Genomic DNA, 144179 nt, shown 5'->3' on the forward strand with positions numbered 1-144179 from the left:
AGTCTCGGTGAGTAGACATCTACGTTACTGAACCCATCTGTCAATAACAGGAATGACTGGGGAAAGTTGCTGACTGTCCACAGAACAGATCACCCTATTTACTTGATTATTGAGCTTTTCTTTAACTGAAGTCACCTTTTGGTGAGCACTTATATGGGACACAAGTTTCTTCACATCTTTTGCCCATTTGGAGAATTCTAACCACATATATTTCTCCCTCGTGCCTTCCTCATCAATTTTCCAATCATGCTCCTTCCAAGTACCTGAATATCCAGTCAGCCCATTGGCTACAGCTCAAGGATCAGTGAGCAATCATACATATGTCCATTTCACCTTCCAAACAAACTATTGCCATGTGTACTGCCTGAGGTTCTGCCCAGTATGAAGATTTCCCTTCAACAGTATCTTTCTGGGTTGTTCAAGGAAGGGGTTGTGGTGCTGTAACTGTTCACTTCTAGGTGATGCTAGTATAATATACAGAACCATTAATGAATCAAAACATATTCTTCTCTTCCTCAGTCAACCAAACACAGAGAACACACCATGATGCTGTAGGTGAATGCTTGTCAGCAGACAGCATTGTAACAGGACTGGAAAACATAGGCATTTGGGCAACCTCTTTGTGTAGCTTGCTGTGTCTGCAGGACCTGCTCAGGCCCAATGTCTTATATCACTTCCACTTGATAATAGATCGATGCTGTGAACAATCTACTTTATGACTTGGTGGGTCTGATAACACCAAGTTCATAATCAGCAATTCAGATTGCATGTTTACTAGCTGGCCCATTGTTCAGTTTCTACTAAGCCCCAATAGCAGATCAAGAGGTAGCTTTCAAAGGGAGAATAGATATCTGCAGATAATAGCAGGACCTTACTCCAAAATCCCAAGGATATCTTCTTGTCTCAGGGTCTTTAATGCTGTGAAGAGACTCGATGACCATGGTAACACTTATAAAGGAAAAACATTTCATTGGTGTGGTTTGTTTACAGTTTCAGAGGTTCAGCCCATTATTATCATGGTGGGGAGCAAGGCAGCATATAGACAGACATGGTGGTGAAGAAGCAACTGAGAGTTCAGCATTGACTGAGATGTTAAGCAGTCTTGTGAGCATAGAAAACCTCAAATCTTGCCCCCACAGTGACACACTTCCCCCAACAAGGCCATACTCACTCCAGCAAAGCCATAACTTTTAATAGTGATACTTCCTATGCAGTTATGGAGGCCAATTATATTCAAACTACTAAAGTCGGTATAGATATGGTGGGGGTAATATGAATAAAATATATAATATTGGTTGTATTAATCATGTTGTTACCAAAGAATCAGAATGAATAAGAAATATTATAGAAAGCTTTATTTTGAGCTACCAAACAGATTCTAAACATGATACTGAGACTTATTATTATTTATGAATAATTTGCCTTAGCTTGAGCTCATTTCTTGTTCTTAAACCTTAATTTAACCTGTTTCTCTTTATATACACTTTGCCTCGGGGCTTTTTACTTTTCTTTCTTTCTGTATGTCCTACACAGTGTCTGGCTGGCTGGGTTCAGGTATCTCCCTATATTTCTCCTTTGTTCTCTCTTTTTCTCTCTCCACTTGAGCCTAGATTACACCTCTTACAGTCTCTGCCTGCCTGTTTCTCCACTGCCTAGCTGATGACCATTCAGCTTTTTATTAGACCAACCAGGTGCCTTAGGCATGCAATGCAACACATCTTTATAACAAACAAATGTGGCATAAAAAAGTAACACATATTTGCATATTTAAAGTAATATTCTACAACAAAAATATATTTAACGGAGAAATAAATGTAGAAGGTTATTTAAAGTATTGGTTTTTAACAATTATACAAGTTGAAATGATTTGTAATCAGTAGAGTGGAAAATCAAAAAAATCATGTAATTTACATCCAAATTCTAGCAAGCTAGAGACCAAAGAAGAGCCAATATTTAAATTCCAATATGAGGGCATGAGAATGCTTATGTCTACCTTGAAAAAGTCAGGCAGAAGAAGCTTTCTTATTCTGGGAGAGTCACAAAATTATTTTACTTACTGACCTTCTACTGATTGGTTAACCCACTTTCATAAGTGAGGACAATCCATTATAATTAGTTTGTCAACAAAAGTGTTAGCCTTATTCAAGAACACTAACCAAATAAACCTAGAATAATGTTTGATCAAATATGAGAACACACAATGGCCTAAAAAGGTGAACTACTAAATTAAAAATTACATTGATTATAATCCATTAAAATGGCGATTTGCTATAACTAAACCTCTTGAAATAATCCTCTCACAGATGGGAGGAAACATTGTTGTGAATAATTTAAAACTGCACACTGATAGATAATTTAAAATATAATTCCATTAGTTATATAAAACTTTAAGGGTCTGACATCCAATATTTTCCTTAAAGAATTGTATAATTCAAGTATTCTCAATAATTAACTGAGTCATATAATTAGTAGAGTAACATAGGTAACATAATCCATAAGCATTGCTTATAGGGGTCAGTATTATGCTGCACAGAAAATATAATGTCAAGTAAATAGTAGATTTACCCATGTCCCTCTCCTTCATCCAGGACTAACTAAAGAATCCACAAAGAAAAATTATGTAAAATGTCACAGTCATAATTTCTGTGATAGAATGAAAGGAAAAGTGATCTTTTGCATGTAAACTCTCATAGAACTATATTTTTGGGTTCATTCTTATTTCTTCCCCATGAGGAAGCAAGTAAGTAATTAGTACCTTTTTTTAAGTGAGAAAAGTGCATCACACACAAAATAATAGAAAGTGCACAGTAAAACAAAAGATAATATAAAGTGGAACATTTAAAAAGAGAAATATTTCAAGGAAATGAAAAGTAATCAGATAGATGAAAAGCATTTGTAAAAGTTCACTAATTCATCATGATTTTTGAAATACAACTATGGAAAGTATAAAAGTGAAGCTTCAAAATTTCCATTTCCATATCTAAAAAGTGTTTAGTTTTCACAACTGCTAAATTTGCACATTTTCCATTTTGCTTATACCTAAAATTTCAGTATATTGGAAAGATAAACATATATCTGTATTATCCCAGTATTCAAAGAAGAGTGTATATTATGCAGATTGGTGTTTAATGTATGTTTCCTCAGGAAAACAAATAATTTAAAAATTCTCAAACTTTACTAGAACAGGGAAAATACCTAGACTCATAATAAACATGTACATAACTTATTTAAGATATGAAATTTTAGTCTGAATTAAAATTAAGAAAACAAATTTATTTTACAATCACATCAAGCAGAATTAACTAAATAGAAACAAAATATCAAAAAGGTTTAAGAAGGGGGCTGGAGAGATGGCTCAGCGGTTAAGAGCATTGCCTGCTCTTCCAAAGGTCCTGAGTTCAATTCCCAGCAACCACATGGTGGCTCACAACCATCTGTAAAGAGGTCTGGCGCCCTCTTCTGGCCTTCAGGCATACACACAGACAGAAGATTGTATACATAATAAATAAATATTTAAAAAAAAAAGGTTTAAGAAGAAATTTCTGTTAAATAAATAGGAAGTCATCTTGAATTTATGAGCATTTATGGACCTCAGGTTGTCAACGCATCCATAATTTCCAAGTTATTTATGATTCTATGTATTGTGATCTAAAATCCAAGTTCCTCCCTGTCCTCAGAGCTTAGGTTAACCAAGGAAGCAGTTCATTCCAGTCAGAAACAGGACTAATGTACTATGAACTCACAGAGACTCTTGCAGCAGGCATAGAAACAGATTAAAGCCAGGTGGAGTCCAAGCAATGAAATGGGAAGTGAAAATAAGCTTTAACTCCTAACCAAGAAACTATCTACAATTCACATCTGCTTACAAAGGAATAATTAATTTTCTCCAAAGGAAAATATTCTTTTCGACAAATTATTCTTGTACATCCACAAGAAAAACAATCTTTGATTGTTACCACATTCAAAATTAAATTCACATTTCTCAGAGACAAAAACATAAGAACTAAATGTGTCTCTAATATTTTCTTCTGATAACTACCATCCTCTGATAGCAATTGTATTTTTGAATGTAACGACATAAATGAATGCAGACAGATTATAAAAATATATACAGCTTTAATGGGGAAATAGACTTACAGGACCACAGGTTCCTGCGGAGAACAGGAAAGCAGAGCAAAAAAGGGCTGCTGGGATCAAGCCTGGTAGATTTATCAGTAAACATTAGCCCAAGGCGAACATGCCCCCAATGGGTGGGGCTTATCCCTGCATCTACACCTTTTGTCTAAATAAGACAGAACTAAACCAAATACAACCATATACAATAATAACAAATAATAAATATAACAAACAATATTGAGAACAAAAGTTTTGCTAAATATTATATCTCAAGGAGTCTAAATAACATAGAGAGTAACTACAATTATATAATCTTCAACTCCGTCAAAGATCTGAGAAGGGAATAAATATTACTTAACAAACGAGAGATATCCAAAATGTGCAACAATTGACAGAGACAACTGACTACCTGGGCAATTACCCAAAGTTTCGTTTGCAATATTGAGTCAACCAACTTTGGCTAAGGCCTAACATAACTGATATACCATTCTTAGAACTATCCTACCCTGTCTTGGCAGGATAAGACAATCCTGTTTCATCCACTTAGGGATATTCTGTATCTTTGTCAGAAGTTGAGGTATGGGCTTTTCTTAACCCAAAGGCCAGTTATGCCAATAAGACAAGCTCCCAGCGGAGTGTCTTTGGTGCTCAACGTTCTCTCGGGAGTAGAGTGTCTCGTTGGCACAGAAATTTTAGGTTAGATTAAAGGCCATTTTCTACAGCTCTTCGAAGAGGCTGAAGATCACTATCTATACTAAATATAATCTCTATGTATCTAAAAGACCTGATTAACCTAAAAATAAATATGACAAACATATGATTCCCAATACCTATCTAACTTGAAGACTAAAAGAATAAACAACTGTGCAATATATGAAGACAATGATCTTCAACTGTAAACAATGTCATAATATCAGAGGTAGAAATGTACAATGTAATATGGTAGATGTATCAATACAATATAGACAAAGTTATAAGCATACTCATACAAAAATAGAGGTAGGAACACTCACATTCAATATTCAATATATCAATATACAAGAAACAGTACCAATACAATTTTCTATAAACAGTAATTCACAAATACCAATCATCCCATAAAACCAGTTAATCCCCCTTCTTCTTTTTTTTTTTGAAAATACCCCTAATTCCATAAAAATATCACCCCATCCCCTCAACCCTAAACCAACCACTATAAGATGTCCCTAACCCTGAGGGCAAACTCTGTTGGGAGAGGGGATGTCGTCCTCTAAGATTGCTTCTAGCTGACATGGGGGTGATGTTCTTCTTAGGGGGTCCTGTGAAAGCAAATGATGGTAAAATTCCCAATTTAACCTTTGACCTAAGAAAATTGTAACTAGTCTCTGAGTGTTTTGAGAAGGTTCGGCCAGAGTGTTGTCAAAAATGTGCACCATTCGAAATTGTCTCGTGTAGTTGGTACCAAAAAAAAGGTCTAACATTAGCACTTTAAAAAAAATTATGATGTCATAAAAACCAGATTGAGTTGATGTCGTGGGGCCCCATCTTCATCCTGGAAACTTCAAAGATTACTGTAGGAAAATTTTTGCTTGTTATGGGAAATTTAAACATTAACAACAAGGACATATACTGACATATAAAGAAAGACACAGATATGAGGAAAGGCAAAGAAAGTTTAAGATATATATATATATATATATATATATATATTAATACTTACAGAACATGTCCCTCCATCAGTAATTAAATATTCAGGGTCCCTTAAATTCTTTGAAGATGGGTATTTTCCTGTGGAGATAAGAAGAGAACCCTGCCCCCAACCTATCTGTATTACTTACCATCAGTATGATCGCCATCCATGTGATTGAATTGTTATTTATCTTTCCCAAGTGGCTTCTCTTCATCAAAATGAACCTTTATTAATTTTGACGGTATCCACAATTTTTCCTCACCTGTGGAGACAAGAGCAAATCCCCTTCCCCAACGCAGCACATCTCCTGGCTTCCATTGTGAGGTCAGCACATCCTTGAAATAAACTGGTTGATTTAGTTCAGTAGACTTTTCCATTATCCAATGTCTTTCTGCAGCTGATGTTCCCTTCTCATTAGCGTTGAGAAAATTCAAGGTTAACAAAGCATTATGTAACCTATTTCTGGGGGTGTTTTCCACCCCTTTCTGCTTGTTCAACATATCCTTTATAGTTCGATTTGATCTTTCTATGACTGCTTGACCTGTAGGATTGTATGGTATACCTGTAACATGCTTGATATTGTAATAATCAAAAAACCGTTTCATTTTCCTAGAGACATAAGCAGGACCATTATCTGTCTTTATTTGTGTAGGTATACCCATGATAGCCATGATTTCTAATAAATGAGTGATTACTGAATCAGCTTTTTCTGAACTTAAAGCCGTTGCCCACTGAAAGCCTGAATACGTGTCAATGGTGTGATGAACATATTTTAATTTGCCAAATTCTGCAAAGTGGAACACATCCATCTGCCAGATTTCATTCCTTTGGGTGCCCTTTGGATTAGGCCCGGCAGGCAGTGGTGTTTGGTTATAGAAAGAGCAAGTAGGACATTTCTTTACAATCTCCTTAGCTTGTTGCCATGTAATAGAAAACTCTTTCTTCAAACCTTTGCTATTAACATGATGTTTTTATGAAATTCAGAGGCTTGTAGCACACTACCAATCAATAATTGATCAATTTCTGCATTACCTTGTGCTAGAGGACCTGGCAGACCCATATGGGATCGGATGTGTGTTATGTACATAGGGCAAAGCCTGTTCCTAATCAAATCCTGCACCTGAATAAACAAAGAGGTTAGTTCCATATCATCAGAATTCAGCAGTTTCAATATGTAAAATAACTCCTTTGCGTATTGTGAATCAATAACTATATTAATAGGTTCTTTAAAATCCCTTAGCACCATAAGAATGGCATATAATTCTGCCTTCTGGACAGAATCATAAGGACTTTGTTCCACTTTACCCAAGTCTTCTGATTTGTAACCTGCCTTCCCTGATTTATTGGCATCAGTATAGAATGTATGGGCTCCAGTTATTGGAGCATCACGGACGATTCGAGGAAGGATCCAAGAAGTTCTGTTTATGAAGTTAAGCCTCTTGCTTTTTGGATAGTTGTTATTAATGTCTCCCAAAAAATTAGCACAAGCTCTTTGCCATGGTTCATTATCTTCCCATAATTTCTTTAGTGCATCAGCATTGAAAGGCACTATAATTTCTGCTGGATCTATGCCTGCTAGTTGACGAAATCTAAACTTGCCTTTTATAATTAACTCAGAGACTTTTTCCACATAAGTTTTCAGTTTCTTACTTGGTTTATGTGGTAAAAAGATCCATTCCAAGATAATATCATCTCTCTGCATTAAAATTCCTGTAGGGGAAATTTTTGATGGTAGTATGACAAGAATACAATCGAGCTCTGGATTTACCCTGTCCACACGTGCCTGTTGTAATTTTTCTTCAATCATTGTCAGTTACTTTTCTGCTCCAGCTGTTAATTCTCTGGGACTGTTTAAATCGTTGTCACCATCCAAGATTTTGTTCAAATGAATTATTAGATCAGGTGTTATCCCAATAGCTGGTCGTAGACTGGAAATGTCCCCTAACAGTCTTTGAAAGTCATTAAGAGTCCGTAGGCGATCTCTCCGAATTTGTGCCTTTTGTGTCTTAATTTTTTGTAAACCTATTTTATAACCTAAATAATTAACAGAATTTCCCTTTTGAATCTTTTCAGGAGCAATTTGTAATCCCCATTTAGGTAAAAGTATTTTTATTTCTTCAAACAGTCTGTTCAAGGTATCCATGTTTGAATCGGATAACAAAATATCGTCCATATAATTATATACTATCGATTTTGGAAATTTCTTGCATGTTATTTGCAATGGTTGATTCACAAAATATTGGCACAGGGAGGGGCTATTTAACAACCCTGGGGGAGGACGGCCCAGTGGTGCCTCTTCGAAGGTTGAGAATTATTATAAGTAGGCACTGTGAAGGCAAATTTTTCTCTATCTTCTTTTTGTAAAGGTATAGTGAAAAAACAATCCTTTAAATCAATAACTATGAGAGGCCATCCTTTTGGCAATAAAGAGGGCAAAGGAATTCCAGATTGCAGAGGGCCCATAGGTTGAATAACCTTGTTGATAGCCCTGAGATCTGTCACCATTCTCCATTTACCTGATTTTTTCTTAACCACAAATACAGGAGAATTCCAAGGGCTGGTAGATTCTTCTATATGTCCAGCATCTAATTGCTCTTGTACCAACTGTTCTAAAGCCTGTAACTTTTCCTCAGCTAAAGGCCATTGCTTTGTCCATATTGGTTTCTCAGTCAACCATTTTAGAGGCAAGGCTGTCTCTGAAGGGACATCAATTGCTTGTTCTTGTACAGCCCGAATGGCCAGTTTTCTCCGTTTGTAATATCTTTTAATATTATTCTCAGAAATATAGGCTCTAGAAGTAGCAGGAATGTTAATTTGGATATTCCATTGTTGTAATAGGTCACGACCCCTTAAATTCATTGCAATATTGGCTACATAGGGCCTTAATTTTCCTTTTTGTCCCTCTGGTCCTATACATTCAACCCATCTCATGCTCTGCCTTACTCAAGATAGGGTTCCAATTCCCAGGAGCTGAACATTTACATTCTGAAGAGGCCAATACGGATGCCAAGATTCTGGGGTAATGATACTTACATCCGCACCTGTGTCCAGCAGGCCAGTAATAAAAATGCCATTTACACACACTCTCAGCTTTGGTCTTTGATCATTTATAGAAGTTTGCCAAAACACAAGGAACTCATCTTTCTGATCATTATTGCTTGTAACAGTAGGCATGGGGCTTCCTAATTGTCATGACGAGGCACGTTCTCTGCAGTAACTGGAAATGACTGAACCATGTTTGCCATGGGGGCCTGTGAGGCCCCCCCTCTCACGTTTCCCGTCTGTATCAGGTTGCCTTGTCTATCTCTTGTAGACCTGCATTCATTCATCCAGTGTCTGCCTTTTCCACATCTTCTACATAAACCTGAAGGCTGAGTCCTCCTGTTTCTGTTGTTTCTAGAAGATGCATTATTATTATTTCTGAAAATCTGTTGTCTACAATTCCTTTTCATATGACCCATTTTGCCACAATTAAAACATTTGGTATTTTGATGTCCCCTTTTACAATTGGAAATTGCTTCTTCTACCCATGCTTCAGTGCCATAGTCAAATATATCAACATTCAGTGTATGCAAGACCCATTCTTCCAATGGCACTGATCTGAGCTTTAAAGGTCCCCAAATCCTTTTGCATTCCACATTTGCATTTTCATAAGCCAAAGACTCAATCATTATATGTCTTGCTTCTGGGTCAGGTATCCCTATTTGTACAGCTTTAGTTAGTCTTTGTAAAAAGTCACTAAAGTGTTCTCTTTGACCCTGCTTAACTCTGACAAATAATTCCGTTCTCTGTCCTGGGTCTTGCACCCTGTCCCAAGCCCTTAAAGCTGCTGTAGTACACATGGAGAGTGTGTTTTCATACAAATTATCTTGCTCCTGAGGGTTGGAAAAGAGTCCCTCTCCTAGAATTTGATCTATGGAAATCTCAATTCCCTTTGCTCTTTCCTGCTGTTCTAAATGTCTAGCCTCTTGCCTGAGTAAGCATTTCCATTTCAATTGCTGTCCACTCTCAAGTACAGCAGAGCTCAGCTGTAACCAGTCATGCATCCAAAAGTCATTACAGCCTGTTTAATTTCTTTGAGATCATTCATACGGACAGGTTCCCATGTATCTTCCTTGATGACCCTAGGGTTTCTGGAACCAACCACTTTCTCTGTTGTTATTACTGGAAAGGCAGGTATAACTGTAGGTCAAGCTTTGTGGGAATTGTCCTGGAGAGATTTACCCACAGATGTAGTTAAAATTTGCCTTTCTACCCCTTGCTCTTCTTCATCAGAATTTAGAAATTCCTCAATCTTTTCAATTCTATTCACCATTGCCTTCTGCAATGTCTGAATCTCCTGTCCAGAATTATGTTCTAAAGCCTTCATTGAGGATTCTAAAGTATGAAGTTTGTCCATTAGAGATAACATCTCATCTTTGGACATAATTTTTATAGCATAAACCGTGCCTTCTTGTATTGACAATCTTTCTGCCAATCTGTCATAAGCTTTAGACAAAATCTGATTGTCACATTCAGCAGTTTTGATTCTCTCAGTTAATGTTTCAGTTCCTACTGAAAGGGACTGAAGCTTACAATCCAAATCAGCTGTTTGTTCCCTCTTCCATAGTAATGAATTTCTCCTTAATATCAGCCATTAATGTTTCAGTTCTTACAGAAAGGGACTGAAGCTGACGATCCAAATCAGCTGTTCCCTCTTCCATAGTAATGAATTTCTCTTTAACATCAGCCTGTACCTCTTCTAAATTTTGTTCAGTTTGTTGAGTTGTGTTAAACAAAGATCTGTTATCTGCCTGGAGAACTTCAAACTGATTTTTGAGAAGATTGTTGTCATTCTCAATTGTTTTTAAGCGTTCAACCTCATCTCGTAAAAACTTTATCATATTTCTATTATCAAACCATATAGTACCAAGGAAAACTACGAATCCCAGAAAGATCCATATCTGTGGGCTGACAGACACTTCTTGTAAAATCTCCCACATGGTACAATTGAAAAGACTGTTAAAGTCTTGAATGGTAATGTTTTCAGACATTTTTCTTATTTATAAAAGAAAATTATTTACCTGTAATGACGTTTTCCTGCCAGTGGTGGCGAAAGAAATACACCTGAGTCCATGTGGTCTAAGCCAGAGCTGGTCTGAAACAATTAACTCAAAACGAAAATTATTGTACTGCCTGAGAAGTTAGATTGGTCGCGGAAGGGGTCACTTTGTCTGCTGATGTGGCGGCTTTTGCTTCAAAACCGCCAGTGCTTCCGTTAATTCAGGCAGTGGGGCTTTGGAAGGCAGGCAGGGAGCGGTTAACTCCTCTGGCCCGAGTAAGTCTGAAAGAAGGGGCAGGCCCACTGGCTAGGCATAAGGGGCCGAGTGGGGGTTGCTTCTCTGCGACTGTATCGTGGCCTGGAGAGGGGGAAGTGAAAGCAAGCAGGGAGCGCACTGTGAAAGTTAGCAGGCTATGCTCACCCAATCACACTTCCTGAGCTCAGGTAGCTAACTTGCTTGCAAAGGCTGGGAAAGATGGAGCTTGTGCCCACCCCCCCCCCGTGCTGGGGCAAAATAGCCCGACGTTGGATGCCAAAATGTAATGACGTAAATTAATGCAGACAGATTATGAAAATATATACAGCTTTAATGGGGAAATGGACTTACAGGACCACAGGTTCCTGCAGAGAACAGAAAAGCAGAGCAAAAAAGGGCTGCTGGGATCAAGCCCGGTAGATTTATCAGTAAACATTAGCCCGAGGTGAACACGCCCCCAATGAGTGAGGCTTATCCCTACATTTGAATGTCTTTGAAATAAATTTATTATATCTCACATATAAGTAAAATCATGTAAAACTTGTAAAATCATGTAAATATTGTGCATGGTTTATTTACCTTAACATAATGCTTTCTAGTTATATTTAAACTGTTGTAAAAAGTGGAACTCATTTTTTAATGGCCAAATAACTATTTCATTGTATACATTTATCACATTTTTAATTCCATTATTGAAGTGAACGACTTGAAGGTTCACTCTATATTTTGTGAATTTTGGCCAGTATTGTGATAAGCATGGAACTACAGGTGACATTTTGCTATGCTGGTTTCATTTCATAAAGGTATATATTTCAGAATTATTTAAAAATCAAAGGCAGTAGACTTATTTCAGATATATAATAAATTTAAAACCATATGTAACCAAATGGCTAAAGAGAACTTTGAAGATTCAAAAAAAATAATGTAAAAATAAAGTATTAGCTATTTTCAAAATCAACTTTTATTCTTTTCCTAAATCCTACAACTTCCAAGGCATTAGGTACATACTGAGTCTTTTGCCACTAATTTATTTTATATCTTTATGAAGACATTGAAATATGTTAAATGCTTACTTGACTACTATTCGCTGAATTGTACTAATTTGACTAATAGACTTATTACCTTACCCACTTTAGAAGTAATATAATTTCCATGCCTTGTACTATCAGTCCATTTTTTATAGATTATCACATATTGATCTTTGCAAAGAAATAGCACAAAAAAGCAGTAACCAAAGCAAAATGGACTTAACCATCTGTCTGAAAAGTGAAAGGCAAAATGATATATAAAAGGAAGAGAGAGAAGGGTAAGGCAAATAATTTTAGTGATAAAGTAGAGCCTGAGGGAACATGAAAAAAATCAGGTGAAATAGAGACATCAACCCACTGTGACAGTGGAACTGATCTATTGGGAGCTCTCCAAGGCCAGCTGGACTGGGACTGAATAAGCATGGGTTGAAACTGGACTCTCTGAACAAGGCGGACAATGAAGGCTGATGAGAAGCCAAGGACAATGGCACTAGGTTTCGATCCTAATACATGAACTGGCTTTGTGGGAGCGTAGCCTGTTTGGATGCTCACCTTCCTGGACCTAGATAGAAGTGGGAGGACCTTGGTCTTCACGTAGAGCAGGGAATTTGGACTGCTCTTCAGTATCGAGAGGGAGGGGGAGTGGACTAGGGGGAGGAGAAGTGGAGTGGGGATAGGGGGAGGGGAACAGGGGGAGGGGGCAATATGTGGGAGGAGGGGGAGGGAAATGGGAAACGGGGAGCAGTTGGAAATTTTAAGTAAAAAAGAATAAAAAAAAAAAAAAAGAAATACAGAGAATTCCAGAAATCCTGTAAATGCTATATAATGTAAAATCTTAATGTCAGCCCACTGAAGAAAAATCACACACAACACATATGCTACAATAACAAAAACTTTGAAATGTTGTTTAACAAGGTTTTTGTCTGGAATGTAGTGACTTGAATATTTATAAGCAAGAGTGATTTTACAGCTGGAATAAATGTATCATGTTTTCAGGTTCTCACTGAGGATTCACCCTAAGAGATAGAATGTAGAAATCCTCCTTTTATACTTAACCCCCAAGAACAATGTCTCTTAACAACTGGAAAAGGAGATCAAGGGACTCAGACTGTGAGGTACTTGCAGTATCATTGTCACTGGATAGGCTAAGATTAAGGGAGACATGTGAGAAGATAGATACAATAGATCTCTAACAGCCAATTTTCCTTTTGCTGCCTTTTTATTTTACTTTCACTACTCGCAAATTATCAAAAAACTTTTGGTAAGTACACTTACACTTAACTCAGACTTAGGGAGTTGCTTCTTAGCATGATATTTTAGTTATCAGTGTTATGCAGACTTCAGTAGTAGAAATACAGAGGTGTTCATGAAACAACATAGAATTACTAGTAAAAATATTCTTAAGCACTTGTCCTAAGAAAGAATAAGTAAGTGGGATTCAAGTGCACTTTTGAAATATATAATGAAGTAATCTTTACTGTTCTCCAGAAACATTTGAACAAAATAAAATAGACCAGGACTAATTTACATGATCAGGTTAATTGGTTACTTGGAAAAGGAAGACTGAAAAAAATTTAAGATGTTTAAGGGAAAAATTAATCCTTAAAGAGCATAGACACTTAAAATCTTAACAAACAGTAAATGTTCTTTGTTAAAAAATAATGTAATGGGAAAAGTATATGACATGGTGGACAATTCATTATCTACCTACATGTCTTGAATGTGAAATTACCCCCAAAATTTCTCATCAATGAGAAGAAAAACTAGGAAATCTTTAACAGTCTGCTAGTATCAGTATTTTTAGAATAACTATAGGTATCCACCGTGAAAGGAACAACACTGTTGTGTATCCTTCTAATACATTACTTTGCAGTGGTACCCATAGAGTACATCTTATTTCTATACCAATTTTCTGAGTCTGCAGCCTCACACAATAGGTTCCTAGACTCCATAAACATGTGCTATTACTGTATATCCTTGTACTTTATACAATTTTTTAAATCACAAAAGAAAATTCTGATCCTCATTTAACATTTAGAATACCAAGATTATTATTCAAACATGTATTAAAACAAGTATAAACATTTACATAATATATATTAACCTAGATATGTGTGTGTGTGTATATATATATATATATATACACATTTCCATGTTTTTAACATTTTGTTAAACAATTTATCTCAGATATATTTCAGTGTGGGTACATATCACCATTGTTATGTTAAATGCTTTCAACTTATTTAAACAGAAAAACTGACATACTGGACATTTAAATTGATTCCTATATTTCAGAATATAAGCAGCACTAAAGAAAATGATTGATAATTATTTTTTTCATAGGTAAAACATAAGTTAAACTTTATTTTATATTATTATTATTATTACTTTATTAATACTAGGAATCAAAATTTCCCCTTTGTCCCCTTGTCCCACTTCCCTCCCGCTCCCCCACTCACCCTCCCCCTCCCCCTCCAGTCCCAAGAGAGGGCAGGTTACCCTGCCCTGTGGGAATTCCAAGGCTCTCTCCTCACCAACCAGGCTTAGGAAGATATGCATCCAAAGAGACTAGGATCCCAAAAAGCCAGAATATGCCATAGAGACAAATTCTAGTGCCATTATCATTGGCTTCTCAGTCTGCCCCAATTGTCAGCCACATTCAAATGGTCCAGTTTGATCCCAGGCTTGTTCAATCCCAATCCAGCTGGCTTTGGTGAGCTCCAATTATTTCAGGCACACTGTCTCAGTGGGTGGATCAACACCTCTTGGTCCTGACTTCCTTTGGCATATTCTCCATCCTTCTGCTCTCTAACTGGATCTTGGGAGCTCAGTCCAGGACTCCAATGTGGGTATCTGTCTCTATCTCCATCTGTCACCAGAAGAAGGTTCTATGGTGATATTCAAGATAGTCATCAGTCTGACTACAGGACAAGGCCAGTTCAGGCACCCTCTTCTCTACTGACCAGGGTTCTAGCTGGGGACATCCCTGTGGACATCTGCGAGCCCCTCTAGAGTCAAGCCTCTTGCCAACCCCACAATGCCTCCCTTAATTAAGATATCTTCTTCCTTGCTCCCATATCTGTCCTTCCTCCATCTCGACCATCCCACTCCTCTAAGCTCTCCCAAATCCTCCCCTTCACCCTTCTCTTTCTCCCTCTCCCCTTCTCCCACAACACCCAACCCCCATGTTCCCAACTTTTGCCTGGTGATCTTGTCTGCTTCCAATTTCCAGGAGAATCTATATATATTTTTTTGGGGGGGGGCACCTTATTATTTAGGTTCTCTGGGATCATGAACTATAGGCTCAATGTCCTTTGTTTGTGGCTAGAATCCACTAATGAGTGAGTATATACCATATTCATCTTTTTAGGTTTGGGTTGTCACTCAGGATAGTGTTTTCTACTTCCATCCATTTGCATGCAAAATTCAAGATGTCATTGTTTTTTACTGCTGAATAGTACTCTAATATGTAGATGTTCCACACTTTCTTTATCCATTCTTCCATTGAGGGGCATCTAGCTTGTTTCCAGGTTCTGGCTATTACAAATAATACTGCTATGAACATAGTTAAACAAATGCTTTTGTAGTATGATTGGGCATCTCTTGGGTATATTCCTAAGAGTGGTATTGCTGGATTCTGAGGTAGGGTGATTCGCAGTTTCCTGAGAAATCGCCACAGTGATTTCCAAAGTGGTTGCACATGTTTGCATTCCCACCATGCAAATGGATGAATATTCCCCTTACTCCACATCCTCTCCAGAATAGGTTATAATTGGTGTTTTCGATTTTAGCCATTCTGAAAGGTATAAGATGGTATCTCAAAGTTGCTTTGATTTGCATGTCTATGATAGCTAAGGAAGTTGAACATGTCCTTAAGTATCTTTTGGCCATTTGCAATTTGTCTGTTGAGAATTGTCTATTCAGATCAGTACCCCATTTTTAATTGGGTTATTTAGAATTGTAATGTCTAGTTTCTTGAATTCTTTATATATTTTGGAGATCAGGCCTTTGTCATATGTGGGGTGGGTGATGATCTTTTCCCATTCAGTGGGTTGCCTTTTTGTCTTAATGACAGTGTCCTTTGCTTTACAGAAGCTTCTCAGTTTCAGGAAGTCCCATTTATTCATTGTTGCTTTTATTGCCTGTGCTACTGGGGTTCTACATAGGAAGTGGTCTCCTGGGCCCATGTATTGCAGGCTACTTCTCACTTTCTCTTCTATCAGATTCAGTGTGGTCAGGTTTATATTGAGGTCTTTAATCCATTTGAACTTGAGTTTTGTGTATGGTGATAGATATGGATCTATTTTTATTCTTCTACAGGTTGACATCCAGTTATGCCAGCACCATTTGTTAAAGATGCTTTCTTTCTTCCATTTTATAATTTTAGCACTTTGTCAAAAATCAGATGTTGATAGCTTTGTGGATTAATAAATGGGTCTTCAAGTAAATTCCATCGGTCAATGTCTTTGGCTTTATGCCAATACCAAGCTGTTTTCATTACTGTGTCTCTGTAATTAATTTTGAAGTCAGGGATGGTAATGCCTCCAGAAGTTCCTTTATTGTACCTGATTGTTTTGGCTACCCTGAGTTTTCTGTTTTTCCATATAAAGTTGATTATTGTTCTCTCTAGGTCTGTGAAGAATTTTGTTGGGATTTTCATGGGGATTGCATTGAATTTATAGATTGCCTTCTGTAGAATTGCCATTTTTTACTATGTTGATCCTTCCAATCTAAGAGCATGGGAGATCCTTCCATTTTCTGGTATGCTCTTCAATTTCTTTCTTCAAAGACTTAAAGTTCTTGTCAAATAGATGTTTCACTTCCTTGGTTAGTGTTACTCCAAGATATGCTTTTATGCTTTATGCTATTTGTGGCTATTATGAAAGGTGATGTTTCTCTGATTTCCCTATCTGCTTCTTTATCCTTTGTGTATAGAAGGGCTACTGATTCTTTTTGTATCCTGCCACATCACTGAAGGTATTTATTAGCTGTAGGATTTCTCTAATAGAGTTTTGGGGGTCACTTATGTATACTATGTATGTATACTATGTTATCATCTGCAAACAACCAAAGTTTGAATTCTTCCTTTCCAATTCAAATCCCCTTGATCTCCTTATGTTGTCGTATTGCTATTGCTAGAACTGCAAGCACTATGTTGAAAAGATATGGAGAAAGTGGTCAGCCTTGCCTTATTCTTGATTTCATTGTAATCGTGTTGAGTTTCTCTCCATTTAATTTGATGTTGGTTGTCAGCTTGCTATATATTACTTTTATTATATTTAGATGTGAACCTTGTATTCCTAATCTCTCTAAGACTTTTATCATAAAGCGGTATTGCATTTTGTCAAATGCTTTCTCAGCATACAATGAAATGATCATATGTTTTTTTTCAGTTTATTTATAAGATTGATTACATTGATAGATTTTTGTAAATTATTTCATTAGGCTAAGTTCCCTGAATTTCCCATTCCTTCCATTTGCAAACAGTTTCCTTCTAAGTTTATCATTTATGTCGCATGTTATTTTATAAGTGGTGTCAGTACTGATTTTAAGTGGGGGTATTAATTTAGATCCCAAAATATAATGAAAAAAGTAATCTAAAGTGCTCCTTCTACATTTTCATTACTGTTTTAGCATTTTCTTTTAAATTTCAATATTCCTCCTAGGGAGGAGAGGGTTCATAAGGTTCTGTAGGACTTGGGAGTCCACACTCAGAGCTATATAGTTAGTAAACATTTGTTGTCTTAGAGTAGATTTTATTTTGTAGCTACCTGAAAGTAGGGAAGGTTTGAAACATTCATGGGTGTTTAATCATGTTCCTGTACATAACAATGGTAAACACTGAGATTCGCCAATCTGAACCTGAATAAAATCATTTCCTTTGCTTATCATACATGCATTATTTGGGGTAAGAAGATATTTGTTTATGTGTCCTCAAGAAATGTCAAACAACAATTATGTACAAAGTTACACTCAGTAAAACAATAAGACAATTTTTAAAGAATGACAGACAAAATAAAGAATATTAAATGCAAAGAAATGTGGTAGTTAGATTATTTTTTAATTTAATTTTGGGAATATCATATGCAAATGTACTACAAGTACATAATTTTTATACCTTCCTCACTTCCTTCAACTCCTCCCTTGTCTCCCCCAAAATTCCTTCTCAAGATCATGACCCCTTCAATTATTATTGGTGTACACACACAAACACACACGGATACACAGATATCTGTACAGTTTCCTGAGGCCAATTAGTGTTGTCCATACATACATGTACTTAAATATGATCCTGTAGGAAGAAGAAACTTATCAGAAGGTTCATCACTAGAGAAAACTAATTCTCATTTTCCCAGTAGCCATTAACTGTCTGTAGCTCTTTATCTAGTAATTTACATGATTAAATTTCCCTCTACCCATGTTTGTCTGTTAACTAGTGTGGTATCATGCAGGTCTTAAGATAAACAATCATGTTGTTTTCAGTTCATAAGTTGAATATATGTCTAGTATATACTATCTTACAACAAGGATCCCAATACTCTAATTCTTAGAATATTTCTACCCCTTCTTCTGTAATATTCTCTGATCCTTAGGAATAGTGGTATATTATTGATATCTCAATTGAGGAAAGACAGCCCAAAGTGATGTAGGATTGCCTTCTATATGCTATGAATACCACTGGTTAATAACAAAGCTGCTATGAGCCTATTGCAGCACAGAATAAGGCAAGGTGGAATTCCAAGCAGATAGACAGGGTAGAAAGTAGGTTGGGCCAGGGAAACACCATGTAGCCACCAGAGGAGAAAGATACTCACACTGGTACTGATAAATCATGAGGCTTGTGATAAAAAATAAAATAATATAAATTGGTTAATTTAAGATGTAATAGCTAGCTAGAAATATGCTGAAGCTATTGGCTAGACAGTATTGCAATTAATATAGTTTCTGTGTGATTACTTCATGTCCAGGAGGCTGGGAAATAAACAAGCAACCTATGCAAACACCAAAGTCACTTGTTCTTTCCTCTTTAAGTAGTTGTTGATTTCTCCAGCATCCCTTTGTTGAAAAACAGTCTTCATTGGTGACAGGCAAGAACTGTACTTGTTTATGTGTATGACAGTATATATTTACTCATAGATAAGTGCATTTTTCAGTTATCATCAGAGAGGCTTTCTCTGGCAACATATAGAAACAGATTTAGAGACACACAGCATAACATACAGAGAAAGAGTCTAAATTGAAGATCTGCAGAAAAATCCCTCCCCTCAGAGCTCTGGGAATGCTATAGAAAATAAGGTTAAAAGATTGTAAGAGACAGAGTGAATGGAGAAAATGTGGAGAATAAGGCACATGGACTCAACTAAACAGGGTGCTTATGAACTTAAAGAGAATGAAGAAGCAAGCATGGGGACTGCATGGTTCTATACTGATGGAGGAAGGTCATAAAGAAACTGCTTGGCCTGATAGGTTAGAACATAGGTGGGTGGAGTAAACAGAACAGAATGTTGGGAGGAAGAGGAAGTGAGGCAGATGCCATGCCTCCCCTCTCCAGGGTAGACGCGATGAAGTAAGCTGCCAGGACAGACATGCTGAATCTTTCCCGGTAAGACTTGTGCTACACAGATTACTAAATATGGGTTAGGCAAGATAAGTCACCACCTCGTGGTGCTACACCCATTAATAGAAATGGGCCAAACAGTGTTTATATGAATACAGTTTGTGTGTTGTTATTTCAGGTAAAGCTAGCCGGTGGCTGGGAGCCGGGTGGCAGGAACACAGCCCACAGCTCCTTCAACACTATATTGTCTTCTGCATATATATACGTATATTAGCCTAGTATCTTTAGGAAATTCTGACTATGAAAATTACTAGGTCTTTGATATGTTTGCCTGTTCTTGGGACTCTTTTACTCCTGATGGGTTGCTTTGTACAACTTTGATATGATGGGTTTTGACTCATGTTATCATATTTTGTCATGTTTGGGAGTTACCTCTTAGAAGTCTGTTCTTTTCTAATGAGGGACAGAAAGGGAGTGAATCCTGATGGGAGGGTAGGTAGGAATAAACTGGGAGGACTAGAGGGAGAGAAAAATGCAATCAGGATAGATTGTATAAAAAGTTAATCTATTTTTAATTAAAAGGTGGTATTTAATATAGTTGGAGGCTATATTAATTTTTAAAATGTTAATAGCATGTTCTCTTGTAGAATGTAGGTTCTTAGCTAGATTTATAGCAAAGGCCATAATTCTTCTCTTAAAGACCAGGCTTTAGGTTCAATTTAGTAGCTTTTGGTTGTCAACAAGATATAAGTATAACTACTGCACCATTACAAATATCATCCAAATCTTCTATTTCTGTAGTTCACATGACTTATAGTCAGGTGGAACTGTTGTAAGCTTTTCTCCCTTGACAGCTCACATGGTATTTTTCAACATTTATGAGAGCTAACTTAGGGAGGAGGCTCCCAGGTTGTAACAGCTTAGTTAATACACTTTTATAAAATTTGTGGAGTCTTCAGCAAAAGAGTCTTTACTTCAAGTTATTAGAAGAATTGGAATAAATGACAATGCCCTATATGGTTTAGGGACGCATAGAAAGACAACATGAAGGGAGGTGTTCCATGAAGGGGAGTTTTTGTTAGACAGTCCTGTTTTTGCTATAGGTCCTGGATGGTGTATTATCCCATGTCAAGTAATTCACTTTAATATAATGTTGATATGTTTTGAAAAACACATAATGTATTTTTGATAAGCAGAAATTTTTTTATTATCCGAGTTAAAGTCTCTGACTGGTAGGATTTCCTTCTTCTTTCTTGGTGACCCCTTTTAGCCTTTTCTACTAGTCCACATCCAGGCTTTTTTTTTTTTAACTTCACTGATCTCTATTACCTCTCACTGACACAGTAGGCTAGAAATTTCTAGGGAATTTTCATCTTCCTACTTGTCTTCAATTCCAGTCTCTCCAGAATTGACCTTAGTCTTGCTGAAGCCTGTCTGAAGAGTCCTTCTCCTATCCCAGCATGCAAGAAACACAGCGCGAATGGCAGATACAATCAAACAGTAAAAAAGATGAGAAAAGGTATTCCAAGCAAATAGAACCAAGAAACAAGTGGGTATGACTATTTTACTATCTGTCAAAACAGATAACAAATCAAAAGTAATAATAAGAGACTGAACATACTATGATCTCCTTAATGAAAAAGTCCACCAAGAGGAAATAAAAATTCTAAAGGTTTATGAAAAATATTTAAACACCAGAGGTAGAACAATCTCCTAAACTCATGAATCAGTTGGATTAATGTAGTGAAAATAGTCATCCTACCAAAAGAAATAAAAACCCAGTCAAAATTTCAACAAAAACCTTCATGAAAAATGGAAAAATAATTTTTACCTTTGCATGGAATCACACACATACAAGTGCACACACACACATGTACACACATAAAAAAACAGCAACAAAGGCAGGTAAAACTAGACTGAATAAACTCACTACTGTAGGCATTGTCATCTCAGATTTCAAGTTGTATTATGAAACTATAGTCTTAAAAACAAATTGTATTGGCATAAAAATAGACATATTTATTAAGTGAATCAAATTGATGGTGTGGGCATAATTTCTCATTCCCACAGATACCTGAATTTTGATAATTAAGTAAGAAATACACACTGGAGAAAAAAACAGCATCTTCAAGATATGGTGCTTATAAATTTACATTGTTGCTTGTAGAAGACTGAAAATAATCCATATCTAACACCTTGCAAAAAAAACCAATGAACAAACAAAACAAAACACAAAATAAAAACACTAAACTCCAAATGAATCAAAAACCTCAACATAAAACCAGACACCCTGAATCTGAGAGGGAAAAGGTTTGAACTCATTGGTACAAGAATGGCCTTTCTGAACAGGAAACTAATAATTCAGGCATTAAGATCAATACTTAGTAAATAGACCTCATGAAGGTTAAAGGTTTCTATACAGCAGAGGACACCATCACTTGAAAAAAGTTGAAGATGAAGACTTCAAAATGAGAAAATTCTATACCAATTATACATTTGATAAAGGTTTAATATCTAGACTGCATAATGAACTAAAATCAATATCAATAAAACAAATTATCAAATTAAAATGGGGCAGAGTTGTCAAACCTGAAATTCAAATGGTTGAGAAACACTGAATGTTAAACATATCAAGACATTAGAGGAATGAAAAATAAAACTAATTTGAGATTTCAACTTACTTTAGTTAGGACAGTAAAGATCAATAAAATAATAAAAGCACATGCTGGTGATGATGCAAGAACAATTCTTCATTGCTGGTGGGACTTTCAACTTGTACAGCTACAATAGAAATCAGTATGGCCATTCTGAAGCATGATAAAAATGTGTCCATCACACAATCTAGCAACATAACTCTTATGCATATATTCAAAATGCCTTTATATTCTACAACAGAAGTAGTTGTTCATTGCAACTTTATTCATATTATACATAAATTGGACATACCCTAGATGTTGATCTATTAATGATTGGATACATTTTCATTATCAATAAAATATACAATGTATATACAATTTAATTGTATATATAATGGAATAGTATCAGCAGTCAAGAAAGCTGATATCGTGAAATATCCAGGTCAAAGGAACAATTTATCCTGATTATGTCAACCCAGACCCCAAAAGATAATTATGTCATGTTTTCTCTTCTATCTGTGTATTAGACAATAAAGTTTATATATGTGTGTTCCAATTTGTATAACCACATAGGTTACATAGCTATTTAGGCACTGTGGGGGGAGAAGATCTTCCCAAAGAAGGGAAATAGAGTAAAATGTCATAAAGAGAAAAAGTGGAAACTAGAATAATAGTATTAAGTGTATGAATGGTAAGCTATGTTAATGATGAAATATGGGGTGAAATAACTAAAAAAAGGATTTTTCAAAAGCCATATGGAAATATGTACTACTATAGAAGCTTCCTTAAATATATAGATATATAAAAGAAATTTAAATGGAGTTACTATAATGTATAATGAAGACAACACCTCAACTAGATATTTTGTGTACCAAGTACAACCTTCAACACCAGAAATGGGTTATTCCTTGTAGAGTTGTTGTCCAAAGGGCTCTCATAAATTTTTCAAACACTACAGGCTATGGCAAAACTATTGGTTGCGTTCCATATGCTAATGGTAAGGAACTATAGTTGAAGGTAAAATTTACATATGCCTTCAAATTTGGAAAAAATCCAGCTAAACTCCAGCTAGAAGATTCACCCCTACTGAACTTGTGGTTACAGTGGTGGCAGGTACTTTGCATAGTACCAGAAGAGAAAAATAATCTTCAATTTCACCTAGATACAAAAATCTTTGACAAACCATAAAGACTTGCTTGCAAGATATACTGATGCAATTGTGATGTAAACATTATGGGAGTAGTCATCCTCTTTTTGAATTGATTTTATGTGCATTTCATAAGATGGAACCTATATCTAACACTAATAAAATGACAGAGAACTACTATTCTTATAAATGAACATAGCAAGAAAATGACTCCTAATGACATATATCAGTACTCATAGAAGAGATCATCACTCAGCATTCATCAAAGAAGACTTTTCTTGCTGGAGATGGCAAATGGCAGAAACCCATAATGGGCAATGTTCAGAGAGTGTGGGACTTTGGAGCAGTCAGCTCTAAATGGGATCTCCTTATCAAACCCCTCCCCCAAAGGCTCAGGGATCTATGCTGAAGGGCAGTATGGGAGGAGGCTGTTTGTTTTGTTCCTGACTGCTCAGCCCCAAAATAACTACAGAAACTATATTATTTAAAACACTGCTTTGGGGTGGGATGTCCTTTTGCCTATGCATTGCTTTTATTGGTTAATGAATAAAGAAACTGGCTTGGCCTGATAGAGTATAACAGAGTTTGGCAGGGATAACTAAACCGAGTGCTGGGAGGAAGAAGGAAGAATCAGAGAGAAGCCATGGAACCTCTGGAGACAGATGACAGTTGGAATTTTGCCAGTAAGCCACAGCCATGTGGCAATATACAGATTAATAGAAATGGAGTTAGCCAAAAAGAAGCTAGAGCAAATGGGCCAAGCAGTTATTTAAAGAATACAGTTTCTGTGTGGTTATTTTGGTTCTGGGCAGCCAGAACAAAACAAGCAGCCTCTTGCTACACTGCTTGGCCCATTAGCTTAAGCATATTTCTGGATAACTATTACATCTTAATTTAACCCATTCCTACATCACTGTGCATCACTATGAGGTTGTGGCCTAACAGCAAAGCTTCAGCACGTCTGTCTCTGGCAGAAGCTCCATGGCTTCTCTCTGACTTTGCCCTTCTTTCTCCCAGAATTCTGTTTAATTTTCCCCACCTAGCTCTTTCTTCCCTGCTTTGCTATAGTCTCAAGACACTTTCTTTTTAAATTAATACTAATCACAGCATACAGAGGGAAAACCCACATCACCTCCCCTTTTCTGTTTAAATGAGTAGGAAGGTTTTAACTTCGGCATAGTAAAATTACATATAACAAACAGGTATCAAACAAGAATTACAGTTATAATATTTATACCTACTTTATTTTGATCATAACTAAGGAAAACTATAATAATAAATCCTTTAACTTCATCAAATACTCCAGAAGGATATAATATTACCTAAGTAAACAAAAAGTACAATGAAAGCAACTTCCAAAACTCTAGAATTTACAGAGATATCTCACTGCCTGGACATAGTTCTTCATCACCATTGGGAAATCCATCTTTGGCTCACAGTACTTATTTTTGATTTTGATAGGAATTATCCAAATCTATATGTGTAAGGAATTACTTAGAATGACAGATACAGATGCACAGATACATGCACATGGCAAATTTTATGTGATTGTTATCAATGTACATTCACATTGGCCCAATGTTAATTTTCTATTTTCTTGTATTGGCAAGCAGTAATGTAGGATGCTACCATTGGGGCCTGATGAGTGAATGACAAGAAACTTTCTATTAAACTTCGATGATTTTTTTTTTGTTTCAAAACAAATAGGTTGGACTTGGCACATCCTCCCGGGATCTGCTCGGAGGGGACCCAACGCCTAGTAGGGCAGAACCCCGTGGCAGCGGCGGAACCCCGGCCTGCGGCCGACGGCCCCGGCCCGCACAGTTTAATCCAGTAGGTTTTTAGGGGGGACTGGCCTGTAGAGAGGGAGGCCTTTTATTGGCGAGGTCCACAGGTGAACGGGGAGCCGCATCCTATCCCTGAAGACCCTCCTGAGTGGGGAGAGTGTTCTGGGCCAGCGCCCGGACACAGGAAACGGAGCTGGAACATTCTCAGACCCTTTCACCCCCCTAGTAAGCACGCGAAGGCTGATACCCTTTGCGGGGGCTGCTCCTCCTCTGCTGCGAACTCTCTATTGCTGGCACATCCCAGCTTGTGCCCAGGGCCCTCTTCCACTCCCCCTCCCTTCTGCAGGGCTTCGGGATCACCCAGTATAGCCTGTTTGGGCACTGGGTAGGGAGCTCGGGGCAGAGGACAGCGGGAGTTTCTCTGGCGTGGTGGCTGGCCTACAGAGGGGTAGGCCTTTTGTGGACGAGGTCCTGGGCAAACGGGGAGCCTGGTTCTGGTCCTGAAGATCCTTCTGAGTGGTGAGAGCAATCTTGGCCCACGGCGGGAGCCAGGAAACGGAGCGAGGGCACTTTGTAAGCGGAGCCCTTGGCCAGCAGGGAAACCTGTTCTTGACTTAAAAGACCCATTAGATAGCATTGTTAAGAGGAGATGGGCAGGCGCCAAGGCAAGAATTCACCAAACAATATGAAAAACAACATGGAAACACAAGAACCCAATGATCTTACAATAGAAGGACTTGAACACCCTAACAAAGAAGAAGTGGAAAAAATTGACTTTATGAAAGCAACAGAGTCCCTTAAACAACATGTAAAAAACACCCTTATAGAAATGGATGAGAAGTATAACAAAAAGTTTGATGAAATGAGTAAATACGTAAATGATGCCCTGGGAAACCAAGAAAAAACGATCAAACAGGTAATGGAAACAGTTCAAGATTGAAAACGGAAATTGAAGCAAGGAAGAAAACACAAAATGAGGACCAGTTGGATATGGAAAATCTAGGTCAACGAGCAGAGGCTAAAGAAACAAGCATAATCAACAGACTACAAGAGATAGAAGAAAGAATCTCAGATTCTGAAGACAACATAGAGAAAATAAACGCACTGATCAAAGAAAACAACAAAACCAACAAAGTTTCATTGCAAAACATTCAGGAAATATGGGACACAATAAAAAGACCAAACCTAAGAATAATAGGGATACAAGAAGGAGAAGAGAGCCGGGTGATGGTGGCGCACGCCTTTAATCCCAGCACTCGGGAGGCAGAGGCAGGCAGATCTCTGTGAGTTCGAGACCAACCTGGTCTACAGAGCTAGTTCCAGGACAGGCTCCAAAGCCACAGAGAAACCCTGTCTCATAAAAAAAAAAAAAAAAAGAAGGAGAAGAGTCACAACTCAAAGGTCCAGAAAATATTTTTAACAAAATTATAGAAGAAAACTTTCCCAACATAAAGAAAGATATTCCTTTGAATATTCAAGAAGCATATAGAACACCAAACAGAATGGATCAAAGAAAAACATCCCCTCGCCATATTATAATCAAAACACAAAATATACAGATTAAAGAAAGAATATTAAGAGATGCAAAGGAAAAAGGGCAAGTTACTTATAAAGGTAAACCGATCAGACTTACACCTGACTTCTCTATGAAAGCCAGAAGGTCCTGGATAGAGGTACTGCAGAAACTAAGAGACCCTGGATGCAAACCCAAACTACTATACCCCGCCAAGCTATTGTTCACTATCAATGGAGAAAACAAGACATTCCAGGATAAGAACAAATTTAAACAATACGTAGCCACAAATCCAGCCCTACAGAAAGTAATAGAAGGAAAATCACAACACAAGGAATCCAACATAGCAAACACTGCCTACAATAACTCAGGGATCTCCCTTCACCAGCACGACTCAAAGAAGGGAGACACACAAACTCTACTACAAAAAACAATAGGAATAACCAGAGTAATCAACCACTGGTCATTAATATCACTTAATATTAATGGTCTCAATTCACCAATAAAAAGACACAGACTAAAAGATTGGATACGAAAACAGGATCCAACATTCTGCTGTTTGCAAGAAACACATCTCAACCACAAAGACAGGCATCTACTCAGAGTAAAGGGATGGGAAAAGGTTTTTCAAGCAAATGGTCCTAAGAAAAAAGCAGGTGTGGCCATACTAATTTCTAACAAAACGGACTTCAAACTAAAATCAATGAGAAGAGATCGAGATGGACACTTTTTACTCATAACAGGAACAATTCATCAGGATGAAGTCTCAATCCTGAATATATACGCCCCTAATATAAAAGCACACACTTATGTAAAAGAAATATTACTAAAACTCAAGGCAGACATCAAACCACACACACTAGTAGTAGGAGACTTCAGCACACCTCTCTCACCAATGGACAGGTCAATCAGACAAAAACCTAATAGAGACTTAAGAGAATTGTTGGAGGTAATGAATCAAATGGACTTAACCGACATCTATAGAACACTCCACCCAAATAGGAAAGAACATACCTTCTTCTCTGCAGCTCATGGAACCTTCTCGAAAATTGACCACATACTCGGTAACAAAGGAAACCTCCACATATGCAAAAAAAAATCAGTGTCCTCCTGTGTCTTATCAGATCACCACGGATTAAAGTTAGAAGGCACCAACAATGCTACCCCCAAAAAGCCGACAAACTCATGGAAACTGAACAGTCAACTACTGAACCACACCTGGGTCAAGGAAGAAATTAAGAAAGAAATTAAAGTCTTCCTTGAATTTAATGAAAATAAAGAGACAACATACTCAACCTATGGGACACGATGAAAGCAGTGCTCAGAGGAAAGTTCATAGCACTAAGTGCCCACTTAAAGAAAACGGAGAAAGCATACATTGGGGACTTAACAGCACATCTGAAAACTCTAGAAAAAAAAAGAAATAGAAGCACACAGGAGGAGTAGAAGACTGGAAATAATCAAACTGAGGGTGGAAATCAACAAAATAGAAACACAGAAAACAGTCCAAAGAATCAGTGAAACAAAAAGCTGGTTCTTAGAGAAAATCAACAAAATTGACAAACCCCTATCCAAACTAATTAAACGACAGAGAGAGAACACGCAAATAAATAAGATCAGAAATGAAAAGGGGGACATAACCACAGACACAGAGGAAATTCAGAGAATCATTAGATCTTACTACAAAAGCCTGTATGCCACAAAACTGGAAAATGCAAAAGAAATGGACATCTTTTTAGATAAGTACCATATACCAAAGCTAAACCAAGAAGAGGTGAACGATCTATATAGACCGGTTAGTCGCGAAGAATTAGAAATGGTTATCAAAAATCTCCCTTCCAAAAAAAGCCCAGGACCAGATGGTTTCAATTCAGAATTCTACCAGACCTTCCAAGAAGAGCTAATACCTATACTTTTTAATGTATTTCACAATATAGAAACAGAAGAGTTATTGCCAAATTCCTTTTATGAAGCTACAGTTACCCTGATACCAAAACCACACAAAGACCCAACCAAGAAAGAGAATTACAGGCCTTTCTCATTCATGAACATTGATGCAAAAATCCTCAGTAAAATACTGGCAAACCGAATCCAAGAACACATCAGAAAAATTATCCATTATGATCAAGTAGGCTTCATCCCAGAGATGCAGGGCTGGTTCAACATACGAAAATCTATCAATGTAATCCACCATATAAATAAACTGAAAGAAAAAAAAAACATATGATCATTTCATTAGATGCTGAAAAAGCATTCGACAAAATTCAACACCCCTTTATGATGAAGGTCTTGGAGAGATTAGGGATAAAAGGATCATACCTAAATATAATAAAAGCTATTTACAGCAAGCCAACAGCCAATATTAAATAAACTGAGAAAAACTCAAAGCCATCCCACTAAAATCAGGAACACGACAAGGATGTCCACTCTCTCCATACCTCTTCAATATAGTGCTTGAAGTTCTAGCAATAGTGATAAGACAACATTAGGGGATCAAGGGGATTCGTATTGGAAAGGAAGAAGTTAAGCTTTCGTTATTTGTAGATGATATGATAGTATACATAAGCGACCCAAAAAACTCTACAAAGAACTCCTACAGCTGATAAACACCTTTGGGAATGTGTCAGGATACAAGATCAACTCAAAAATATCAGTTGCCTTCCTATACACAAAGGATAAGGAAGCAGAGAGGGAAATCAGAGAAGCATCACCTTTCACGATAGCCGCATATAGCATAAAATATCTTGGGGTAACTCTAACCAAGGAAGTGAAAGATCTATTTGACAAGAACTTTAAGTCTTTGAAGAAAGAAATCGATGAGGACACCAGAAAATGGAAAGATCTTCCTTGCTCTTGGATTGGGAGGATCAACATAGAAAATTGGCAATTCTACCAAAAGCAATCTATAGATTCAATGCAATCCCCATCAAAATCCCATCAAAATTCTTCACAGATCTGGAAAAGACAATAATCAAATTTATATGGAAAAACAAAAAACCCAGGATAGCCAAAACAATCTTATACAATAAAGGATTGTCTGGAGGCATTACCATCCCTGACTTCAAACTCTATTACAGAGCTACAGTATTGAAAACAGCTTGGTATTGGCATAGAAACAGAGAAGTCGACCAATGGAATCGAATAGAAGACCCTAGCTTTAACCCACAAACCTATGAACACCTGATTTTTGATAAAGGAGCTAAAAGTATACAATGGAAAAAAGAGAGCATCTTTAACAAATGGTGCTGGCAAAACTGGATATCAGCCTGTAGAAGAATGAAAATAGATCCATATCTATCACCATGCTCAAAACTCAAGTCCAAATGGATTAAAGACCTCAATATCAGTCCAAACACACTGAACCTGATAGAAGAGAAAGTGGGAAGTACTCTACAACACATGGGCACAGGAGAACACTTCCTACGTACAACCCCAGCAGCACATACATTAAGGGCCTCATTGAATAAATGGGACCTCCTGAGACTGAGAAGCTTCTGTAAAGCAAAGGACACTGTCATTAAGACAAAAGGGCAACCCACTGACTGGGAGAAGATCTTCACCAACTCCGCAACAGACAAAGGTCTGATCTCTAAAATATATAGAGAACTCAAGAAAGTAGAACATAAAGGGCTAATCAACCCAATTAAAAAATGGGGTACTGAGCTGAACAGAGAATTCTCAACAGAAGAAGTTCGAATGGCCAAGACATTTAAGGTCATGCTCAACTTCCCTAGCGATCAGGGAAATGCAAATCAAGACAACTTTAAGATACCATCTTACACCTATCAGAATGGCTAAAATAAAAAACACCAATGATAGCCTTTGCTGGAGAGGTTGTGGAGAAAGGGGTACACTCATCCATTGCTGGTGGGAATGCAAACTTGTGCAACCACTTTGGAAAATAGTGTGGCAGTTTCTCAGGAATTTCGGGATCCACCCCTGGATCCAGCAATACCACTCGTGGGAATATACCCAAGAAATGCCCTATCATACAACAAAAGTATATGCTCAATTATGTTCATAGCAGCATTGTTTGTAATAGCCAGAACCTGGAAACAACCTAGATGCCCTTCAATGGAAGAATGGATGAAGAAAGTATGGAATATATACATATTAGAGTACTACTCAGCAGTAAAAAACAATGACTTCCTGAATTTTGCAGGCAAATGGATGGAAATAGAAAACACTATCCTGAGTGAGGTGAGCCAGACCCAAAAAGAGGAACATGGGATGTACTCACTCATATTTGGTTTCTAGCCATGAATAGGGGACGTTGAGCCTATTATGTGTGATCCTAGAGAAGCTAATTAAGAAGGTGAACCCAAAGAAAAACATTTAGGCAATGAAAGGAGACAGAGACAAAGACCCACACTGGAGCACCAGACTGAAATCTCAAGGTCCAAATCAAGAGCAGGAGACAGAGCACGAGCAAGGTACTCAGGACTGCGAGGGGTGCACCCACACACTGAGACAATGGGGATGTTCTATCAGGAACTCACCAAGGCCAGCTGGCCTGGGTCTGAAAAACCATGGGATAAAACCGGACTTGCTGAAAATAATGGACAATGAGGACTACTGAGAACTCAAGAACAATGGCAATGGGTTTTTGATCCTACTGCACGTACTGGCTTTGTGGGAGCCTAGACAGTTTGGATGCTCACCTGGATGGAGGTGGGTGGTCCTTGGACTTCCCACAGGTCAGGGAACCTGGATTACTCTTAGGGATGATGAGGGAGGGGGACTTGATGGGGGAGGGGGAGGGAAATGGGAGGTGGTGGCGGGGAGAAGGCAGAAATCTTTAATAAATAAATAAACAATAAAAAATAAAAAAACAAAACAAATAGGTTAAAATATTAGTAATTGAGTAAGCATTTAAAAATTGAGTTGATTTGTTTAGTTGACTAAATCCACTGGTGACAAAATCACTATTTTGCAGTATTGTTCAGTCAGATAAGTTGTTAATACCTGTGGTACACCAAACTTTTCCAAGTTAATACATTTGGAGGCTGCTACAAACCTGCCTCTGAAAGACTTTCTTACACTTAGTGAAATTTGGGCCAAAATTATGTAAAATTCCTAACCAATGCCACGTTGCAGATCTCAAGCATGGTACAGTTTCTCTTAATCCAAGACTACACAGTTAAGGTTTATGGCAGCAGAGAATAGCTATTTGAGGAAGAAGTTTCACAACTTGGAAAGGAGGTCAAGTAAGAAATGACAGAAGCATTCCATCTTGACTTGTGAGAGCCACTGGAGACAAGGGACAAGTATTTTGAGATGATTCAGTGGATTAGATTATTTAACATTAAGAAAGAAAATATTTCAAGCAAAAGGCAGAAAAAAAAAAAGAAAATATCCCAGGAACAGACTTTTTAAAAATACAAACCACTAAAAATAAACAAACTCTCCTGAAGGACATAAGAAAGATTTGATTAAAATGGCAAGACTCACTGGCTCTTAGATGAAAATACTGGATATAACAACCCCAATTCTTTGTAAATTAAATTACAAATTCCAACGAACTCCAATCATAAGATCAACTATTTTTGTTAGATGCAAGAATCTAGTCTTGCAAAGCCAGTGGTGCTGTGGTTCATGGGAAAAAGTACATTGAAATGTCAATTAAATTATAAAAGAACTTTCATTATAAAATATTTTACCTTATAGGTCTTAGAAATTCATATCATGAAAAATGTACACTGTCACAAAAATAACTGAAGATATCTAGTGTAGTAGGAGCTGCGGGCTGTGTTCCTGCCGCCCCAGCTCCTGGTCGCCTGGCTAGCTTATGCCCCGAAATAACAACACACAAACTGTATTCTTTTAAACACTGCTTAGCCCATTATATCTAGCCTCTTCTCGGCTAACTCTCGCACCTGGACTAGCCCATTTCTAATAATGTGTGTAGCACCCCAAGATGCTCTTACCGGGAAGATTCTAGCCTATGTTCATCCTGGGTCAGAGCTTCATCGCATCTGCCCCAGAGAGGAGAGCTATCGAGTCTGAGCTCACTTCCTCTTCCTCCCAGCATTCTGTTCTGTTTACTCCACCCACCTATGTTTTAACCTATGAGGGCCAAGAAGTTTCTTAATTTTTTAACCAATGACCTTCCTCCATCAAACTAGAAATAGGTCCTACACCATAAAAGAATGAATTAAGACAATGACAGAAGTAACTAGCTCCTTATATTTGCTAGTCAAATTTCAATGAATGTCACTGAACAAACTTTCTATGATACAAGTAAAAACTATATATGTCCTCAAAAGATTAGCAAATAAAATATTTTGATGTGCTAAGATATTTATAATAATTCAACAATGGGAAAAGATAAATGTGGCAATATCCAATATCAAAATTAAAACTCTTCTTCAGTAAAGGAGAAAATCAAACCTCCAAATCTTAAGAAAAACTGTAAACAACATATAGACCATGCCAATATTTACATGTGTTCATGGATGAACACTGATTTTGAATAAATAAATGAATTAACTCATCCCTCAAGGAAACTGAATCTTCCTAGAAGAGAACCTATTTCTACTTTCTTAAACTAATGTAATTTCTAAATGTATTCTAAATACTTATCCTTATGCCCACATAAGTATTGCTCTCAACTCTCATCAAGCAAGCTTCCTTTTGCAACAGATGCAGACTACTACAGAGATCCTGCTCAAAATGTAGAGAATAGCTTTTATACTGCATTGTACACTTACCAAATTTTATGGCTAAACATATTTAACAAGAACATGCTTTCAAATATAAGTGGTATTGTAAGGAAAATATGCCTAATCATTTGGCTACATTATTAAAGAGACAAACATTTATTAGCACTCTTCCTAAGACGACTGTAGGAAGTAATTATGATTAAATTGTTTTCTGTATAAAGCCAAGTGCATCCAAAACATAATATACAATAATTTATATTTCTTTGTTTTTAAATGTTCTTCAGTATTTTGCTTTATTTTATAATTATCATTTTTGAGACAGTGTCTCATGCAGTTCAGGCTGGCAGGAAACTTATTACATAGTTGAGTATAACCTAGAATTCCTGATCCCCCTTTCTTTTCCTCCAAAGTACTGAGATTACAGATAGATTCTGTTATGATTTTAGCCAACCAGCATGGCTGTCACTTCTGGGTTACAGGACCATGCATGTGCAGACAAGTCCTCAGGCAAAAATACCTACCCTCCCTGGGGACCTTAAAAGGCTCTGCATGACCCACATGTGGCATGGTTGCATCATCTACATATGACAGAGCTACATAAGACCTTGCACACATGTGTGAGCTATGTCATCCCACTGTGCACTAGGCAGCCTTTAAAAGCTGGATGTGCCATCTTCAACTCACTCTTTCTGCACACCTACTTTACCAGTTCTATATATGTCTCTACTGATAAACTCATAAGTGGGTTTGTTGCATGTTTTGTGCTTCCTTTTCACTTGTGCCAGGTAATTTTATTGGTGCTGTGAGACTCAGTAGGCCCTCCTGCCCCTCTTCTGGGATTGGGATCCAGAAGCAAGTAATTGTTCCACAAAAACCACCTGTTCCATCTGCCGGAGAATGACATCAACACACATCCCTGGCTTCACTTGGTGAGTTTCCCCATTCTGGTCAGCTTAAACATTTCTCTGAACCCCAGGAATTGACTGCTAAGCTCCCAGAAATCTTTTGGTGTTCCTAGAAACAGGGGGAAGGCTTCCAAACATGGCCTTCCTGGCTACAGTTGAGCCCTTTGCTGACATTCATCTCTGGTTGTTTCCCATAGCCAAAAACATGATCAGACAATCCAGGGTAGTCCACCCAAACTAGCACTACACACACTGGAAAGTGCATTTACTTTGGGGTCCAGGGTCCCTCAGATTTTTCTTTTTCTATTTCCTTTCTTTTATTTTCTTTTGGACCACTGGTAAGAAGTCCATACTGTGATAGACTGTTTGGAGCAGCCTCTAGTCTCTCTGGCTTATGAGTTGCTCAGACTAGAGCCAATCAGTCTTCAACACTCAGCCTGTAGAAAAGAGACATCTTCCTATAGGCTTTGTGGAATCGCTATTTCACATCCCACCTATAGAAAGGAGATATCCTCATATAAGCCTTGTGGTGTCACTATTCTTGCGTGTTTTCAATTTTTCAGCTATAGGTAACAAGCCATCGAAGACCATCAACCTAACTTCCTTGCTGGGATGCATTTTAGTGGCTCTGAAACCCCAGGCCTTAGTGTCCTACTTACAGATTGCCAAAGTTGTTCATCTTTGCTTGAAAAAATGGCCTTATCACCATTTAGATAACAATTTAAAGTGGCTGCCTAATGGCACCTTTAATCCCAATATTCTACAGCTTTCTAACTACTGTCAGTGCACAGGCAGATGGAAGGTGTTTCCTTATATCCAAGCCTTTTACTATCTAAGCTCTAAATCTAAGCCCTCTGTCCTTGCAAGTTGTTCACCTGCTCACATGTTTCTGTCTTTGCCATCTGAGCTGTAAGAACACTCCACTTATTCTCTTGACCCAGTTAACAACCCCCCACCTTTCCAACCTCAGTGGGCAGCTACTTCTGCTTCTTCAGCTCCCACTCTGAACCACACTAAGGAATCCACACCTTTCTAACCTCAACAGATACTTCCACTTCTTCCCCTCCCTCTGGCTTGCTGCCTTCCTCACTACCTCTCTGTTTTTGCACCGGCACCATGCAGGCTCTGTTGCCCTTTTTAGCTCTCCTCCCCCCATTAATATTCCATCAGCCCCGCTGGATCATTCCTCCTCTTTGGTGCCAGGCTGCAATAGTCACCTGGCTCTAGCACCCACCTTTATCCCGCCTCTCACGTGCTCACAGGCTGTTAGAAACCAACTCTGACAAAGCCAAGCCAGCTACAGTTCCCCAGTTGTGAGCCAAGCCAAGCTGAATGCAGTTCTCCTGTTGCAAGAAGTAGCCAGCACAGATAGATTGGTTAGGGTACACGCCTCCTTCTCCCTTTCAGAACTCTCCCATATAAAACAAAAACTTGGGTCTTACATGTATAATTTTACCTCTTTCATAAAGCAATTCCAATACATTACCCAGTCTTATAATCTCACCTTTCATAATATTTATATGATCTCATCAAATAATCTATTTCCTGAAGAATGCAGGCAATTTTGGGAGCAGGCCAGACTACATGCTGATGAAGTTCACCAAACTCATGAAACATGCCACTTGGGGGCAGAGGAGGACCATGAGGACCACACTGGGATTATAATACCCCAGGCAGAATATTATCTAGGGACCAGTTTATGACTTGCCTTCTGGCACTTCTCCCTGTAAGGCTGCCCTCAAGCCAGTAAACTATATATAATAAGCTCTCAGAGGTTGTTCAGGATATGAAGGAAATGCCTTCTTCATTTTTGGAATGCCTCACTAAAGCTATGTTACACTATACTAACTTAGATCCAGAAACTACGGAAAGCAGACAGTTACTCATGACTCATTTTTTTCCCTCAGTGCTACCATAAAATTAAGGCCATTCTTAGATGTTTCAAGAAAGGCTCCTTGACTCCACAGGCAGAAGTCTTAGAGTTTGCTTTTAAAATGTACCATGCAAGGAATTACAAAGCCTGTAATCATCACTGTCACATGCTAGCCATGACCCCCCAATGGGCCGAGATGACAGACTGCCCAATTCATTCTGTCCCTGCTGCTCCCTTGCCCCTTGGGGCTTAAGAACCACCAGGCCTGTGTTTCAAATGTGGAAAAAATGGCCACTAAGACTGAGCATGCCCTAATCTTCATCTTGGCTCCATGAGACCTTGTCCAAGATGTCATAGGGAAGGACATTGGGCAGTTGATTGTCCTCATGCACATTGGACAGTCAATTGTCCTCATGCACATTGGGCAGTCGATTGTCCTCATGCACATGGAGAGACATCAAACCCAGAAAATTTCCAAGTTGATCTTCTAGGTCTGGCCATGGACAAGTCAGGATGCCTGGGCTCCTTTGATCCAACCACAACCATCATCTGTAACAGGGAGCCACGAGTAAACATAACAGTATCAGGACAGTCCATCTCCTTTCTCTTGTACACTGTAGCCACATATTCAGTACTGAGGGAATTCTGGGGGGCATACCTCTCATTCTAGTTTCCATATTGTCAGGGTAGGGGGACAGTCTTACCTACCTCAGCAGACCCCACCACTGAACTATTTTTAGGAGTATTTGTCTTATTTATTTTTAGTCATGCTAACCTACACAGTACCTCTTACAGGAAGAGATTTTTTAGCAAAAGGAGGAGCTTTCATCTCGTTTGCTCCTTCCATTCACCTTACCCCAGATTCTTACCAGCAAATCTGGTCCTTCTCCTTCTAGCCTCCAAACTTCCCAGCTCCAATGTGTCTTTTCCTCTACGGGCCTCTCAGGTGGACCTCCAAGTCTGGGACATCCAAAACCCCTCTGTTGCTAAACACCATTCCCCCATCATTGTTCAAATACAAGATCCTACTAAGTACATTACCCAAGCTTAGTACCCCTCTCTCTCTCCAGAGTCTTAGGGGACTTAAGCCTATTATCTCTGACCTTCTAAGTAAAAGTTACTTAACACCCTTTATCACCCCTATACTTGCTGTTAAGAAACCTAATAGAACCTATCACCTGGTTCAAGACATCTAGCTCATTAACTCCACAGTGGTCCTTCTTCATCCTGTAGTGTCTAACCCTTACACACTTCTTTCCACAATCCCTCCAGGAACCTCCAACTTCTCAGTTCTAGATCTCAAGGATGTTTGTTTTTTCTCTATTCCTCTCAGCTCTCAATCTCAAAACATCTTTGCCTTCACCTGGACTGACACTAAAAGTCATCTCTCCACACAGTTCACCTGGACTGTCCTTCCCCAAAGATTCTGGGATAGCCCACACCTATTTGATCAGGCTTAAGCTTCTGATCTACTCTCACTGTCTCTCCCTAAGTCTAAACTCATATAGTATGTAGATGATATTTACTTTGCATATTAGCAAAACTTATACTTCCACTCTTTTAAATTTCCTGTCCAAAAAGGGCTATAGAGTCTCACCTTCTAATATTCAACTGTCTACCTCTCAGGTCATTTACTTGGGATTAACTATTACCCCCAACCCAAAAGGCTACTACCCTAGACAGAAAAAAAGCTATTTTAGTCCCTTACAGTTTCTTCTACAAAAGAGGTTTTTATTGTTCCTAGGAATAGCTGGCTTCCTGCATTCCTGGATACCCTCTTTTGCTCTCCTCACCTGCCCCTTATATGGGGCAGCTCTCAGCATTCTGCATGAGCCCTTTCCCTATGCCATTACTAAACCCTTCCAGAGACTCCAGCAGGTGCTTATACAGGCTCCATTTCTTTATATCCCAGATTTAACGTGTCCTTTCTCCCTCTATGTAACAAAGAAGAAGGGATATGCCCTTGATGTCCTAGGACATCAGCTAGGACCTTCCTTTGCACCTGTGGCATATCTATTAAAGAAGCTGGACCTCACCACTCAGGGCTGGGTACCTGTAAACATGCTTTAGTGGCTGTTGTTCTTCTTATTCATGAGTTAAACTAAACTTTGGGTCACCTATCACTGTTTTATCCCACCATAATCTGTCCCTTAACTTACAAAGGCTTACAATCTTTACCCCCTTCCCGAGTTCTTTCCTTCCAGGCGGCACTAGTAGAAGATGCCAAACTCACTTTCCAATGCTGCCCATCCCTTAATATCTCAAATCTCCTACCTCAACCTAACATTAATTATTCCCCATCTCATTCCTGCACCGAAACCTTAAAGGATCTAATGTCCTACCTCTCACATATATAGGAGAGCAAACTGTTGCAGGCCACTTATGCCTGGTACACAGATGGCAGCTCCTTTTTATGGGAGGGGACCCATAGTGCAGACTATGCCATAGTGTCAGATACTGTGGTGGTGGAAGAACAGGCACTCCCTGCCCATACCATTAATCAACAGGTTGAATTTATAGCCTTTACCCATGCCTTCCAGTTAGCAAAGGGATAATCTTTAAATGTTAATACAGACTCCAAATATGCCTTTCTTATCACCCTGTTCCACACAGCTATCTAGAAGGAGTGTAGGCTCCTTATGATGAGAGGAGAATCCATACTAACTCAGGTTACATTATGGACATGTTAAAAGCCTCCGATCTCCCAAAGCTATAGGCATTATTCACTATCTGTCTCATCAAACTAACAGTTCTATTATTTCCAAAGGAAATAACCAGCCTGACCAAGCAGCTAGAACAGCAGCATTCCAGAGCCCAAACCTACCACAGTCACCTCAGGGGGTTCATACAGTACAGCCCACATTCTCACAGACACCTCCTGACACTTGGCAAATTCAGTCCTACCTACATCAGCTCATTCATCCTAATAGCAAAGCTGTTTTATTTTGTCAAGGCTCACCTCCAATCCATTCTTGAGGGCTTAAGAGTTCTTAAAAGCTATCACTGATTCTTGTAAAATCTGTCAAAAGTCAGATCCCAAGACCAAATAATATAGCTTCCTTTTCTAGGAACTGACTAGCAGCCTGATTTTACTTATATATCCACAGTCAAATGAGTTAAATATCTCCTGGTTTTGGTGGAAACCATGCCTGGGTGTATTGAAGTGTTCTCCACCACTAACAATAGGGTCCAGACAATTTCCGATGTTCTGCTCTATGAAATTATTCCCTGGTTTGGAATCCCAACATCTCTTCAGTTGGATACTGGCCCAGAGTTTACCTCCTAGATATCTCAAACTTTATCAAAGCTCTTAACATTCCCTGGCATTTTCATATCCCATACCATCCTTAGTCTTCAGGGAAGGTAGAATGAACTAACAGTTTCTTTAAAAATGTTCTTGCTGGCAGGCAGGCCTAGGCGGCGGAGGCACCAGCAGGCAGGCCTAGGCGGCGGAAGCACCAGCAGGCAGGCCTAGGCGGTGGAACCACCGGCATGCAGGCTGGCCCGGGTTGCGGAGGCACCGGCAGGCAGGCAAGTCCAGGCGGCGGAACCACTGGCGCGCAGGCCAGCCCGGGTTGCGGAGGCACCGGCAGGCAGGCAAGTCCAGGCGGCAGAGGCACTGGCGCGTAGAGGCACCGGTGCGCAAGCAGGCCCAGGTGGCGGAGGCACCGGCAGGCAAGCCTAGGCGGCGGAAGCACCAGAGCGCAGGCAGGCCCGGGTGGCGGAGGCACCGGCAGGCAGGCAAGTCCAGGCGGCAGAGGCACCGGCGCGCAAGCAGGCCCAGGCGGCGGAGGCACCGGCAGGCAGGCCTAGGCAGCGGAAGCACCAGTGAGCAGGCAGGCCTGGGTGGCGGAGGCACCGGCAGGCGGGCAAGTCCAGGCGGCAGAGGCACCAGCGCATAGAGGCACCGGCGCGCAAGCAGGCCCTGGTGGCGGAGGCACCGGCAGGCAGGCAAGTCCGGGCGGCAGAGGCACCAGCGCGCAGGCAGGCCTAGGTGGCGGAAGCACCGGCGCGTAGGCAGGCCCGGGCGGTGGAGGCACCGGCGGGCAGGCAGGCCCAGGCGGCGGAGGCACTGGATGCGGGATAGTGCGGGCAAGAAACAGTGAAGCCCACACTGAGAGCAGATTCCCCCGCTACAATTAAATCAAACCCAATACATAGCATCGATAAGAGGAGATGGGCAGACGCCAAGGCAAGAATTCACCAAACAATCTGAAAAACAACATGAAAACACCAGAACCCAATGATCTTACAACACAAGGACTTGAATACCCTAACACAGGAGAAGAGGAAAAAACTGACTTTTTGAAAGCAATAGAGTCCCTTAAACAACATGTAAAAAACGCCCTCATAGAAATGGATGAGAAGTATAACAAAAAGTTTGAAGAAATGAGTAAATACGTAAATGATACCCTGGGAAGCCAAGAAAAAATGATCAAACAGGTAATGGAAACAGTCCAAGAATTGAAAACTGAAATGGAAGCAAGGAAGAAAACACAAACTGAGGACCAGTTGGATATGGCAAATATAGGTCAATGAGCAGAGACTACAGAAACAAGCATAATCAATAGAATACAAGAGATAGAAGAAAGAATCTCAGATTCTGAAAAAATGTTCTTGCTAAGATGTCACAGGAGCTTCAGCTTGACTGGGTAAATATTTTGCCTCTGGCCCTTCTTAGGCTTAGAGATCTTCCACATAGCTCCTTTTCCATCTTGCCCTTAACTCATGTATGGCCAGCCAGTTTTAATCCCCAGCCTTTCACCTAAATCCTCTCCCCTAGCAAATCACCTGCTTACTCCACTGTTATCCTATCTTTGCTCACTATTATGGGATTTTACTGACTACTCATTACCTCAACCATCTGCAAATCCATGCCCACCACTGAATAAAATAGACCAGGTACTATTCTACCCCCCAGACCAACAGCTCTCACCCCTTTCTGATGTGGGAGTGTCATATATCAATCTGTTGATTTCATTGGTTAAGTAATAAAGAAACTGCTTGGCCCTCATAGGTTAAAACATAGGTGGGTGGAGTAAACAGAACAGAATGCTGGGAGGAAGAGGAAGTGAGCTCAGACTCGACAGCTCTGCTCTCTGGAGCAGAGGCCATGCTCCCCTCTCCCGGGCAGACACCATGAAGCAAGCTGCCAGGTCAGACATGCTGAATCTTTCCCGGTAAGACTGACGCTACACAGATTATTAGAGATGGGTTGATCGGGATATGAGAATTAGCCTGTAAGGGCTAGAGTTAATGGGTCAAGCAGTGTTTAAATGAATACAATTTGTGTGTTGTTATTTCTGGTATAAAGCTAGTCGTGTGGAGCCAGGGCAGGACGAAAAGCAGGCCCGCAGCTCCACACAACAGAATGGCACCCAGATGTGTGGACAACTGAATCCACTGAAAGCCTGAGAAAGCTTGGGAAAGAGTAAAGCATGTTTTCTTGGTAGCAGCAATTTCTCAGGTCTGCTCTGCTTGCTAGAGGCAAGCAAGCGCTCTCATCTAAGAGAGGCTTCCTGACTCAGCTTTAGCTACAAAACCCTGCAGCTCTTAAGAGGTCCTGCCACGAAACATTTAAATGGTGTTGATAAAAGCCGACTGAATGCATGTTTGTTTTCAGCAGTAGCAGGAAAAAGCCTGTGTTGTTTTAAAATGGCGGCTTTCTGGTCCATCCTGCCAGGACAAACTCTGATTGTTTGAGGCAGGAGGGCCGACTACAGAGAGAGGACTTGAGTGTTGTCTGTGGACATACTTCTGCAACTTACTTGCTGGCAGGGACCTTGAAATGCCATAGAGTTGTGGCAGTAAACAAGGCTACAGCCAGTACCTCAGCCATGAGGCTGGAAAGCTAAGGAATGGGCTGGATCCAGCCGTCAAAGCCACGGCTTTAGTCCTACTGATATTGCTTGGTAAATTAAAGACTCATGTGGTCAAAAAAGAGACATATACAGTAAAAGAAAGATTCAAAGAAAAAAGAAAACTTTTAAATGATTTACAGTGTGTTGAAAATATATGCAGACTAAAAGTTAAAGTTCTTAAAGTAAAAAAAAGGAAGAAAGAGAGTAGTTGGGTGTGGTAGTACACACTTTTAATCCCAACACTTGGGAGGCAGAGGGAGATTGACCTCTGTGACTTCAAGGTGTGGTAGCGCATGCCTTTAATCGCAGTGCCTAGAAGGCAGAGACAAACAGATGTCTGTGAGTTCAAGGTGTAGTAGGTACACCTTTAATCCCAATGCCTGGGAGGCAGAGACAGGCGGATCTCTGAGAGTTCAAGGACAGCCTGGTCTACAGAGTTATTCCAGGACAAAGATATACAGAGAATATAAAATAAAAGTAAAAATAAACGAAATAGAGGTTAAAATAAAGCCGCACAAAGATGGAAAATACACAGAAAATCTTGATACTGTATGCTATTATGCTCTCTTTGAATTGTTTTAATGGTGAGGAAGGAGCAACATATGCTAAGAGATATTTGTTTTTAAATGCTGCTGAACTAATACAATGTAGAGATTTTGAAAATACCTTGACTTTAGAATTTGGATGTAAGGATATGATACTCTGGAAAGGAGTTTCTTCTTTTGTTTTCACAGAGGATGAGACCCTGTGGATTTCTTCTATTCCAATATGGTATGATGGAGCACGCCCTCCTGAAAGGTTGCTGTGAACACCCTCAAAAAATTGCTTCCCTCAACTGCCAACTGAGATGAAACTAGCACACAGGTTATACCATGAAAGACCTAAATAACAGTGCCCCCATTCAACAGGAAGCAGTTTGGAGAGAAATAACTGCACCTATATTCCCAAATATTGTTTATAAATGTTCTTTTACATTTAAAGAGGGATATGATATAGGTATGAATAATTTACATTGATATGGATTTTGCTTCAGTGATTTAAATTTAAGGTCAATTTTGTTATATGTATATGTTTCTGATATTGATTAAGGTATTATGATTGTGTAGTTCATTTCAAAATGTAATGTATATTGGTTGTTAATGGATAATCATTAATAATAGTCAAGTTTGTAGTCATGTTAGATTTTTTAGATGTACATAGATATATTTTAGATAGGCATTCTTCATATCTTTCAAAGATTATAGAATATGGCATTTTAAATGTTTTAATAACTTAGGGTTTTTCATGACAATGAGACACATCTGCTCCTGACAGCACCAATCTACTTCAAGAGGAAGATGGGCATCGAAGAGGCTCCTTAGGGAGTTGGTTAGCCATTTGGGCAAGAAACTGCTCTTGCCTGGACTGTTGCATAAACTGGACACAAAGAACCCGCAGAGAGAGGACTACTGAACTTGCCTAAAGGTGAGATGATCTTTCGGGGTTCCTGATTCATGAAGGAGTCTGCGAGACATTCTGCAGAACACAGTGACTGAACTGCCTTTGAATTTTCCTGCTTCATGGAAATGTCTGCTGGATACCATGGGCCTGTAGGCCGAAGATGGATGCCCAAACGGTACAGAGGAACTTTGGGTGACTGTCCAGGCAGCGAGATGTCTCTGTCATTTCTAGAGTTTGGAAGTTGCTTATTTCCTGTTTACTTAAGTAATATTATATCCTTCTGGAGTATTTGATGCAGTTGAAGAATAGATAGTTATAGTTTATTTCCTTTAGGATAAAAGATAAAATAGATATAAATATTGTAACTGTAATTTTTGCTTGATAACTGTTTTGTTATATGTAATTTTGCTATGTTAAAGTTAAAGCCTTCCTTTTTTTGTTTAAACAGAAAAAGGGGAAGTGATGTGGGAGTGTCATATATCAATCTGTTGATTTCATTGGTTAAGTAATAAAGAAACTTCGTGGCCCTCATAGGTTAAAACATAGGTGGGTGGAGTAAACAGAACAGAATGCTGGAAGGAAGAGGAAGTGAGCTCAGACTCGACAGCTCTGCTATCTGGAGTAGAGGCCATGCTCCCCTCTCCCGGGCAGACGCCATGAAGCAAGCTGCCAGGTCAGACATGCTGAATCTTTCCCGGTAAGACTGACACTACACAGATTATTAGAGATGGGTTGATCGGGATATGAGAATTAGCCTGTAAGGGCTAGAGTTAAGAGGTCAAGCAGTGTTTAAATGAATACAATTTGTGTGTTGTTATTTCTGGTGTAAAGCTAGCCATGCGGGAGCTGGGCAGGACGAAAAGCAGGCCCGCAGTTCCACACAACACCTTTCCCCTAAATGGTAGGCCCCCTTTAAAGTAATTCTTGTAACTCGTACAGTTGCCAAGCTCAAGGGACTCTCTCATTGGATCTACCTGTCTCATCTTAAACCTTTTACTCTTAAAGCTCAAGAAAGCTCTTTGTATATGGTAACTCAACAGGGCCCTGCTCCCTTAAGTTCCAGAGGATACCACAATCAGCCACTTTTTCTCCAGTTCCAGAAGAGTAAAAAACGTCTCATCATCATACTCAACTCTCCTGTACCGAAAACTCCATATACTCTTCTTCCTCTTTCTCCTATCTGCTTTACCAACTTCTCTATATCTCCAATGTCATACTTAAATTTCCAGTTAACCACTCAGCTGTTATTACAGGGACCTGGTGTGGGAGGATTGCCTGTATTCTGTCAATCATGTTTTAAATAAACACTGATTGGCCAGGCAGGAAGTATAAGTGGGTCTACCAGACAGGAAGTAGAGGCAGGGTGATGTGAACAGGATAATTCTGGGGAGGAAGCCCATTCCTTCACCAATTCTGCCCAGATCACCGAAGAAGCAGGATGTGACCTTCCCAGCTGAAAAAGTTACAGAGCCATGTGGCTAACATAGATAAGAATAATGGGTTAATATAGGCTATAAGAGCTAAGAAGAAGCCTGAGCTAATAGGCCAGTCAGTTTATAATCTTATGGAGACCTCTATATGATTTTCTCCAGGACTAAAATGGCTGGGGGACTGGACAGAACCCCAGCAAGCCAGTCCTCATGTTACAGAATGACATCCAACATGGATAACTGCATCCACAGAAAGCCCAAGAAAGCTTGGGAAAAAAATAGAGTAAAGCATGCTTTCTTAGTAGCAGCAATTTCTCGGGTCTGCTCTGTTTGCTAGGGGCAAGCAAGCACTCTCATTTAAGAGAGGCTTCCTCACTCAGCTTTAGCTGCAAAACCTTGTGGCTCTTAAAAGGTCCTGCGACGAAACACTTAAACAGTGTTGATGAAAAGCTGATCACATGCTTTTCAATTTTTAGCCATAGAAGGAAAAAAAAAGGTATGCCATTTTAAAATGCTGGCTTTCTGGGCCATCCTGCCAGGGCAAACTCTGACTCTTTAAGGCAGGCTGTCTATGAAACATTTCAGTGTGGTTTGTGAGTACACTGCTGCAGCTTGCTTGCTGGCAGGAACCTTGAACTGCCAGAGTTGTGGCAATAAATATGGTTCCAGCGATACCTCTGTCATGAGGCTAGAAAGCTAAGGAATGGGCTGGATCCAGCCATCAAAGGCATGACTTTAATCCTCTCCTTAAAGACTCATGTAGTCAGAAAAAGAGAGATACACGGGAGAGATTCAAAGATGAAGAAAACCTCTAAATGTTTTACAGTGTGTTAAAATATATGCAGGCTTGAAAGAAAAGGTTAAAGTCCTTAAAATAAAAAGAAAAGAGAGTAGTTGGGTGTGGTGGTACACACCTTTAATCCCAACACTTGGGAGATGGAGGTACACTGACCTCTGTGAATTCAAGGTGTGATAGCATACACCTTTAATCCCAATGCCTGGGTGGTAAGAAACAACGAAGAATTTAAGGACATTCACAGCCCCAGACTCTAAAATCTCACAAAACAGATTTTAACATAACAGGTGTATCACTGACTGCAACAGTGTCTCCTGGATGTTAAAGTGATACCATGATGCTAAAGAAAACAAGCGCCTTAAGATTTGCTTTAGGTAAAACATTGAGGGGTCTAGGAATTCCCCTTTCTAATAATTCCCCCTTCTATTCTTTCCTCCTCCCCACCATTTTCTACTCTAATACTATACTATCATAATCATAAGCTTTTATATGTCTAAAATATATTTCTTTTCAAACATTTTTCCTAAGCGCCAGGGAGCCAATTGGACCTATCTACACAGAGCAGACTCACCAAGAATAAGTATTATTTAATTCTTCCCTTATTAATTCTGGTCTTGGGAACCCCTGGGAAACTCCTTCCTCCACTCCACCCCCCGAAAAACCCTTCCAACTTGGGACTCTTCTCCCTCAATCACCAGGATCTAAAATTTTTCCAGAAATAACTTTCTGCTTTTCTAGTATATTGTGAAGTCCAAAGTGCTAGCTCGCCAGTTCCACAGAGCCTGGAAATAAACATGAAAGTAATCAGCCACCCCAGGACTAGGTTAAGCACCTCAACTCTCCAATTCCCACAAAATAAGCAAAAAGCAGTCTCAAGAGACCTGACAATGTCCACAAAATCAGCAAGAAGCAGTTACAAGAGACCTGATGACACCCCATTCCCACCTATTAAAGACCCCAAACTCCCCAAATTTGTATAATAAACCAAAGGGTGGAATGTTATGATTTTAACCAACCAGCATGGTTGGTATTTCTGAATTCCAGTGCCATGCATGTGTGGACAAGCCCTCAGGCAAAAATACCTAGCCACCACGAGGACTTTAAAAGGCCCTGTGTGACCCACGTGTGGCATGGTTACATCACCTATATATGACTCAGCTACATAAGCCCTTGCATGCATGAGCTCTGTCACCTGCGTATGATGTAGCTGTCTTCCCCCTGTGCACATGCACTAGGCAGCCTTTAAAAGTTGGACACGCCATCTTCAGCTTTCTTTCTGCACATCGACATTACTGGGCCTGTACATATCTCCTCTCATAAAACTGTTAAGCAGGTGTGTTGCATGTTTAATGCTTCCTTCTCACTCTTGCCAGGTAATTTCAGATTCCATTATGCCAGTCAACATACTTAACTCCATATTTCACTACTTATTGAAGTGACTTATAAATAAGTGGGTAGATTATATGTACTAATAATGATTAGCTCCTAGTCACCAAGAATGAATCCAGATTGGATTCTATACTTCACACTTTCTGTGTCTTTCATCCTGTCTGTCTGCATGACTATGAATCTATGCCTCCTTGAAGACTGTCTTCCCGAATCTGTTTGTTCCTGTCTGTCCTTGTGTTAGTCTGTTAGGTGACTCTGTGTGTCTTTGAGTGAGTGGTGTCACTCAAAGCAGAAAATGTCACTCTATCTTCATTGAAAAGCAGAAAGCAACATATAGGTAAGGAATGAGCTACTTCACAGAAATCTTTAAGTTCGACCAGGAACTCTAACTGGCTCCAACTGGTCATAATTGATTCAGATAACAAATACATTACTTAGCAACTGATATCCGGAAAAGATCATTTCAACATTTATAGTACACTTTAACAAGTTGTTTTCAACTTCTGTATTTGCTGTTTTCAGCAAATGAAATACATGAGCTGTCTGGCTCAGGGGCATGTTAGAGTATAATTTAGATTGCAGCTATGTATTAGCTTAGGCAGTAAAAGAAAATCCAAGGAAAATAAATTACCACACAGTTCTCTTAACATTTCAAGAGCAGAAACATGAAACTAATTTTATGTTGAACATCCCATTTAAAATGTGATTATCTTGGTTTTTAGAAAGGTAATCTTCATTTCCTTCAGGTTTCCTGATATTCTTGTAATTCTCAATTTCTGAATATTTTAAAGATCAAAGATCACTATAACATTTGCTTAGATCTGCTACACATTTGTTTTGAAATATATAAGTTCAGATGCAAACAGGGACTGCTATTTTGTTTCCTGGCCGTCCACACCCAAATAATCATAAAAAACTATATTAATTAAAACACAGCTTGATCTATTAGCTCAGGCCTCTTATTAACTAACTTTTACATCTTAAATTAACCCATTTTTATTGATCTATGTATCACCACAAGGTTGTGGCCTACTGGTTAATTTTCCAGTGTCTGCCTCCTTCATGACTATCAAGGAATACACCTAAGCTATTAGCAAAACACAGTTGTAATCAATATAGTTTGTGTGATTATTTGGGTCTCGGCAGCCTGAAAATGAATGAGCAGTCTCTGTTTACATTCAGGTAAATGTATAGCTGAACAATTTCTGTACTAATAATGTTGTTAATTTTTGCCACTGGTTTCTCAAATTTACTAATCCTCTCATAATCTAAATCCCCATCAATTTCGGGATATTTAGTTTTCTAATCTGTCATAACAGCAAACCCCACACAGTACTTATATTATTTATAATTGTTTAATAGTTAATAAATTATAATTAATATTGCACCATTATATATGGTGGTTTTAAACAGCTCAAACGAGACTGTGTGTATATATGTATATATACATGTATATTTATATAAATACATATATTTCCCAGCTCCTATAATTCTTGAGTAAATTCAACTCCAATATTATTTTTCCCAATGCACGCCCCACAGTATCTTAAGTGAAAATATACCCATATGGCCAGTGTGAGTCCTGTTGGGCATTACTATGAATTGTGCTAATATTTTTTTCACTTCAATCATTATTAATTATTTTTAATTATTTTAAAAATTAATATTTTTTTCACTTCAATCATTATTAATTATTTTTAATTATTTTAAAAATTTAAAATAAATTCATGTGTATAGTGTTTGACTGCATTTATGTATGTGCACATCATGCATTCTTGGTTCCAAAGGCCAGAAGAAAGCACAGAACCCCTTGGAACTAAAAAAAGTTTGTGAAGAGGCATGTGGTTGATGGGAACAGAACCCACATCCTCTGAAACAGCGGAGAATGTTCTTAACCTCATCTCCAGTCCCCATTTATTTTTGAGACAGGTTTGCAAGTTCCCTAGGCTAGTCTCCATAACTTGCTCTGTGGCCAAGTATAACGTTGAATTCCTGACCCTTCTGCATACAATTTCTAAGTGCTCTTCTATGACTTCTTTAGCAAACTTTGCTGCTGCTGCTACTGTAGCCTGTCTCTCGTCATCTCATCCTGGCCTGTTAAAGAAAATAGCAAATGTTTAGATTGACCAGGGTGGATTAGATGCTCCGCCATCATAAAGCAGATGACATTAACTGTTGAGAAAGAGTTAAAAAGGATGAAGTGGAAGAGGCCACTCTCTTGTTCAGTTTGGCAGCATCCAATTGGGCATTTGGCTTCATCTTTGAATCACAGCAAAAAAGAACAAAGAACATAAGAAAGGTAGGGAAGACTTTGCTCATTGTTTCTCACAGTGGCTTCATTCTCGGGAGATTTATTTTTATAACATCCATTGGCTTATGAGTTGTAAAAGATAAATGCAAGCTAATGGATGTTGCAGGCTAATAGGATTTTCTGCTGTTCATAATCTTCCCAAGGAGACAAAGCATCCTGGAGACAGCTTGTGTTTCAGGAATCTTAATGTTACTGTTACACACCTTTTGATATTTTGTAATTTCATCCCTTCCACAATCTCTATACTTACAAGTTACAGAAGTAGTAGGAAACTCCTGGTAATTTCTCTTATACCTACTCAGCGTAATTCACCTTTGTGTTCAAGTCAATAACTGGGAGAACAAAACACCATTTACAAGCCAGTCATATTATACTCTAATCTGTTTCTGTGTATTTACTTTTTCAATGTGAAAAACACAGAGAAAAAGTGCTATACTTTAATAAGTTTTCTAAGAAGGATGTTAATTTCAGGTAAACTTTTAAAGGTTCAGCCATAGGTGTTACCTAGCAGATACACAATATAGTCACTTTGACAACCTATGAAGCCACAGAACAAGGCATATTATATTTGTTTATTAGTCTTCATTTTGGTTCTACCATATAAGTAAATGTGTCCTATAAATTCTTTTTTAAAATTATTTTTATATTATTTGAAAGTTCTATATATTGATACATGTTTTAACCATAGCCATCTATTACTACCACTCTCTAATTCTCCCCAATCTCTTCTCCCCATCCTCCTCCCGTCTTCAAGACTGCTTTCCTGATTTTTGATTTTAATAACCCCAAGTTTTATTAGTTCTGTCCATATGCACATGCTAACTTGGCAAGCTGACAAACTGCATTATAAATATTTTCTATTCCTATAGACTTATGCTGCCTTCAACTTTGGTCAGAATAGCTTCTTTCTGCATTGCATAACAGTTAGTGTAAAGACCCATAACCGACCTAAGTGCTGATTATAAATACCTCTTGGGTGCTCATCTGAGGATAGGTCACCCATGTTCTAAGGACTCTTGACAAGTGCAAAAATCTCGATTAAAAGGGGCATTCTTGGCTGCCTAACAGTACTGTGAAAATAAAAAAAATGTTTCTTGATATTTATATCATAACTTAAAGACCCACGTACATTTGATTAGTAATATATACATGTCATGGGTTACACATATTTTTCTTTTTACATACATGAGATAGAAAATTGTTAATAAGCAAGAATAAAAGAAAGATACTGAGCTATATAATATGTCTTCTAGGGGTATACTGATTGCCAAAGTAGATACATTTTATAGCTGCTAGGCAACCTTTATAACAGAACCTTACAAACTTCTACCTGGAATGGAACATCTTTTTTAAAACTCTTACTAAAGCTTAGCACTTTTTTCTCTGTATTTTTCATAATAAAAAAGTAAACACATAGAAACATGGTAGGGTCTCGGATGATTATTACCAAATTTTATGCTCAAAGTTCCAGAAATTCTATAATCCTGTCTTCTTTCCATCAGACATTTCCTATCATCTTGAAGGAAAACATCTGTATGGAGAAACAGAAATGTGAAATAAGGTAATTTATTACATCCAGTGCCTATTACATCTCTGTACTCTTTATACCCAGTACAGAGCACTTTGATAAATCTGAACTTAAGGAACCTAGTCCTCTTGCTAGACTCAACCCCAAATTCCAGGATGTGATTACCTTGAGACCAGCTGTGATGTACAGATGAAAAATGATTTCACCTATGAAAAAAAAACAAAAGTCATGATAGCGGTGACCTCCTCCAGATCAACGACAAAGCAGGTACTGGGCATCTGAAACCATTAGCTCATATCCTTTTGGGTGAGATACTCTTCCTCACCTCCTCCCAACTGTTCCCTCCCCTACTTCATTCCCTTCCCCTTCCCTACACACATATCTCTTTCCCTTCTTCCTCCCAATTACTTCTTTCTCACCCTTTTCTTCTCCCTTATCTAATTCCACTTTTCTTCCTCCCATGATCTCCTCCTTCTCTTTCCCATTCCTCTCCAATATCTCCATTGATATCTTCCAGTTGAAGAATTATGATCTAGGAAATATATCACAATGTTAATAATCATATGTTTATTAAACAGTCAAAAGCTCAGTATCCTATACTTTTTATGATAAACAAATTTTATAATTAAGAGAAATGGCAAGGTTTCATAGCATGGCATTTATTTGACATTTATTTTAGGGTGCAATAAAAGAACATGAAAAATTACCAAATAATGTAACGAAAGACAAAGTAGAACACATTAAAATAAAAATATGGTTTCATTAGTTTTCAATTACACAGTATACAATGATGCAACTTTTTAAAATACTATATTCAACACCTTAATCATAAATAATACTTTTTCTCATAGAACAATATGTCACATAAAGAAACTAATTTGGTACTGACAGATATTTTTAAATATATTTTTTCAAGCAATTATATTTCACAATAGAATGTTTTAGTTAGTATTATTACTACATTTCTATGGCAAAGTAATGAAGGCACAACTAGCGCAAGCAGATTTGTCCTTAATCTTCTGTGCTGAAAAAAAGAAAGAGAAAACACATATACTTTGACATTTAAAGTTTTGCTTTTTCAGGCAAGAATTTGTCTAACAAGTTTGATGATTTGCACAGGTAATATCTAATAGGAACATGACAAAACGACTTCACAAAACCAACACTATAGCACCAAACAAAACATGCTTTGGAAAATTAACAGTAGTTTATCTCTTTTGAAGAATATTACAACAGGCAAGGTAGAATAACAGAGGCATAAGACACTATTTTAAGACAGTACCAGGAAAAAGGAAAACACCAGACTATAAGAAGCAATAGTGTTCAGATTATAGGGCAAGTTTTGTCTTTTACAAGGTTAGGTAAATCTGTTTCATTTCTGCTTGCTTGACTTTTTAATGTTCTTGAAAAATCTTTCAGGTTGCCTTTTTCACTTGTAGTACTTCCTGTTTCCATAATCCCTGATATCATGGTAATAGGGATCATTGATTTCTCCTGTGAAATAATAGATTGATTTCAAGATAACATTATCATGCAAAATTTGACCAATTTCAAAGTCCTCATCAAGTATAGCATCTTCTCTTGGTTCCAGCTTCCCAATCAAAGGAATCTCAGGAGGACTAAAGAAATTGAAGAAGGATGCATTAGGAACCACTCTTGGCTGGACTTCAGTTTCTCCAGTGGCAGCTGGGCGACTCCGGGTAGTTTTCACTGTAACATCTTTTCCTCGTCTCCAATCTATTTTGCAGCCTTTGCACTCTTCAATTTCCCATCCCCAAGCAAAGAAAGGGTCATAGTGATCTGGTTTCGACCTTATTATGTATGTTTTCACAAGGAACTCATTTCTGAAGTATGGGTTAGGCAAGAAGTGAAATTCAAAAGTGTAACTTATAGGCTGGCCAGGATTTGAGAACTTCAGGCTAACATCAGATAAGAACTTCAAAATGGGCTCATCATATTTCTGAATCATAGGCCCAAGCTTATCAACATTCTTTAAAACAGTCAGCCAGTAGTCAGGAATGCCTTTAGGATCTTCTCTCTTAGGTTTTCTCTTTCGAGCCCTTTTAACATTACTTCCTTCTTCAGGCCTTGTCTCAGGAACTCTTTTTTGAGCCTCTCTTACTGGAGCCCTTGCTTTAGATTCTTCTGTAGGCTGATCCTTATTTTCTGCATTTGCCTGGGGAACTTCTTTGGGGTCTTCTTTTTCTTCAGGAGTTATCTCTATACAATCTGTAGAGTCTGCCTTTTCTTCAAACTTTACCTCAGGAATTTCTTCAGAGGCTTCCTTTTCTTCAAACTTTACCTCAGGAATTTCTTCAGAGGCTTCCTTTTCGTCAGCCTTTACCTCAAGGATTTCTTCAGTGGCTTCCTTTTCTTGAACTTCTTCAGGTACCTCTTTTGGAATTTCTTTTTCTTCAGTTTTCACCTCAGGAATTTCTTTAGGAGCTTTGTTTTCTTCAACTTTTGCCGCAGGAACTTCTTTTGGAACATCCTTTTCTTCTTCCTGTACTTCAGTTTTTTCTTTACAGCTTTCTTCTTCTTCCTCACCCTCTAAGGGTGGCATTTCATTAGGTGTGTCATCCTGCATTTCCTCATCGCCACTGAACTCTTCTTCTGAATTCCACTCACATTCTTCTTCTGTAGGCTCATATTCTGCATTTATGATCTGAAAACGCTTATCATAAAGAGGCTTATTGAGCTCAGCATATTTTCTTTCAAGATCATGAATTGCCCTTAAAAACAAGGTGTCTACCTTGTCACACTCATTCTGAATATTTCGGAGTGCCTGCACCCGATTTCTCACTGCCTGAGGCAGCTTATCCATAAAATGTTTCCCGGAGGGATGCCGCTGGGCCCTTCTGGAAGGCTCAGGTACCCTCTTCTTTCGGAATACTTGACTGCCACTGCTGCTGCTACTACTGCTACTGCTGCCGCTGCTGCTACTGCTGCTGCTGCTGCTGCTGTTGCTGCTGCTGCTGCTGCTGCAACTAGAGGTACTGCTAGAGCTATTGCTGTCAGATTCTTCCCCAGAATCACTAGCTGAGCTAGCCATCACCTCTTCAGCAACCCCATGGGCGGCAGGTTCTGTGATCATTTTAGGATCCGCTTCTGCCATGCTGCTAGTCCCGCACACCTCTTTAAAGTGGTGACAACAGAGATCGCACACCCAGAGATGGGCAGAAAAGACTCACGGACGCTCTGAAGGCTGCTCCGAAGGCCCGGGCGGAGGCGGAGGCGGCGGCGGCGGCGGCGGCGGCGGCGGCGGCGGCGGCGGCGGCGGCAGAGACGAGCGACAGGCTACCGGCAGCAACAAGGCCTGCAGTGACTGCGGCGGTGGCGTGGCCGGGGCAGGGCCACGGAGGCGGCGTGCAGGAAGCCGCGGCAGCGGAAGCCGGCCCGGAACCTTGGCGACAAGGACTGTTCAGCCGCAATAAACCGGGGCCGAGACGTGCTGCAGTCGAATGGCGCAGTACCGAACCCAGAATGGGCTTCTGGGTTAGGATGGAGAGCTCCTCCCTTTGCTGACACCCCTCCCGTTAATTTCGTTCCCCGGATGCTTGTAGTCGCTCCTCATTTGCTGAACAGGTTTGATAGACGAGCGTTACGGCCAACGAATGGCCTAATCCCGCCGCTCTTTCTCCTGGCTCCTCCCACCTTCCCAGATACTCCTTGGTGGCTAAGGCACAATCCCCCCCCACCCCCCACCCCCACCCCCGACCGGGTCTCCTAACAAAATTCTCTCCTTATGTGGTTTTTAATTCAAAGGGAGAGAAAAAAAATTTAAAAAAAGTCGTAGACATGAGGTAAAAATTCCAGCTATAGTTCCTAGCAACAAAAACGAATCCCTTTAACTCAGCAGCCCAGAATTCCTGTTGGGTTGGACAAGGCCTCCACACCGCGAACTGTTAATGTAAAAAAAAAAAAAAAAAAGAAAAGAAAAAAAAGAAAAAAAACCTCTAAGTGGCGTCATTGCATAGTGTGACTGGATGATGAGGGGAGGGGGAGGGACACGCAAACAAATATTCTATGAGCATGTGTTTTCACACTGGAAAAGGGGGGAGTCGTTTATTGGCAGAGGGGGGAGGGGCCAGACAGCAGGCATATTGCGTTCCACGTAGCAGATTTAATAAGTGCTGTCTGTGATGTTTGGCAAGCCTGGTTTATCTGGTTTATATCCATCTACAAGGTTTGCGAACCCATGTTGCCGTGAGTCAGTCACACCATTTTTTTAAAATAGTATTTCTGTTTTAAAGCTGGCATATAATGTACTCTAATCTTATTACTAAATTGCCACGTAGTCCTTTCCAATGTTTGCAGTAAAAATTTAGATAAAACAAAGGGGGGTTAAAACGTAAGGTTTTTTTTTAAAAAAAAAAAAAAAAGCAGAGGATTTGTTTCAGACTTTTGTGCAGCAGGTTTCAATTCCACGAACAGCAGGATGGGAGGAGGGGGTTGTTATAACGTAAGTGCATCATCTGTAAGCGTTTAAGAAGTCATCTGTCACCAATTTCCTTCTAATTTGGAATTGTATCCATATTAAAAGGATGATTTACAAGTCCAGCAATATGTAAACAAACTTTTGCTAAATGAAGTTTAAAAACAGATATTTGCTATTTTTATTTACAGGATTCAGTTCTGCTACAACCAAAAAGACCAGTGTTCACTTTCCGTTGAAAGGTAAGGACGTATTAGCACCCTTTTTTATGAATGATCAGAATTGTACATCTTTACTTAACATTTCACAGAGCTGGCTTGGCATACGTATAAGAAAATAACCTACTTAACAAAATGTGCTCTCCAAACTTGATCATAGTCTGTTTTATGTTAAAATATAAAATATACTCCATTATCATAGTCTATAAGTGTTATGTTAAAATAAAAAATATACTCCATTATTAATTTCAAATGGTGAAATGTATTAAAATGTGACAAGCTTTTGTGCCATAGTTTTTATTAATTTCAAATGGCGAAATGTATTAAAATGTGACAAGCTTTTGTGCCGTACTTTTCATTATAGAGTTTGTGTTTTTCATTTAGTCACTTATTTTTAAGTTAAGAAATTGGTTTGAAAATAAACTTGTATTTATCTGTAGCCGTCAAATTATATGTGCATTTCAAAGATTAATATTCAGTATAGAATATTATGATGATAGTGAACCTTTAATTATAACAACCAAATGATAACCATTTTAATATGTTGATGCATTTCCTTACAGAATTTTCTTTATGCTTGTATACACCAGTTTCTTTATGTATATTCTTTTATCTGCGTGACATCATATGATGAGTAGTAATTTGCTGATTTATGGCTATATTTTCATAGGAAATAATCAATTCTTTATTTTTAAATAGATCTATATTTCACTATAATTGTCTTGAACTATTTAATCAGAGTCCTTTTGTGGGTACAATATATGTATATATCCTGAGTATCTGTAGTATAAATTAGTATGTACTTCAGAACATTAACATAGTATTTATTCCTAGATATTGGAATATGAACTAAGTCTTATGGTTGTTTAATAATTTTGTACCAGTTGCAAATGTCCATGAAGATTATTAAAATGTAAAAGGTATTAGAGTTCATCCATTCCAGTATTCAACCAATTATGCCTGTGTCTTTCCTGTGACAGGTATATTAGTAATGAATGCTTACCTTTTACTTTTTGTTTTGTAATTTTATTGATAACACACACTATGTAAATAATAATTCAATGCAATGGCCTACATGATAAATATTGTACTTCCATTTATCTGTAGTCACAGTAATAGACATTTCTAAAATAAAGATACTTATATTTTATAGTAATTTAATAGTGTAATTTACATGTTAACTTCTGTACCATCAGAGATTAATATTTCTGAGTCAGTTTTGAGTTAAGATCTACATTTGTTTATTTTCCTGAAATGGGTCTGGAATATGAGAATCACACATGCTAGGGCACTTTATCACTGACCTGTAAATATAACCATAGATATTTAAATTTTTATATTGGTAGCTACCTATTACTTTTTGAAACACTTATTTAGTAATCTTTTCATCTGTACCTATTGAGTCTGTTTATGTACCATGTAAGCTGACTCAATCGGATCAATTTCTACATTCTGTTCTTTTTTTATTGAACACAATTTTCAGAAAATAATGCAAGAGGTCAAATTTTTGTTGTTGTTTTTAGAGATAGTCACACTATGAATCCCACGATGGCCTCAAATTTTCTGTGTATCCCAGATTTGTTTCAATACTATGGGACTTTTAAGGTCAATTTGTATTTTTTGGAATTACATGGGGAAATAAGTTGGTATATTAAATACATATAATAAATCAAATGTAACTCAAGATATTTCCAGAGATTACTACTATTCTCATTTAAGTAATATTTTGTAATGATTTCTCAATACTATAAACATCATTTCTTTGATTAGTAGTAAGATTGAATATCTTTTCATATTTTTATTTTCCATTTAGCAATAATTTATTATCTGCTTCTTTCCAACTGAATGAAAAAAGAGTTAATCCGTGTTGAACCCAAAAGGTAAAGTGACTTGGGCATTGAATTAATGAAACCATGAATATTTTAGAAAATATCATTGCTATAAATGCCATATAAATCTCTTTTTTAGGGTTAAGTATAAAGTATATATTTAGAAGATTTTTATAATTTTAAATTATGAATTCCTATTCACATACATATTTTGTAAATTCTTTGATGGGAAAGAAACATACAAAAAGTCATACAAAATAATATTTATGAATTTTATGATTTTATGATTTTTTTCAATAATCTTTGAGTTTTGAAATTACATGACAGTTTCTAATCATAGTACTCTTTCATGTATTTTCTTCCTTAGGTATTATATAACATTTTGATGTACTATTTATTTGATATAATTAAATTCATACATACATTTCTTCATGTAATTCATGTAAGCAGTTTAAGTACACCATATATTTTCTACTATACATACATGCTTTAGTTCCAAAACATTATGTGCCTAATTTTCATCAGAAGATAATGTATAAACTACTTACACAATGAGTGCTCTGTCTGTTCTTTTATTTTGTTATTGTTTATCTAATACTAAATTACATTCTTTAGAGTAGATAATGTTTATCACAGAAATTGTTAGTTACACAGGTTGGACATAACTCTTTGAGAACTGTTTATAACTTTCCTGATAAGAATATATGCATAGACCCTTGTATTGTTATCTCTCTCTCTCTCTCTCTCTCTCTCTCTCTCTCTCTCTCTCTCTCACACACACACACAGACACACACAATGGCAAGTGTGTCAGTGTTTTTTCAATTACAAATATCTATAAAACGATGCATCAGCAGCTTATTACTTTTAAGCTTTTAAATTACAATTGTGTAAATTGTATGTGTGTGAACGTGTACACATGTGTGTATTATTGTGTGTGTGTGTGTGTGTGTGTGTGTGTGTACTACCTGGAAGTGCATATGGAAGTTAGAAGACAAATTTGAGGAGTTGGTTCTCTCATTCTACCATGTGTCCAGGTTAGCATGGCAAGCATTTTTACCCACTGAGCCTTGCTACAGAGACCAGTTCATTTTTTTTATATTGTGTCATTTGGGGATGAAAAATCATCCTGACAGTGTTACCTGACTAAACTAGTATCCCATTCCCTATTTTAAAAAACTATTAAAATACAATGTACACAACAAACTTTAATAAATCTATATACAATTGACATCATCTCTGACACTCAGATAATAGATATTTTTTGTCATACCAAAATTTTTCTTACACATGTACATATTTATGATTCCTCCCTCTCTTGTTTTATAACAATTAATATATTTTAGGGTCCTATACACTAATTTTCAGGTTTTTGCTATTGTAAATCAACATTATCATTGAAAATTCATCACTTTTTGCCTGTATTTATTCTCTAGAACAAATATTTCAAAATGTATACACTTTGTATGTAGTGCTTTTTCTGTTTTTTACTGAGTAGTGATATATTTTGTGTAAGAACACTAATTTATTCTTATTCATCTGTGTAAGTTTAAGTTTGTGAATAAAGTTGCTATGATTCCTTTGTGAACAGTATCTATATGAACAAGGATATATATTTTTGTTTCTTTTAGAAAACATTCCTAGGATTGGAATGGCTGGATCAAATGGTAGGTGTATTTTTGCCTTTACAAGAAATCTATTTCTCAAATAGGTTATTTTCAACTCTACCAACAGTAAAAATATTTGCTGTGTTCAGGGTTTTTAAATATAACATCTTGATAGGTATGTGGTAGCATAGTCTTGTGGTTCTTATTTGCATTTTGCTAATGACTACTGATGTTGAGCATCTTTTCATATGCTGATTTGCCAATCACATATGTTCTGTGAAGTGTGTACTCATATTTTCCCTATTTAAAAATAAGTGTTACTTACATTGCTATTATTCTTTGGGTGATCTTCTATAATGTCTACATGAGTCCTTCATCAACTAAAAGGTTAGCAAATACAGTGTGAATTTATTTTATCTTCTCTCAACATTCCCTTTAATAGTTTTCAGAAAGGAGAAGCTCTTTTTACAATTAAAATGAAGTCCAAGTAATATTTCTTCCAAATACCATGTGTCATCCAAAGTCACAGATACTATTCTTTATCATTTTTTCTATAAATTTAATGCTTTTAAGCTTGATACTAAGGCTGATATTTTGGTGTGTGACAAAAATATATGGATTGAAATCATTTTAATATTTTTTATAAAGATATACATAACTGGTTCAAATTCAGGAGACTTTCCTTTCTCCATTTATATGAATGTGCACAATTGTCAAACATTATTTGTCTGAATATATGTGCTTCTATGATGAACCGTTGTGTTATGGTTTCTACTGTTTTTAATCCCCCATTTGATAGGCATACATTTATTAGATACATTCAGGAGAGAATAATAGCCAGTATGGGATAACAGAATTTCATTACAATGGAGAGAATTAAACTGTAAAATTTCATAATTGACCTTTTATTTATTCTTCAAATGTTTGAGAGACAGAAACAGACAGCAATATCATAAACCTAGAGAACAAATAAATATAAAAGATAAGTTGGTTTTATGGAGTTGCCAGTGTATACATATATACAACATAACCATAGAAATAGTATTTTGCAGTTTTCAGGAGTGTAAATAATGCCTTTGTCTTTCTTAATCCAGAGGCCGTTGTTTACTACAATTGAAATACAAATAAATTTAAGATAATATAATTTATGATTGAAAACTAATAGTAAAATTATATTGTTATTTCACAAAATAATTTTCATTATAATATTGTACTTCATTCTTATTTCTTTATAAAGTATACAAATGAAGTGAATGTGGTATATAGACAGAGGTTTTGATATATCAATATCAAGATCATTGATATGATAATTTAAAAGAATTTTAAAGTACAATTGTATATGTAGCAGATAAGATGATACATATGTATGTATGTATATATTTTTACATATGCATTTTACACTAGCTAGATCATAAACTGCTAGATCATCTGTTTACATTTCTTGGCCAGGTTTCTGTGTATGTTTCTGTTAACTTCACTAAACATAATGTCCTACATGCTCATCTTTGTTGTCACAAATTACAAGATTTCTATTGTTTTTTTTAATGCTAAATAGACTTAACTTTTTATGCATTCCAAATTTTCTTTCCTCAACTTTATAGTCACTTAGATTAATACTCTACCTTGCCTATTTCAAATAATGATATAGTGAATACAGACACCAGCTGTTTTCCTAACATACGGATTTCATTTCTTGAACATACTCATTTCTGTAATGGCTTATTAATTTACTCACTTTAACAGTGTTAAAGGTTACCCTTTGCTCTCCATCTACTGGCAGTGGCACAAGGATTTATCCCTACTGCTTGTCCTGGATTTTTTGGAAGCTACATTCTTTGGATAGTAGGGAGGGTGTTGGACCTTCCACAGGGCAATGTGTATTATCCTCTTGAGGACTGGGTGGGGGTGGGGTGGCAGGGTATTTGAAGGGAATAGGAGGAGGGGAGGGAGTGAGAACTTCGATCGGTATGTATAATGAAAAAAATATAGTTTGATTTCTTGTTAAAAAATAAATGTGATAATAAAAAATAATGTAAAATCATAAAATCATAAAAGGGATACATTTACAGTGATATCCAAAGTTTTTTTTCTTACAACACCCATATAAAATATTCTTACTATAATTCCAATAAAGTATATATTTTAAAGTATAAGTTTATTTGTATTTTACATAATTTATTGAAGACAGAGGAAAATGTCAAATAACTTAAGCAGTGTACAGTGTTAATATGTATTTAACCTCAGTACTGATTCAAAAATTTATACCTTATTTGGATACAAGGAACATAATATGTTGATATTATCTGTCAGCTTCAAGGCAGAATAAAAGAAACACTTAATTTCATTATATGACTATGTTGAGGGAAAAATAGTCTCATGGTAGTGCAGATATCCTTGCAGATTGAAATAAATTCATATTCATTTAGTGTTCAAAATTGTTCATTTTCATATATATATACACACAGAGAGAGAAAACAGAGTTTTTTCTTTGAGTTAAAATGGAGAGATTTGTAATAATAATAATAATATTTTCTTTTCTTAACGTCATTTTTCATAGTTAGACTCTGAAGTCAATTAAATCCCAGACTTTGCTTCTGTTCTCTTACTTTACTAACTCTTCTAGATACTGGGCAGTTCGGTTCATTTTCCTGCATCTGTTCTTAATCTTTAAAAGAGGACTACCTATGGATCATTACATAGAGATTGAATAGTCTTTGCTGCTTTGTATTTTGTTATCATTAATTTGTAGACAGAACCTTTCTTGTTACGATTTCAAACACCGTTATCAATTTCTTCTGTATATGTTCTAATTGTTGTTTTAGACATAATATAGAAATCTATATATAAACAAAACCTTTCAAACTGTAATTTGCCTGAGGGTCAAAACACAATGTATGTTGGGTAACCTCTTGTTATTTATAACATTATTTGATCCAGATAGTTATAAGGTCATTAAACAGTTAGCCTGTCTCATATTTACCTGTAGAATGTCCTCTTTCATTTCAACACCCACCTCAAATCACATGTTCAATGAAATATCTAATGCTGAAGAGATGGTTTAGAGTTTAAGGGCACTGACTATTCTTCTAAGAGGACCCAAGGTTGATTCCCAACACCACATAAATGCTCACAACAGTCTGCAACAGCAGTCTTCAGGGTCTATGTTCTCTTCTAATCTCCACAAACACCAAGCACACATTTGGTGTACAGACATACATGGAAGCAAAAAAAAAAAAAAACCCATACACATGCAAATAAAATATTAATTTAATTTTGCACATTATAATCTGTCCCCATTCATCATGAAGAATTTCCTGCTCCTAAGATACACATTTTGTCTTATCTAAGACAAATTTACTTTATCTCATGGCTCTGTATATTTTTATTCCATTATAAATATGTAACATCAAGTTTATTTGCAATTACATATAAATTATAATAGCACTAAAATTGTGAAACAATAGCTTCTGTTCTTGATATTTGTTTATTTAGTTATTTAATTTTGTAAAGGTTTATTTATTTATTATGTGTGCTATGTTCTGCCTGCATGTATCTTTGCAGGTCAGAAAAGGGCACCAGATCTCATTATAGATGGTTGCAAGCAACCATGTGTTTGCTGGGAATTGAACTCAGGACCTCTGGAAGAGCAGGCACAGTTCTTAAGTCCTGAATCATCTCTCTATCCCCCTGTTCTTGATATTCATAACCTCTCTTTTAAAATTTGTCTGTATGCTATGTGCTCTGTTTGCTTTTCTTTCTTTCTTTCTTTCTTTCTTTCTTTCTTTCTTTCTTTCTGTTTTTCTATCTCTCCTTCTTTCCGTCCTCCCTCCCTCCCTCTCTCTGTCTCTCTGTCTGTCTCTGTCTCTGTCTCTCTCTCCTCTCTCTCTACCATGCAGGGTCAGGCCACAAGCATCTCTCTCTCTCTCTCTCTCTCTCTCTCTCTCTCTCTCTCTCTCTCTCTCTCTTCTCTCTCTCTTTTCAACAAGGTGTCTGTAAGAGTTTCAGGACAGCCAAAGCTGTCTATATAGCTCTGGCTGTCCTGAAACTCTCTACATAGACCAAGTTGGCCTCAACCTTAAAGAGATTCACTTCCCTCTGGCTCCCAAGTGTTGGGATTAAAGGCGTGTGCTACCACATCCAGCAGTGTAAAATTCAATGAAGTGTGTGTGTGAAGTAAGCTTAAATATTCAGCTAGTACATTTGTTTCATTTATTTTTCTGTTAATAACTTCTCAGTTAATTAGTTCTCAGTTGTTCTCCTTGGAAGTGAAAAGTATTTGAGAGATAAAGAATTGAATCTTATATTTACTAGATAAACTTTTAATGTACATTATAGGTGTTTCTGTGTATTCATCACTACAAAATTTGAGGGTTACTGTACTTATGTTTATTATTATGTATACAATAGATAAGTATTATTAGGATTTTTGTTTAGAAGTAGATCACAGAATAAATACCACTTTCATGTGCTCTAATATTGGGTACTTATCGTCAGCATTATGGTCATAGCTGTGAATGAATAATAATATGCAACTTAATCATTTTTACTGTAGTGTTTGATTAAATGTATTTCTTTAACTGTAACATTTTAGTTAACACAATAAGCAGTTCCTTTATATTCTAACTTCTCAAAGTCATACATTTTTATTATTAAAAGAACCTAGATATAAAAACAGACAATCTGACATTATATGTTGTATTAAAGCATTACATTTAATGAACAAAAATGTACTTCTGGAACTACAACTAAAATTTAGGTTAGTCATGGTGACTCTTGTATTTCATTCTTACCTTTTATATTCTTATAGAATCATCAGCTTTAGAAATACCAGTCCTCAAATTTCTCTGATTTACACAAAAGTTTTATAGTGAACTAACAAGGAATATAAAAGCCAAGTTACCTTGAGAAAAAGATGGGATTCTTTAATTCTAATATATCCAAAGTTGACGCCAAAGTACTTTATTCAAAAATTAAGTGAAAAATATCCCAGAAACTTTTCCACATAATTATCAGTAGGGACAGAAGGATCCTTTACTTTGAGTAATTGAAATTACCTATAAAATGTGTGAAACCATTTTGAGATTCACACAAATATAATCTAGTATCTACAATTTGTTGATACTAGTTGCTATATGAAATTAAATTTCTTCTTCCTGTGCACATTTTTATTTAGAAAGATGAATTATATCACAGGGATATGAATCATATGTATGTCTGCTCATTAGCACAGCTGTACAGACAAAGTAACAGAATTTAATTCTTACCACATTATTGCTTTTATGGCCATGGATAAGTCACATTTCTGGGTAAAGTTCTTTTCTTATTCATTATATATACATACATACATATATATGTGTGCGTGTATATGTATATATATATGTGTGTGTGTATATATATACACACACACATTGTACCATGTGGTAACTATATAAAAAAGAAAATAATGATGAAGTCTGGAGAAATGGCTCAGTGGTTAAAAACACTTGTTGATTTATCAGAGAACCTGGGTTCCATTGTCAGAACAATGGTGCTTCACAACAACTGTAACTCCAATTCCAGGGTATTTTTTTTTTTCCGAGACAGGGTTTCTCCGTAGCTTTTTGGTTCCTGTCCTGGAACTAGCTCTTGTAGACCAGGCTGGCCTCGAACTCACAGAGATCCGCCTGCCTCTGCCTCCCGAGTGCTGGGATTAAAGGTGTGCACCACCACCGCCCGGCCAATTCCAGGGTATCTTATGCTCTCTTGTGACTTCCGTGAGCGCCAGACATACATCTGGTACATAGAAATACATAGAGGTTAGGGTTAGGGATAGATAAATTACACATAAAATAAGTTAATTAAAAATGTTGTTAGTTTATGTAAGTTAAAAACCAGTAAATGTTGTCTATTATGCCTTTTGCAGGTATATTTAGAGATTCCCATTTCAGTTAAATATGCATGATCCAGCATTAAGGCTAATGAAATTAATTGATATGTTGTACAAGTGTGCCACCTCTTTCAAATTAAGGAATAAGTAAAACTTTCCTTCTATCTGAAAATTATACTTTTATTAGATGACAATGGGAATCTTTGTATCACTTATTATGTCCTCTGGTAGGTATTTTTCTCTTAAATTATATTCTTGCATGTAAAGAATAGCAATGCTTCAGCAAAACAGTATTAATGCACTCAGTGTGAAGATACTTTATACTTTACTGTTTTCTATCTCAGTAGTGAAGGAAGAAGGGTAAGGACACCATGATTTAATACAAGTACCAAATAAGACAGTTGTCTCATAAAGCAGTAACTGATTCAGGTCTCATAAAAAAATTATTGAGTGTTGAAAAAGAAATATGAAACAGTCATAAAGCTCTGTAAATCTACTTCTTCTTAAATGAATGTCTTAAGACAGTTATAAACAATTTTTAATCATTATATTGAGCATGCTTCTTGTATAACTAATATGTGTTTATGAAGTGTTCTTTGATTTCAAGCAGTCAGAAAGTTTAATTATTACTATTTCATTACCTGACATTATGAGAGTGTCCCTATTTTCTATTTAAGTTGGAGTAAACATTAGCTATGGAGAAAATTACACAACAGTTTAAATGGTTGAGCACTCTGGTTAATGAAGCTAAAACTACATCTCATATATTCTCTAATTCTATGTGTTCTTCTAAACAATATTTGTTTTATTTGTATAAATGTTTACCTTGCATATATGTGTGTGCACCACATGTGTATAGTGTCTGCAGAGGCTGAAACAGAAAATTGTAACTGGAGTTATAACATGTGAGCATTTGAAATTTAGCTCACATATTCTGTAAGAAAAGCCATTTGCTCTTATCTGTTTAGCCAAGCCTGAAGCCCCATCTAATTTTATACTTCCAATAATACTTCACTATGTTTACAATATCTTATGCCAAAGTTTCACATTTTTGATAGCGTAATTTTTTTAAATATTTATTTATTTATTATGTATACAATATTCTGTCTGTGTGTATGCCTTCAGGCCAGAAGACGGCACCAGACCCCATTACAGATGGTTGTGAGCCATCATGTGGTTGCTGGGAATTGAACTCAGGACCTTTGGAAGAGCAGGCAATGCTCTTAACCTCTGAGCCATCTCTCCAGCCACCTGATAGCGTAATTTTAATAGTATCAAATTCTCTATAGTCATATTGAGATGGGATTGATAAAATACATACTAAACTCTTAAAACACTGAGAGCTTTCAATCAGTCCTTTCTAACTTTGTATTATTATAGTAATAATTGCTCAGTATTCCTTTCCTTTAGATATTTTACTCTTAGAGCATATTAAATTTGTATGTGTGTGTATGTATGTATGTGTCTGTATTGTAAATACTATAACAGAACCACATAGGTCACTTTTCATATCTACTCACCTATGTTATTTTCTAATACATTTCAACTACCCGAGAAAAAGAACAAGCCATTGCCTCATGAATTAGCCTTTATTCTCACACACAGTTTATTTTCAAAAGAATGTAAATATTACTAATAAACTATTTTATCATTTAATCACATCACAATTTATATATAAATTGTCCACTTAACTTGCCAAATTTAAGATTGTATTACTGGCACACAAAAAAATCATATTAGTGCACTAGATTTTTCAGGTTTATAGAGTTTTTTAACAACCAATTTCTAAATATTAATACCTCATTCAGTTTGTTAACTGCTATATAGCCATAACATAATTTAAAAGAAAAATTCTCTAATATGTTTCATTCAATATCTAATATTGTTAAGAAATTCCCTTATGTAAGTATTCAGTTTTATTAGTTCTTTCAATCTAGCTGTTTTAGAGAATAGTTATGTGAAGTTATTTTAAATGGAGTAGATATTTAAGGTATTTCTTCTTATATAAGACCAAGTAGTCAGCCCTCAGATTATATCATATGCATTAAGATAACATTATGTAGATTATTTATGTTATATTTGCATGTTTATTAATATATGTATATGTATTAGGGATATATGAATATTGAAAATATACATAATGAAAGGCAAATGAAGAAATTGATAACATGAATTTGATAGAGACAGAGCAGGGGAGTTCATGACAACAGTCATTGGGAGCTTATAAAAGTGAGAAATTATGTAATTATAGTTTCCAATAATATAGAATTTTATAAAATTTGAAATAATTAGAAATAGATTAGTTGAAATGAATTTTGAATTTTTGTTTTAACCTTTTTAAGTGAGACATCATCTATATTTCAATTTCCATTTTCATGAATTATTGAAAATAGTGCCCACAAATTTCTTCATATTTTAAAAGATACCTTTGGAGGAATTTAATGCATTTTAGTACAAAAGAAATTAAGAATTTTGGTCATGGTGAAAATGCAACAAAGAGCTAAAGAAATTTTTTGTTAACTTATAAGCAAGAGTGATTCTTTTTTTTTATTTTTTTTATTGAAAAAAAAAATTTTCCGCTTCCTCCCCACCTCCCATTTCCCTCCCCCTCCTCCCGCCCCTCTCCCCCTCCCCCCACTCATCTTCTCCTCCCTCTCCAGTCCCAAGAGCAGTCAGGGTTCCCTGCACTGTGGAAAGTACAAGGTCCTCCCCCCTCCATCCAGGTCTAGGAAGGTGAACATCCAAACTGTCTAGGCTCCCACAATGCCAGAACAGGAAGTAGGATCAAAACCCCGTGCCATTGTCCTTGGCCTCTCGTCAGCTCTCATTGTCTGCCATGTTCAGAGAGTCCGGTTTTATCTCATGCTTTTTCAGTCCCAGTCCAGCTGGCCTTGGTGAGCTCCCAATAGATCGGCTCCACTGTCTCAGTGGGTGGGTGCACCCCTCGTGGTCCTGACTTCCTTGTTCATGTTCTCCCTCTGCAAGAGTGATTCTTAATAGTGATTTAAGATGTACAGAATAGTGTGTCATATTGTGGGCCCATATTTCGGTTTGGCACAGTAGCCATTAGCCTGGTCTGAGCTAGGCACATAGCTCTGCAGACAAGCTGTCGCCTCCTTAACAAAAGTCAGGATGTGCTGCTCCTAGTTTCTTTTGTTAGAATGTGGATTGCCTGAGGAGAGATGTTGGCTAAAGCTGATGACTCAAGAGTTTCAGAGGTTCGGTGCTTCCTTCCTTTTGTAATTAAGAGGATGTCTTATAGAGATGCTAATTCATGGCCTACCTGACTGCTAGATGCGGACGTGACCTAAGCCCAGGCACCTGGTTGCCTTGGAGACAGCCTAATGTGTTTTCCCCCACTGAAGGGAGATATAAGATGTTCCGAGAATAAAGAGTCATTCTGGCCTTTTCCAAGATGACCTTGTAAGCTGTGTCGGTTTTATTCCTCGCGACTCCGTTTCAGCAGGGTTAGGGAATCTATGTTGGACCCACATGGGCTCCGACATAATGGGGGCGCCGTAACGTGGGGCTGACGACTGAACCCCGAGAAAAAGACAATGTGGTGCTGACGAATGAACCCTGAGAAAAAGACATCGTGGTGCTGACTACTGAACCCGAGACGAACCCCGGAGCAAGAAGTACGAAAAGGAACGTGGTGCTGACCGCCGAACTCCATGACCCCGGAGAAGGGACAACACGAGAGAGACAGTGAATGCTGATCACTGGATCCCAGAGGGAAAGCGGACTAACGACAGAGGAGAACGTGAGGCTGATCAGCGCACCCCAAAAAGCAAGGAAGAGGTGACCAGACATGAGGAACCCGCGAGAAAAAAAAATCGGTAAATGCGTGAGTAGTGAGCGCTCAGAAACAGAGACGTAGAACAGAGAAAGAAATGTAGAAAAAAAAGGGGTAAAATTTAAATTGGTAGTAAAAATTTGTAAATAAGTTAGATATGAAATAAGGAAAAAGTATTCGGGTATATATGTTGGCAACTTAATTTAGAGTGGAGCAGAACAATGACAGAGTTATTGAAAATCTGTAAGCAAGATAGATGCAGAATTGCAACTTTTATTGCCTGCTAAATTAGTAGGAAAAGATAAGGAAAAAATGACTTGGCCCAAGAATCACCAAGTTACTGCAGAGATTGAATAGCCACGTGCTCACAGCCAGTTAATCTAACCCACCTGCAGGTAAAAGGCAAGCAGTAGCAAGAATAAGTTTAGAGAGCAAATTTGACCTCACACAGTCTATAGAACAGAGGAGAGGATTCAGAAATTCTCCTAATTTTATGATTTACAAGTTAAAATAAAAAAGATAGTTAAAAATCTGCCTTCCAGAGCTCAGAAACAAAGTCTAACAAAGAGAGCCTGTGTCCTACCCCCTGCCATGCAGCGCAGCTTCAACTGAAAGAAAAAAGCCAGGTTTAAATTAAGGTAGTCTCTGAGATAAGTAGGTTAAAATGCTTTTTTTCCATCTCACAATTTTGCCTTTTTGTCAAAAGTCTGTTGTTTTTATGTAAGTGAATTCGTATGCAAGGTGGATTGATTCCAGTACTGTGGCTCTATAGTAAAGTTTGAAGTCAGAAATTGTGATACATTCAGAAGTTCCTTGATTGTACAGGATTTTGGGATTGTTTAGGCTATTCTGAGTTTTTGTCTTCTCATAAAGTTGAGGATTTCTTTCGGAGTCTAAAGAATTTTGATATAAGTTTGGGCATTTGCATTAAATCTATGGATTGCTTTCAGTAAGATTGTCAGTTTTGCTAGGTTGGCGCTGTTTTTACAAGAGAATAGGAGCTCTTTACATTTTCTGATGGCTTAAGTTTATTCAAAGGTTTAAAGTTTTTATACAGGTTTTTCAATTTGTGTGATTAGAGTTACTCAAAGATTTATGGTATTTGTGGCTATCTCATTTATGATGTATGTAGAAGAGACGCATTTGGGTTGTTTTCAGATTCTATGCATGATAAAGTAATTCTGCTGTGGACATGGTTGAGCACGTGTCCTCGTGGTATGGTTGAGCATCTTTGTATATAGGCCCAGAGGAGGTATAGCTGACTTTTAAAGTAGTTTGTTGCCTAATTTTCTGAGAATTCGACAGCAATGGAGGAGTTTCTCTTAAGTATAAGTTGTGAGCAGTGTTTTTGATCTTGGTCATGTTACAGAGATAAGATGGAGTCTCAGAGTTGTTTAGATTTGCATTTCTCCAATGGTAAGGGATGTTATATTTGAGCATTTTTTCAATGTCTTTCAGTCATTCTAAGTTCATCTATTGAGAGTTTTCAGTTTAGGTCTGTTGCATATATTTTTAGTGGATTAATTGTTCTTTTGGTGACTGATTTCCTTAGTCTTGTATGTTTTTGAAGTGGATTAGTGATTGGTAAAGATATTTTCCAGTTGTATAGGTTATTATGTCATGTTGATTAAGTCCTTTGCTATATAGAAGCTTCTCAGTTCAAGAGATCTTATTGTTTCTCTCAATGTGTGCCATTGAGGCTGTGTTAGAGTTGTACCAGTGCATTCAAGTGTTAATTCTAAAATTTTTCTTCTAAGAGGTTAAGTATTGTTGGTTTTATGTTGAGGTCTTGAAAAGAAGAGAGGAGAAGATGAATTTGGTTCGTCTGATGCAATTTGGGTACAGACCATAGGTCCTCAGAGACCAAAACTCACTTTGTTTATAAATGGAAAAAGATTTTCTGGCCTCCTGGATATTGGCGCGGATACTTCCATCATAACCGCCAGTCAGTGGCCTATTATTTTAGACTTGAAAGATTGTTTTTTACAATTCCGCTAGCGCCACAAGATTGTCAAAGATTTACTTTTAGTATTCCTTCAGTTAATTTCAGAGAGTCAATGAAGATACTTTACTAGAGACATGCATTGTTACAGCAGTGTTTAAGTCATGCAGGTTTGGTTATTGCTCCTGAGAAAGTACAGAGGTACCCGCCTTTTCAATATCTAGGTCATATATTATACCCCAAAGAAATTAAGCCTCAAAAGATAGAAATCAGGAAGGATGACTTAAAAACTCTTAATGACTTTCAAAGGTTATTAGGAAATATACAGTGGCTAAGACCTTATTTGAGGTTTCCTACAGGAGCCCTTGAGCCTTTAAGTGAAACACTTAAAGGAGACAGTGATCCAAATTCTAGAAGGCAGCTTTCAGAAGCCGCCAGACAGACTCTCTCACAGATAGAGCAGGCTATACAGGAACAGCAGGTGTGCTATATTGATTATAGCCAGACATGGCAAGCATGTATTTTACCTACAAGGCTGACTCCTACAGCAGTCTTATGGCAGAACGGACCACTTTTATGGGTGCATCTGCCTGTATCACCAGCAAAAGTATTAAATCCTTATTTTGAAGCAGTAGCATGCTTAGCTCAGAAGAGCAGAATGGAATCTAGAAAGTATTTTGGCAAAGAACCAGCTGTAATCAATGTGCCTTACACTAAGCAACAAATTGAATGGTTATTTCAAAATAGTGACTCATGGGCAATTGCGTTTGCTCAGTTTCAAGGTCAGATTAATAATCTTTTCCCAGCTGACCAGTTACTACAGTTTACACAGCAACATTCATTCATTTTTCCTAAAATAGTAGCAAAGAATCCCTTAAAAGATGCTTTGTTAATTTTCACTGATGGCTCATCTAATGGAAAAGCTGCTTATGTGGTCAATGGCAAAGGACATGTGGTACAGACAGAACCAGCTTCAGCTCAAATAGTTGAACTGCGGGCTGTAGCTTTGGTATTTAAGAATTTTTATGATAAGGCTTTCAATTTATATACTGATAGCCGGTATATTTATGAAGCATTAAGGATCCTGGAAACAGTGTCATATATAGCAACTAGCAATGAACAAGTTAAAATATTGTTTCAGCAGATTCAGAAAGCCATACAATGTAGAAAGTTACCATGTTTTGTGGGACATATCAGAGCGCATTCAAGTCTTCCTGGTCCGTTAGCTGAAGGTAATGCTCTAGCTGACGAACTTACAAAAATAATTGCCATATCTCAGGTTGAACTTGCACAGCAATCACATGCTTTGCATCATCAAAACAGCTTAAGTTTAAGAAAACAATTTAAGTTGACCAGAGAAGCTGCTCGGCAAATTGTTAAACAGTGTGAAAGATGCCCACAATATCTACCTGTGCCTCATTTGGGGGTAAATCCCCGAGGACTGCTTCCTAACCATATATGGCAAATGGATATAACTCACATTACTGAGTTTGGAAAATTGAGATATGTGCATGTGACAATTGATACTTACTCAGGATTTATAATGGCCACAGCACAAACTGGGGAAGCTGCCAAGCATGTAATAACTCATTGCTTAAAATGCTTTTCATGCATGGGAACCCCAAAGGTAATAAAGACGGACAATGGATCCGGATATGTTAACAAAGCTTTTCAAAGATTTTGTGCTCAATGGAATATCGTTCATAAGACTGGTATTCCATATAATCCTCAAGGACAAGGAATTGTGGAGCGTGCACATGGCTCCTTGAAAACACAACTCCAAAAAATAAAGACAGGGGAGTTGTATCCTCAGACGCCACACAATGCCTTAAATCATGCATTGTTTACGCTAAACTTTCTAAATACAGATGTCCATGAGCAATCAGCCGCAGACAGATTGTGGCATAGTGGTACAAAATCCACATTTGCTAAAGCCAAATGGAAAGATCCGTGTACTGGGATTTGGAAGGGACCCGACCCCATCCTAATATGGGGTCGAGGGCATGTCTGTGTTTTCTCACAGGACGAAAACCAAGCAAGATGGCTTCCAGAGCGGCTAATTCGATGCACTCAGCAGAAGGACTGCGGAACTGAGGACAACGTGGCTGACAACCGCGCCGCAGAAGGAACAGAAAGAAAACGGCTCCAGGAGGAATCCAGTAACCCAGCCCACAGAGAGGAGCCTGATCCGAACCTACAACTTGCAGGACTGCAAAGAGACTTCGGACAAAGAGATCCTGCTGAGAGGAGCTGACTGCGGTGTCTGCTGCTGGCTGTGGTGTGAAACCTGTTGCTTCAGAAATAAGATACAAACTGAACATTTGAGTGTTCTCGGTTTATGGGACAGAACTCATTTTGAATAAAGTATTAAACCTGAGAACTAAGACCTAAGCTTTCCCCTCAGGGAAAGAAAGATGCAAAATAAAGTATGACTAAAATCCCTCTTCACTTAACAAGGGGGCAGACTAAGGGTTTAACAGCCACACAGACTGAAAATGAGATTTAATAACAACAAATGGTATTATACTCTTAACAGTAATGACCTGATATTTACAGCTGCATATAAGGTGATGGGAAAAATCTGGTAATGACCAATGGTACGAAATACATCGGTAATGACCGAGAAGAATATAAATTTACGGTAAAGAAAAATATGAAATTATGAATAATTGGAGAGCTGGTACTGACCGGCCAAAAGTGAAATTATGAATAATTGGAGAGCTGGTACTGACCGGCGAAAGGTGAAATTATGAATAATTGGAAAGCTGGTACTGACCGGCTAAAGGTGAAATTCTGAAGAATCAGAGAGCTGGTACTGACCGGCTAAAAATAAAATTATGAAGAATTGGAGGGCTGGTATTGACCGGCTAAACACGAAATTATGAATAATTTGGAGAGCTGGTATTGACCGGCTAAATATGAAATTATGAAAATTGGGAGAGCTGGTTTTGACCGGCCAAATATGAAATTACGGTATTAGAAATTTAAAGATCGGTATTGACCGATGATGTGGAAAGATCATGATTGTGAATTGCTGCGATTGACAGTTGGCTAAAAGAGAGGTTGTGACTATGAATGTTGAGAGTTGATACGTGTGCTGAGAAAGTAAACTCTGAATGATGTTCTGTACCAGCGGAAGAAACATCTTCAACTCAGGTGATTCTACTCTCCTTTAAGATAGGAGAATATAGTTATTGGGAGCATAATTATTCATAAAGCATTATGATACATCCTGACAAGAGATATGGCTGATATACAGGGCCTGAAAAGTATATTTCTCTCCACTAATCTCTTCCTTTTACAGAGGTCGGCAGTCAATGACGGGTTTAAAGCTTCTTCTCCCCAGATGCCTAAGACAGGAGCTTGCATAATTGATGCCTGTTCCAATGACGGGAAAATTTGGGTAAATGAAGAGGACTTTGCCCAAACCAGACGCGGCGTGTCTGTCCTGTTGCAGACGCACAGGAGTTGTTAAAATTAATAAGAGAGAGTGGATTGTGGGCCCATATTTCGGTTTGGCACAGTAGCCATTAGCCTGGTCTGAGCTAGGCACATAGCTCTGCAGACAAGCTGTCGCCTCCTTAACAAAAGTCAGGATGTGCTGCTCCTAGTTTCTTTTGTTAGAATGTGGATTGCCTGAGGAGAGATGTTGGCTAAAGCTGATGACTCAAGAGTTTCAGAGGTTCGGTGCTTCCTTCCTTTTGTAATTAAGAGGATGTCTTATAGAGATGCTAATTCATGGCCTACCTGACTGCTAGATGCGGACGTGACCTAAGCCCAGGCACCTGGTTGCCTTGGAGACAGCCTAATGTGTTTTCCCCCACTGAAGGGAGATATAAGATGTTCCGAGAATAAAGAGTCATTCTGGCCTTTTCCAAGATGACCTTGTAAGCTGTGTCGGTTTTATTCCTCGCGACTCCGTTTCAGCAGGGTTAGGGAATCTATGTTGGACCCACATGGGCTCCGACATCATATGAAAAAGGCATGCAATAAAATTTGTAAATATCTTCTCATATATATAATCTGTATTAGGCATATAAATGATTTGCTTTTGTATTTAAATCCATAAAATTTAGTACAATTAGAAGAATCATGAACCTTTATTGTTGTGAGACATTTCTTAAATTTTAAACTTTTTTATTAAATTTATATATAAGAAAAATGTTAAGCCATTATTGAATAATGTTGAACATTTTTTTGTTTTTGTTTAGTCACATTTTATAAAAAGAACTGAACTAGTGTCCAGTTACTACTTTTCTGAAATAGTTTCACACAAAAGCTACCTTTTGTTAATGAATCCATGCTTTATTCTTATTGTTAGTTGAAAGCTTTGTAACTGTTTCCCAAAGACACTATTTCTTTAAATAGTTACAAAGTTATCAAAGACAGTATTCCATTTCTTCAATTGGATTCTTTCCTTTAAGGTCAAAATTCATATCAATTTTCTCCTAACTTGGACTGTTTTTTTTTTTTATTCTTTTTTAATTAAAATTTCCAACTGCTCCCCGTTTCCCATTTCCCTCCCCGTCCTCCCACATATTGCCCCCTCCCCCCACTCCCCTCCCCCTATACCCACTCCTCTTCTCCTCCCCCCAGTCCATTCCCCCTCCCTCTCAATACTGAAGAGCAGTCCAAATTCCCTGCCCTACAGGAAGACCAAGGTCCTCCCACTTCTATCTAGGTCCAGGAAGGTGATCATCCAAACAGGCTAAGCTCCCACAAAGCCAGTTCATGTATTAGGATCGAAACCTAGTGCCATTGTCCTTGGCTTCTCATCAGCCTTCATTGTCCGCCATGTTCAGAGAGTCCAGTTTCAACCCATGCTTATTCAGTCCCAGTCCAGCTGGCCTTGGAGAGCTTCCAATAGATCAGTTCCACTGTCACAGTGGGTGGGTGCACGCCTCGTGGTCCTGATTAACTTGCTCATGTTCTCCCTCCTTCTATTCCTCATTTGGACCTTAGGAGCTCAGACCATTGCTCCAAATTGGGTCTCTGCCTCTCTCTCGATCCATTGCCAGATGAAAGTTCCCGTGCCATTCTCCTTGGCCTCTCGTCAGCTCTCATTGTCCGCCACATTCAGAGAGTCCGGTTTTATCCCATGTTTTTTCAGTAGCAGTCCAGCTGGCCTTGGTGAGCTCCAAATAGATCGGCCCCACTGTCTCAGTGGTTGGGTGCACCCCTCATGGTCCTGACTTCCTTGTTCATGTTCTCTCTCCTTCTGCTCCTCATTATAACCTTGGGAGCTCAGTCCAGTGCTCCAGTGTGGGTCTCTGTCTCTATCTCCATCCATCGCTAGATGAAGGTTCTATGGCGATATGCAAGATATTCATCAGTATGATTATAGGATAGGTTCATTTCAGGTTCCCTATCCTCAGGTGCCCCAATGAACTAACTGGGGACATTGCCCTGGGCATCTGGTAGCCATTCCAAGTTCAAGTCTCTTGCCAACCCTTAGGTGGCTCCCTTAACTAAGGTATGAGTTTCCCTGCTCCCCTATCCAACTTTCCTTTATCCCCAATCACCCCGATTCCCCCAGTTCCACTCATCCTCTGCTTCACACTTTTCTCTCCCCATCACCCCTCATCCCCATCCCACCCCACCCCCAAGATTCCAATTTTTTGCCCATCAATCTTGTCTATTTCCCATAGCTGGGAGGATATCTATATGTTTTTCCTTGGGTTTACCCTCTTGTTTAGCTTCTTTAGGATCACAAATTTTAGACTCAGTGGCCCCTATCCATGGCTAGAAACCAATTATGAGTGAGTACATCTCATGATCTTCTTTTTGGGTCTGGGTTACCTCACTCAGGATCGTATTTTCTATTTCCATCCATTTGCATGCAAAATTCGAGAAGTCATTGTTTTTTACCGCAGAGTAGTACTTTAATGTGTGTATATTCCACACTTTCTTCATCCATTCTTCCATTGAAGGGCATCTAGGTTGCTTCCAGGTTCTGGCTATTACAAATAATGCTGCTATGAACATAGTTGGACAAATGCTTTTGTCATATGATAGGGCATCTCTTGGGTATATTCCCAAGAGTGCTATTGCTGGGTCCAGGGGTAGGTTGATCCCAATTTTTCTAAGAAACCGCCACACTGATTTCCAAAGTGGTTGCACAAGTTTGCAGTCCCACCAGCAATGGATGAGGGTACCCCTTTCTCCACAACCTCTCCAGCAAAGGCTATCCTTGGTGTTTTTGATTTTAGCCATTCTGACAGGTGTAAGATGATATCTCAAAGTTGTTTTGATTTGCATTTCTCTCATCGCTAAGGAGGTTGAGCATGACCTTAAGTATCTTTTGGCCATTTTAACTTCTTCTGTTGAGAATTCTCTGTTCAATTCAGTGCCCCATTTTTTAATTGGGTTAATTATCCTTTTAAAGTCTAGTTACTTGAGTTCTTTATATATTTTGGAGATCAGACCTTTGTCTGTTTCGGGGTTGGTGAAGATCTTCTCCCAGTCAGTAGGCTGGCTTTTTGTCTTAATGACAGTGTCCTTTGCTTTACAGAAGCTTCTCAGTTTCAGGAGGTCCCATTTATTCAATGTTGCCCTTAATGTCTGTGCTGCTGGGGTTATACATAGGAAGCGATCTCCTATGCCCATATGTTGTAGGGTACTTCCCATTTTCTCTTCTATCAGGTTCAGTGTGTTCAGATTGATATTGAGTTCTTTGATCCATTTGGAAATGAGTTTTGTGCATGGTGATAGATATGGGTCTATTTTCATTCTTCTACAGGTTGACATCCAGTTGTGCCAGCACCATTTGTTGAAGATGCTTTCTTTCTTCCATTGTACACTTTTAGCTCCTTTATCAAAAATGAGGTGTTCATAGGTTTGTGGGTTAAAATCCGAGTCTTCTATACGATTCCATTGGTCGACTTCTCTGTTTTTATGCCAGTACCACGCTGTTTTCATTACTGTAGCTCTGTAATAGAGTTTGAAGTCAGGGATGGTAATGCCTCCAGAAGTTCCTTTATTGTATAAGATTGTTTTGGCTATCCTGGGTTTTTTGTTTCTCCATATAAAGTTGATTATTGTCCTTTCAAGATCTGTGAAGAATTTTGATGGGATTTTAATGGGGATTGCATTGAATCTATAAATTGCCCTTGGTAGAATTGCCATTTTTACTATGTTGATCCTCCCAATCCAGGAGCAAGGGAGATCCTTCCATTTTCTGGTATCCTCTTCAATTTCTTTCTTCAATGCCTTAAAGTTCTTGTCAAATAGATCTTTCACTTCCTTGGTTAGAGTTACCCCAAGATAATTTATGCTTTTTGTGGCTATCGTGAAAGGTGATGATTCTCTTATTTCCCTCTCTGCTTCCATATCCTTTGTGTATAAGAGGGCGACTGATTTTTTGGAGTTGATCTTGTATCCTGCCACATTACTAAAGGCGTTTATCAGCTGTAGGAGTTCTTTGGTGGAGTTTTTGGGGTCGCTCATGTACACTATCACATCATCTGCAAATAATGCAAGTTTAACTTCTTCCTTTCCAATTTGAATCAGCCTTTATCCCCTTATGTTGTCTTATTGCTATTGCTAAAACTTCGAGAACTATATTGAAGAGGTATGGAGAGAGTGGACAGCCTTGGCGTGTTCCTGATTTTAGTTGGATGGCTTTAAGTTTCTCTCCATTTAATTTGATATTAGCTGTCGGCTTGCTGTATATAGCTTTAATTAAATTTAGGTATGACCCTTGTATCCCTAATCTCTCCAAGACTTTTATCATAAAGGGATGTTGAATTTTGTCAAATGCTTTTTCAGCATCTAATGAAACGATCAGATGGTTTTTTTTTCTTTCAGTTTATTTATATGATGGATTTACATTGATAGATTTGCGTATGTTAAACCAGCCCTGCATCTCTGGTATGAAGCCTACTTGATCATAATGGATAATTTTTCTAATGTGTTCTTGGATTCGGTTTGCCAGAATTTTGTTGAGGATTTTTGCGTCGATGTTCATGAGTGAGATTGGCCTGTAATTCTCTTTCTTGGTTGGGTCTTTGTGTGGTTTTGGTATCAGAGTTACTGTAGCATCATAAAAGGAATTTGGCAATGACTCTTCTGTTTCTATATTGTAAAATACATTAAGGGGTATAGGTATTAGGTCTTCTTGGAAGTTCTGGTAGAATTCCGCATTGAAACCATCTGGTCCTGGACTTTTTTTGGAAGGGAGGTTTTTGATAACCGCTTCTAATTCTTCACGACTAACAGGTCTATTTAGGTTGTTCACCTGGTCCTGGTTTAACTTTGGTATATGGTATTTATCTAAAAAAGTGTCCATTTCTTTTATATTTTACAGTTTTGTGGCATACAGGCTTTTGTAGTAAGATCTAATGATTCTCTGAATTTTCTCTGTGTCTGTGGTTATGTCCCCCTTTTCATTTCTGATCTTATTAATTTGCAAATTCTCTCTCTGCCGTTTGATTAGTGGATAGGGGTTTATCAATCTTGTTGATTTTCTCCAGGAACCAGCTTTTTGATTCATTGATTCTTTCAATTGTTTTCTGTGTTTCTATTTTGTTGATTTCAGCCCTCAGTTTGATTATTTCCAGTCTTCTACCCCTTCTAGGTGAGTCTGCTTCTTTTTTTTCTAGAGCTTTCAGGTGGGCTGTTAAGTCTCCAATGTGTGCTTTCTCTGTTTTTTTTAAGTGGGCAGTTAGTGCTATGAACTTTCCTCTCAGGACTGCTTTCATAGTGTCCCATAGGTTTGAGTATGTTGTTTCTTTATTTTCATTGAATTCAAGGAAGACTTTAATTTCTTTCTTTATTTCTTCCTTAATCCAGGTATGGTTCAGTAGTTGACTATTCAGTTTCCATGAGTTTGTAGGCTTTCTGGGGGTAGCATTGTTGCTGAATTCTAGCTTTAATCCATGGTGATCTGATAAGATACAGGTGGTTATTAATATTTTCTTGTAACTGTGGATGTTTGCCTTGTTACCGAGTATGTGGTCGATTTTTGAGAAGGTTCCATGAGCTGCAGAGAAGAAGGTATATTCTTTCCTATTTGGGTGGAATATTCTATAGATGTCTGTTAAGTCCAATTGATTCATTACCTCCATTAATTCTCTTATTTCTCTGTTAGGTTTCTGTCTAATTGACCTGTCCATTGGTGAGAAAGGAGTATTAAAGTCTCCTACTATTAATGTGTGCGGTTTGATGGCTGCCTTGAGTTTTAACAATGTTTCTCTTACGTACGTGGGTGCTTTTATATTAGGGGCATAGATATTCAGGATTGAGACTTCATCCTGATGAATTGTGTTGTAATAGGAGCGGCTGGGCTGCGTCCCCGGCACCCAGCCGCCCGCATGGCTAGCTTATGCCCCGAAATAATTACACGGAAACTGTATTCTTTTGAACACTGCCTAGCCCATTAGTTCCAGCCTCTTATTGGCTAGCTCTTACATATTGATCTAACCCATTTCTAATATTCTGTGTAGCACCATGAGCTGGCTTACCAGGAAAGATCTTAACCTGCGTCTGTCTGGAGTGGGAGAATCATGGCGACTCCCGACTCAGCTTCTTTCTCCCAGCATCCTGTCTGTTTTCTCCACCCACCTAAGGGCTGGCCTATAAATGGGCCTAGGCAGTTTCTTTATTATTTAACCAATGACCTTCCTCCATCAGAATTGTTCCTCTTATGAGTAGAAAATGTCCCTCTCCATCTCTTCTGATTGATTTAAGTTTGAAGTCAACTTTGTTAGAAATTAGTATGGCCACACCTGCTTGATTCTTAGGTCCATTTACTTGATAAGCCTTATCCCAACCCTTTACTCTGAGTAGGTGCCTGTCTTTGTGGTTGAGGTGTGTTTCTTGTAAACAGCAGAATGTTGGATCCTGTTTTCATATCCAATCTCTTAGTCTGTGCCTTTTTATAGGTGAGTTGAGTCCATTGACATTAAGTGATATTAATGACCAGTGGTTGTTAACTCCGGTCACTTTTTTAGTAGTAGATTTTGTGTGTTTCCCTTCTTTGAGTTGCGCTGGTAAAGGGTCTCTAGATGTCTGAGTTATTGTGGTCATTGTTGGACTCCTTGATTAGTGATTTTCCTTCTATTAGTTTCTGTAAGGCTGGATTTGTGGCTACGTATTGTTTAAATTTGTTTTTATCCTGGAAAATTTTGTTTTCTCCATTTATAGTGAACGAAAGCTTGGCTGGGTATAGTAGTCTGGGCTTGCATCCATGGTCTCTTAGTTTCTGCAGTACATCTATCCAGGACCTTCTGGCTTTCATGGTTTCCATAGAGAAGTCAGGTGTAAGTCTGATAGGTTTAGCTTTATAAGTAACTTGGCCTTTTTCCTTTGTTGCTCTTAGTATTCTTTCTTTATTCTGTATGCTTTGTGTTTTGATTATTATATGGCGAGGGGATTTTTTTTTGATCCAGCCTATTCGGTGTTCTGTATGCTTCTTGAACCTTTGTAGGTATATCTTTCTTTAGGTTGGGAAAGTTTTCTTCTATAATTTTATTAAATATATTTTCTGGACCGTTGAGCTGCGCTTCTTCTCCTTCTTCTATTCCTATTATTCTTAGGTTTGGTCTTTTTATCGTGTCCCATATTTCCGAATGTTTTGTGATGAGAATTTGTTGGCCTTGCTGTTTTCTTTGATCAGCGTGTTTATTTTCTCTATGGTATCTTCAGAATCTGAGATTCTTTCTTCTATCTCTTGTATTCTGTTGGTTATGCTTACTTCTGTAGTCTCTATTCGTTTACCTAGATTTTCCCTGTCCAGCTGGCCTTCTGTTTGTGTTTTCTTCTTTGCCTCCATTTCAGTTTTTAAGTCTTGAACTGTTTCCATTATCTGTTTGATTGTTTTTCCTTGGTTTCCTAGGGTATCATTCACTGATTTACTCAATTCTTCAAACTTTCTGTTATACTTCTCATCCATTTCTATAAGGACATTTTTTACATGCTGTTTAAGGGCGTCAATCACGTTCATAAAGTCAATTTTATCTACTTCTTCATGATTAAGGTGTTCATGTCCTCCTGTTGTGAGGTCGCTGGGTTCTGGTGGTTTCATATAGTTTTTCAGATTGTTGGGTGAATTCTTGCATTGGTGCCTGCCCATCTCTTTCTCCGAATGCTCTCCTATGGATCTTCTTTTACTGGATCAGGTCTCCTTGCCTACTGATGTACCTTCCCAGTGATGGCACTCTGCAGTGATAGCTCTCCTGGTGCTCCAGTGATGTCTCTCCTGGTACCAATATCAGATCTCCGTGCCCAAAGACGGCTCTCCTGGTACCCAGATTAGCTCTCCCACTGATGGCTCTCCTGGTGCCAAGATCAAATCTCCCTGCAGGTTGGGTAGTTTGTAAACAAAACCCCTACCTTGCTTTTTGCAGGCAGGCCAGTGAAACAAAGGAAGTCTCATCTGCCTACTTGCCCTGATGATTTGTCCCCAGCGCCAGACAGACTGAGCTGGATGGTGTTATGTGCCCAAAGAGGAAAGGGGGCAGAAGGAAGAAGGGTTCTGGATGCAGGCTGGGTGGGACAAGAAGAGAGAGGCAGTATGCGGGGTGTAGAGCCCCTGCAGGGAGCCCAGGGAGTATAGGGTGGGGGATGAGGAACTTCAGAGTTCCCTGTCCAGGGCTGCTTCCACCGCCGGTCACAAACTCACCCCACTGCTGTCTCTCCTGGTGCCGAGATTAGATCTCCGTGCAGGTTGGGTAGTTCGTAAACAAAGCCCCTACCTTGCTTGGTGCAGGCAGGCCAGTGAAACAAAGGAAGTCTCGCCTGCCTACTTGCCCTGAGGATTTGCCCCCAGCGCCAGACAGACTGAGCTGGATGGTGTTATGTGCCCAAAGAGCTGTTTTTTTTTTTTTTAATATTCCACTTATTTTTTTTCTGCCTTCTCACCCACACATGTGTGTAGTTTGGGTACGTGTGTGTGTATTTGTGTGTGTATATATTTTTTCCATGGTGTATGTGTGAAAGTCAGATGACAACTTGCAGGAGTCAGATATATCCTTCCACTATGTGACTTCTGAAGATCAAATTCAGGTTGTCAAACTTGGCAACAGGTGTCCTTACTCTCTAAGGCAACTCAATAGTCCTTGGACAGCTATTATTATTAAGTAAAATTGTTTCTAGATCATTTGTTGCCTGGAAAATGATGGTTATTAATGGTATAACCATTTTTCTAAATAGTTTACCTTTACTCTATTAGGAAATATGTCAGTTGATACCTACAAATATCTGTCTAAATTTTGTGAAATTCTTTTTTTTCTTATGGTTTCTATGATGTTCTGAAGAAATTTTCTGCAACTGATATACTCCTAATTTAGCTGCGAATTATCTGTGCTTGCATATAGATTTATAATGTGCTTACTAAGAGATATTGTTTAATTCTGTAAGATTAGTGCTTACTGGACTGAAATTTGAAATCCCTATAGCAAAGATATTATAAAACACCATGAAAAGCCATTAACGGGATGCACATTTTGGAGAGATAGCTATGGCAAATGACCAAACATTTCTGTATCTGTTGCTCATGGGTTCCAACCTCCATTTCATTATCGAGATATGTCACATCCCATCCTTATTATTCACCTTATCTTTCTATTTGATCCAGTTACATATAGCTACCTTTCTTCACTTCCTAACTATATAATACTGCAATAATCCTTCCAAAATATTATTGTCTTTGTGTTATACGTTTGATCCTGGAAAATCTTTACTGAGTTTTCAGTGAACAATAACAAATTGAAGAATAAAGAACAGGATGAAGATTTAGATTTTAAATCTTGTCCATGCCACACAGTCCATAGTAAGTAAAATAAGTTTTCAGAAAAAAATCCAGAGTAAAGAATACTCATATGTAACATTTGCTACATGTGTGGTCTTAGAAATCTACTCAATTAACCTTATGATATCTCTTTATCAATGAAATGTGGAAAATATTCCATAATTATAAGGATTTCTTAATTAAAAACAACACGACTTTAATTAAGATTTTACATGTATATTATATGATACAAAATGAAAACACTACTTATCCATTTGATAGTTACTTTATGTGTGCTAGCTCAACTTATAAGCTGAACAACAGAGAGTCAAATGTATGCTATCATAGTTTATCAGGCTAACTAGTGTGAATTAGCCTTTATAAACCAGTTTTTCCTAGTATACTAATAAGATGGTAGATAGTGTCGCAATGAAAGGAAGTCAATATTATGCCTACTTGAAACAATCGTGTAGAGGACTTCATCAGTTTGTAATAAATAAAACAATCCTGATGTCAAATCTGAAATAAACTGGAACTTCATTTATTGTCAACTTAATTACTTGGAATTTTGCTACAGTGAAGTAAGCCTCTGGTCATGATCCCACTGGACTCTTGTCATAAGAGATATATATACAATGAGATAGATAAATGTCAAACAATCTATCAAAAAGTATACATCAACCATGAATGAAAATCACAATTCACATAAGTGCTTAGTAATTGGTTATATTAAGAAGTATAGACTCCTTTATTTGGCATTCATAGTGATTTATTTTTTGGCCTCAGCATTTGTGAGTTTAACTTTCTCTCAAATCTTATGAATAAATCCAAATTCTCATATCTTTCCTTGTCATTCAGTATATTTCTTTTGTTTAATGGCTCAAGATATATTTTAATATTCAAGAGTACATACACCTTGTTTTTCAAGACTTAAGTCACTGACTAGCTTTTTCTTCATTAATCTATGATTCAAGAGTCTATGATTCTTTCTTAATCATAGATTATATTTTTGAATGGCAGTCTTTTTTAATCTCACTCATGTGTTTTAATTTTTATAGCTAGGCTTGTAAGCAAAACAGATATGATAAGCTATTATTTATTCATTTCTTCCTTTATACCACCTACTCTAATGTTAAGCTCATAAAAAGGCATGCATTCATGATACTGAATACAATAATGAAAATCATTCATTTAAATAAACACTTAACACTAATATAATGATAACATATATATTTACCAATTTAGTGGTTGCTTTGAAGGCACAGAAATAAAACAAACATGAAAGTTGCTTAAGGAATAGCTTAGACTAAAATTTAAAAAAAATATTAAAAAGGAGCATGAGAAACAAAGAAAAGCTATTATAAAAATATGTTAACACTATCATGTGTAAACTTGATACATCAGTGCTATTGACATAAGATATAAAAATCAAGGCTTAAATAGATAAATGTTAGGTACAGCTGACTAGCTAATTGGAGATCTAAAGATAAAATAAAAAGGATATAAGAAGGGCCGGGCGGTGGTGGCGCACGCCTTTAATCCCAGCACTCGGGAGGCAGAGACAGGTGGATCTCTGTGAGTTCGAGACCAGCCTGGTCTGCAAGAGCTAGTTCCAGGACAGGCTCCAAAACCACAGAGAAACCCTGTCTCAAAAAACCAAAAAAAAAAAAAAAAAAAGGATATAAGAAAATAAAAAGAGACATTATGGTAGAACATATGGATTGAAAATAATTTTCAATGATAGAGCTATAAAATTAGGTTTAATGCAAAGGAGAAAGACAACATTGTCAAATTTAAAAATTTTGGTAACACCAATAGTCCAATTAAATAAAATGGTCTATCTACAAATTGAACACTAATCAGTGATCAACAGTGATAAAGGTTTTTAAACCTAATAAATGATTATAATATACTATTCAGTGATAGAAACATCATGCACATAGTGTTTAAATAACAGAATGTAGAAGTAAACATCCTTTTCTTATGACCTATATTGCTGCCCCTCAACGTTCACTGATATATGAGATTTTTGAGCTTCCTTAAGAAATGACTGTTTTATTAATGATCTTCATGGAACTTGCTCATGAGAAGGAAAAGGAAGTGAAAACAAATACTTAGACTGAAAAACAGTGTTAATATGATGTTAACATGATGTAGAAGATCTATGGTTTCAACTTATCGTGATTCACAGAATTCACATTTAGTTATTTTTCTGACTATAATGTGATGACTAAATTATCACAGTGAGCAGACTTAGTGACAGTTCTATAATCCCAACCCTGAGGTGCTGACAGAGGAGGCTCCTTACAAGTTCACAGCTGGCTTACCTGCATTAGAAGATACTGGTTCAAAAAAAAAAAGCATTCAAATAAACAAACAAAAACTAGAGAAATGAAAAACCAAAATCAAATGAATCACTGTGGATTATGCTGAATTATTCATGTTAATTCATTGTCTTTGTTGCTGTCCAGAATCTTCTCTCTTCTCTCCTCTGCCCTCCTCTCCTCTCTTCTCATTTCCTCTCCTCTCCCCACCTCTTCCCCTCTCTATTTCTTCATGTATACAAATTCAAACATCCATATACCTATACATACAGCCAAGGGTGAGTTGAAATTCATTAGGTAGCTCATGATAACCTTGAGTATAATACACATGCTTTGGCCTTCCAAATAGTAGGATTCCATCAGTATTATACTATTTTTTACTTATAAGCTGAAAAGGAGAGTGCCATGACTTATACTACCATAGTTTAGCATGCTAGCTAGCATTAACTAACCTTCATAATCCTGGTTACTACTGACATATTGATAGGATTGGAGTTAAGTGTCTCCATGGAAGGAAGCACACAGTATGTCTACATGCATGTGGCAACACTTGGCTGTTTGTTATCAATAAAATGACTATTTGATGTGAGAGAATATTATTTTCTGTTTTCTTTAAAATTTTAACAAAAATTACCCTATGATAATAGTATCCTAGATGGAATTCTTCCAAGATGCTGTGCATGTGCAGACCTTCCCTACTCATTAGCAGAAGTGAGTAAGAATTGATGGTGCCAAGGATCTGCTAGGGAAAAACTACTACCTCTTCAACTTCCAAAGTCTACCATCTCTGGGAACTCGATTAATGACTTCTAATACCTCTCTAAGAAAAATCCATCACTGGCAACTCCAACCTCTCCAATTTCACTTTACAAACACCTGACCATGTAGTTTTTGGATTCCTGTTTCTTTCATTACTCTCTGACATACAGCACCTCTTTAATCACCTACTTCCTGAAACCCTATGCTCCCCTCCTCACTTCCTTAACAATGTACAGCTCCTGCTTCACTATCTCCCCTGCCTACCTACTTGAAAATGGTTTCATTCACTTGCATAATACTGTTACCTCCACTTTTGAAGCACTGTACCCCTTAAAACACCCTGCTAGAAATCTTTGATCACACTGCCTCTAGAATACCCTAAACACCCTCCTGTGGAAATTCCTCCTCAAAATTTCCACTTCCTCTAACTCCTGGGTTCCCCTCATATTATTAATTTTCCATCTCAAGAAATATTTGATCTCCTAGACTTATGTCCTCCAGAATGTCACACACACACACCTTATAAACCCATACTTCTGGGAAGAACCTTCTGCTCAATCCTTCAGGTCATACATTTTGCAGCACACATAATTCTGAAATCCCTGCCCCCACAAAGGGAGCATTCCTTCTACTCTTGTAACTCTTCACTTCACCATGGGTATCTCTATTATCCTTGGGTATCTGAGCTCTTTAAGCACTTGAATTTCTCCAGTATGTGGAATTTTGGTCCACACTGCTCCACCCCACCTTCTACTCTTTTTTGATATCCCATAAAATGATATGATATACCTCTTATGAAATTACCAAGTCTTACTACTGCCACTAAAACTGAAAAGAAACATTCTTTGTTTGTTACTAACAGGGTCTCTTTGTGTTTCCACCTCACAAGTTAAACATTCCTCCTGGTTCAGCTTCTTTGGTGTCTAAGACTACAGGGGAAGAATAACATAAAAATCAGCTTTTCCCAAGGTCTATATTACAGTCTCTAAAGCTTATATGGTATAAATAAATCATGTTGAGCTTCCTTAAATAAATAATTCTTTCTATATTGAGTATATATGTGAAAAACAGTCCAGGATTTATGGTAGGGGAAAATAGAAGAGGGAACTATAACGTTCAGGCATATAAGCATGCAGAGTCTGTTTCCTTATGTATACTTTGTTTTGTTTTAGTTTTTTTTTTTTTAAATATGACTTCAACATAGTGTCTTTGCTGTCTGGAACTCTCAGTATAACATAGGTGGGTGTAGCACTAGTTATGGGAATGAAGCTGCCATCAAGTGGGTAATCTTCCTGTGTCCACACTGTGTTCTTGGATTACAGATTTCTGTTATCATGCAGAACTCTAAGATCTATAGTGTCCCACAGGAGTCTACAACAGGTGTTCAGTGAACATTATTTGAAAAGTAGATTTTTTTCAAAGCCATTGTTCATAATCTGTTTGGTATTGGGCTTCCTTTCCATTACTGACAAGTTACTGAGACCCCTACGGGGCATCAGTTTATATGGTAAATAGTTTGTCATATATATCATTGCAATTGGAATTTGTGGCTTTAAAACTAAAATACATTTTAAATGCTTGAAAATAGTAATCACAGTACTTTTATATGCTACCTAGTTATAATTTTCTTTAAATATCATATTTTTAAATGAAAATAGTGCTAAGAAAATAGGACTTTATGTTTTCAATTTTTAATGTACAACTTAATACTTTTTATATGCCCTTCTACATTTATTTTTTTGTAAGGTATATTTTAGGCAGAAAAGAATCTTAATGATACATATATACTTCAACCACATTTTGAGGTTCAATCTTAGATGTGTTACTATTACTAGAAATCTTTATGTTAATAAATTATATGTACATGAAAACTTAGGAACAATATGGAAAATAGAAAGTTACTTTACTCCATAATTTAAAGTTTATATCAACTACTCAAATGTTCAATATATTTCATAGAAAAGAAAGGCAGAATAAATATTCTGGAGGTAGTGTTAGTGTGGACCACTGCATTCTACTTATGATATGGCAGGACATTCTCGAATTCTCAGCAGTTGACTATACATGAGAAGAAAAAGTTTGGGCCTTTTGACATTCCATCCAGAAGGGGAGGGGCTCAAGAGGCCCCATCCCCTGAGAACTTGTAGGAAGTTAACAGTTGCTAGGAGAAAATGAAAATTTTTCTGTAGTGGTGTATATCATAGTAAGTTATCCATTCTATAAATAATCCTTAAACCACACTCCTTTAAATAACCCTTACTAAACTATCTGAGTAACAAAACCAAAATGGCTTGAATATAGAAGGGAACTATTTGAGAAATGGAAGGAAATAAGAGAGAGTAGAAGGGTGCAAGAGTATGCGATGGGAGATGAATTTTGATTGTATTCATAATCAAAATACATAAATTGATTTCATGAAAATATAATAATGAAATCCATTATTATGCATAATTCTTTTATGTTAATTAAAACTATTATAATAGCTATAATATTTTATTAGTTTCTTAATTTTAAAACACTAAAAATTTAATATACACATGTATGTGATTGATGATCGAGTTTCATGAGGCAAGGGGAAGAAATATATTAGCTAAACAAGTATGGGTAAAAAACATGAAAGTAGGAAGTAATTTCTATTGCTTTTCTCATAGAACATACACAATTGAATAAAAGACCAATACTGAGAAAACATTCATCCACTTTATTCAGTGGTTTTATCTGAATAAAAGAATGTTTCTTTTTCCCTGGTAATCCTTCATTAATTTTAGTTGCAATTTTTGTTATTTTAAGTTTACATTCTATAACTTAGATCTTATTGACAAATTACCAGAAGGATTTTAACAAACTATCTCATTTTTTCATGTATGTTAAATGGGAAAGAACCTGAAAAAGAATTTAAAAGGAGTAATCTGGAGAGGTGAAAGAAGTGTGAACAATCCAGATTCCAAATTAGGTAAGTAATTGACGAAGAGGGAATGATGTGCTTTTATTTGGTGCTAATAATGAAGCAAAGGAGAATAATAGTGATCAAGTCATTGCTAAAATGAACAATTGAAGTTGCTCCTCATACTGGGTTGCCTTATGCAGCCTTGAAAATCAGGTAGGTACTTAGTTTTACTCCAAATTGATATGCCATTTTTTGTTGATGCTCATCAGAAACCTTCCATTTCCTAAACATAAAAAAAGAAGGAGTGTATTGAGGGCTGGGAACAGAGAGGTGATAGGAAAGAGACTGGGAGGAAGGGAGGGAGGGGAAACATAAGTAAGGATGTAAAAACAGGAATAAATGAATGAACTAACAAGTAAATGAAATTCAACAGCAAAAGAAAACATAATCTGGTTGAGGAAAATAAGAATGTTTACATTACTTCTCAATGTTAAATGTTGTGAGTATTAAAAAAAAATGTATAGCCATGCGGTGGTGGTGCATGCCTTTAATCCCAGCACTCAGGAGGCAGAGGCAGGCAGATCTCTGTGAGTTCGAGGCCAACCTGGTCTAGAAGAGCTAGTTCCAGGACAGGAACCAAAAAAAGTTACAGAGAAACCTTGTCTCGAAAATAAAAAAAAAAATAAAAATAAAAAAAACAATAAAATAAAATGTATAAAATCCTATCAAAGTATATCTATGAGACCTGACAGTTTTCAAGGTTATAAAAAGACTTCTCTAAATAAGCACAAGTCATGATTGTGGAAGGAAACACTATGTGCAAAGGCCAGGATAGAAAGAATGTGGTATATCTGAAATATTGATGAAAGACTATTTAGTTGAAATTTTTGGCATAGATTGTTTGCTGTGAGCCATAAAGGTCTTTGATTATATTTATTGCAATCGTGAAAAGAGAACCAGCCAAAACTGAAAAGTAATAACCTATATCTCAGTTGCTGTCAGGCCAAGGACATCTTAGAAACTCTATATGGAGTTAAGCAAAGGGATTGAAATCGAGGATCACAATTGGCCCTTATGCAATAGTATTATATTTTTATCTAATTTAATTTGCTGCTGTAAATTTATAATGTCCATATGAAAGTGAGCATCAATTAACTTTTTTGTGCTGCAGACTTCAGCTTATTGTTCTATGGTCATGTATAAGTCATTGGCTATGGTTCCTGCTTGAATAAGAGAGGTCGTAGCTACTGCAAGCAAGATCGCTGCAGTGTTTTCTGTAGTTATTTCAAAGTCTCTCTTTATTCTAGTGGGACTCATAAGCTCTGTCTTATAATAACATAACTTTGGCAATAGGCATCCATAAGAATGCAAGGAATAAATACCAAGACTGCATGAGAAGCTTCTTTAGGATTCCAACGGGCATCCAGCATGCAGAGACTTATGCAGTTTACATTTGCTGTACTAGCATTGGTTAGTAAAAGGAAGAAGGAGTTCTTGACATAGATTGGCATCTGTTGAAAGTAAAATTTGTTTTTGGTATTATTTGGATTGAGTCCTCAAATGATTTATTGCCCTTAATGGTTCCATTATGATAATTGCCTCCTCATAAAAAATAGGAGGTGTTTAAATCTATGCAAGCATCATTTCCACAGAGGGACCAATTGCCAAACATAGGCTTATTGATCTGAGCAGGATTTTTATAGGGGTCTGTGGATAAGGGATCCCTCCATCTTACAAGTGGGAGTGGAGTTTCCCTAGGGAGGGAAGCCCAGTGTTTATAAACAGGGTTAAGGCCCTTCTCATCAGAGGCCAAGAAATTTTGCTTTTGAAGATGGCCTCCACCAAGGCTTGGTGAGAATCCTTTTTTATTTTTTGAGGAGATTTTGTCCATTTATACTTTTAAGGAGGTCTTTATTCTTTCCATAATAGTCTGACCTTGGGAATTATGTGTAATACCTGTTGATTGTTTGATTTTGAAGTTCTGTAAGAGGTCCATAAAGCTTTGAGAGGTATAAACTGAACCACTGTCAGTTTTTATTGCCCAGGGTACTCCCATAACCAACATGGCTTTCTTTGGTGCCTTGATAGCTTGTATAGTCTTCTCCTCTGTTTGGGCCAAAGCATAAAGAAAAGAGGAATGGGTGTCAATAATTACATGTTATATTTAAGCTTGTCAAATGGGGGCATAATGAGTGACATCTATCTGCCAAACTGTATTGGTGTAGAAGGAGCAGTGGGCTGTGTTCCTGCCACCTGGCTCCCGGCCGCCTGGTTAGCTTAGCCCCCGAAATAACAACACACAAATTGTATTATTTTAAATACTGCCTGGCCCATTAGTTTCAGTTTCTTATTGGCTAATTCTCAGATCTTGCTTTAACCCATATTTAGTAATCTGTGTAGCACCACGAGGTGGTGGCTTACCGGGAAAGATTCAGCATGTCTGACCCGGTGGCTGGCTCCATTGTGTCCGACCTCACTTCCTTCTACTCAGCATCCTGTTTGGTTTACTCCGCCTACCAAATTTTCTGTCCTATCAAAGGGCCAAGGCAGTTTCTTTATTAACCAATAAAAGTAACACATAGAAAGAAGACCCAACTACATCACATTGGGAACCAATCTTCTAGGCTTTATGCCTGCCTTATTCAGAAGTTCCATCAGGGCCAATGGGGTACATGTGGTGCAAGTTCTAGTTAAATGTTTACAACTGGGCAAGGGTAAATCAGGTAAAAGCTTCCCCTCTGGGGAAGGGACACCATTCATAATGGGCCACAGGAGTAGCTTGTGAGGAGGGGCAGCAAAGATGAAAGAGGCCAGAAGACACAGGGTGAGTGGCAACAACTGCATCTCAGTCCCTACACTCAGCTCCAGATTCAAGCTAGTGGAAGGAGTCATTTGAATGTTCAGATCCCAAAAGGGAACGGGGCGGGGATTCAATCACAGTCAAAGTGCCAAAGTCCTTCTGTGAATTAAGAGACCAGTCACTGTCCTAATGGTTCTTTAATAGGTGGTCATGTAACTGGATCACTTGAGAATAGAGACTAGGAGAGGAAGTCCAACAGTCTACACTCTGAGGTGTGGTTGGGCATTAGAGGAGGACTGCTTGTTCATCCCAGCCACCCAGAACCAAAATAATCACACAGAAACTATGAAATTAAAAATCACTGTTTGACCCATTAGCTCTAACTTCTTATTGGCTAACTTTTATATCTTAATTAACCCATCTCCATTAATCTGTGTGTCATCATGAGGTCGTGGCCTACCAGAAAAGTTTCAGTGTGTCTGTCTCTGGCAGCAGCTTCATGGCTTCTCTCTGACTTTGCCCTTCTTTTTCCCAGCATTCAGTTTAGTTTTCCCCACCTACCTAAGTTCTACCCTATCAACAGGCCAAGACAATTTTTTTATTCATTAACCAATAAAAGCAGCACATATACAGAAGGACCTCCCATACCAGTTGGGACTACCCTTAAAGCAAGAGAGAGCCTTCAGAAAATCCCAGAGAGAGTACCCAGGCAAAAATCATCAGCTGTTCTCAGGCTTTGAGGGAGCCCATATAAGGATGATCACAGAAGGGAAAGGGAGAGTAATGTTCTCAGACTAAGTGTGTTGCTTGTAGTGAGGGATTTATGCAGTTTGTTGGGCCACAGACATATGCTCAGACAGTGTCTCAAGGTGTAAAGGACCTGTTCAGAGGCTACTTTATTGGTTATACCTCCTGGGTGGTCAGCCCTTATGTAGGATTACCATGATGAACAAAGTCACGATGCAGAGTTCCTAACCAGGAAGACAAACGGGCACAAAAGAAAATGTAGGGACAGAAAAAAATAAAAGCCCCAACTAACCAAGAGCTTAGAAACAAAACTAGGGTCAGCTCACTGAAAACAATCAAAAGGGTTGACTCAAGACACTGGTGGATAGTTGTGACAGAAACAACAGCTGGGGCAGCAAGCAGAAAAGAAAAGTGTCCAAAATAGAGTAAGAAGGACCAAAAAAGTGAGCAAAAGAAAAGTTCCATCCACATTGGGCACCAGTTATACTTTTTGCAGACTTGTTGCTGCTGCTGCCTCTTGTACCATCTCCATTTCCCTGGTCAGGGATGGGGAGGGGAGGCAGGAAGTGAGATGACATGGAGACAATGGCATAGATTCTGGGAGATTCCAATACAGAAGCAGGTTGAGGGTTTTATGGGGTTAGGGAAATTGAGCTGCTGCAGGAACATTTCTGGTTGGTCCTTTTGAAACTGGTGGTCACTGCCGGCATGTTGTTATTGGCTAGAAGTATGTGTCATTATTTACCATGCTTTTAGTCTGCTGACAGGTTTTCTTGGTCATTTTTTCCTACTGTGAGATTGCATGCACTTTCTTGTGCTTGCACAATTGTCCTGCCTGACCTCTATCTTGTTGATTTTCTCAAAGAACCAGCTCTTTGTTTCATTGAATTTTTGCATTGTTTTCTTTGTTCTACCTTATTTATTTTGGCCCTCAATTTGATTATTTCATATTGTCTACTCCTCATGTTGAGTCTGCTTCTTTTTGTTCTACAGCTTTCAAGTGTGTTGTTAAGTTGCTAGTGTGAGATTCTCCACTTCTTTATATAGATACTTAGTACTATGAATGTTCCTCTAAGCACTGCTTTCATAGTGTCCCATAGGTTTGGATAAATGTGCTTTTATTTTTAAAGGATTACAGGAAGTCTTTAATTTTTTTCTTTATTTCTTCCTTGACCAAGGGGTGATTTAATTAATCACTGTTCAATTTCCATGTGTTTATAGGCTTTTTGCAATTAGAGTTGTTGAATTCTAGCATTAAACCATGGTGATCCAATAAGATACAGGAGGTTATTTCAATTTTTTTTGTTTATGTTGAGGTTTGCTTTGTTACCAAGAATGTAGTCAATTTTAGAGAAGGTCCCATGTGGTACTGAGAAGAAGGTATATTCTATTGTGTTTGAGCAAAATTTGCCAATTTTTATTAACTATTTTAAATGGCATTGTTTTATTAACATAAAATCTAAACATTTGAACAGTATACTGTGGCTTATTTTCCAATTATTAAATTTACCATGGATTCCCTTGCTAAAAAACATCAAAGGGTTATTTTACTCATTTATCTAACAGCTGTCTAAATGATGTCCAGACTCCTTCCTCAGCCATTGTTTTATATTTTTATCTCTTCCACCTGCAATCCTTAATTGCTACTATAATCTGTACCACCTTTACAACTGCAGAAATAGATCTCTTGACATTTGACAATAATGGAAGAGGTAAGAAATTAGAAGTAGCATTTTCAATTTTGAATGGTTTCCCCTGTTAATATTCAGTGGAAGAGCTATACTACAGGGAATTCACTGGAGAAACATCAATTTAACATAGTGCTTTTTGAATATGTTGATCTGACTCAAGATAAGAGCAGTAAGTCTTCCTTCAGAACAGTCATGTACATAACCAATATACGATGTGTTTATCCTTGAGTTTTATTTTGTAAAAAATGTGTCATACTTTCTAGAGCTAAGGATTCCCAAAAATTTCAAAGTATCATTAAATTTGCCCATAAAACCTCATTATCTCTTATTTGGCCCATGCATTAGATTGTATCTTGTCTTTTCTCTCTTATCAACTAATAGGAAATGGTAAAAGAGAGTGTGTTGAAACATTGCTATTATACATGATTAAATGATTGTCATTTTATAGTTTAGTAGAATCAATGATACATGAAATCCTTCAAGTAGTTTTCCAAAAGGGTTTAGTAGCAGGGTACTTAAACTTATATGAGCTATAATGAGCAAAATTATATTAAGCATTTTTTATTGCCCAAATCTTTTCAAAGGAATGAATGCTTCAGGATAAGTCTCAGAGCAATTGACAACCATTTTTAAAAATGCTGCTGACTCAAGTAACTTTATTTGTGAGACTTCATGAACAAGTAATAAATACCACTGAAAATCATGATAATAATTTGTAAACTAGAAATCTATAAAACAACTATCTTTAGTAAAGTAGGGGCTATATTTTGGAACATTAATATACACTTTAAGTTAACTGGCATTTATCTCAAGTTTTACCTAAGCATGTTCACTGACAAATGACATACATACAATCACTTTCAAAAATGAAGAACTGGGGATGAATTAGTTTGTTATAATAATACAAATAGTTTGCACTGTAGTCAACTTTTCTGTTTCACCTGAGGGTTCTTACTATGTGTATTATTTCAGATTAGTTATTCAGATAGTTTTGGCTCTTTTATTCATCTGCCTAGCTCAGGCTAAACAGTTAGGTTTTATATTATATTCCAGTATCTCATATTTCACCTTTTCTTCTGGATTGAGACGCTCATTGTATCTATCTCAACATCTTTTATATTTCTTTTATATTTCTAACAATAATTATAATTATACTTTCATTTGATTAATATCTGTGATTTGACAATTTCATTAGAGTATATTCTCTGTGGCATACAAAATAGTCTCTATCACACAATAGATAATCACAATAGAATTATAAGAAACTTAAGAAACAACAAACAAATACTATTATGTTTCTCATAATTAGAAATAGCAAGTCAAACCATATAACATTGTTTAAATGTTGTGGCTCCCTTCTAAACATGTTTATACTCGAACATAATTACCACTCTTACACTTAAACAAAGAACCTGCTTTTTCCTGTAGAGTGTGATAAAGACAGAGATTTATTCCTACATAAAGTGCAGACAATAACTAATTGTTGAGTGCTCAAAACTAAAAAGGACATCTACACTATTCTTTCAAAGGCTCAGGGAATACTGAGGAAAGGGGAGATGACAGACCATAATAGGTAGGAGATAATAGAAATGGTTGCAAATTTCCATCTCTGAGCATTAGACAGTCACTGCCTTACCAACTTTTTAGAAACTAAGCATTGCTTAATTGTACTAGCTCTACATAAGAATGTTCCCATGAATAGTCAGGCAAGGGTGGAGGGACTGCAATTTCCCTATTCCTCACTATTTAACTACTTCCTATTGATAGACTCATGGAAGAAGGGAGTACTTATTCTTGGTTGTGCATCCATTGGTGACTCCCTACCAGGCTATAATGGATATTGCAGTAGTAACAATGGTGATCATGGTTAAACTACCTGGTTCTCAGAACAAATACAAAGTTTGTGAATCTGAGAAATGAATAGAAGGGAATGATAGTATGGAAAAGGCAAGGAATAATTAGAATGCAATATATATAGTTGTTTAAAAATAAACTTATCTTAATAAGAAAATGATACATCTTGTCATACATGAACAGGAGACTGTTAGTGTGACTTTTCCTTATTAATTGTATATCATCATTTAGAAAATGATTACTTTTTGTGTAGGTTCAAAGATCTCTTAAATATTTTACATATTTGCTTGATTTCAGTGCCTCTTCCATTTTCCTTTGTATTTATTTCAAATTTTTATCAGCAGGCCCCAAAATTCCTATGATGTCTTTTCTTAACAAACAAAATTAACACATATATCATTGAGCAAAACAAAGGCCAATGTTTCTGTTTGTGTTTCTGTTTTATGAGACAGGTTTTCTCTATAGTTTGGGTACCTGTCCTGGAACTAGATTTTGTAGAACAAGCTGACCTCAAACTCACAGAAATCTGCCTGCCTCTGTACCCCCATTGCTGGGATTAAAGGTGTGTTCCACCACAATCAAGCTGCAAAGGGCAATGTTTATATACATATAATATGTAGAATATATTTGTCTCCCATCAATCCCCATTATATTCTGTTTTTCACCTCAGTTCTTACAAGAAATTGTGGGATTGATTCCATTTATTTTTTAAAAAAATATTTTAATAATTATTTGAGCATTATAATGTAATTACGTCAATCCCCTCTTCCCTCTCCTTCCTTGAAACCTTCCCATGCACTCCCCCTTACTCTCCCTCAAATTCATGGTTTCTTATTTTTTAACTATTATTACACACACACACACACATACCAAATTATATATACATTTAGGGTTATATAATTATATAATGTAGTATGATGTAATACACACACACACACACACACACACACACACATATATATATATATATTCCTAAATGTATAAACACAACATTTTCATTATGAATATTACCTCTCATATGTATATATTTTCAGGACTTACCCTTTGATATTGAATAATTAGTTGGTGAGCTCTTTACAGGGAAAGACTATTTCTTTACCTCTCTGCATTCCTTAATTGCTTGCAGTCCCTTGTTTTGTTTTGGGACCTCATGGGATTGCCCCAACTGACTTTTAAATATCTATTATTATTGTCCTTCTTCAACTTGTTTAGGAAGTCATGTTAGTGAGAATTTATGGGCGTAGCTTATGGCATTCCTTGGAGACACAGACTCACAGACTACTGATTCTTTGGCTCCTATAATTTTTCTGTCTTCTCTTCAACAATGATACTGGAGCCTATGTATAGGAACTGTGTTGCAGATATATAGTTGGCACTGGAATTTACAACTATACATTTTGGTTGGTTGTGGTTTTCTGCACTTATATGTGAGTAAAATGACACATATTTAGAACATATTTCAGATTATGCTGATTTCACAAAGTGACAGTGTTAGATTCTTCTCCAAGATCTATGACCAATAGTCCTGGGTAATTGGCTAGGTTTCCAGTACTGAGCATAATTTCCCTCTTTTTGAGCACTTTTAAATTTCAATTAGAGAACTGTAGACTACCCAGAAGTTATGTGTACCATTACTATAACTTTAATGTTATTATGCAATGCCACTTTTGGTATCATAGTTGGGTAGGAAGAACTGTTTATTGCTTCCCTCCTTTATAAACCTTCAGGGAGTGTTCTCTTACCATGAAATCAAGTATTTATATTTTCCTTTTTGTGACAAGGTCTCATGAAATACCAGCATGGCCTTGAACTCCGAGTATAATGCAGGCTTCTCTTAAACTCTTAAATTGTCCTGTCTCCACCTCTCATTACTAGAATTATAGGTGTGTACCATGTCTGTTGCTTTTCTGTATTTTTTGTTTTTCCAATGTTATCCGCTATCTTACCTACTTTTTTAAAGCTAGTTATGTTTCCTTTTCTCTAAATTATGTTTTTTCAAAAATTTTCCACTTGTGATCCTTTTTTTACATTTACAGTTGTTTTTACATGACCTGATATAGCTGTATAAAGTAGATATATAAAGGAAACATATACCAACCATGAATCATAAGGAAATTATACTTAAAAAGCTTTTATATGTATATATTTTTTTATCTATTCAGTTGATAGGAAATCTATTTATTAATGAGATATGTATGTTTATTTTTGCAGGAAAAGCAGTATGTTATCTGACTGTTTGATATTAGGACATAGAATGTAATTGACATTTTTCAGTGTTCATTGGTATTTTGATATTATATTTATCAATGCAGAAAATGGATTTCACAGTAGAAATATATTCTGAATCATTTTTTAAAATATTGGAAAATTTCTTTTAATCACGAGACAAAATTCACTGCATAATTGTTTTATGTAACCCAAATGAGCAACTCAAGCAACAATTTTTAAAAATAATCATTCTAACCTGGTCTTGGTGGCACATTCCTTTAATCCAAGCATTTGGGAGGCAGGGATACACAGACTTCTATGAGTTCAAGCCTAGGCTACACACAGAGAAATTCTCTCTTGAACCTCTCCCCCCTCCAAAAAAAAAATGATCATTCAAAGGCAATAAAATTTAAACTTTGACTGGATGTATGTTGAGAAATCATAGTATGAAAATATTAGAAGTTTATGTTTAAGATAGTTGAGTTATTATGCTTCTATAAACTTGGGCAATTTTGGCTGTACAGTAGTAACCACTACACACAATGTATATAATTCTCTCTTATCTGATCTGAGGTGTTCTAAGGAGTATTTGTTGGCATGGCATGCTTGTATGTGGAACAGAAAGTAGATATATTGTATGTTACAAACCAAGATTGTAGTAAAATCACAAAGTATAACACAGACAAGGATGTCTAGAAACACCGTGGTTTTATTACGTTTGATTTCAAATTAAAATTTTTTGCTGCATCCTCGGAAATGTTTAAGTGTTGTCAGGTATTTTGTGATCCAACAATCATTTGTGCTACTCTATAAAGAAGCTGTGTTCTAAAAATCCTGTAAATATGCTCAAGTGTCCAGCCCAGAGGGATCCAGTCAATCGTCAGACTCACATTTTTTCTTGGTTACCCATTTTTCCAAGTTAACTAAAACATGAAATATTCAAAGGACCTCAGGTCAAGTATAAAATCAACCAAGCTTTGACAGAACCAAACTTTCAGTTAATAGAGGCAGACTAGAATCATATCACACCCATAACCAACAAAAGAAGTCCACATTCCCAGGTCCCTTCACATGTTACAAAAAAAAATCAAGAAAATATGTCACCTTCAAACTTACTAGTTCCGTAGAAATGTTCACCATTGACAAATAACTAGAAGAACTCCAGGACACAGAATTTAAAAATAAAATCATAAACGTGATCAATTAATTCACTGACATTAAAAGGACACAAACATGTAAATGAACTTAACTATATTATTTTTAATAGTAGAATTTCATTAGAGGTTGATCCTTGTTTCTTAAAAGAAGAGTTCAGTATATACTTTTATATGTAAATTTCCTTGATCATCTCTTGCACTTAATATTCTTGTTTAAGATTCTTTAGAATTCTTTGAATATTTAAAGGTAAAGAGTACTTGCTTATCACTGAAGCTAAATATTATACAGTAATGAGAATTGTTGTTCTAAGTGAAATTATTTCTTTTTTTATGTGTTACTTAGTATAGTAGTTTTTAAAACTGATCCCCAAAGGGAGTGACACCATTAGGGAAGGCTGCCTTGTTAGAGTAGGTATGGTTTTGTTGGAGAAAGTGTGTCACTGTGGAGGTGGGCTTTGATGTCCCATATATGTCCAAGCCATGCCCAATGAGACAGTTCACTTCTTCTTGCTTTTGCACCAAGAAGTAAGGACTTTCAACTCTAGCATCATGTCTGTCTGTGTGTTGTCTTGCTTCCCACCATAATGATAATGGACTAATCCTTCGAACTATAAGTGAGCCACCCCAATTAATTGTTTTAACTTATAAGAATTACAGTCATTTCAGTGTCTCTTTACAATAATAGAAACCCTGACTAAAACAGAAGTTGGTACTAGGGACTTGGGTATTCCTGTGATAGACCAGACCATGTTTTTGGTTTGAAGGTATATGGACTTTGGGGCTGTGAATTAGAAAATCAGTTGAATGTTTTAAGTCTATACAGTCCATATTGTGTTGGGTAGGTATAGGTTGTTTAATAGATCAGAAATGAAGAAAGTGAGTAATGGAAAAACTTATTATGTATCTTATCATCTTTATCTTCTGCTTAAAAAGGTTTCAGTGTATTTTTTTTATCAATTATAGAACAAAGATTTGTTGTTTTTTTTTTGTTTTTTTTTTTGAGACTGGGTTTCTCTGTATATCTCTGGCTGTCCTAGAACTCACTCTGTAGACAAGACTAGAACAAACAGAGATCTACTTGTCTTTACCTCCCTGAGTGCTGGGATTAAAAGCATGAATCACCACCACTTGACTTAGAACAAAGATTTTTATGAGTCAGAAGGACTTCCCAAGCTTCTGACTGCTTGGGAAACCATATCTCTCACTCATATCAACATCTCTTTGCCGATGTCATCAGTAATTTTATGGTAAACTTTGTAATCCCAGTAATTTTTCACATACAGTTTCCCCTTCTTGGCATGTCCTTTATTACTTCATCCAAAATAAATGTTTTTATTCTACAGATTTCTGTACATAAATGACTAACTCTTATTGAGCATGGTGGCACATACCTTTTATTCCAGCACTTTGGAGGCAGTGACAGGCAAACTTCTGTGAATTTCAGGCAAACCCATTTGAGATAGGATTTCCAGGCTACCAAGGACATCATAATGAGATACTGTACCAAAATAAAAAGGACTGTCTCTGGGAACCTCGTTCTGAATGTTCCTTTCACATAGCCAATCCATGTATCAATTCCTGTGTTTATAAATGAGAAAATGTAATTTGATCATATTTATCCCTTCTTACCCTTTAATATCTCCTAGATCAATCATTCCATCCCCTACCCACAAACTTAGAGTTTTCTTTTTAAAATAATCCTCTGACTCTGTTTTTAAATTTTTTTAAATTTTTTTTTGTTGAAAAAATTTTTGCCTCCTCCCTACCTCCCATTTCCCTCCCCCTCCCCCCACTCCATTCGCCCTCCCTCTTGAGACTGAAGAGCAGTTTGGATTCCCTGCCCTGTGGGAAGTCCAAGGTCCTCCCCCCTCCATCCAGGTCCAGGAAGGTGAGTATCCAAACAGGCTAGGCTCCCACAAAGCCAGTTCATGCAGTAGGATCGAAACCTAGTGCCATTGTCCTTGGCTTCTCATCAGCCTTCATTGTCCGCCATGTTCAGAGAGTCTGGTTTTATCCCATGCTTGTACAGTCCCAGTCCAGCTGGCCTTGGTGAGCTCCCTATAGACCAGCCCCACTGTCACAGTGGGTGGGTGCACCCCTCACGGTCCTGACTTCCTTGCTAATGTTCTCCCTCCTTCTACTCCTCATTTGGACCTTGGGAGCTCAGTCTGGTGCTCCAATGTGGGTCTCTGTCTCTATCTCCATCCATCACCAGATGAAGGTTCTAAGGTGATATGCAAGATATTCATCAGTATGGCTATAGGATAGGGTCATTTCAGGTTCCCTCTCCTCAGTTGCCCAAGGTACTAGCTGGGGACATCTCCTTGGACACCTGCGAGCCCCTCTAGAGTCAAGTCTCTTGTCAACCATAAGATGTCTCCCTTAATTAGGATATATACTTCCCTGCTCCCATATCCACCCTTCCTTTATCCCAACCATCCCATTCCCCCAAGCCCCCCCATCCTCCCCTTCTCACTTTTCTCACCCCATTTCCCCTTACCCCATCCCACCCCACCCCCAAGTTTCCAGTTTTTGCCCAGTAATCTTGTCTACTTCCCATATCCAGGCGGATGACTATATGTTTTCTTTGGGTTCACCTTCTCATTTAGCTTCTCTAGGATCACAAATCATAGGCTCAGTGTCCTTTATTTATGGCTAGAAACCAATTATGAGTGAGTATATCCCATGTTCATCTTTTTGGGTCTGGGTTACCTCACTCAGGATAGTGTTTTCTATTTCCATTAATTTGTATGCAAAATTCATGATGTCATTGTTTTTTACCGCTGAGTAGTACTCTAATATGTATATATTCCATACTTTCTTCATCCATTCTTCCATTGAAGGGCATCTAGGTTGTTTCCAGGTTCTGGCTATTACAAATAATGCTGCTATGACATAGCTGAACAAATGCTTTTGTCATATGATAGGGCATCTCTTGGGTATATTCCCAAGAGTAGTATTATTGGGTCTTGGGGTAGGTTGATCCCGAATTTCCTGAGAAACTGTCACACTGATTTCCAAAGTGGTTGCACAAGTTTGCATTCCCACCAGCAATGGGTGACTGTACCCCTTACTCCACATGCTCTCCAGCAAAGGCTATCATTGGTGTTTTTGATTTTAGCTATTCTCACAGGTGTAAGATGGTATCTCAAAGTTGTTTTAATTTGCATTTCCCTGATCACTAAGGAGATTGAGCATGACCTTAAGTGTCTTTTGGCCACTTGAATTTCTTCTGTTGAGAATTCTCTGTTCAGTTCAGTGCCCCATTTTTTAATTGGGTTAATTAGCATTTTAAAGTCTAGTTTCTTGAGTTCTTTATATATTTTGGAGATCAGACCTTTGTCTGTTGCAGGGTTGGTGAAGATCTTCTCCCAGTCAGTGGGTTGCCTGTGCTCATGGGTATAGAGTAATCTACTAAAGCATGGTCATCCTACCAGGAGTCACATTCTTAAAAGACTGGCTTTCTCGTCCCAGAATCCATCAACTGTTTATTTCTCCTATGTTAGATGTAGAATTGGAGCTTGTCCCAGCTCTATGGAAAAATATTGAATACTTGATCTTTTCCAGGCAACCACAGCTACTATGAGTTCATAAGTGTAGCAGTTTTAGAAAATTCATAAAGCACTGTTTTGCTCTATTCTTATAAACAGACACTGTGCTTGTTTTTCCTGGTCACCCAGACCCAAATAATCATACAAAAACTGTATTAATTATAACACTGTTTGGCCAATGGTTTATACATATTCCTATCTAGCTCTTACATCCTAAATTAACCCTTTTCTATTATTTCATATTTTACCATGAGGCTGTGTTTTGTTACTTCACATCTTGCTTCTTGGAAAGCTACATGGTATCTGCCTAATTCCTCATTCTTTCTCCCTGAATTTACTTTAGTTTTACAAACTAGCTATATTCTGTCCTGCCACATGTGAAGCAGCTTCTGTATTAAGCAGTGGTAACAAAACATATTGACAGAATACAGAGGGGCAACCTGCATTGTGTTCCTGCTCTTCCATATATTTATGCAATTTTCCCTCCTCTTCCATGATGACTATTAAAGTAATGGTTATTCTTATATATTATTATGTCTTAAAGGTGTTCCATAATGGTTTGATCTGCTTCTATAACAGAATGGAGACTCCTCGGTAAAGTAGCAGATGAAGAACTTGAGAAGTGGGCCTAACATTCTTCTCTTTGCCAACTGGTAGTCTGCTCTGAGAACCACCTGATGCCATGGGGAAACGTGATAATCGAGTGGCATATATGAATCCTATAGCAATGGCCAGATGGAGGGGCACAATTCAATCTGCAGGCCCAACTATACAAGATTATCTGAATCGACCAAGACCCACCTGGGAAGAAGTAAAGAAACAATTAGAGAATAAAAAGAAAGGTTCCAAGGCATTGGCTGAATTTGAAGAAAAAATGAATCAAAATTGGAAGAAAGAACTTGAGAAAAGCAGAGAGAAAGTATTAGGTGGAAATGTCAGTTCATCCAAAAGAAAAGAAAGAAAGAAAAAGAAAAAGAAGAAATCTTGTCGGTATACATCCTCTTCATCAAGCTCCGATTCATCAAGCAGTTCTTCAGATTCTGAGGATGAGCCAAAGAAACAAGGGAAAAAGAGAAAGAGAAAGAAGAACCGTTCCCACAAATCATCAGAAAGCTTCACTTCTGAGTCAGAATCGTCAAGAAAGGAACGTCCCCTAAAGAAGAAAAAGACAAAGGATGAACCTGAAAAAGAAAAATATACCAAAAGCTACAGCAAAAAAAGAAAGAAGGCTTGTCCTGAAGAAGAGCCATCCTCTTCAGAATCTTCATTCGAATCAGATTATGAAGAGGAGATGCAGGCAAAAAAGAAAAGAAAACATGATGAGCAAGAAAGAAAAATGGAAAAGATAAAGAAGAAAAAAAAGAAGAAACATCACAAGAAACACAGTAAGAAGAGGAAGAAGAAGTCTAGTTCAAGTCACAAATCAGTGTAACATAAAGGAAAACCAAATAGGCTTTCCGTATTTAAAATGAAACAAAATCTAAAGAAACTTCAACTGTGAAAATCTAGGTCATATTTACCAAAATGCATGAGATTTTCTGTTTTAATAGAGTTATTCTGGACTTTAAATTGCCAGTAAAATGCCACTGTGCCAGAAAAGGTATTTGTTGCTTGCAGCTTCTATATAGGGTTTTGTTTGTTTAATGTCGCTCTTTATGTCTAATAGTTACTCCTCTGGGAACCAAAACTCAGTTGTCTTACTAGTATTAAAATGTTTGGAGGTCGATTAATATATTTTCAATAATGAATAATTTTAACCAAAAACATATCTAGTGTTAAACATATGTAATTTTTGCATATCTTTATTGTTCAGTCAAATATATGTATTTTTTTCAGATGTATGTAATTTTTGCCTATCTTTAAAATACAGAAACATGCTGACAATTAGAGTGGACATTTTAAAGATAAGACAGCATTGTTGTTCAAAATTTAATTTTGTAGATATGTTTGGTTGATATTTATTTTTTTTCCAAGAAGTTTTTGTTTACATTGGGGAAGGGCTCACGTCAGGGAGTGGGAGGGGATTTGTTTGCTACTCTGGCTAGCTGAAAAGTGTGCCTTTAATCCTTACACATCCTATTTTTGCCAGTGCAGCAGCTGTTTATTTCTTACACACTGAAACTATAGAATGTTGTTGTGTACTGTATCAAGAGAACAAGAAAGCAGTTTACAGCATAAAGTCCCCAAAGCTATGACATTTACCTCCACTTTAGCATTATTCATTCTTTAGTACTAAATGCTATTTCACATTAGAATACTAAATGATTTGAATTAACTGTTATTTTTTTTTTTGAAGGAGGATAATTGCAAACTGTCTTTGGTTTGGTTTCTTTGTTTTTATTAATAAACATTATGATGTTTTACACACTTCATTCTGCCATTATAATTATCCAGTGATATTCTTTATGACAAGTGGTGATCTTTTTAAATATAATTCATGGTTATGATATAAAGTTCAAACTTTTCATTTCTTAAATTTTGGAAATTTTATCTCATTGGTGTGTTTAAATTGCACATTTGCCAAAATATTTAGCATGTAAAAAGAAGGTTTTTAAGAAATTGTAATGCCTTCATATTGAAGCTGGTTTGCTATAAGCAAGTTGAGTGCCAGATTTCTAGTGTGCTGTGTGTTGTGTTACATAAACAACTGTCAAAATATTTGTATGTGTGTTCATTAAATGTTTCTTATTCTAAGCATTATTACTGAAGTGTAATAGAAGTTAAATTTATGTAATGATGATATCATTAATTTTTTGTGTCTATATATTACTAAGAATCTGGTGCCTTGTGACTGTTGCTGAGTCATGTTCACCACTAATGTTAAAAATGTGTTAAAATATATTTACTTTACATTCTGTATCACAGTAGTGTAAATTATAAGTTTATGTTTCAACAACACTTATTACACTAATAATGTCATGGTACAAGTATTTTGGCATGATGAGAGAGGCTCAATTTTTTTTTTTATTTCAAATAGGTGACTGAATCTCAGATTCTTTGAATCAAAAGAAACATTGTAGAAAACATCTAGTAAATAAATGATTTGCCACCTCTGCAGAATGTTGCCGTGGTAATATTGGACTCTCTCAATTTCTTCTTGGAGTATTGTGTAGTAATGCCATGTTAAATCATCTTGGAGTTTCATAAATACAAGTGTTTCTTAAAATATATCTATATGCATATTGCTTATAAAATTATTGCATTTAAAGTGTATTTTGTATCCATATATAGTTTTTTCAAGAGTATTCAGTAAATGGTTTTAAAGTTATATTATTTGTAGAATATGGCAAAAACATTTACAGTTTATCCTATAGCTCTGTGCTCTCATTCACTTCCCAGGTCTCTGTAGTTAGGAGATCCCATCTGACTGCTTACAATAGAGGAATTGAGAACAGAAGTGATGTGTTAATTCCATCCTTGAGCAGAAATAATTCTAACATAATACTTCAACTATCTCTTGAACTTCCACCATAACTGAAAGTAAAGGCCAACTTCCAAGAAGGATTCAAGCTGTACCTTTATGTCACACTTTAAAAGGATTTTGTCCTAGAAAACTGATGTACTTGCAATGGACTTTTTGAGAGTAATAAATAAATTATGTGTTCAGTTACTTAGATCTTGGGTCCTTTCTATTTATATCACCACCTAACCTAACTTGAATACTAACAAAACACTCTACAACATCTGTTCACCATTTATAAAAGTAATTCAATTACCTTCATCAGATATTTCTGCAGATGGATAATTAATCATATATGGCCTACTGAAAATACTTGTTCATTTTATTTGCATTTATTTTCACTTACTGACTCTGAAATAGGTTGATTTAATTCCTATTTCATTTCTCTGATTATAGCCTAAACAAATTTCCATAAATCAATTTAGGAGGAAAATTATTTTAAGATTCTCATTGCTAATTGATGAAGAATGCCATTTTTTAGGTAAAAGTAAATTTCATTATAGAAAAAGTGCTCTAGAAATATGTAAAAAATAATAGACTAGGTAGAATAAGTGAATATTTAACACATAAGTCTCCATATTGAAGCACTATCTCTACCTACAAAACACTGAAATATTTTTTATGATTTGTTTATGTTATTAGTAAGAAATCTTCAACCAGAACATTCAACTGACTTAACTATGGTAAAGGTTACAGCAAGGACATCAATAAGAAAGAAAAGAGATAGGAAAAATTAGTACAATCTAGATAAGGAATTTAATTCTAAAGAAATAAATGTTCTAAAAGATCTCATTCTGAAGATAAAAGATTAATTTGAGATAAGAGAATGAATAAATCAAAGGTCCTGGGTTTTCTTTTGGTGATAACTGTAAAATTATAAATTCATTGTGATTTGTTACAATTGTTAATTATACTACAATAGTCCTCTGCATGTGTGTGTGTATGTGTATGTGTGTTTGTGTGTGGTGTTTGTGTATGTATGGATTCACGTGTGAGGGTTAGCATGATTATAAGCCAGAGGTTGACATCATTTTGGATGGGGGAAGGTGTACAGGGTCTCTCACTGCACTGGAACCACACTGATTCAGCTAAGCTGGCTATCCACGTATTCTTAGAATTCTTTTATTCCACTCCCAGCACTGAGATAACAGATATATAATTATAAATTATGTTCGTGATCTAGTCTCAGGTCTTCATGCTTTTATTGCAAATGCTTTGCCACCACACATTTCCAGAGCTATATTTCACAAAGTTATATAATTTAAGATGGTTGTTCATACTTAATTTATGACTTATGAACATTTATCCTTGTACACGAGGTGAACTGACTTTTTCATTCCTTCCTGAGATGTAAACAGGACATTATGTTTAATCAACGTTTTTAGTGAGGAGCATCAGGCTATGTTCCCACCTGGATCTCACATGACTAGCTTAGCCCCGGAAATAATAACACACAAATTGTATTCTTTTAAACACTGCCTGGTCCATTAGTTCCAGTCTCTTATTGGCTAACTCTCACATCTTGATTAACCCATTTCTAATTATCTGTGTAGCACCACGAGGTGGTAGCTTACCAAGAAAGATCTTAACCTGCGTCTGTCTCGGAGAGGAGAATCATGGCGACTGCCTGACTCAGCTTCTTTCTCCCAGCATTCTGTTCTGTCTACTCCGCCTACCTAAATTTCTGTCCTATTAAAGGGCCAAGGCAGTTTCTTTATTTAACCAATGAAATCAACACAAAACAGAAGACTCTCCCACATCAAACATGTGCTATTCTTTTTTTAAAAAAAATGAAGCAAAATATTGTATGTAGTGATGAGGTGAGCAGGCCTGCTTTTCATCCCGCCTGACTCCCACTTGGTTAGCTTTTCACCCAAAATAACAATACAAAATTGTATTCATTTAAACACTACCTAGCCCATTAGTTTCAGCCTCTTATTGGCTAATTCTCACATCTTGCATTAACCCATATTTAGTAATCTGTATAACACCACGGGGTGGTGGCTTACTGGGAAAGATTCACCATATGTGACCTGGCAGCTGGCTCCATGGCATCTGATCCAACTATGAGAAAAATTACAGCTCAAAGGACCAGAAAATATATTCAACAAAATTATAGAAGGAAACTTTCCCAACTAAAGAAGGATACTCCTATGAAGGTAAAAAAAACTTACAGAACACCAAATAGACTGGATCAAATAAAATCCCTTAACAATATAATAATCAAAACACAAAACATACAGAATAAAGAAAGAATATTAAGAGCTGCAAAGGAAATAGGTCAAGTAACATATAAAGGTAAACCTATCAGAATTACACCTGATTTCTCTATGGAAACCATGAAAGCCAGAAGGATAGAGGGTGCTTCACACACTACGAGACCATAAATACAAGGTCAGACTAATATAACCAGCAAAGCTTTCTTTCACCATCGATGGAGAAAACAAGATATTCCAAGACAAAAACAAATTTAAACAGTATGTAGCCACAAACCCAGCCTTACAGAAAGTACTAGAAGGAAAACCTCAACAAAAGGAAGCCAACAACACTCACAATAACAGAGACATCTGAAAATCATCCCCAACACAACTTAAAGAAGGGAAACACACAAACAATACCACCAAAATAATAACTGGAGTTTGTTATTATTTTTTATGCGGGGGTGTTGTTCGGGAGGGGGAGACACGAGACACGCGGGGTTGGGAAGGAGAGACGAGACACGCGGGGTCCCACGTGGGTAAACTTTAATGGGGGAGGGTAACATACAAGGAGCGGGAGTGAAGAGACGGAAGGGAAAAAGGGAGGGGAGAGAGAGAGAGAGGGCGGGTTGGAACGCCCATTTTTAAAGGGCTCTGGGCATTTTGGGAGGAAGTGTCCTGCACGTGCGTGGTTTTCCATTGTACCATTGGGGTTTGTAGTCCACTTGGAGACTGTATTTTCTGCGCATGCGTGGCCTTGTCTCCAAAAGAACAGCAGAGTTAACAACCACTGGTCATTAATATCGCTTAATATCAATGGACTCAATTCACCTATAAAAAGGCACAAGTTAAGACAATGGATATGAAAACAGGATCCAACATTCTTCTTTTTACAAAAAACACACCTTAGCCTCAAGGACAGACACTACCTCAGAGTAAAGGGTTGGGAAAAGATTTTCCAAGCAAACAAACCTAAGACACAAACGGGTGTGGCTATCCCAATATCTAACAAAATTCATTTCAAACTAAAATCAATCAGAAGAGACACTTTATACACATAACAGGAATAATCCATCAAAATGAAGTCTCAGTCCTGAATATCTATGCCCCTAAAATAAAAGCACCGACATATGTAAAAGAAACATTACTGGAACTCAAATCACACATCAAACAGCACATACTACTAATAAGAGATGTCAATATGAAAGACCCCAGTAGGGACCTTCCCTCAGGTGGAGATCCCCGGACCCAGAGACCAGGCCGAGACCACGGGTCGGATGCAAACTGCAAGAGGTTTATTAGGTAGACACAGGTAACTGCAAGTGGCAAAGTCTTTTGGAGGACTTGCGCACCTGCAGACTGGGAGGAGGACTTTTTAGAGGAAAGAGGGCAGCAAAAAGCAATTTACAGAAGCAGAAGCTTGGTTATCGGAATGAGGCGGGGGGCATGAATGGTTTTCCTCTCCCAGCAGGGATGTCTGGCAGCAGACATCCTGCTCTTATCTTATAGATATCCTACTTTGCAGTCATCTTGCTTTGTAGATGTCCTATCTTATAGATATCCTGTTTTCCTCTCATGATCCTGAGAATCTTTCAAGCAAACAGGATGTTTTCCCGGGGAGCCTGCTAGCTGTGGGTTCTGAGGAGGGGGTCTGTAGGGTCTTTCAAATACTCCTCTCTCACCAATAGACAGGTCAACCAGACAGAAACCTAACAGAGAAATAAGAGAACTAATGGAGGCAAGAATCAAATGGACTTAACAGACATCTATAAAACATTCCACCCAAACAGGAAAGAATATACCTTCTTCTCAGATTCTCATGGAACCTTCTCAAAAATTGATCACATACTTAGTAACAAAGCAAACATCCATAGATACAATACCATTGGAGTAACCACCTGTGTTATATTAGATCACCATGGAGTAAAGTTAAAAATTAACAAAAATTCCACCTCCAGAAAGCCTACAAACTCAACTACTGAACCACCCCTGGGTCAAAAAAGAAATGAAGAAAAAAATTAAATCTTCCTTGAATTCAAAGAAAATGAAGACACAACATACCAAAACCTATGGGACACAATGAAAGCAGTTCTAAGAGGAAAGTTAATAACACTAACTGCCCACATAAAGAAAACAGAAAAAGCTCACATTAGAGACTTAACAGTACACCTGAGAGTTCTAGAAAAAAAAGAAGCATACTCACCCAGGAGGAGTAGAAGACTGGAAATAATTAAACTGAGGGCTGAAATCAACAAAATAGAAACACAGAAAATAATCCAAAGAAGCAATGAAACAAAGAGCTGGTTCTTTGAGAAAATCAACAAGGCTGAAAATCCCAAAGCCAAACTAATCAAATGGCTGAAAGAGAACACTCAGATTAACAAGATCAGAAATGAAAAAAGGAACTTAACAACAGACACTGAAGAAATACAGAGAATCATTAGGTCTTATTACAAAAGAGTGTATGCCACAAAATTGGAAAATGTAAAAGAAATGGACATTCTTAGATAAATACCATATGCCAAAATTAAGTCAAAACCAGGTAACCAGGTGAACAATTTAAATAGACCTATAAGTCGTGAGGAGATAGAAGATGTCATCAAAAACCTCCCAACCAAAAAAAAAAAAAAAAAAAAAGCCTAGGACCAGATGGTTTTAGTGATGAATTCTACAAGAACTTCCAAGAAGAGCTAATACTATGTTCCTTAATGTGTTCCAGATAATAGAAAGAGAATTACAGACCAATCTTACTCATGAACATTGATGCAAAAATTCTCAATAAAATAATGACAAACTGGATCCAAGAACACATAAAAAAAATCATCCATTATGTGTGGGCCCATATTTCGATTTGGCACAGAAGCCATTAGCCCGGTCTGAGCTAGTCACGTAGCTCTGCAGACAAGCTGTCTCTTCCTTAACAAAAGCCAGGATGTGGTGCTCCTAGTTTCTTTTGTTAAAATGTAGAGTACCTAAAAAAAGATGTTGACCGAAGCTGATGACTTAATGGTTTAGAGGTTTGGTGCTTCCCTTCCTTTGTAATTTGGAGGATGTCTTATAGAGATGCTAATTCATGGCCTACCTGACTGCTAGATGGGGACATGACCTAAGCCCAGGCACCTGGTTGCCTAGGAGATAGCCTAATGTGTTTTTCCCCCACTCAATTCAGAAGGGTTTATAAGATGTTCTGAGAATAAAGAGTGATTCTGGTCTTTTCCAGGATGACCTTGTAAGCTGTGTCAGTTTTTTTTTTTTTTCATTTTTTTTTTTTTTATTCTTTTTTAATTAAAATTTCCAACTGCTCCCCGTTTCCCACCGGGTTAGGGAATCTATGTTGAACCCACGTGGGCTCCAACAATTATGATCAAGTAGGTTTCATCCAGAGATGTAAGGCTGGTTCAACGTTTGAAAATCTATCAATGTAATCCATCATATAAATAAGATGAAAGAAAAAAACCATATGATCATTTCATTAGATACTGAAAAAGCATTTGACAAAATTCAACACCCATTTATGATAAAGGTCTTGGAGAGAATATGGATACACGGATCATATCTAATTATAATAAAAGCAATATACAGCAAGCCAACAGCTAACATCAAATTAAATGGAGAGAAACTCAATATAATTTCACTAAAACCAGAAACAAGACAATGCTTTTCACTCTCTCCATATCTCTTGAATATAGTGCTTGATGTTCTAGCAATAGCAATAATACAACATAAGGAGCTCAAGGGGATTCGAATTGGAAAGGAAGAAGTCAAACTTTCGTTATTTTCAGATGATATGATAGTGTACATAAGTGACCCCAAAAACTCTATCAGAGAACTCCTATAGCTGATAAATATATTCAATGATGTGGCACAATGCAAGATCAACCAGAAAAAAACGTCAGCAGTCTTCCAATACACAAAGGATAAAGAAGTGGAGAGGGAAATCAGAGAAACATCACCTTTCACAATAGCCACAAATAGCATAAAGTATCTTGGGGTAACACTAACCAAGGAAGGAAAAGATCTATTTGACAAGAACTTTAAGTCTTTGAAGAAAGAAATTGAAGAGGATACTATAAAATGGAAGGATCTCCCATGCTCTTGGATTGGCAGGATGAACATAGTAAAAATGGCAGTTCTACCAAATTGATTGATGAATTAGAAAGAAACACGGTATTTTAACTAATTGGGCAATGTTCTTGTTGGAAATTCAGGTATATAATTTCCTTATTAATCCTGTTGCATTTGATAGAAATGCATTTCCTATTGCTGATTTGCACATTGCTCCTTTACATAACAAAAAAATGGGTTTTTTGTTTCTCTTTCAATAACATTTAGTTGTGTGTAACTGGAGGTTTCTCTCCTGCCTGCCAGTTCCTGAATAACCACTCTGGGGCTTAATATTAATTATATACTCTTTGGTCTTTTGGTTAATGGCTGAAGCTTATAACTAAGTTTTACATCTTAAATTAAGCCATTTTTATTAAACCTTGTATTGCCACATGACCATGTTGTGAAGTTACCTCTTGCTGCTCCAGCAGTTGCTGGTGTCTCCCAGACTCTGCCTTCTGTTTCCCTTTTTCTTTGCTTGGATATCCCACCTGGCTCTATTCTATCTGACTATTGGCTGAATCAAATTCTTAATATATTAACCAATGGTAATAGAATTTATTCAGAGCATACAGAGGGGTATCTCACATCAGTTGTACTATGGTATTAATGTAAATTGTCCTTCCATAGTCTCAAACATTTGAACTATTTATCCCCAGTTGATGCTGTTAGTTTGAAAATAAACTGTGAAACAGAATTCTAGGAAAGAAGCTGTCTGCAAAGGCTTATCAGCTAATAAGAACTTCTATTATGGTAGAGAGTTTGTAATGCTTCTGACCCAACAATTTAATTACAATTTTCTTAGGGCTATCTTTAGTCCCCTAAAGAGCTATATCTAACTTACCCCTATAGCAGCCCTAACATCCTAAAAACAGATAAAAAAAAAAAACTTGTGAATGTATTAAATAAAACCTATTTTCCATCAATTAAAGGACTAAGATAAGTAATATTTCATTTGTTTTTCAATAAATAAAACTTGTCTATAGATCAGAAAGTAATCAAGCTGCTCTGATAAACTTTACAGACTAGACAGTGATGACACATACCTTTAATCCCAGTAGCCACAGTAGTTTGCACAGAAACCTGGTAGTAGTGGTGCGTGCCTTTATTTTTAGTCCTAGAGAAGAATGTAAAATGGGTGGAGACAGCTCTTAATTCATTCTTATTCTGAGGATTCCTGGAGTCAGTATCACTATTTTGGACTGAAGTAGAGGCAACAGTTGCTGGCTGTTTTGCTTTTCTTAACTTTAGGTTGAACTGCATTATCTGTCTGTGTTTTTTATTTATTATGCTAAAGCTAAGCAAACTATTAGATAGAATTTGAGTTCTGTAGTTGTTATTTCTCTGCCTGCTGTAACTGCTCACTAAGCATTTCTACCAAAGTACTTCTAAAATGCCTTGTTTTGCTGGTATAAAAACACCATGAAACTGCATGGATGCTGGGAAATTGTATTTTTGGTGACCTAAATATATCTTTCTTGGCAACTGTCACTGAAATTTGGCTCTAGAATATTCTTATTCCCTTTGAAGTAAGAGTTCTGTTGTTCGTATGGAAAAGCGAACATGAAAATGTAGGAGTAGGGACTAGTAATGGATAATTAGGGGTGAGTTTTAAATAATACTATTCTATTGTATGGCTACATTATATTTATGTAATAAGTTTTCTATTGGTATAGGTGACTTTGTGATTTATGTGAGATATCTAAATTGAGAAACATGCTTGAACATACTATAAGCAATCAACATAATCACAAAACTTACAGATTTTTTTTTAAATAAAATACTTTGTGATGGATGGCTAATCTTGGTTTTCATCTTGACTACATTTAGGATTAACTAAAACAAGCAGCTTGGAATAGCTGAAAAGGATTTTTCTTGGCTGGGTTTTCTGAGTCTAAAAATACACCTAAAATTCAGATCATTTTAGGGCAAAAAATTCACCTTAAATCTAGACCACATATTCTGGTAACACCTCACATAAAGAAACATGGAAGAAGTTCATGTACCTCTGTTTACTACTCTCATTGACAAGTTTGCCTATCATGAGCCATCCTTTAGATGCTGTTAGAATCTACTTCTTAGGTGTTCCAATGTAGACTGAAAATTGTCAACTCTCTAGATTTTCCCCAGGACCCTAGTACCAGGTTGAAAATACTGAGTCAACTAGTATCACAGATGGAACAACTACTGCATCCTTGACCTTTCAGGAAATAGCCATTGTTGGTGTACTTAAATCACAGCTTATAAGCCACTCTAATAAATCCCTTACAAATATATACTTTCTCACTCCTCAAAGAAAATACATTATAAAAATATTTATTCCAACTAATGCTAATCATTACAAACATACATTCATTTCTGTTGCTCAGTGTGTTTAAATGTTGTATGCTGACCATCTACTATACAAAAAAAAATTACCTTACACAATGTAAATAGAAATGGGTTAAGATGTAAGGGCTAGCTAGAGATACACTTAACCTATTGGCCAAGCACTGTTTTACTTAATACAGTTTCTATGTGATTGTTTTTTGTCTGGGCAGCCGGGAAATGCATAAGCAGCCCCTGCCTATACCCAATATTTTGGGCTCTGTCTGTCTTAGGTTGGCCTGCCAGATAGGCTCATACCAATCTTTTACTACAAATACTCTAAGTCTTGTGTCACCAGAATGTCCCAAGAAATCAGAAGCAAGGGTAGATATTTAGAAGAACTATGGCTTTAAATGGCCTTGCATGGACCACTTCCCTTGGAGGTTTTGGTCTAGCATCCTCCATTGCCATTAACACCTGAAGTGTTGCCTTGTTCAGCCGCTATTGTCAGGATTTTAGCTGCAGGAGACATTTAAGTAGAAATATTAGAGCCAGCACCACCCTTCCCATAAGACACCATGCAGCAAGCTTAGAGGGATCTATCAGGGATTTTATGTGATCATAGATTTGGCAAAAGAATGTGGTAGACAAATCCAATGGCTTGACTTTTGTCAAGTTAAGTTCCATACATAATGATTGGGTCATTTTCAATACATTAAGGGCCACTAATGACTCCCCTAATTGTACTGTTCCAGGATTTGGTTGGGTTTAGTACCTTTCCATATGATTATCTCCCATTATCATTAACCCAAAATTAGTTTTATTGGTATTTGTAAAGGCTATAGTGGTCTAGGAGATGGCATTTTTGATTGTGTTGTAGAATTTTTATCTTTAACTTAAAAAGGAGAGGGCAGAAAGTCATCTGACCTGAGGGAAATGATTATCCAGCATGCCCATTCTGAACCAAGCAAGTGTTTGAAATCAGACTGTCTCTCTATGTGTTTTTCTTTTTGTTTTGTTTTTCATGGCTTTGATTACAACAACGTCTCTGTAGTTCCATATCTATAATTGTAACTCCTGGGTCCGGAAGCACACAAGTATCACAAGCAGCTGCTGACTGGCATGAAAGGCAGCAAACAGCTTATTTTCATAGACTGTTCTGAAAACCTGCCTGAGCACATAGAACATGAGCAACAGAAACTCCCTGTTGCCACCTTGGTTATGAAAGAGCACCTAAAGGTGTTCCACAGTGTTCTCAAGCTAAGTCACAAAGATACCAATATCTCTATTAAGGTTGGTTCTACTGATGTTCAAGTAACCTCAGCAGAGAGAACAATAGTATTGGGGCAATATATCTTTTTAAATGACAGATTTGTTACTGAAATCAAGATCTGCCTAGTGGATGAGAACCAGTTTACCTTAACAATTGCAAACCAAGGCACACCTCTTACTTTCATGCAACAGGAATGTGAAGTAATTATTCAGTCTATCATTCATATCAAGACCCACTGGAAACCTCTACAGTCTCATGCCCAATGTCTACTTGGTATTTAGGGCATTTGGTCTTTGGGATTATCGTGATGAAAGTGGCAAGACTATCTACATCTCCCACCAATACAGTCTGGTGGGGTGAAATTATCATTCATGTCATGTTTGGCATTGACCAAGACATTGATGGAAGCTATAAGGGTGAAAATGGGCCTGTTCTATGTATCAATATCACTGGCAGCTGAGATTCACTTAGGAATATCTTCATTTCTAACAGATATGATGCCATTATAGGTAAGGTTTCCAAGCCCATCACAGGTTAGATGTTTAATAATAATATCCTTGGTAGGGCCAAATTGGATGCATTTTTTCAACAGCGTTGGTGACACAAGTCAAAAATTCAGGAAATGTTTCCAAAACCTGCTGGAGCAGATTGCGGAAATAGCCTACATTGTCCTGGGGAAATCAAAGTTTGAGGGCCTTGAAGGCTAGGTCAGACACTTGCTGGTAATAGGCATGCAGGCCAATCATGGATTGTGATATAGGATCAGTGTATTGTTCATGGCCAGTAAGCATGTAGGGATGACATCAAGTCCAAATTGTAGATTTCTAAAGGCTTGGATCTCTGCTTCATCATCATAGGCTGAGCACCACTGAAGGAAAACTGAGGAATTAAGAACAGCCTTTAATATAATATACCAATCGTAATGGGTTTGAAAGTGCATCACCCATTGTCTGATTACTTGCTCAGTTTTAGGGGAATCAGAGCTGGAATCATTAGATGCCATTCTAATTAGGGCCAAATCTGTAAGTGGAGTAGGGACCCAAAGTTGAGTGGTGGCATTGGAGACCACATTGACAGGGAAAGTGAAAGAATTGGTAGGGGAGGTAGATTTTGGCAAGAGGCAATTTCATGTTGATGAGATTTAGGGACAGGTAATATTGCTGTGGGCCTAGTTTCAGCCTCCATAGGATCAGAGGCCTGAATATCTTCCCAAAATTAGACAGACTCAATGGGACAAGGTACCATGGGGGACAAGGACAGGGAAGGCTTATGTGATAGTTCCATAGTGTCCCATGTCGAGAATTCAGTAACAGCAGTAGGACTTCCAATGAGAGGGAAGATATCTTTGAACAAGGTTGCCCATGACTGGGTATAAACAAAAGGGTCAGGATTGCAGAAGTAGCTACCATCTGAGAAGAATTTTCCAGTCCCAGAAGAGAAAGGAGATTCAACCACAGTCGAACAGCCAAAGCCTTTCTGTGAATTAAGAGACCAGCCACTCATACCTGGTGGTCATGTGACAGGATTATTTGAGAAGAGAGACTAGGAGAGGAAATCCAACAGTCCACACTATAAAGAGCAGTTGGGATTTCTTGTAAAGCAAGAAAACCTTCTTACAATCCCGGTGAGAGTGGCCCCAGGCAAAAGTCATCAGTTGCACTCAGTCCATGCAAGGACAAGGACAAAATGGTTAAGGAAATTAGTGTTTGCAGACTGAGTGTGCTGCTTATATTGAGAGACTTCCATGGTTTGTTAGACAACACAGTGTCTCCAAGTAAAAAGGACTTGTCAGAGGGTCCTTTATTGGTTCTACCTCCTGGGTGGTCTGCCCTTATTTGGAGGTGCTGGGACAAATTGAGTCACGATGGAGAGTTCCTAACCAGGAAGACAAAGAGGGGTAAGAAAAGAAAATGTAGGGATAGAAAAGAAAGCCCCAACTCCCCAAGGGTTTAGGACATGGAACTGAAAAGAGCCAAAGAGGGTGAACTCAAGATGCCTGCAAACAGTTGGGATGGAAATGGCAGCCAGGGCAAAAAAGAAGAAAATTGCCCAAAAGAGATTGAGGAGGACCGAAAGAGCGAGCAAAAGAAAAAGGTCCATCCACATCAGGTATCAGTTGTAGTATTTGTAGGTTTGTTGCTGCTGCCTGTTGTGTGATCCCTGTTCTAGGGAGGGGCAGAGGGTGAGAAGACGTGGAAGCAATGACAGAATCTGATGAATTCCAGTGTAGAAGCACTGTATTGTAAAAAAGGGCTGGGAATTTTAAAGGGTTAGGGAAATTAAGCTGCCGCGGGAATGTTTTAGGTTAGTCCTTTTGAAACTGGCAGTTGTTGTGCCCAAGTTGCGACCTCCAGAGAGACCATCAGGATACAGTCAAGTCCAGAATGCAAAAGTAAGGTTTATTTGGAGCTCTATACAGCCAGGCTGGGGTGTTGTCTCATACTTGCAGCACAGTAGGGAGGAGAGCCCCTTCATCATTTGGGGTTGACATTATATTGTCAAAAACCACAAGCCAGGTTTATTTTGGGTTAAAGGAGTTAGTCTTACATAACAGCAGATGACTTATCCCTAACAAGCTCCCTCCCCAAAGTGATTATGTCTAGCAAGTACCCACTCCCCAAAGTGATTATGTCTAACAGGCTTCCCCTCCCCCAAATCCTTTCTGAAGCAGTCAACTTTTCTGCTCCCTATTAGACCGCATAGCTAGGTGTTAACAGGTGGCCTGCTGTCAGGATGCCAGGAGCACTTTGTGGTGAGCTCAGCACCTTAGCTGGACATCCTCTTTTCAACCAGCCCTAGACATCTTGCATTTGAACCCAGTACCCTAATAACTTACAAAGTAAGCAAAAAGTTTCTCAAACTTTTCCATGTTCTTACAATTTTCCATGTCCTTACATTTTCAATGTCCTTACAGTGGTCACTGCTGGTATGTTGTGATTGGCTAGGAGTATGCATCATCAGTTACAGTGCTTTTGGTCCACTGACAGGTTGTCTTGGCCAATTTTACTTATTGTATGCTTTCATGTGCTTGCTTGTGCTTGTGCTATTGCTCTGCCTCATATGGTAGTTTTCTTTCTTCATCTCATGCTTAGGAAGTCAGGTTGGTGAGACTTATGGATATAGCTTTGGACTTTTGTTGGTGCCACCCTACCCAACAGCCCAAGAAACTTCTCAATATGCTCCAGGGAGTTAGAGCATATGGCCCTCCGGCCTTCCGGCCCTATGGTCATGGCTCTATGGCCCTATGTGTGTATGTCTACAGGCCAGAAGAAGGCAGCAGACCTCATTACAGATGTTTCTGTGCCATTAAGTTGTTGCTAGGAATTGAACTCAGGACCTTTGGAAGACAGGCAGTGCTCTTAACCACTGAGTTATCCTCCAGCCCCTTCTTTCTGTTGCCAGAAGAGGGCACAGACCTTATTAGAGCTGGTTGTGGGCCAATGTGTTTTTCCTGGTAATTGAACTCAGGAGGTTTTATAGAGCAAGCAATGCTCTTAACTACTAGCCATCTTTCCAGCTCCTTTTTCCTCCTTTTTAACTAAACAAGTTTTTCTCGATGTGGTGCGTGGGTCACATCTGCATTCCCCTAACATGTGGAGCACAGGGGTCTCCATGGGCCTATTGGACATTAGTGTACCTCATAGGGGAGGTCTAGATAGTTTCTCTGGCTTTAAATGTGTTCTTGGATTCAATTTGCCTAAATTTTATTTTGTATTTTTGCATCAATATTCATGAGTGAGATTGGTCTGTAATTCTCTTTTTTAGTAATATCTTTCTGTGGTTTGGGTATCAGGGTGATTAAAGCCTCATAAAAAGAGTTTGGGATTGTTCCTTCTGTTTCTATTGTGTGGAATAATTTGAAGAGTATTGGTATTAGTTCTTCTTTGAAAATCTTGTTGAATTCTGAGATGAAGCCATCTGTTTCTGGGCTTTTTGTTGTTGTTTGGGAGACTTGATGACTGTTTCTATTTCTTCAGCAGATAGAGTTCTTTTACTTTCTGTATCTGGTCTTGATTTAATTTTGATAAGTTATATTTATTGAGGAAGTTGTCCATTTCCTTTAAGCTTTCTAATTTTGTGGAGTACAAGTTTTCTAAATATGACCTGATGATTCTCTGTAGCTCCTCCATGTCTCTTGTTATGTCCCCCTTTTCATGTCTGATTTTGCTTCTTTGGATATTCTCTCTCTGCCTTTTGTTTAGTTTGGATAAAGGTTTGTCTATTTTGTTAATTTGCTTGAAGAACCAATTCATTGTCTCATTTTTTGTATTGTTTTCTTTGTTTCTATTTAGTTGATGTCAGCTCTCCATTTGATTATTTCCTACTGTCTAGTTCTTTTAGGTGAGTTTGCTTCTTTTTGTTCTAAAGTTTTCAAATGTTCTGTTAATTCACTAGTGTGGGATTTTTCCCAGCTTTTTTATGTAAGCATTTAGTGTGATGAACTTTCCTCTTAACACTGCTTTTATTGTGTCCCGTAAATTTGGGTATTTTGTGTGGTCATTTTCATTGAATTTTAGGAAGTCTTTAATTTCTCCCTTTATTTCTTCCTTGAATTGCTGATGGTTCAGGTGAGTATTGTTTAATTTCAATGTGTTTTTGGATTTCAGGAATTAGTACTGCTGCTGATTTCCCTTTTTAAACTACCGTGATCTAATAAGGTTATTTCAATTTTTTTTTTTTGTATTTTTTGAAGTCTATTTTGTTACTGAGAATGTGGTCAGTTTTTGAGAAGGTACCATGAGGTGCTGAGAAGAAGGCATATTCTTTTCTGTTTGGATGGAATATTCTATAGATGTCTGATAAGTCCATTTGCATCATAACGTCTGTTATTTCTCTTATTTCTCTGTTCATTTTTTGTCTGACTGATTTGTCTATTCATGAGTGGGGAGTGTTGAAGTCTCCCACTATTAGTGTGGGGTGTTTAATGTATGATTTTAAGCTTTAGAAGTGTTTCTTTGACAATATGAGGGTGCTTTTGTATTTGGGGCATAGATATTCAGTATTGAAACTTCCTCTTGATGGATTTTTTTTCTGTGACTAATATGAAATGACCTTCTGTTGTAATATGAGTGGCAGGGCTGCGTCCCCGGCACCCGGCCGCCCGCATGGCTTTACCCGAAATAATTACACGGAAACTGTATTTTAATCACTGCCTGGCCCATTAGCTCCAGCCTCTTACTGGCTAGCTCTCATATCTAGATTAACCCATTTCTAATATTCTGTGTAGCACCACCACGATCTGGTGGCTTACCAGGGAGATCTTAACCTGTGTCTGTGTCTGGTGGGCGAATCATGCAACTCCTGACTCAGCTTCTTTCTCCCAGCATTCTCTTCTGTTTACTCCACCCACCTAAGGTTTGGCCTATCAAATGGGCTAAGGCAGTTTTCTTTATTAGTTAACCAATGAAAGCAACAGATAAAATACAAGAACCACCTCCATCAACCTTCTTTGTCACTTTTGACTGATTTTAGCTTGAAGTCTATTCTGTTAGATATTAGAATAGCTACACCTGCTTGTTTCTTAGGTCCATTTGATTGGTACATTTTTTCCAACCCTTTACTCTGAGATGATGTCTGTCTTTGATGTTGAGACGTGTTTCTTGTGTGCAGAAAAAGAATTGATTCTGTTTTCATATCCAGTCTTTTAGCCTGTGGCTTTTTATAGGTCATTTGAGTCCATTTACATTAAAGGATATTAATGACCAGTGATTGCTATCTCTTGTTAATTTAGTTTTCATTGTTGGTGATGTTAATTTGTACATGTTTCCCTTCTTTGGGATTTGCTGCTATGAGACCATCAATTGTCTGTGTTTTTGCTGGTGTAGCCAACTTCCCTGGGTTGAAGTTTTCCTTCTAGTATTTTGTGTATGACTGGGTTTGTGATTAAAGATATTGGTTAAATCTAGTTTTGTCATGGAATATCTTGTTTTGTCCTTCTAAGGTGATTGAAAGTTTTCCTGGGTATAGTAGTCTGGGCTGGCATCCAGGGTCTCTTAATGTCTGCATAATGCTTGACTAAAACCTTCTGGCTTTCATTGTCTTCAATGAGAAGTCCGGTGGACTTCTGATAGGTCTCCCTTTATATGTTACTTGGCCTTGTTTCTTTGCAGCTCTTAATATTCTTTCTTTTCTATGTATGTTTAGTGTTTTGATTTTTGTGTGGTGAGGACTTTTTTTGGGTCGAGTCTACTTGGATTTGTGTAAGCTTCTTATATCTTCATATCTTCCTGGGGTTTTTGCTTTTCCATATGAAGTTGAGTATCATTCTTTTGAGGTCTGTAAAGATTTTTGCTGGGATTTTGATGGGCATTGCATTGAATCTGTAGATTGCTTTTGGTAAGATTACCACTATTCCTATACTAATTCTACCTACCCAAGAGCATGGGAGATCTTAGGACTTTCTGGTGTCTTCTTCAATTTCTTTCTTCAAAGATTTAAATTTCTTGTCATACAAGTCTTCCATTTGTTTGGTTAGAGTTACTCCGAGAAATTTTAGACATCTCCAGTGACCGACACTGTGACTGCATGGTGCTACATACATATAAGACATCTCCACCATTTCTCTCCTCTTTCTTCTCCTTTTTCTTCCCCCAACGCTGTTCCCTTCCTTCCTGAAGATTTTGCTAAAAAGAGGACTTCCCCTCTTGGCACCACTGTCCTCTGCTCATGGCCTTTGTGGGCCATGGTGCCACACACAAACCTGACATAGACACTATTCAGCCTGCCCCAGTGTCCTTCCTCTTTGCCTCTGGGCAGGGGCAGCCAGGCCAGATCCTCTGTGGAGCCTGGCATTCCTGAGCTGCCAGCTTCTTCAGCTCATAAACACAGGCCTCTGATGCTCCTCAGTGGAACCACAGTGAGAGTGGGACTCCAGAGATGTTCCTGTCCCCTTTCAGGCAAGCCCTTCTTTGTCACACCATGTTCTGATGCAGAGACACACAGCTGGGGATTTTGGCTCCTGTATTCCCCTGTTCTGTGCTCAGTACAGCCGTGATCTAGGATAAGCCAGAGGACTTTCTGTGAAGAAGAGGGAAATTTTCAGAGGCATAGGAAATTGGCCTGTAACTTCACTCTGGCAGTGATGATTATATTTAGTAAAATTCTTCAAGTGATCACTTTAAAAAATGCATTTTACATATCTATAAAACTGTTCAAAAATATATACTTTTAATAGGATTTGATATAGATCACTTGGATATAAATTACAAATTTTAATCATTTTTACTGTAAGCTTGGGTATGTGTGTTTGGGATAAACATTTCAAGTTTACTTACATCTGTCTGGTGTAATAATTTTTTCTGCTTTAATGGTTATTTATTTTGGCTTTGGGGGAATGGTATTTCCTGGTACAGTTTTAAAAGGGCAAAAGGAAGTCCTTACTGACATATTCCTAGGATGTGAAGGAATTGTACACTAGATAATTTGGAGGGGTTTCAGAAAATACAGTATGATATTTTCATAAACAGTCCCCTCCCAATTGGCATGATGTTAGCGTGTAGTGAGGCATCAGGGTAGCTTTTATCAACCTGATGCACACGAGTGTGTGGCACACACACACACACACACACACACACACACACACACACCGTGCATTAACTTGCCTTGTTCCCCTCCTCCCTTGCTCTGTCCCCAATCCCTGGGAAAGTCTGTGTCAAGCCTGCTTCTCTGATTATATTTGGCTGGAAAGTGACTATCGGACCTCCACAGAAAGTACAGAGGGGGCTCTCTCTTGTGTGGTCTAGCTTTGGTCCAAATCTAAAACCTTAGAGTTCTCAGTGGTGCCCTAAATGGGGGTCTTGTAGATCAAATACATTTGGAAAATATTAGACAGGGTGACACAGAACTCCCAGTGAAGTCTTCTCAAAGATCCTAGTTCAGACTCATTAGGGGTCTTTAAAGGTTTCTGCCAGTCTTCACCCTGGGGTAGGGTGTTATCTTATTGCCTTCGATTTCCCTTCTATGCATGTGTGCATATGTGCTTGTGTGCATGCTTGCGTATGTGCATAATGCAGCAAACTGAGAGCTCAGAGAACACTGTAGTATCATGGAGTTGGAGTTGACATGAAGATGTGAGCTCTCCTATTCCCTAGGTAGCTTATAGGAACCAATTCATGTTGTGGGCTCTGTGGGGCTGCATCCCACCACCCGGCTAGCTTTACACCAGAAATAATTACATGGAAACTATATTCTTTTAAACACTTCCTGGCCCATTAGTTCCAGCCTCTTATTGGCTAGCTCTTACATATTGATCTAACCCATTTCTAATATTCTATTTAGCACCACAAGCTGGCTTACCAGGAAAGACCTTAACCTACGTCTGTCTGAAGTGGGAGAATCATGGCGATTGACTAACTCTGCTTCTTTCTCCCAGCATTCTGTTCAGTGTACTCTGCCTACCTAATTTTCTGTCCTATAAAAGGGCCAAGGCAGTTACTTTATTTAACCAATGAAATCAACACAAAACAGAAGACTCTCCCCCATCAAACCCAGACCTCCCCAACACAATACTCTCTCAATCCATAAACTGGTCTTTTACTTTTTAAAGCATACATTTTACTGAGTCCAGTTAGTGCTACCCATGAGTTTGTGGCTGTGGAGCCATCTACTTGAACAAGGACAACCTACTAGCGGCCACACGCCAACGAAAAATGACTCTCCTTCCCCCAGTAGTCACTCACCACTAAGGCATGTTGGATGACACAGAGAATCTGGCACATCTATTTGCCAGAGCCAGCTCCCTCAAACACTGTCACTGCTGCTCACTGTCCCTGGGTCTCAGTCTCAGCCCCATCAATTACATGGGCTATGCTTGGGCTTTACTTGGGTGTGATACAGTTCCTGCTGTTCTAGATATGCCTGTGACTTTTTTGGCCACACCACCTCCACTTTTCATTCCAACCCAGACCCTTGGTCCACAGGTAACTCAGTGCCCACATCTTCCTGGGGATGTCAGCTTCTCAGATGTAACCATGTGCTCTGAAGTATCCAGGAGATGGTCTTTGCATCACTACTTAGATTTTCCCCGTTCCCTCTCTCCTCTTCCATTTGCTTACGTGTAAGGTCTTCATGGGCACCTGCATCTCTGACTTTGTCACTTGACAACATTTTCTGTTTGAACACCCAGATCTTTGTGAGCCATGCTGCCTAGTCTACATTTTTGCTACTGGATTTCCACTCCTTCCAGGACTCAAATCCACTACCCTTGGCCATTAGCATACCTGCTCCAGGAATCTCAGTGTCTTCTGCTTGCACCGTAGATCCCTCTTCCAGTCTTTTGACTTGGACCTTTTCCCTTCCATTAAAAATTCCTTTGGAGTGAGCCAATCCCCTGCTTCGTTCTGAATGCATTCTACTGAGGATCCTGAAAAAAAAAAATGACAGGCCATTACAGAACCAACCTGACTCCTCTGTTAATTTACCACAAGCATCTGAGCCTCCCGATTATGGCTCTCGTTCTTCCTGGTTCAAAAGGGGATTTTTCAGGGGTAGAAGCAGAGGTAGGAAAATCTGGGTTCCTCTTTCAGATTCAGGAATCCATTAACCCTACAAGATATTGAAGGGGCAGTGCATATTCACAGGGCCCAGAGATGACTTGTGTGGTTTCTAGATACACCCATGGAAAAGTCTGGAAATGCCTTCCAGGGAGGCCTTTTTGTTTTTGCTTTCAGATGAGCTGTGCACAGGGTACTCTCTTCCCATGTAGTCCCCTTCAGGGACCAGAAGATCAGAATAGTGGGCACTTGCCTTGCTTCATTTTCTGCTTGAACAAAATTCCTTTGGCCTTTCCACAGGTCACAGCAAGTGTAGGGGAGAGAAAATCTAAAGTGTCATCCTTGGACATTCCTGGAAGTGAGAAAACAAACAGGCCTGGGTAAGTGAGGAGACCAGCACTGAAAGACAATGTCTACTGTCATTACTGCTATCATTTTACACTTTATAGGACTCCTGTCTCCTCCTTTGCACACTGAAATAAACAAAAGGAAACAAAGAGCAAAAAATCCTGGATGATTCTAGATGAATCTGTAAATGGTATCTGGAGAGATCTGGCAGCTCAGAATCTCAGAACAGGGTTCTCAGGTTCAAAAGAAACAGTTGAGTTTAAGGTAGCTGCTGACAGTTGTGTTTCCTTTCCTACCCAGCCTTGCTAGGGGAAGAATTCATGCAGGGCTTTCTCCTGGGGACAGAGAGAAGTGCTGTAACTGTTCATTTTGAGTGAGAGGCTAACAGTAAGGCCCAACTCTCTCTCGCCTCTAACATGTACTAAAAGAGTAAAAGAAAAGTGTCTGTTTCCTTTTCCCATTATTGGGACATGAAAAGAAGAGTGCTGATGTGAAGATGCTAAATATCATTAATTATTGCAGAAACATGGAGACTGGAGAGTCACACTGTGGGAGGACGGGCTCCTGGGAACTAGGGAATGGATTATCCCAAAGAGCCCCAAAGGATGTTTAGTTTAGGAGGAGCCAGGCTGGCAAGTGGATAAGGGTGTGGAGTGACCTGTACCACCCCCCTCTGTCTCCAGGCTCCTCTCAAATATGGTAGAGTAGATGACAATCCTGATCCAGAGGCAGACTTGGTCAGAGGCAGAATCTTGGCTTTGCAGTTTCCTAGAAAGCCCACTGAGATTGCAATGGTTTTGTTATCCAGTTTGAGTGGGGGATTTGCATCTGTCAGATCCTAATGTGAATGAGAAGCAGAGCTACAGGTAACCCTGAATTACTATTATAAACCCTGGGAGAGGAGCATTGCATATCATCCCAGTGTGGGGATCTTTCAAGGTTCTCTGTCTCCATGGAAACATCTTTGCTAATTCCCTGTGGTAATATAGCTCTAAAGAAGACAGATGTCCTGAACATGCTTGCAATAATTGAAGGGGTAGTGTGGGGCTTTAGGGTGCTGCAAGGAGCAAGCTACCATGCAAGGTCAGTCCACAAGCATCGCTCTCTCTCTCTCTTGCGCTCTCTCTCTCTCTCTCTCTCTCTCTCTCTCTCTCTCTCTCTCTCTCTCCCCTGTGGCAGGTACCCTTTTTACCTCGAATGTGATGGGCCTTTAGTTGTGAGGATGTCTAAAGCCACATACTCTACCCCTAAGGGTAGTTTCCTGGTGAATTCTTAGTGGTGCTGAGTTTAGCTTAGCCACATTTGCCAATTTCAGCCAAAGGCCTTTAATGATGAAACCTGAGGGAAGGCCTTTCCTGGACTCTTCAGCATCTGCCAGCCCCATTCTAAAGGAGGTGCAGCAGCTGGTTAAGACCCTCCTTAGTGTGAGCTAACAACCAGGAGCCTGCAGTGATTAAAGATAAAAACCACTTCCTGAAGTAAAGAACTTCTATGGAGGAAGCCTGACAAGGAAGTGGAACAGTAGAAAGGGTAAAAACAATTAGTGACCCCAAGACCAGCTTTTGAATATTTCCAGAACACAGGGAGAAACACAAGGTAATGGTTACACCTGAGAAGATGACATACCCAGAGAAGATATGCATACTTTCTGACCTGTAGTCCAAGGTGAGTGTTTGGTCAGTAGCATCACCTCAGCTCCCTAATACCCCTTTGTATAAAAAGTCTGGATTGTTTGCCTGGGGGCTTCACCCCAGCTCCTGACATAAGTTCCATCCCCTGGGAGTTGCCTTAGTCCAAACTCCTCCTCTGAGAAAGCCTGCCAAATGGAGACCCCTCACTAGGGAAGGTAGAGACCACTCCCACATGCTATTTAAACTCCCCCCTTCAGAGAATGAACATATGATTTGGGGGATTTGTGTGGTCTCCCCTTCCCTTTCTTCCCCTCTCCATGCTTTCCTGGGGCCACCTGGGAGCACTGGGTTTAACCAGGTTATCTTTTAATTTGTTTTGATTTGGTCTGATTGGGATTATTTGAGTCAGCAGAGAGGTTCCTCTAAGAGAAAATATTTAACATTCGGAGGTCCCATGGGTGGGGAGAGGGCTTATCCCCTACCGTCTCTTCCCCTCTCCATGCTTTCCTGGGGCCACCCTAGAACACTCCATTAAACATGGGCATCTTTAATTTGGTCTGATTGGGAATACTTTTTGGTTGGATAGGTTCGTCTAAGAGAAAGTACCTAACAGTGAGGGTGAGGGATGGGAGGTGGGGTGGCTGCAGAAGTCACAGACAGAGCAAGAAGATCAAGAATCTCATCCTTCATCCTCCCAAGGCGAAGGCAAGGATAGCCCATTTAACAGATGGGGCTGAGGCTCTGAGGTAAGAAGTCTGCACAACACTGACAGTGTGTGAGGTCTGACCATGGGATATAGATGTACCATCCAGCATGCCTCAGCAAGAGCAGCTGGCAAGTGATGGGGTGCATGTGGCTACCAGTAGGTTGCCCATGCTCCAGTGACTGGCCCCACACCCAGCGTTAACTGAACTTTGTATAGGAAGATGGGAGAGGGATATGTGGGACTGGAAGTTGGGAAAGTTGTAGATAGAACTACAAATAGAAGATGGGCAAGATCAAAGCACATTCTATACATGATGACATCTTAAAAGAGTAAGTAAAAATATTATTTATAAAAAGCAAAAATGGCTCAGTAGTACTCCTAATAGCACAAGCACCCACGCCAACTCAGAAGTTGCAGTCTAGGGCAGAAGCTAAGCTGAGGGAGAGTGGTCAGCATGGGCCTGGGATCCTGCTTCCTCAAGTGTTTCACAAAAAAGGATTAAGAGGCATTTGGGGTTGTTATCTGTGCTTTTTCATTGTAAATAACAATGGCTTCAGTAGCACCTGGTTGGATTTTCAGTTCATTTAAGTGTTTTACCTTTTAACTGAGTCCAATCATGACAATTAAAAGACAACATGAAGGGCAAGTACTTTGTCTCATCCAGGCCTCTGCATAAGGTCCCAGAGGAATAACCCAGAGTGCCAAGTACAAGAATTTCCAGCAGATGGCAGCATAGACCAAGGTATAAGCATTCCTAGTGCCTATACTCCCTATACTCCCTTGTGTTCTGATTTGTTAATTGTTTAAACATAAGCACAGAAGAGCAGAAAGCAAGGCCAATCTGCTCTCTGACCTCATGTGCTACTTGCACAGTAAACAGGAGGTACATAGACAACCAACTACAGCTCTGAAAGAGCCACAAGGGAAAGCTACAGGGTTTCCAGGGGACATGTCATCTGCTAGACCAAGCACTGGGATTAAAGGCTTGGGCTGCCACACTCAACTGGCATAACATATTTTATTATAATAGAACCACAGCACCAGAAATTGGATTCAAAGTCTACCTCATTGCTCACCACTAAGAGCAACTGCTCTGGGGTGGCTAGGCTAAGACCTGTATGGAAGCCTGGAGTTCTATTGCCAGCACCCATCTGTGCTGTGTGGATCACAATCCTGTGCAGCTCTAGTTCCAGGGCATCTGGTGGCTCTGGCTTTTACATGTGCTTGTGTGCATGCGCGTATATCCTCCATTCTCATAATTAAAACTAAATTCAGTCTTTAAGAAAATACCACCAGCTGGTTGTTTATGTAGTGTTAGGGATGAATGCCCACAGATACCCTAACAGACTATCAGAATATCCCACTCTTTCAACTCCATGGCTCTGTGAAGCTAGATTTTCCTCCTGTCCTCAGCCACAGCCACTCAGAACTGTGTGAATTCAGGACTAACTCTAAGACTCTACCTGTCTCTCATGCAGTACGGCATTACTGAGGCCTGCAGGAACATAGATTGACACAATCTTCTAATTTTGTTTTTGCTTCAGAAATACTTTGTAGTTGTTGGTTTTTATTTTTGTTTTTCCAGACAGGGTTTCTGTCCTGAAACTAGTTCTATAGACCAGGCTGGCCTTGAACTCAGAGATTTATCCACCTCTGCTTCCCCAAGTGTGAGGATTAAAGGTAGGTGCCACCATTACCTGGCTCAGAAATACATATTTATACAGTTATATGACCAAACAACTCATTTCCCTTTAAGTAAAGTTTTTAAAATTATTTGTTTTAGCTATGAATAATGTACAAGTAGGTAGATATAAACATAGACACAGACCTTTGGAAGTTCTTAGTTATCCTTAAGGTTATTAAATCTAAAGGGTGGAGACCCTCTCTCTGCCTTAGGTCTCAGCTGAGATGACATGTGTCTATGACCTTATGACCTGTAGCTATGTTCCTTTACCAAAAACTCCTCAGCCACAGAAGACCATTGTCTCTCTTTGCCCCTATCACCCCTATCCACATTCTTTCTCTCTCCTAATATTGAATCCATGAATCTCCCCACCGCTGTGCCAGCACTAAGGGACTCCGCCATCCTGAACCTTTCCAATGGCAGGTCCCACTGTAGCCTTACCCTGTGCTTTGGATATCTGAGCATGTCCAGTCCTTGCCTTCTGAGTCCTGGTCACCATCTTCAAAATCTTGTTTGAGTCATTCTTCCTCTGAGTCCTCTGATGCACCACTTTGAGCTTCTTCTGGACTCCTTGTCCAGGTGAGGCCACCCCTGGGCCAAGATAGACTCGTGAAAGGATGTCCCCAGTGGAACTTCCCTTCCTTCACAGACTTCTTTCCCCATTCCACCCTCCCTTTCAGATCCCCATGCCTCCCTTTTCTTTTCCTGATGTGCACCATGCTTTCTCCCCCCAAATATATTCTCACCACAGGGAGCTCTCAGAAGAATTAATTAGAGGAGTATGGGAAGGTGTTGAAGAGAGCAGCAGGCTGTGTTCCTCACACCCAGCTCCCGGCCGCCTGGCTAGCTTATGCCCTGAAATAACACGGAAACTGTATTCTTTTAAACACTGACTTGCCCATTATATCTAGCCTCTTCTTGGCTAACTCTCACACCTCAACTAACCTATTTCTAATAATCTGTGTAGCACCATGAGGCAGTAGCTTACTGGGAAGGATTCTAGCCAACGTCCGTCTTGTGCCGGAGCTTCATCGTATCTGTCTGAGGTGTCTTACCTCACTGCCTTCTTCCTCCCAGCATTCTGTTCTGTCTTCCCCACCTACTTATGTTTTGACCTATCAGGTCAAGCAGTTTTCTTTATTGATTAACTAATGAAACAACAGACTGACAAATGACCTTTCCACATCATATCCCCTTTTTCTGTTTAAACAAAAAAGAAGGCTTTAACTTTAACATAGCAAAATTACATATAACAAAGCAGTTATAAAGCAGGAATTACAGTAACAATATTTACATCTACTTTATCTTTTATCATAACTAAGAAAAACTATAACTATCTATATATTCTTTAACTCCATCAAAGACTCCAGAAGGATATAATATTACCTAAGCAAACAAGAAATAAGCAACTTCTAAACTGTAGAAATGACAGAAACATCTCGCTGCCTGAATAGTCACCCAAAGTTCCTCTGTATCATTGGGGCATCCATCTTCGGCCTACAGGCCCATAGTTTCCAGCAGACATTTCCATGAATCAGGAAATTTCAAAGGCAGTTCAGTCACTATCTGGGTCCTTCAGAATATCTCACAGACTCTTTCATGAATCAGGAACCCCGAAAGATCATCTCACCTTTAGGCAAGTTCAGCAGTCCTCTCTCTGAGGGTTCTCTGTGTCCAGTTTATGCAATAGTCCAGGCAAGAGCAGTTTCTTGCCCAAATGGCTATCAAACTCCATAAGGAGCCTCTTTGATGCCCATCTTCCTTTTGAAGTAGATTGCTGCTGCCAGGAGCAGACGTGTATCACTGTCATGAAAAGCCCTAAGTTATTAAAACATTAAATCCCATATTCTGTAGTCTTTGAAAGATATGAGGAATGCCTATCTGAAATATATCTATGCACATCTAGAAAATCTAACTAACATGACTACAAGCTTGATTATTATTGATGATTCTCCATTAACAAACTATATACATTACATTTTTACATGAACTACAAAATCACAATACCTTAGTCAAGATCAGAAATACATATACATATAACAAGATTGATCTTAAATTTATATCAATAAAGCAAAATTTATACCAATGTAAATTATTCACATCTATATCATATCCCCCTTTAAATGTAAAAGAACATTTATAAACAATATTTGGGAATATGGGCACAGTTATTTCTCTCCAAACTGTGTCGTGCTGAATGGGGGCGGTGTTATTCAAGTCTTTCATGGTATAACCTGTCTGCTAGGTTCATCTCAGTTGGCAGTTGAGCAAAGTAATTTTTTGCCGGTGTTCACAGCAACCTTTCAGGAGGGTGTGGTCTATCATACCATATTGGGATAGACGCAATCCACAGGGTCTCATCCTCTGTGAAAACAAAAGAAGAATCTCTTTTCCCAAGTATCATATCCTTAGATCCAAATTCTGAAGTCAAGGTATTTTCAAAATATCTATGTTGGATTAGTTCGCAGCATTTATAAACAAATATCTTTTAGCAGCTCTTGCTTCTTCCTCAGCATTCAAACAATTCAAAGAGAGCATAATAGCATACAGTATCAAGATTCTCTGTGTATTTTCCATCTTTGTGTGGTTTTATTTTAACTCTATTTTGTTTATTTTTACTATTATTTTTTGAGACAGGTTCTTTGTATATCTTTGTTCTGGAATAACTCTGTAGACCAGGCTGTCCTTGAACTCACAGAGATCCACCTGTCTCTGCCTTCTCAGTGCTGGGATTAAAGGTGAATGCTACTACACCTTCAACTCACAGAGATTTGTCTGTCCCTGACTCCCAGGCATTGGGATTAAAGGTGTGTGCTACCACACCTTGAAGTCACAGAGTTCAATCTACCTCTGCCCCTTGAAGTCTCAGAGGTCAATTTACCTCTGGCTCCCAAGTGTTAGCATTAAAGGTGTGTACCACCACACCCAACTACTCTCTTTCTTTACTTCAAGAACTTTAACTTTTTTTCAAGTCTGCATATATTTTTAACACACTGTAAATCATTTAGATGTTTTCTTCGACTTTGAATTTTTCTTTTACTGTATATGTCTCTTTTGTGGCCATATGAGTCTTTAATTTACTGAGCAATATGGGTAGGATTAAAGCCGTGGCTTTGCCGGCTAGATCCAGCCTATTCCTTAGCTTTCCAGCCTCTTGGCAGAGGTACCAGATGTAGCCATTTTTATTGCCACAACTCTATGGCATTTCAAGGTCCCTGCCAGCAAGCAAGCTTCAGCAATGTGCTTGCAAACCACATGAACCGCCTGCCTGAAAGATGATGGAGGTGGGTCTTATATTAATCTGTTGCTTTCATTGGTTAATTAATAAAGAAACTGCCTAGGCCCATTTGATAGGCCAACCCTTAGGTGGGTGGAGTAAACAGAACAGAATGCTGGGAGAAAGAGGCTGAGTCAGTGAGTCGCCATGATTCTCCCACTCCAGACAGACGCAGGTTAAGATCTTTCCTGGTAAGCCAGCTCATGGTGCTACACAGAATATTAGAAATGGGTTAGATCAATATGTAAGAGCTAGCCAATAAGAGGCTAGAGCTAATGGGCCAGGCAGTGATTAAAAGAATACAGTTTCCGTGAAATTATTTTGGGTAAAGCCATTGCGGGCGGCCAGGTGCCAGGGACGCAGCCCCGTCACTCCTATTACAACAGAAAGATTCAGAGTTTGCCCTGGCAGGATGGCCCAGAAAGCCGGCATTTGAAAACAGCACAGCTTTTTTTCCTACTGTGGCTGAAAACCGAAAAGCATGCATTCAGCTTTTCAGCAACATCATTTAAGTGATTCTTGGCAGGAACTTTTAAAGAGCTGCAGGGTTTTGCAGCTAGAGCTGAGTCAGGAAGCTTCTCTTAGATGAGAGTGCTTGCTTGCTTCTAGCAAAAAGAGCAGACCCAAGAAATTGCTGCTACCAAGAAAACATGCCTTACTCTATTCTTTCCCTAGCTTTCTCGGGCTTTCTGTGGATTCAGTTATCCACATCTGGAAGCCATTTGTTGAAAAGAGCAGTGGGCTGTGTTCCTGACACCCAGCTCCCAGCCACCTGACTAGCTTATGCCCTGAAATAACAACTAGGAAACTGTATTCTTTTAAACACTGCCTGGCCCATTATATCTAGCCTCTTCTTGGTTAACTCTCACATCTCAACTAACCCATTTCTAATAATCTGTGTAGCACCATGAGGCAGTAGCTTACGGGGAAGGATTCAAGCCTACATCCATCTTGTGCCGGAGCTTCATCACATCTGTCCGAGGTGTCTAACCTCACTGCCTTCTTCCTCCCAGCACTCTGTTCTGTCTTCCTCACCCATGTTCTGACCTATCAGGTCAAGCAGTTTTCTTTATTGATTAACCACTGAAACAACAGATTGACAAATGACCTTCCCACATCAGGAAGGTTATTGGAGGGTTGGGGCATTGCTTTCTGTTTCACGTTTGTAAGACTCCTGAACCATGAGGTGGAGTCAGAACCAAATGGCAAAGCTCCAGGATTCTTCAGGTGGGGAGGGAGAGCCTTCCATGTAGCACGCATGTGCAGAACAGACAACATTTAAAGACTGAGAGATACCTCTCATAGGTAAAGTGTACAGACGTACAGGAGTGACAGGCACAGTGCCTGCCATGAAGGCAGCTCCCAGGAGTGCCACTGGAGGGTGTGGCTGAGGCACAGAGGCTCTTCTTGGGGACCAGTGGAATTCATTGAGGAGAGGGAAAGCACAGTGTTTTTCATTTATAGGACTTAGTTAGTGGACATCACAGGACAGCCACAGCCCACTGGCACAGGGCTCCTCTCCAGAGCTCTTCTGGCACTTGTCCCATGAGCTGCCTGTGGTGGTTTCAAAGAAAATGGCACCTAAAGGGAATGGCATTATTAGGAGGTGTGGCTTTGTTGGAGTAGGAGTGGCTTTGTTAGAGAAAGTATGTCATTATGGGGGTGGGCGTTGAGGTCTCATATATGATCAAGCCATGTCCGGTGTCTCAGACCACTTCTTGCTGCCTGCAGGTCAAAATATAGGACTCCCAGATACTTCTTCAACATCATGTCTGCCTGCAAACCACCATATTGCACCATGATGACATTGGGCTAAACCTCTGAAAATGTAAGCCACCCAATTAAATGTGTTTCCTTTATAAGAGTTGCTGTGGTCATGGTGTCTCTTCACAGTCAAGAAACTCTAAGACAGGGTCCCTAAGGGCTAGGACCCAGGTTCTTTTACATCTTATCTCACAGAATGAAGTTGTTAATTCTACCTTTAGTTTGGAAGGATGGTGCCATCATGAACATGTAAAGGAAACCAGTCACTCTCCATCCTTCACCTTGGACCACTGCCACCTAACATCATAACAGAGTTCACTGGTTACTCAGTGACAAAACTGGTCAAGTGAAATTTAAAACCAGATCACTGCGCTATCCAGAGCTGCCTGTGTGCCTTCTCATTGGGTTGAAAGCAAACTCTATTCCTTCTCCACCAGATCTTTGGCCCCTCGGGAGCCTCCTCCAGCTTCCTTTTGCCTCCTCATCTCACCTTGTGTGTGTCTTTTCTTTTGACGATTTCTTTTAGATGTTGACCAGATGCCACCTTTCCTTTCCTTTTTTTTTTGCTAAAGAGAAAGAATACAAAGTCTTTTATACTCACAAATATAGACTTATCAATCTTTTCTATTTAGAAAAATTAAATAATACTTTTGTTTGTTAATTGTGTGTGTACATGTGTATGTGCATGTGTATTTATGTGTATGTATGTATGCATGTGTGTATGTGTGTATATATGTGTACCTGCATGCATGTGTATGTGTGTGCCTTAACCTTGAGACAGCTCTCCAAGCTCACCCCAACCTGTCAATCTTTTTTATTTAGAAAACTTAAATAATATTTTTGTTCATTAATTTTGTGTATATGAGTATGCATATCTATTTATGTGTATATATGTGTGCTTGTGTGTACATATGTATGTATGCTTGTGTGTATTTTGTGTACATGTTTATGTGAATATATGTGTATCTGCCTGTGTGTATGTGTGTGCATTAACCATGAGACAGCTCTCCAAGCTTACCCCTAACCTTTTAAAGAATCAGCTGGAAAGGAGAGATCAGAGGTTGAACATGAAAGAACAAACATCAAGGACTGCTGTGGTACAGTAGTCTTTTATCCTATCACTTCAATTATTTTTAATAAAATGCTGATTTCCAGTTAATAAAGAATGTAGGCTTCTGTGTATTTCTTTGGGACTGAATGGCTGCAGAACTGGGTGGGACAGAAATATCAGTCAACAAGTGGTACCCAACGTGTGGACAACTACATCCACATAAAGCCTGAGAGAGCTTGCGAAGACAGAAGAGAATAGAGTTAAGCATGGCTTATTGATAGTAATATTTTCTCAGGTAGGCTCTGTTTGCTGGAGGCAAATGTGTCTCATTTAAGAGAGGCTTCCTGACTCAGCTTTAGCTACAAAAACTTTGCAGACCTTTTAAGATGCTCTGCCAAAAAACACTTAAATGGTATTATGAATAGCTTACAGCATGCTTCTTGGCAGCTGCAGGGACCTTGAAACACCATAGAGTTGTGACAATAAACATAGCTCTGGCCAGTGCCACTGTAATGAGGCTAGAATCTCAGAAAGCTAAGCAGTGGGCTGGATCCAGCCAAAGCCAAGGCTTTAATCCTAGTCATATCACTTAGCAAATTAAAGACTCACATGACATAAAAAGAGATACAGTAAAGGTAATTTCAGGCAAAAAAGCCTCTAAAGAATTTAGAGTGTGTTAAAAAATATGTAGAATTTGGAAAGAAAAAAAGAAGGATAAAGTCTTTAAAAGAAAAAGAAAAAGAGTATTTGGGTGTGGTGGCACACACCTTTAATCCCAGCACTTGGGAGGCAGAGGCATGTGGATTTCTGTGAGTTCAAGGACAGCCTGTTCTACAGAGTGAGTTTCAGGACAAAGATACACGGAAAAACCTTGTCTCAAAAAGCCAAAATTTCAAAATAAAAATGAAAGAAATAAGAGTTTAAAATGAAGCCACATAAAGATGGAAAACACACAGAGTCTTGATACTGTATGTTATTATGCTCTCTTTGAATTGTCTGAATGCTGAGGAAGGAGCAACAGCTGCTAATAGATATTTGCTTGTAAATGCTGCTGAATTAATCCAAGATAGGTACTTTGAAAATACCTTGACTTCAAAATTGAAGTCAAAATGTATGTTCCTTTGGAGAAGAGATTTTGTTTTTGTTGCCACAGGAGATGAGAGGTTATGGATTCATTCTGGGTTCAGTAAAATCAGGTTTGATCACAAAAAGGCCCCCTGAGAAATCTCTGATGGAAGTGGATGGCCCAGATATCTGAGTTCTACATCCAGAACAGATTCAAGACTGCTGAATGAGATAATCAATCCTCACAGGAAACTCCAGTCAGTAATTGATCATAATTCCAAATTTTCTTTAGGTCCCCATAAGATTATCAGCACCCCAAATCAGCAGGAAATTGTCTTGAAAACTATGCCCACATTCACCCCAAATGTTTCTTGCCTGGAGTAGTCTTTCCTTCCTGAACGAAGCCAGGGGGAGGCACATCTGTGTGAGAAGGACTGGGATGCTCATCCAGAATCTCAGTGATTTGCTGTGAGGCTGCTCAGGGCTCACAGACTCTTGGTGAAGAGGACAGATGGCTTGGTGTAGATGGTTGTGGTGGAGGTAGGGTCTGGACACTTCTCTTATTCTCTTCATAGGCAGTAACAACTGGAATTAGCAAAGGAACAGACATCATAACCCTGGAAGTTATCTAACAGATGTGATTGTCTAGTGCATCTTTTCCCACAGCACAGGAGGCAGAGTTACTCATTTTCCCCAGATGTACAGAATGGGTTCATCACCACCCATGTCCATTCTGTGGCTGCTTTTGGCTTTTACTTTATTTGGACAATCAGTGCTATTTAGTCCCTGCTATATCACCAAAAATTGGTTTGACCATATAGAAACCTAAGACAGTAGAAGCTCCCTCAAATGTGTACAAATATAAGTGGAATTTAAAGAAAATTATCATATAACAGGGGAGACAATGCCCTGATAAGATATCATATGCTACCAACTAAAACTCCTATTTCCAGGAATGTGTCACATCTTTTTGAGTCATTGGCCAAAGGAGTACCAGAGGTTCCCCTGCCCCAAACATTACAGATCATTGCCAGTGCTATTGGTTACTCTCCATAACCTGCTAATAAGACCCTATCAATGAATGCACCATACACTTATTCCATGTTGCAGGAAGAAATCACCCTAGTGTTCAACTAGAAGCTTCACCACCACTGACTAGCATTCTTAGTGCTGGAGAAGGTCCTATGCACACTACCATAGGTGAAAAGTCATAATCACTCTCACCCAAAAAGGAATGCTATGAGCTACAATAGTGAATTACAATACTGTGACCTGCTGTACTCACTAGTGCAATAGTGGCAAAAACGTTATGGGGGTGTACAACTACCTTTCAATTGGATGTAAGGGCAATTTTATGAGATCGAACCAACATTCGACACTGTTAATATGTCCAAATATCTAAGACTAGATAGGTCATGGACCTCAAGTAAGTCCTACTATGTTAATTTTCTAAATGAGCATAGAAACACAATCACTACTAATAATGTTTTGCTATGCTCATCGTGATGGCTATTTTTGGCTATGAACTTGACTACATCTGGAATTACCTAAAATCCAAGTAGCTGGGTACACCTATGAGGGATCTTTCTTAATTAAATAATTTGAAGTAGGAAGCCCCATCTTAAATCAAGATCTTTTTAGGTGGTAAGCCCCACCTCTAATCTGGGACACACCTTCTTCTGGAAGTTTATATAAAGGACATGAAGAAGAAAGCTAGCTCTCTTTGCATGCTTGTTCTTACTGGCAAGAACTGGCATTTGAGCTTACTCCTTTGGGATTTAAGAGTATACTGAAGACCAACTAAGATACCTATCCTCCTTGATTGAACAACTACTGTATTTTTGAACATTCCATCGGTGGACAGCCACTGTTTGACTAGCTAAGTACAGCCTGTAAACCATTTTAATAAATCCTCTTTCTATAAATAGATTCATTCTATTATTTCTGTTCCCCTAGAAAACCCTCATACACCCATAGATAACTGCACTACTTAACTCTTGTCAGAGAAGCCCGCAGCTCTTCACTACAAGTGGGGTGGGTAGGGTGGGAGGAGCTTAGAGCACTTGAGGGAGGGGAGAGGATGTGACCAAATGTATGGAAAAGGTTTCGAAAAAGACAGCAAAAGTAAATAAATAAAAATAGAAGAAAGTTAAGCAAAACCGGGTTTTGACACATAAAATTGGATATTTTGTACCCAGGGATTTAATTTCCTATAATTTTAGTTTTATAGAACTTAGTCAATTGTGTGAAATTTTATTATACAATTTTAATTGTGCAATGTTAACAAAAGTCCCTATTTGGATAGACAAATACATATCCTTGGAATAGTAAATGAAACAAAGTATCCTTAGCAGAGTGTGTTGAGACCATGATCTTCTGGTTTCTGCCCATTCCTGCAGGTCCTATTATACCCTACAACCTGGCCACTTCAGTGGGACTGACCTATGTATGACCTTCCTTTCCATCCCAACACCAGGCCCTTGGCTTCCCACACACTGTTCCCTTTAATAGATTGGGGATGGTTTCTCTTAAGACTGTTCTTCATCATTTATTTCAGAAATAAAGAAACGAATGGGAAAAGTCATGGACACAGACAAGGTTCAGAACAAAACCACAGAGCTGCACAGGCCAGGAGATGAGCCCGGTCAGGTCTCGGAGGAGCTCAGCATATCCTGGAAGCTCCTATTTTCCTGGCCTTGCTGGGGTCAGATGCCTGGGCAGCTGCTCTGGTTTTGAGGTGAAGCCTACCCTCCACTGTTCTCTTAGCTTAAGGAATCACCTCTCCTCTGGGGAGGACCTTTAGATGGTGAAGAGTCATCACTAAGTGACCCCAACGATGACAGTGTCACAATGCAGTGTGACTGTGTTTGGACTCTGCTGGGTATGTTCTCTCCACTCTCCAGTGGTTTTATTGCCTGGTGGTCCTATTACTCCCACCTCAACTTTCCAGACCTGTTTCTGTCCCTCTTTCTGTTCCTTTATTTATCTAGCTGCTATAGTTTGGATGTCAAATGTCCCTACAAAACATAGGTGTTAAGGGTTTGGATCCCAGGGTGACACTACAGACATGGTTCTCAACCCCTTTAGGGCTCAAACGACCTTTCCACAGGGAGTGAATATCAGATATCCTGCTTATCAGATATTGACATTATGGTTCATAACAGTAGCAAAATTACGGTTATGAAGGAGTAATGAAAATAACATTATGTCTGGCGGTCTCCACAAGATAAGGAGCTGAATTGAAGGATGGCAGCTTTAAGAAGTCAGTCTGAGAATCACTGCACTACAGGGAAAGGGTGATACTTGAAGAGGTGAACTGAGTGGCCCTGTTTGGTCCCTGGAGCATCCCTTGAAGGAGATTATGAAATCCAAGTCTCTCTTCATTTTTCAGAGCACACAGTGAACAGTTTTACTTCGTCACACATTCCTGCTGTGACACACTGCCTTGCTACAGGTTTCAACTATGATAGGCCTGAGCCCTCCTAAACCCTTTTTCTCATTGTAAGCTAAATTGTCTTGGGCATTGTGCACAAAGATAGGGGTCTGGCGGACGTAGAAGCTCTTCCTGTTCCATCACACCTCATGCTCCATTATTTCTCCTACCCTGTCTTTCCCGTTTTTCCGTCTCCCTCATCTTTGTGAGCTCTCTCTCTCTCCTCCAGCCTTACAAACTGCTTTCCCGCTGGCTTTGTTGCCATACTGGTTACTATCTTGGCCTCTGTATTGGGAAATTCATATAGGCGTTCCCAGTTTTACTTCTAAAACAAACGACTGTTGGAGTTCCCGCCGAACTTTCCTTGTCTGTCAATTAACAATGATGTCACAGGTTGCTTTAAGGACACGAGATGATGATAGAAATTGTGCGGCGAAACTGCGCTGTCTCAGAGAGAGATGCACACTGAACCCATTTCCTACCTCTCCATCTCTAGAGCTCCCTGTCTTTCTTCCACATCTGACCTCTGGCATTTTTGTCCTCTCAGTTGCTCCCTGGAGATGGCCCAGTACCTGGCATTTTCAAGACTGGTGTGGCAGCCTCACACAAGTAATACCAGCACTTGGAAAGAAGGCCGAGGCAGAAGGACTACATCATGAGACCCTGTCACAAACAAAGTTATACCTGAATGAAAATCCATTGAGTAGCTGCAACAAAAACATCTGTGTCCTATAAAAATTCACCTTGGAGCAACTGAGATCAAGGCAGCAAAGCCTACCCCCTCCAGCTGCTTTTGTGAGTGAGTGTGGTTTACTTTTTCACAGGAGGAACAGGCATTGGGAAGCATATTCCACACTGGAAACAAACCCAGGCTTTTAGTATCATAACACTGCACATGGAAAAGATTTTGGAGAAACCAACCTTACCATTTTCAAAGCTTCTGAAAATTGCCTGCAGGCTGGGGTATTTGCTTAGGTTATATTCGTGGAACAATCTCAGTAGCAGTGACTGGTGGAAAGTCCGCTCCAGATGGGTGAGAACTTTGTATGCCATTCTGGGTACAGGGACCAGATTCTCAGAGGCTTCCTGAGAATTCTTCAAAGAATGAAGCAAGGATGAATTAGTTTGAAATGTTCTTCATTGAACTTAGAAGTCTATATTTGTGGTTTTCTATATTGTAAGAAAGCTACTTTGGGCTGCTGAGGCTGGCTAAGTGGGTGAAGGTGTTGGCCATCGAGCCTGAGGACAGGAGTTTGATCCCCAGGTCCATACCGTGAAAGGAAAGAACAGAGTCTACAAATTCTCCTTCAACCCCCACACCATGCATGTGCCCACCCCTCCACCCCCAAATAAATACATGATTGTAATTAAGAAAAAAAAGAATCCAGGCTTGATGACACTTGCCTTTAATCCTAGGAGACAAAGAGTCGGATCTCCAATGTTTTCTATTGAGGCCAGCCTGGTCTACAAAGTGAGGTCTAGGACAGCTAGGGCTACACAGAGAAGTTCTGGTGGGCTATATGCCTAGATCACAATAGTGGAGCATACTTAGTGGGGATTGGACTGCCTTGTGGAGAGTCCACAGGCCTCACTTTGTTTTTCAGGGATGAAGCCTTAGTTTCTGAAGGATTCTAAGAAGGGGAAAGGCCTGTTGATGACATAGGCGATATTCAGCTTCTTCTGAATGACGTGCTGGAGAAGAACCTCCTCAATGGTCTTTGTCATAGTTAATATCCTGGGGAAAGAGGCAGGCTGAGGAGACAGAGGCAGAGGCTATTCAGAGTATGGGGAATTGCTCTTATTGGAATGGGTCCTTGAAGGTAGTCATCCTAGTCCTCAAGCATCCCTTAGCAGTCTATAGAAAATAAAGGCAGTGCCCAGCGACCATAGAGGTTGAGAGTGACAGACAATAGCATGCCACCACCCTCAAAGGCATTTTCAAGCATGAAGTGGCTTTTGAAAATATCTGCTATTCCCTGAGTGGTTGTTATGTACAGCCTTTGTTCTTAGGATTTAACTGGTAGTAACTTCCTGAGTTCACAAAGGATGCAAGATGCTCACTGTCATTGCAACTGTGTATCTGTGGAGAGCTCCAATGCAGACAAAGGTGGGGTAACTAGCATGCTAGATGATACAATGTAGATGGGGCTGAGTATGTACCAAACCCTGACTTTCTGGTGCTGGTTTACAGTTGAATGAGTGCTTGACACTGAGCAGGGTTAGAACAGATCACCACACTGAGCCCATCCCGTACCAATGTTCTCAAGAATAGGGACCGCCAAATGTGAGCAGCTAGAAACCTAGCCATATTCAGACACTGAAAAAAAACAAACACATATTTTGGCACAAACACTTGACACAAAATAAAACCAGGAAGAGTGTGAAAAATAGGATTGGTCAAAGTGATGTCACCGTTTGGATTTATAAATTCATTTCATTCTTCAGGACAGACCTGTGCATTTTTCCATACCCATATGATAGTCATAAAAACCGACCACTTCCAGATCATTAGGAAATAACCAGTCAGTTGTAACAGGACCAGAACTTCTTGCATGACACAGTGTTGGCAAAGTGTTGTAAAAGCAGAAGCCCTAGTAAACAGTGCCATCATCTGGAGAGCTTTTGGTGTTCGGCAGTACTGAGGACTGTGCGCTCTTGTTTCTTTGGTAAGTGCCCTATCACTGAGCTATGTCCCCAGCTAACACTGAAGATTATTTTGTTTTATTTTTAAACACAAAGCAGACAAGGATCCCCCGTTTCATCTTTTGTTAAATAGAATATTAAATTATAATTAGTGAGTAATTCCAGGGATTTAATCCCATTGGCAAATTAAGCAGTCCTGTTCATTTCTACTAATTTTCAAATTCTTTAACCTTGGTAAGAAAAAAATAAGGAAAAAAGAAGGAAAGGAGAAAGAGGAGTAACAACATCATCACCCGCTGCAGGACTGGAAGGCAGAACGATGGAAGTACCATCAGCAGCGTTCAGTCCTGAGAAAATTCTGGTAGTTGAGGACCGGTGTGAGAGAAAGTTGTTGACAAAGCT

At 38.3% G+C, this 144179-nt stretch overlaps 2 protein-coding genes and 1 long non-coding RNA gene across 6 annotated transcripts; 1 reads left to right on the forward strand and 2 right to left on the reverse strand.

Moving 5' to 3' along the window:
* Positions 1-50860: 50860 nt before the first annotated feature.
* On the reverse strand, positions 50861-51415 carry LOC130867270 (uncharacterized). Its single transcript, XR_009056446.1, has 3 exons — positions 51366-51415; positions 51112-51152; positions 50861-50949 (listed from the first exon to the last, which is right to left on the reverse strand). It is a non-coding gene; the product is annotated as an uncharacterized LOC130867270 (long non-coding RNA).
* Positions 51416-51531: 116 nt separating this feature from the next.
* Nap1l3 (nucleosome assembly protein 1 like 3) lies at positions 51532-54467 on the reverse strand. Its single transcript, XM_057759659.1, has one exon. The coding sequence runs from the start codon at positions 54059-54061 to the stop codon at positions 52376-52378; it is 1686 nt and encodes a 561-aa protein (XP_057615642.1). The 5' UTR covers positions 54062-54467; the 3' UTR covers positions 51532-52375.
* Positions 54468-55077: 610 nt separating this feature from the next.
* On the forward strand, positions 55078-105333 carry Fam133a (family with sequence similarity 133 member A). 4 transcript variants are annotated; one of them, XM_057759780.1, is made up of 6 exons: positions 55078-55152; positions 55573-55623; positions 57413-57479; positions 59058-59093; positions 89328-89400; positions 103922-105333. In XM_057759780.1, the coding sequence occupies exon 6, from the start codon at positions 104025-104027 to the stop codon at positions 104772-104774; it is 750 nt and encodes a 249-aa protein (XP_057615763.1). In that variant the 5' UTR covers positions 55078-55152; positions 55573-55623; positions 57413-57479; positions 59058-59093; positions 89328-89400; positions 103922-104024; the 3' UTR covers positions 104775-105333. The 4 variants fall into 4 exon arrangements, with proteins under 4 accessions (XP_057615763.1, XP_057615765.1, XP_057615764.1 ...); XM_057759782.1 differs by lacking the exon at positions 89328-89400; XM_057759781.1 differs by lacking the exon at positions 57413-57479.
* The last annotated feature ends 38846 nt before the right edge of the window (positions 105334-144179 follow it).

Source organism: Chionomys nivalis, chromosome X (assembly GCF_950005125.1).
Source record: "Chionomys nivalis chromosome X, mChiNiv1.1, whole genome shotgun sequence".
NCBI lineage: Eukaryota > Metazoa > Chordata > Mammalia > Rodentia > Cricetidae > Chionomys > Chionomys nivalis.

What these genes read in the sequence shown, in the direction of transcription:
- Fam133a (XM_057759780.1), top strand. Translation starts at nt 104,025, where the DNA reads ATGGGGAAACGTGATAATCGAGTGGCATATATGAATCCTATAGCAATG.
- Nap1l3 (XM_057759659.1), bottom strand. Translation starts at nt 54,061, where the DNA reads ATGGCAGAAGCGGATCCTAAAATGATCACAGAACCTGCCGCCCATGGG.